Source organism: Abrus precatorius, unplaced genomic scaffold, assembly GCF_003935025.1.
Source record: "Abrus precatorius isolate BTA unplaced genomic scaffold, Abrus_2018 Scaffold2, whole genome shotgun sequence".
In the NCBI taxonomy this organism is placed as follows: Eukaryota; Viridiplantae; Streptophyta; class Magnoliopsida; order Fabales; family Fabaceae; genus Abrus; species Abrus precatorius.
Window position 1 is genome coordinate 1,928,869 of NW_020874362.1, and position 113,877 is coordinate 2,042,745.

General features: G+C 29.0%; 9 protein-coding genes across 19 annotated transcripts; 4 read left to right on the forward strand and 5 right to left on the reverse strand.

Moving 5' to 3' along the window:
- The first annotated feature begins 377 nt into the window (after positions 1-377).
- LOC113857451 (protein RER1A-like) lies at positions 378-2,733 on the forward strand. The gene is made up of 3 exons (XM_027489369.1): positions 378-861; positions 1,936-2,116; positions 2,254-2,733. The coding sequence occupies exons 1-3, from the start codon at positions 521-523 to the stop codon at positions 2,308-2,310; spliced, it is 579 nt and encodes a 192-aa protein (XP_027345170.1). The 5' UTR covers positions 378-520; the 3' UTR covers positions 2,311-2,733.
- A 1,857-nt stretch (positions 2,734-4,590) lies between these two features.
- LOC113857450 (cysteine proteinase COT44-like) lies at positions 4,591-7,000 on the reverse strand. Its single transcript, XM_027489368.1, has 4 exons — positions 6,509-7,000; positions 5,388-5,623; positions 5,133-5,273; positions 4,591-5,039 (listed from the first exon to the last, which is right to left on the reverse strand). Exons 1-4 carry the CDS (start codon positions 6,954-6,956, stop codon positions 4,761-4,763), a joined length of 1,104 nt encoding a protein of 367 aa, XP_027345169.1. The 5' UTR covers positions 6,957-7,000; the 3' UTR covers positions 4,591-4,760.
- A 3,913-nt stretch (positions 7,001-10,913) lies between these two features.
- LOC113858169 (probable beta-1,4-xylosyltransferase IRX14) lies at positions 10,914-14,436 on the reverse strand. The gene is made up of 3 exons (XM_027490668.1): positions 13,688-14,436; positions 12,835-13,380; positions 10,914-11,112 (listed from the first exon to the last, which is right to left on the reverse strand). Exons 1-3 carry the CDS (start codon positions 14,434-14,436, stop codon positions 10,914-10,916), a joined length of 1,494 nt encoding a protein of 497 aa, XP_027346469.1.
- Positions 14,437-35,381: 20,945 nt separating this feature from the next.
- On the forward strand, positions 35,382-38,113 carry LOC113857872 (probable WRKY transcription factor 15). 2 transcript variants are annotated; one of them, XM_027490119.1, is made up of 3 exons: positions 35,382-36,175; positions 36,270-36,398; positions 36,639-38,113. In XM_027490119.1, the coding sequence occupies exons 1-3, from the start codon at positions 35,499-35,501 to the stop codon at positions 36,796-36,798; spliced, it is 966 nt and encodes a 321-aa protein (XP_027345920.1). In that variant the 5' UTR covers positions 35,382-35,498; the 3' UTR covers positions 36,799-38,113. The 2 variants fall into 2 exon arrangements, with proteins under 2 accessions (XP_027345920.1, XP_027345921.1); XM_027490120.1 differs by having other exon boundaries at positions 35,431-36,175; positions 36,273-36,398; positions 36,639-37,290.
- An 11,732-nt stretch (positions 38,114-49,845) lies between these two features.
- Positions 49,846-52,367, forward strand: LOC113858074 (tRNA-dihydrouridine(16/17) synthase [NAD(P)(+)]-like). Its single transcript, XM_027490521.1, has 3 exons — positions 49,846-50,271; positions 50,356-50,462; positions 51,332-52,367. Exons 1-3 carry the CDS (start codon positions 49,918-49,920, stop codon positions 52,092-52,094), a joined length of 1,224 nt encoding a protein of 407 aa, XP_027346322.1. The 5' UTR covers positions 49,846-49,917; the 3' UTR covers positions 52,095-52,367.
- Positions 52,368-52,457: 90 nt separating this feature from the next.
- On the reverse strand, positions 52,458-58,680 carry LOC113858075 (probable 2-oxoglutarate-dependent dioxygenase At3g50210). Of its 4 annotated transcripts, XM_027490525.1 has the most exons (12): positions 56,602-56,716; positions 56,166-56,281; positions 55,055-55,173; positions 54,871-54,934; positions 54,509-54,576; positions 54,234-54,292; positions 53,891-54,056; positions 53,737-53,756; positions 53,610-53,656; positions 53,012-53,092; positions 52,839-52,928; positions 52,458-52,752 (listed from the first exon to the last, which is right to left on the reverse strand). In XM_027490525.1, the coding sequence occupies exons 1-12, from the start codon at positions 56,633-56,635 to the stop codon at positions 52,621-52,623; spliced, it is 996 nt and encodes a 331-aa protein (XP_027346326.1). In that variant the 5' UTR covers positions 56,636-56,716; the 3' UTR covers positions 52,458-52,620. The 4 variants fall into 4 exon arrangements, with proteins under 4 accessions (XP_027346326.1, XP_027346324.1, XP_027346323.1 ...); XM_027490523.1 differs by having other exon boundaries at positions 54,234-54,576; positions 55,061-55,173; XM_027490522.1 differs by having other exon boundaries at positions 54,234-54,576.
- Positions 58,681-70,079: 11,399 nt separating this feature from the next.
- Positions 70,080-71,354, reverse strand: LOC113858675 (protein IRX15-LIKE-like). Its single transcript, XM_027491396.1, has one exon. It carries the CDS (start codon positions 71,271-71,273, stop codon positions 70,329-70,331), a length of 945 nt encoding a protein of 314 aa, XP_027347197.1. The 5' UTR covers positions 71,274-71,354; the 3' UTR covers positions 70,080-70,328.
- Positions 71,355-80,157: 8,803 nt separating this feature from the next.
- On the forward strand, positions 80,158-83,004 carry LOC113858415 (probable inactive receptor kinase At5g67200). Its single transcript, XM_027491073.1, has 2 exons — positions 80,158-81,520; positions 82,122-83,004. Exons 1-2 carry the CDS (start codon positions 80,179-80,181, stop codon positions 82,679-82,681), a joined length of 1,902 nt encoding a protein of 633 aa, XP_027346874.1. The 5' UTR covers positions 80,158-80,178; the 3' UTR covers positions 82,682-83,004.
- Positions 83,005-85,866: 2,862 nt separating this feature from the next.
- Positions 85,867-98,380, reverse strand: LOC113857483 (kinesin-like protein KIN-4A). 7 transcript variants are annotated; one of them, XR_003503252.1, is made up of 26 exons: positions 97,867-98,380; positions 96,662-96,808; positions 96,426-96,575; positions 95,871-96,130; positions 95,086-95,273; positions 94,855-94,979; positions 94,163-94,199; positions 93,384-93,475; positions 93,156-93,263; positions 92,957-93,070; positions 92,671-92,764; positions 91,828-91,940; positions 91,240-91,335; positions 91,030-91,143; positions 90,819-90,935; positions 90,661-90,741; positions 89,728-89,799; positions 89,544-89,637; positions 89,438-89,469; positions 88,976-89,073; positions 88,781-88,873; positions 88,461-88,682; positions 87,963-88,125; positions 87,529-87,681; positions 87,144-87,451; positions 85,867-86,331 (listed from the first exon to the last, which is right to left on the reverse strand). XR_003503252.1 is itself a non-coding variant. In XM_027489430.1 (25 exons), exons 1-25 carry the CDS (start codon positions 97,981-97,983, stop codon positions 87,239-87,241), a joined length of 3,093 nt encoding a protein of 1,030 aa, XP_027345231.1. In that variant the 5' UTR covers positions 97,984-98,250; the 3' UTR covers positions 87,120-87,238. The 7 variants fall into 7 exon arrangements, 2 of the variants coding, with proteins under 2 accessions (XP_027345231.1, XP_027345232.1); XR_003503255.1 differs by having other exon boundaries at positions 86,074-86,331; positions 87,154-87,451; positions 96,426-96,571; positions 97,867-98,364; XR_003503253.1 differs by having other exon boundaries at positions 86,083-86,331; positions 87,154-87,451.
- Positions 98,381-113,877: the final 15,497 nt, after the last annotated feature.

A 113,877-nucleotide genomic window follows, 5' to 3' on the forward strand; every position in this document is an offset into this window, starting at 1 on the left:
AATTTTACTTTAATTATGTGTGATTTTGATTTGCTTATTTCTAGTAACTTTCATTTTCTCTCCAGGGTTCCTACTTTTTAAAATTAAGTTGCTTATTCCAAATGATATAAAAAAAAGTAATTATGTTTTTAAAAATTAGATTAACACTGACTTTGAACAATTAAGATGCTATAAATAAATAAAAAGTATATCTAAACTAAGTTTTTTAGTTTTGTTAAATCCAACCTTAATATTAAGTTTAAGTATCTAAAAATAGTAATTTTTATTATAAAACAAAACATTATTATACTCGTATATCTCTAATATAAAAATTAAATTTCTTAATAAAAAATAACTAATTTTACATATTTAAACTATATTTTGAAGACTTGGTGCACAGGACCGAGACCAAGAAATGGGTTTAATCGGGTTCGCAATAAAAACCGAGCGCAGAGCGCAATAAATAAAACCGAAAAATTGTTTAAACGAGCAGACCGAGAGATTCTGTTTCTGTGTTCGAGGCCGCGAGTGGGTCCCACCGATGGACACGGACGGAGTATCACCGACGGCGGCGATATCGCGGTGGAAGTTCGCGCTGTCGCAGCAGTACCAGCACCTACTAGACAAAGCGACGCCGCACGTGGGACGGCGGTGGTTGGGGTTCGTGGTGGTGGCGCTTATGTACGCGCTGCGTGTGTACTTCGTGCAAGGCTTCTACATCGTATCTTACGGCCTCGGCATTTACATCCTTAACCTTCTTATAGGGTTCCTTTCCCCTCAGGTGGACCCTGAGATTCTCGATTCCGAGGGCCCCACTCTCCCCACCACCACTTCCGATGAGTTTCGCCCCTTCGTTCGCCGCCTCCCAGAGTTCAAGTTCTGGTACCTTCTCTTTTCTTCTCCTTTTTCAATTTTTCAATTCTGATTCGTGTTGCTCCAATTGAGTTTCTAGGTTAGTAATTGCTTCATCGATCCCCAAATGGATCTTCTTCGGCTTTACTTTGACCTGGCGATTCTGATAATCCACGGTTACCAGAGAGCCCAAATTCAAACCCTAATTTCATGGAGTATTATTCTTTTGGAAATTATAGCACAACATAGGTTTCGTGTTTGTTTTTGTCTCTAGCTGAAGAGCTTCACGTGATCCTAACCAAGTCAGCTCAGGTCAATAACACTGAACCGCTCCTCGTGATCTCTCACATCGCATCTTTTGGGGTAATTCAGTGCCAATAATCATCCAAAGAAAGAATTTTGCAAATTAAATGAAAATAAATAGATGTGATTGAATTCCCGTGCCTTTCAAATTCTTTGGAATTCTGTATACAAGTACTACATAATCTGTTAGTTTTAGTTTCAGAGCATAATATGGGAAACATTAATATTGTGTTCTGTTGGACTTGTTATTTGTTAGGCTACGGATGTTGTGTTATTTGCAATGTTATATGTTCTGTAAAAGAATCTGAAAGAGGTTGTAATTATGTATGAAACTATAAGGATAGCTATGTGACATGGGCGATTAGATTTGATCTGTCAGTTCTATACTGACAAAAATCTGGATTTTCATTCCCAGAAATTATCAATTGTTCAAAATGACACACTTCAAATTAGCTTTACATTGTTTCTGTGACAATAATGAGTTCTGAAAAGATGTCTTGATGGAAAGTATGTTTTTGTGACAATTATGTTTTTCGTACGAGGTTTTTATGCTTGTTGTCAACGTTTCTTTCCTTTTGTGCTTACTTTGCTACTTTGAAAATGTTGTATTCAAACCTGTTTGTCATTTTAGAACATTAAAAGTGCTATTTGAATGTTCTTCTCTTTGGGTTTTGTGCTTGTGAGTTGTAGAAGTTCACTGTTGAAATAGGAAAGATGGTATATCTTCATGCTTTCACCGTTAGGATTTTGATATGCAGATGTTGCTCCTACTGAACCTGCTTAAGTTTTATTTGTGGACAGGTACTCGATTACAAAGGCATTTTGCATTGCATTTGTGATGACTTTCTTCGGTGCGTTTGATGTTCCAGTGTTCTGGCCAATACTCCTCTTCTACTGGGTGGTCCTATTCACGCTTACTATGAGGAGACAGTTATCTCACATGATTAAATACAAATATGTACCGTTCTCATTTGGAAAGCAGGTAAATTTAAATTTTCCTTAATGCAAAATTGTTGTCATAGATGTTGCATGGCTTTTTGTACATAAATAGGCGCTTTTAACATGATTACTTCATTGTTGCTATTGATAAAACTTTGGTTTTGTTTATTTTACTTTTAGCGTTACGATGGAAAGAGAGCACCAACAGAAAGCAGCACAAGCCTTTCGGAGGATTGAAATTTTCAAGGCATAATGAACTTTATTTGCTTCATTTAGGTCACAGATCCACGCTGTCTTTTGACAGCTGGTGCAATCTGAGTATGTGATGGCGTCTGAAGAATGTTTCTTTGAGATACAGTCTGGGTAACTGGATGTTCAGTTCCCAGTTGACCAATTGTTTAGACTTTGGACGTGTTGGATGATTTTATGCTCTCTAGTAAATCAGCTTTTTAGGGAAATATTGGGGGTGGTTCTGAGGGCTCTTTCTTTTCCTTAATTCCTTTCCCTCTATTTTGTATTCCTATATAATGGACAATGCCTCTTATTCCTGAATTCTTATTTCATTGTCAAATAAGGAGAATTTTAGATAGTTTGTGTAGAATGAAATTCTCTTCATTATTTGCAATGCGGTTATCGATCTCTCTCTCTCATTTAAACTTTTAACCAATGTCAATTGTAGGAACTCCATTTTCTAGCAATAAACCTACGTAATATGGTGAGATTGTGCTAGGGTTCAAAATTACCAGTTCCTTCAATCTCTCTTAAAACAAAGCACTGTGCACATTGACATTTTCTTTCGGCCAGACACCATGCACATTGGCTCAGAGGAAGAGTGTGCTGGGTTCGAAATTTTCAGTTCTTATTGGTCAATCGTTTATCTTTGTGTAACTAAAAAGCCCAAATATCCCAAAAGCTCATAGGTGTTGTTATTCTGGTGAGAACAGGGGACAGGTTTGATTCCCCGTATGGCACCTTACATTAGGAAAAAAAAGGTCAACTACAGGCATCAACTCTCCTCCATAATTACGAACGGACAACAAATCAAATGGGAAGTTCGAACCCCATGCATAAGGAGAGTACATTTTTCACGGAATGGGGAACCCCTTTACCTAGTTGAGCCAATGATTTCAAGTTCATACGGAGGCTTCGAGCTAAAGCAAACACATCATTTGCTTGGAGCCGATATTTTCAGTTCCCCCCCCCGCCCTAAAAATACTTTTAAAAAGCTGTTTAAAAATAAACACACACTCGTGTCGTCAATGTACCTATGTACAAAGGGTTTGTGCACAGGTGATAAGCTACAAGACGAAATCACCAACAAAAGGTAACTCGTAATCTCAAATCCAACGCAATTCAACTTTAGCATCTTTGCCAAGGCAGTGCATAGTTATCCCACAAGTACCCTTCATTGCTGGAGATTATCAAGTTGTCCGTGACTCCATGTAGATCACACACACATCACTGACACAAAATGTCGTTGCTGCAATCGACATGACACTGAATCTTCCTTTTCTTGTATCTGGTTCCACTCTCTTTAAGCTTGTAACGATATGTATCATTTACTGGCTGCGTCTGTCAGCAACTAACTCTCTGCGCATGGGACCAGCGTTTGATCCAAAATTCCAATCAATACACTTAATTCACCTGTGTGCCACTCAATACACTCTTTGTACAGATTTCTTATTCGTGATTGCTTTTGCCAGACAGCTACAGCAACGTTTGATGACAATATACTCTATTACCATCACACCACATTTTTTAATTCAGTCTTTTTTTGCAGTATTACATCTTCTTTGTTAATGATTAGTCTTCGGTTTTTTGTTGTACTTTCTACGACGTTTATTAGCAAAACCTTTATACATTATACATTTAGAATCTGTTTGGCTAAAAATAATTTTTCTTTTTACACAAATTATGAGGTGTATTCTTTTCTTCGAACATTTATAACTTTGTGTGGAACGGAGTTTAAAGACACGCTTGACATGAAGACAAATATGCTCTCAGTACTATGAGGGAAGAGGACCTCAACGGTAAAATTTTTTTAAAAGGTAGCAACTTATAAGTGCAACATGTAAGGGCTAAAAGCTTACATCTTCCCTATATTTCGGCTGAACTTTTAAATGATTTTGTTAACCTTAAACTGAGTTTAAAAATATAATTTTTTATTAAAAAAATTCATTTCATTGAAGTTATAAAATACAATAAATATATATTTATAATGAAATATTACTATTGATTCTTTAAGTTCAACTCTAATAATTGAGGTTAACATTTTTAATTTTTAAACAGCGAATAAGCAATTAGAAGGCAGAGCCATGATTTTTCCAACTTCAAAGTGCTTTTGGTATCTAGCATGGACCATGAGGTGCTGATTAAAAGAATTAATAGTGAACTGTATTGAAGAACAGAGGTGAAAGGTATTGGCAAAACAGACAAAATCTATATCAGACATAAAACTAGCATATTGATATCATTAAGGATTTCCGATCAAACATTCAAATAGAAAAACAATGAGTGAAGACTTGCGCAAATTGAATTCAGCTTCAGTTTTCACGTGAAGAAATTTATATACAAAAATAGTCCAACAGGCACATCTAATAACCATATCTAAGATAATAGAAACATCAATTTGTTGCAATTTTAGCTCTTGTTCCACTTTCTTGTTCCAATGTAATGATGGAGCTATTTCAAGCACTGCTAACATACACCTCATGGCTTTCATAAACTGAATTAGGAACTGCAGAATTTTGTTCATTTTTGACTGGGTAGGAAGCCTCCATTGCAATTCCACACTTACCCGCGGAGGTATTCATCATGTTTCGCTGTATCTTGAAGTAACCATCTTCACCCCAGTCACTGCCCCATGAATTCCTCACTAACCAATAATCCACACCATTTTCAGAGCCATATCCAATAACAACCACGCCATGATCCAAGTCTTTCCCACATTTACCGGTAAATATACCCTGAAGAAAACAAAAAATATAAGTTATGGGATATGGTGCAATAACTAATCTCAAATCAAAATTAATGTAGAACTCATTACGTGAAAAACTCACCGATTTATAGAGCTGTAAAGCCCTTCCAGAGGCTTCAATAGCCACGCTCACGGGTTGATGAGCTACAGCTTTCTTTAGAGCTTTCTCGTCATAGGGTGGAACATCTTCATACCCATCAATTTTCACAATCCTTGCATTTTTCTGTAGTTATACAAACCCTCAAATCATTAGAAACAAAATCAATTATTAAATTTAAAATACAAGGTAAGCTTAATTTTTTTTAATATTTTCATTTTGAAATATTAGTATACTCACCTTTGTTGTATTACAAATGCCATCAACACCGTAGTATGGATAATCTTTGTCTGTGTCTATTCCACCATTTTCGATGATAAATTGGAAAGCGTAGTCCATGAGACCCCCGTTGCACCCTTTATTGTAAGTTCTGTCACAGTCTAGAAGTTCTTGTTCTGATAATGACAACAGCTTTCCCGTGACTATCTTGTTTATTGCTTCAACTGTCGCCACAGTTGAGAACGCCCAACAACTTCCTGTTACATTAATAGATGGAAATAAATAAATAGAATCTATCCATCCAATTTTAACATAAAAATTCAACTCTATTTTAATCAAATCAAATCTATCACCATAATCTGCCAATTTTTAATTGAAAAATGTTCAAAAAAAGTAAATTCCAATGTCATGACACTGTAAATAATTAAATATATTTTTTTAGTCTTTCAAAAGAATTCTCAAACACTCGTCAAATATTATATCAAGTCAATTAAAATATCAATTTTTTAAATGTATTTCTAACTATTAAAGGTAAAATCTTAAATGTAATAATTTTTACTAAAAATGAAATCTATCATTGAATTTAATATATTTAATATAATAATGTTAAATACTATAATTTTTAATATAAATTTATTATTTATTAATTTTTATGAAATATTTAGAATATAAACATAAAAAAATTCATTCATCCGTGCACAATATACTAAAATATTGTTCTTTTATTGTATTTTAATATATACTTTTTTTTAAATAACACATGCCACTTTTTACTATTTTGTTATATTTTCAATTTAGATTTTTTAAATCTAATTATACATCTCCCTTTTCAGTCTCATTATTTTTTATTTTTTTTTAATTGTTTATATTCTATCTAAATTTTAAAAGCAAATGAATGCAATCAAATGAGTTATTTGTATTTAAAAAATCCAGTAAAATTTTAAAAATTGAAGTATTTTACTTTCAAAATAGTTAAAAAATCCAATCTTATAGCCAAACGTGTCTCGTTGTATTAACAAACAATGTTTATTAGAGAAAAGCTGTTATGTTAAATTTAGAACAAGTCCTTGTCGGAGAAGTAACTTACCCAGTAACCTTAGCAAAAACAAAAACGGAAGAAATATAATAAGAAACAAACTTACCACAATTTCCTTGATCTTTGATAGGAGTGATTGCACCTTTCAACCGCCAATCTACGTGCTTCGGCAACCTATCACCTGCATTGTAAGTATATCGGTGACCGGTGATCTTGGTTTTCATGACCCTTCTCTTAGCATCACTTCTGGTGCCCAAATTCATGACACGATATTCTTCGTTAGTCATATCAGCAAACTTGTTCAAACCAAGTTTATATGTGTGATTTTGAGCATTGTGTTCTTCTATAAATTCCAAGTTATTCTTAAAAACTCGAAACCTTTTATCCTTCTCGCCTAACCCATTATATATTTTTTGGTGTTTCACCAACCACTCTTCGTACAAGGCCATCACCTTCTCTTCGTGAGTGTGGTTGATGATGGACATGTCCATTGCCAATGACATGGTGAAGGAAAAGAAGAGCCAGGTGAATGTTATTATGGGCATGAATGCCATGGTTAGGATTGAACAAGTTCAGTTTGGAAGAAAACAACGTTGGTGAAGAGAGGAATGGGAGTATGTGAGTTTATATAGAGGAAAGAATATTGTTTAATATTCGAAGAAGATTGATAAAAATAAATAACTTTGGGCAAGTGGTGAAATCATTTCCCAGGGAAAAGTAACGTAATTAAAGAGAACTGCCACACCACGTGGCCTCTCAGTGGATGATAAATAATTGGAATATTTAATTATAGAAATCACCTTCGAAGTATTATGTTAGTTCATTCAAAACATAACGCATGGAATAGCATAATAATATATGTTATTATTAATATTATTTTTGTTTCAAAATATCTTATTTTAAAAAATATTATTATGTTTTATAACTTTTACAAAACTAATCAATTATAATTTTTTAATTTAATTTTATCTCTTATCATTTGATGTTACTTTTAAAATTATTGTTGAAATGATACACGTGAACATTATACGAGTTTTATGTGTTGCAAATAACAGACTATGTATATTCTATGGCAGAAGTTAACAGATTTCTTCGAGAAGAAGGATTTGGTTTACTTGGGAGTGAATCCACCTCAAGCTTGAAGAGGAAATAAGAAAGCCTTTAGTATACCTTTTAGATGTCCACTTAGGAATTTACGGCTTTAATAGAAGAAAATAGAAGCCTTTTTAGCTTTGCTGAAATCAAGTTGCATCTGACAAAGGGTGGCATGGAATTGGATCACAACTTGCAAGCACTTGGCTAGTCAGTCATTCATGGGCATGCCTCCCCTTATCTTTATATTAAATAATTGAAATATTTTATTTGGAACAATATCATTTAAATATTTGTAACGGCAAAACCCTTACCTTGAACCTTCAATTTCCAGTACTGGCTTCGTTCACTGAATCCGTTTTACAATAGTCTTTGAAAACAGTGCCGCCTAGCTTCAACCCCAACATCACTGGAATAATTCTGTTATTTATTTCATTGAAACATTTCCAAAGGTAAAATTCTTTTAAATTATTTAAGTTTTATTTTATTAATCTTATATTGCTCTTGTAATAATATACTTTTTTTATTATTATTTAAGTAACTTTCAAGTCCGATTCTGTAACTCTGAAAAATTATATTGAATGAATTTAATAAATTATTTCATATTTTTATATATTACTAGTGCTTATTTTATTTTTAAATTTTTTTGTTAGCTCTCGTAATATCTTATTAAGTAATGGTTGCTTCATTAAGCAATTGTACTATTAAGCTATCCACGTTAATTAGTTTCTAATGCATATTCTTGAAAAGCATTAATTGATAATTTTAAAAAAGTCGTTACACATTCTGTTGAAAATGTCCTTATAAATGTTATAAAAGTTGATATTGATTAAAGAATTTAAAGTATGCTTTTTTTATTTATTTAAAAGCATACAAATATATTTCTTTTTAGAATATTTAATGTATTTGAACATAAGCTTTAACAAATAAAATTATTATTTATTCATTATTTAGAGTAAGAGTGTTTAAATTGACATGTTTAAATTTTAAAACTTAAACTCAGTATATTTTAAGGGTGAATTTAAGTTATATTTTGAATTGTTTCAATTCAACTTAATGTCTTTTATTCTTTTAAATTTTATATTTTTAAATAATAATAATAATAATAATAGTTCAAGACTTAATAAATAAAATTTTATATTACATTATATTTATATTGATATTATTTATTTTAAACTATATATTATAAAATATATTATCATTTTAATTTTATACTTCATGTTAACTAAAAATAATGTTAATCTCATTATATGTAGTCAATGAATTGGATTTACCCAATCTTATTCTAAATATTGTCGAGTTTTGATCATGTTGATTTGAGTATATGAAAATAAAATCCTATCAAAATTTTTGGCCAGATAAAAACAAAGATAAGTCTGTTACATCCTTTCCTACATGCCCTGCCATCATAGACTACTGCTTAGTAATATCTAAATGTTATTTCTAGATAATTGCTTACAAATACATTTATATTAAAATATATTTTTAAATATAAAATTCAAATAAGATAAAAAAAAAACATAAATTATTCCTAAACTTACTGAATAACCAATCAAGATCTTCAGCATTTAATTGACTGCAAGAATTATGATTATTTAAAATGTTTCTTATTTAAGTATAATTTTTTAAAATAAAAAACCTACCATCTCATTATTACAATATCCCAGTTTAATTTTGAATTATAGAAATCAGCTCCCTAAACACAGAAATAGGAACTATTTCATTCTAACCCTTAAAAAATAGTTCAATGAGTCATGGGAACTTGAACTTCAAACTGCATAAAAAGGAAAAATTGTGGTCAGGCCAGCATATAATGACCTTTTTGTATCTGCTGCCATGCTAAACAACCTAGAATCTTCATGTCATGTGCTATGGTGTTAAACGAAAGTTTGATTAATGTAAAGCTTGATATATAGAGATAATGATAATTATATAAAATATACATGAAATTAAAAGAAAGTAGAATGGCCATTTCTAAATCACAGTTTGGGAGATGATATTAACGTGGAAAGAAATCATATTTGATTTAACTAATATAAATATTCATCATTAGAAAAACAAAGAAGATCAGCCTTTTCATTTATAATGTTTGAATTTAGTTTTTTTAATAACTTATGTTGAAAAGAAAATATATAATTTATTTGTAAGGAAAAAGGTTAAAAATGTTTTAGATTTAAAATTCGACAAATTGATTATGATATTTTCTTTGATACATTGAATACTAATATATTTTTTATAATTGTTTCACATATTTACATAATTATTATTCTATAAAGTTTTGCATTATTATTAATTGATTGTAAGACAAGGATAAGTTAAAAACAAATTGAAATTGAAAAGGGATAATGATTGTGATTATATTTAACAAATATAACATGTTAAAAAAAGAATCTTGTTTTTTTTTTTTTTAAAGCTTACGTTAAAAAGAGAAAACATAATTTATTTGTAAAGAAAAAAAATTTACAATGTTTTTTTTATTAAATATTCAATAAATTGACTATGATGTTTTCTTTGATACTTTAAATACTAATAATGTTTCATGATATGTATGTGTATATATATATATATATATATATATATATATTATTCCATAAAGTTTCGCATTAGTATTTAATTGATTGTCAGACGAGGATAAGTTAAAAATAAATTGAAATTGTCAAGGGATAGTAATTGTGATTATATTAAGGAAATAGAATATGTTAAAAAAATAAATTAAATGTTGTTATTTTGAATACAGAATGATCAATCGCATCCTGATTCCCAGTTGTATGAAATGACCTATAAAACGAAATCTTACATTAAAAAGGTGTTTGGATGCCTAGTTGATAAACCAACGCAAGGAACAGAATAATTATTCCACTTGACATTTGTTTTCAATTTCATGGATACTATGTGACTATGTAAGGCTGCTGTGTAGATCATGATTCATGAACATCGGAATTTTTTTGTTCGAAGTAATGAAATCTACCCGTAGGGGCAAAACAAGAGGAGTAAAAAAAGAGATGAAAAGAAAAAAAAGAAAGAAAGAAAGGACAAATGCATGCATATTATATTGCTATTGTGAATTTGTATTACATTGAAGAAAAATTATGCAAGCTTCCTCCAATGAAGCAAATGCTGCAGAAAAAAATTGACATTGTCTTTCTGGCAACGGAATATATATATATATATATCAACCCCCAACAAAAATGAGAAAAAAATCAATGTAAAAAAAAAAAGGGTGAAATCAGACTGGAATGCACATATGCTGTCCACCTTAGAAGTTATCCCAATGTATGGATCCATTAAGAATATGAGCTTCATTTGTTCAATTCAGATTATTGTCAACGAGGACCGGCAGTCTCGTATACACAAGGCAGTATATTTCTAAAATGCACTTATTAACATCTCAGATTTGTACAGAACGTGTTTAGACTTGCTCACCTATTTTCGGTGTCATACTTTCTTTTACTTTGAGTGTGTCTGGATCTAGATGTTTTACCCTTTGTAGAATGTTTGCTCGTTTGTTCTTGTGTGCCAATTAGCACTTTTCCATTGATTGAGAGCACAGGAGGTGCATCTGGCCATGGAGTGCGTTTTGCCGGAACCGTGATGTCTAGAGGACGGTCAATTGTCCATCTGCATGAAATTACATTATATGGTAAGGGATATGCTCATATGCTCAGAAAACGTGTTAATAAATATTATGCTTAATGTTCTGAGAAGATATAAAACCGTGTTATATTTGCTGGATGACAAAAACCATTTACAAGCACAGAAATCTGACTGCTATGAGCCCTGAAAATAAGATGCTTTAAAGATGGAATGATGTTCAGCATTAGCATCTTAACGAAATAAATTTCATGACTTTCAGAGAAAGTTTAAGGTAAGAGAAAAAAATAAAAAGAAGTCACAAAATTTTAGAAATGACTTCAGTTGCGGAGGGAATTAGCTTGTAGAAACAATGTAAGAAAGAAAGAGATTCCACACTCACGCGTTTGAAATATGACTTCAGTTTCTGAGTTAAAGTGGCTGGTAGGGACTTTGGAAGCCAGAAGAAACAATAATCAAAGAAATCAAGTAACAAAAAGCAAGGTCACGAAACTCATTAACAGAGTTATATATATGCTCCTTGAATTCAAGGGTTGCTAGACATTTCTCAGGCAATGCACTGGCAAGCACAAGTTCTGGTAGTAGGATCCAAGATCCTTCTCTCAAAACATCACAAAAATCACTTGCTGTTCACTTTTTATTTGTATTCAATTAGCACAAGAATTTTACAATAGATGATATCAGGCTGCTCTCTGTGACACAACACAAATAATCATGCAGAGATCCTAAGCCCAACGTTCATACCCAAACCAAACATCCATAAGTCATAGACAAGCAATCTGATTGAAGTGCTCCATTTCTGTCTTTAGTTTATGATGAATTGATGGTAAGCTAAAACTCCAATTAAAAAATGGTCATTGCTCAAAAAATGCTCTCTCTCAAATACAAAAGCTTCATGGGCCATTAATGGATAGGAAAAAAAAGGTGAAATAGAAATAACTGTACGGTAATGATGAAAGGTTTGTGAGATGTGTCTACATAACCGATCTACAATTCTGTTAAAGGATAGTTACAATTAATTTACTGTTAAGTCAGTGATATTGATTTAAGATGTAATATAAAGGACTCAAATGAATCCTCATTCTTTGCAATTTAGAGCTAGTAAAGGAAAGAACAAAAATATTTATCTTGAGGTAAAAGGGAAAGAGATTGTGGGGTGGGTGTGAGTTTTTTCCAATCAGCAAGACTGTATCACTAGATGATCAGAAAATGTAATAATATCATATGTCCACCATAATTCAGCCCAAGCAGTAATTCTCTATCCGCAAGGTCCTGTATGGTTCAGTCTAACCTATATTATATTAGTTAGTGCTTCAAAAGAACTACTTAAACAGGAAAACTATGAACCATCCTGGCAATCGAAGAACCCGTGGTAACCAGTAGTCAATGGAAATAATGATACCATGTTAATTATAATTACAGAAACAACATGTATATCCTGGTTTACAATAGTACTAAGAACAACCAAATCTCTCAAATATATTATAAACTGCTAAGCACTCCAATTTTCAAACATTGGCATTTGCGGCACCAGGCTTCTAGCTTTCATCTGTGCCACAGATACATGTTTTCCACGATATTCCATGAGGTTTTCCACAATGATAATAAAAAAAATGCACATGTATGACCAAGGGAATCAGAAAAGCTTTTGTGCTTTTTTTGTACTTGTCAAGAAATATATTCTAAGGGTAACTTTAATAGTAAGACATAAGTGAGCACTATTTTATAAGTCAAGAGAAAGGGACTCACTGAGCAGGAAATTTGCTGTCTGAGCGAGCTTCAACCCGCAGCCACCAAAGCATAACATGGCGTCCACAACTCCCAAGTGGTTCTACCACATAAGTGTCTCTGAGCAGAGACAATGGACTCTCTACTTCACCATCCCCATCCAATGCTTCAAAATCTTTAATCCAGTCAGGCTTGTCGTCAAGATCCTTCCAAAGCAACCTGGAATTCAACACAAACCCAGCCCATTCTAACTTTCTGGGAAGCACGGGAGCCAGGTCATCTATGTAAACTGCATTTCTTCCTTTGTATTGTAACGAATTAAAGGTATGCCACCCAACCAAATTATTGGTAACATTACAAGCAGGACCCTGCACAGGCATGGGTGGGTCCTCCTCCTCAAAGTGTAAGGATGACGATTCATCCCTGTGAGCCGAATGAACAAGAATTCCAACTGAAACTGCACCCATCCATTTCACACTTTGAATTTCATCAAACAGCTCCATGCTATGCATATTGCTATCATCTGCAAACATCACAATTCCATCCAGTTTCTCTTGTCTCACAATTCTGTTCCACATCCGCCACATGTTAAATTAGCAAAACATTTTACTTCACAACAACAAACTAAATCTTCAAACCATGCAAGAATGTTGACCAGGTTGCAAATGATAAGGGGAAAACACACACCAAATATTTTTCACTGTACCTTGCATAATGAACAAGTTACTCTAATGAAGTACTAACGAACACGGTATTGTAATTGCTTGGATTTGGTTTGAAGTATAGTAATTATTTCTTATGCGCCAATTGGCGGGAAAACAGGACTTCCGAAATTGAAAAAACGATAAACACGAAGGAAAACAAAAATGCTGACCTCAAAGCATGAAGCCGCATCCGAGTCTCCAATTTATGCCTAGCGTCCCACGAAATCGGCATCCGGTGAATGAATCCAACGTGGATGGTTCTGAGCCCTGACTTGGCAACAATGGAAGCAGTTTCATTGGTGACTCTTCCGGCCTCCACCACGATCCACACCACATCATATGGCACAAGCATCAGCGAGTGCATAACGCCGGTCAAATGAAGCTTCTGGAACGTTCGATCGTAGGTCGGGGTGACTGCAATCACTGTCCTACGGTTCTTCACTCCGAACAGCGCTCTCTGCTCTTTTTGAACTCTCTCAATTATCCTGTGAGCCTTTATCACCTCCTCCGGTTTCGGATGCGGCCACGGTCGAATCGGGATCCATTGGCGCCCCACGACCACGCGGCTGCCGGTTGAATCACCGGCTACGGCAGTTCTGTTCGCTGGATTCTCGAGGTTCTTGATCGGATTCGCGGCAAGGGAGGAATACACGATGAGTGGACGGGAGATTTCGCCGCCGCGGAACGGAATGGGGTAGAGGTTGGTGGAGGAAGCTGAGAAGAGGAACAAGAAGACGAGGCGAGAGAAGCGGAAACCAAGGAGTAGGCTGATGAGGCAGAACACAGCATGGAGTAGAAGCCAGAAAGTTGAGGTCGGCGAATTGCCGGAGTCTTCGCCGGAGGAGTCCAACGTGGACGGTCCTCTGGAGCTGTTGCTACGGCGGTTAAGGTAGCTCTGCTGCAACGCTGAGAACTTCATTCTCTCCCCCTCCCTCTCTCTCTAAATGAAAGAGAGAGAAAGTGAAAACAGTAGAACTCAGTGACAGAGGTTCTTTGTGTTAAATATTGAGTTGCTTTGAAGCTTGATTGACGCCAGGTTGAAGACTGCAATGAATGGTGACGCTCTTTGTTTAAATGTTTTATTATTCACTTTTTATTTTCCCGGGTTTATGGGTTAATCTTCTTTTGTTCTAAAAGCTTTTTTGTGAAATATTGTACTCTTGCGATTATTCAGTGCGTGTGTACAAATAAAGTCATCGTTCTACACTTCTCCCCGCCTTGTGGCAAGTCTTACTTTTCTCTACCATATCGTCTTTCTATTTCTTATTAATTATTAATTATGCAGTTAATATTTATTAAATATTTTGAATAATTTTTTTATGAATAATGTTAGGAACGGATTAAAAACCATAATAAATATATAATAATTTTTAATAAATACTTTTTTAAAGATTTAACTAGTATGAAGAAGTTTTTTTTTTATTGAAGTTATATTTTATTTCAATACTTTTATAAAAATAATTAATTAATTAATTTATCAATACCAATAAAAATAATTATATATTATAAATTTATAATTCAGTTTAAAAATACTTGTAGCAATAATGATTTATTTATCTTGTGAAATTTGCACGAGCAATCTCATTAATTATATATTTTTAAATAATTAAAAAGAGACACTATTAAAAATAATGAAAAAAATAAATAAAAAAAAGTGCATAGTTTTACTCTTTCTAATTAGTTACAAATGCACTGTTAACAAGACTTAACCTTTGTAAGGTAAATTGGTGATTTATAGATTAGATGAATAATAATTATTTTAACTAGTATAACATTGTATATGATAATAAATTACATGTAGTAAATTTTAATATAATAATAACATTTAATATTATCAATGCATTAAATGATATTGAAGTTTTCAGTATTTAATAAAAGCTTATTTCTATGATATCTGAAAAATAGTCATTTAATTATACGATAGAAGAACTAAGAAATATATTTAATTATTAAATAGTTGTTTAAGGTGGTGACACAAAAACTAATCAAAATATTTAATTATCTTGTTTTTATTAAAAATATTGTGAGATTTTCTATTATATCTATTTGAGAAATTTTTTATACAGTAAATGGATTGAGAGAAGAGATAGAAAATGAGTTTCAAATAATAATTATCTGAAGAGTAAAATTGGAAGAAACAAATTACATTTACCTTGAAATTGTAAAGTGATTATGATTTTGAAAAAAAAAAATTGGTAAAAGAGATTTTTTTTGGGAGTATTTTATTCTTATTAAAAGTATTATTAAATTTTTTTTATCATATGCATTTTGGAATTTTTTTATTCAGAAAATAAATAGAGAGAAAATAGAAAATGGGTTTTTTTACTTAAAAAATATTTTATTAAATTAGACTTTCTTGAAAATTATTTCTCTATTTGGAACTTTTTTACCACGTCTTGTCACACATGTATGCATAAATATCAGCAAAAAGAGCAAGAATTAATTATATTTTAAAAAAACTGGGTACTGTTGAAAAAAAAAAAAAAAGGAATGTCATGTGTCTCTATTTGAATAACTCTCGACTTTGCAGCGGCCATAGGAGTATCATCTCATATGTAGTGATACTTGTGCAGATTGTGATACGTGGTAATTAGGGTATCAGGCATTGCCACCTCGTTTTTTCCTTCCCCCTTCTTCCTCCATTTTCACCTCCAGAAAAGCTTTTACCTCCTCCTTATTTGAGTAAATTTGCTTGATATTTTTTCTTGGTAGGCATCACAAGGTTTTACATTATAATATGGTATAAAAGGAAAACACTTTGACATAGTTTGTAAATTGGTATTAGATAAATGTTCCAATATATGATTCCATGGGATAGCTTCACTATATGCAAAATTGCAAGCTAAGCAAACAAAATCAGAACCGTTAACATTGTGTGTCTTCTGAGATTTTGTGCTTAAAATGAATACTCTCCCAACTTGTTCAGCTATGCCAATTGTCCTTTTGGTAGAATTTTATTAAATGAGACATTTGTCATAATACATTTCAAGATAGCAAAGATCATTTATCAATTAGGCATTGCTCTGGTACCTTGATAAATGGAAGTGTTTAGGTTACCTTCTTGATTTATCGTAGGCACTTAAACTAGAAATTACTGCACTAGCCCATTCAAAGATCTGTACTCCCACACACCAAAGCTTTTATCTTTATGTCTGATACTTTCCATGGTTAGCATTAACCAAATTCCCCTATGCCACAAATTGTTGCAATCTTGCCTTTAAAGACTATCGCATTACGACCTTTAAGTCATTGTGGGCTCTATTCCACATCATCATGCCATCATTGCAAAACTTGTGAGCCTCCCTCGACCTTGATGGACGTGTTGTTAGTATGGTCACTAGTTCATGTGAGTCATGTATTTTGATGTTTCAGTTGGTGGTTAGTGAAGGGCGATGGTGGGGGAAAGTTTGTTATGGTGGAAGTATGTAGTTATGTGGTGTAGCAACTGGTTCGTTGGAGGACGACGTAAATGACAACCACACATTGGTGTTCAAGAGCGACACTGGCAACACAAGGAGTAATATGTTTGACCGTACAATTGTGTGGACACCTGAGGATTAATTCCAACAGCTGACAATGACTATCTTTATGCCATATTTAAGCAAAAATGAATGTTTCAATCTCATAATAAAAAAAGCCTTAAAGTCATGGAATTCTCCTTTAGATCTTGACGACATATTGTCCTTCAAGACAATTTTAAAGGTATGATTGATACTGGTAGAAATGCACTTGAAAATGGTATTATGTGTGAGGTGATGACATACTGGGTTCATTGTCATGGTGGCAAACGGGTGAGGATCTGAGTTGTGGTGTTGGGCAACTCGTGTGAGATGGTGGCTTACTGGCTACTCATATATAATTAACAGCTATATGAAATGATTTTATTTAAATACATGTTATTAATTTATTAGGTTGTAATAGAAAGGTATACAAACTAGTCAAATTTAAAGGTCACCAAGGAAATTCTCTTATCAATTGTTGACCTTGAAATTAAGAAACATACAACACACTTAGCAGAGCAATGACTCTATCCAATGTAGTGTACCATATATGGACACATAAAATGTAATGTCATTTGGGGAAGTTATTGAAATAAGCTGGATATTAATGAAAGAAGAAAAATTGGCCAAATCATAAGTGAAGCGATCAGTAGCTTTTGTATCAAGAAGCCACTGTTAGGATGTTTTACTTGTGGAGGATAAAGTTACATTTGTAGCCGCTGAAGTTTGCACATAACTTGAAGAATGAATGGAGGATGTAGAATCTTTACCAAAATGCTGAAGAAAGGCAAGAATGCCTTAGTACTAACTTGGAGTGAAAGTTACACCTGAATTATAGTGATTATTTTGATTTAATAAGTCAGTATTATTTGTAGTATTCTCGAAGTTAGTTGCAATATTGGTTGCTCGAACACTTCTAGGTTTGTTATTAAGGGAAAACTATGCTTGTAGTAACATATATCAACAATGTGGTTGTTTCTGCCGTAGTAAATGCAGAGACAATTTGAATAGTTTTGTCCTCTTCCTAATCCAAATCTGCATCTTCCTCTACCAAAATCACCTTTCCTAGTAGACTTTGGGTAGAGGGCTGATCTTGAGCAACAATAATAAATACCTTAGAATCATTAGAATTGACATCAACTATTGACCCATAATTCATTTGTCTTTCCTATTGAATAACTACAGAGAAGACTCAATTAATGTTTGGAAGTAGGTTTAACAAGATGATTCGAGATCTGAAAGAGAATACCGCTCATTCAAACCTTGAAAAAATCTGATCACATAATCTTGGTCTCTATAGGTCTTGAGGGATTTGCATGCATCACACGAACATGAAAGCGAACTTTTACAAGTGGAAATAGGTTTAAAATTTTCTAACTCATCCATGGCATTATTTCATTTGTGTGAAGTATTCAATAATTAATAAAGTACCTTGACTCATTTTTGTATATATCCTGTTGAAGTCTAAACTTCTAAAAGTGTCACCTTGAAAGAACTATTCTTTAAGATCCTTCCATGCTTCTGAAGCAAAATCAATCTAGATAATGAATTGTAGTATCAAATTAGATATAGAACGATGGAGCTAAGTCAAAACCATTTTGTGTTGTATCACTCATAGGCTCCATATATATATAATGGTTTAGAAGGTAATTAAAGAGGAAAAAAAAATGCTTCCATTCACAAATTTCATGTTGTATTTAGACAATGCAACCTTCATAGCTTGTGCCCATGCATGGTAGTTTGGTTCAGTCAGTGGAGGTGAGACTACAACTTGTGTTGGATTCTCATTGTCATGGAGAAAATAGAGATTAGTTGAATATTTAAGAAAATTTTGAGTGCGAGCTTTTGGCTACCATAAGAACAATCGCAAATATAACACTTGAATAAAAAATAAAAAAAAAAGACAAAAATTCTACTAATTTGACAACCAAAGCTCCTTTCGAAACTCTAGTATCATTTTGCTAAAGAAATGCGAATATATATCCAAAAAAATAAATAAAAAATTACATGACAATTTATATATAACAATCATAGGTCCCTCGAGAGAATTTTGAAAGCATAATAACCTAATATTCTAAAATTAGAATATGAATATAACTAACTAAAATAGGAAAAAAGAGAAAAACAATTGCACACTGCATAATTGCATATAATGCATATACTAATAAAAATATGATGATGTTGTTTTAATTATTCATAAAAAAAATAAAAATCCTAACACTTTCTTTTGAAATAATTAAGGATATTAGTATGCTGATTTTTTCAAGAAAGCTTAGTTTTCATTTATTTAATTTTGTTTTACCGTGTAAGCATGAAAATTACTCATGCTAATACTATCGTTTATTTGTTTGAACGGTAAAAATTTAGATTTTGGGATTCATGTAATTGAAAAATAGCTTCAAGAATAATTTATTGGTTTAGTTCTTAACGTGTTCGCTGAAAAACTCATGTCTACCTTGTCGGAGGATGGTAAAAAAGAACATGCTAATTGTATGAAGTTTATACCATATCATGTTTAATATAATAATTTTTTAATAATTATTGATATGAGAGCCAAAATCATTTTTTGTTTATTTATATTTAACTAATATATCATACAAGAAAATAAATAAATTTAAGCAATGAAGTATTGATTAATTATTATTTTTTGCTAATATATTGATTAATTTTTAAAGCAAACAAAATTTATAAGATTTATTTATTTTATAAAAAAAAATTAATTATTAGATTGATAAAAATTATTTTTAATAAAAAATATTTAATGTATTTTTTATTAATTATTTTACACTTATTATCATATATATATATATATATATATATATATATATATAGAGAGAGAGAGAGAGAGAGAGAGGTTAAATATTTATTAATATTTTTAAATAATTATAAAACAAATAATAGTTATTTGAAACACACTTAAGATACTTTATACTCGTGCATAAAAAAGATAAGAATCCGAATAATATCAATTAATATGTCAAAATCTTGGGTGGGCATTTCAGCGACGGATACTGCAAAGAAAGGAAGTTTTACGTAAGTTTATGATTGTCACGCGCTTGATGCCTTCTTTTATTCAATTCTTTCGGTACATGATGGATTCTTACTACCCACTTGATTACTGCATTCTACCATTATTAATGCATATGTGATATACTCAGTCAACACTCAACGGCTTCTATTGTGCCATGTCATTTTATGATTTAGAAATTACATAAAAAAAATCGCATACTCAAATTATAATGCACTTTTTCTTTCTTACATTATAGAAACGTAGTAACGAGTTTCACAAATAGAAATGAAATTGTATTGCTACTACAACATGAGGCAAATCAAGAATATATGGATCTCATGTAATCAACCTTACATACAGTTATAAATCTATATCCTTTATTTTATTTTTTAAATTTAACAAAGTTGATAAAATATAAGAAGATAAAAGATGAGTCATTAGATGGTGAAATGCAAGAATGAATGTAAAAATTTTAACGGGAAATTATCCAAGATTGCAAAGCATGGAAAAGAAGACCGGGGACAAGTGCTCTTCATCAATTAAAAGAGGAAATTGACGTTACTCGCTGAACTTGATGTTGGATTGCTAACTGTTCAAACTAGAGGTGTCTCTGGCCGGTGTGGTTTGAATTTGGGAGTAAAATTAATTCGAACCGATTAAAATAAATTAGTTTGATTTGGTTTAAATTTGTGTAAGAAAATTTAAAAATCTAAATTAATATGAATCAAATACAAACGAGTTAGTTCGGTTTGAATTATCATATTGTCCGATTAAATAACCTAAAACAAAAAAAAAGTATAAGAAAAAAATATAATTATTTTTTATTCAAATAATTTTTGACACATAAGTTCAACACAATTATATAACATTCCAACATAAATACACAAATTCAAAACTAGTCTCAATTTAAAAAATAAAAATTAAAACAAGTCTAAGGCACTGAAAGAGAAGTCATAATGTACTTCAGTACATATGAGAGTGTGTTTTTTTTTAAGTCAACGATTTAATCAGGTATGTCATCAAGTCTACTAGTTGGTACAATACAAACCCGTTATACAAACTAAACCATGTCGAGTTTGATTGATTTGAATCGGATCGGACTCACTAAGTGTTAGTTTGAATCGTTCTTTTGATTTGGATTAGTTTAGATCCTCAGATTTGTTGGTTTATCCAATTCAATGGACACCCTAGTTCAAACCACACATATTCTATAATAATTGAAAACAATTTAAAATAAATGATTTTTGTGTTTAAAATGGATTCCAATAATAAAAATTAGATATAAATATCTTATAAATTTTTTTAATATTTAAAAATAAATCTTAATCGCAAAAGGCTTCATATGTATAAAATTTTAAAATTTATTAACTTTTATCAATTTAAATTTATAAAATTGAAAGCAATTTAAAATAAATAACTTTTGTGTTTAAAATGGATTCCAATAATAAAAATTAGATATAAATCTTATAAATGCTTTTAATATTTAAAAATAAATCTTGATCGTAAAAGGTTTCATATGTATAAAATTTTAAAATTTATTAATTTTTATCGGTTTAAATTTATATACATGTAAATTTTTTTAAAACTATTCAAATTTTTTGCGATTTTAATTGAATTTTATTTAAAATTATATGTTTAATAAAAAATTATTTAAATTATAGAAAAAATGTTACTTGCAACTTGCTCAAATTTAAGTTTATTTCACAATTTACTTATTTAAATCAGAGTTAAATTATTCTATTTTATCTTAGTATCGAATTGTGTCTAAATGTGACTTATTGGAAACTTTATAATGATAGATTTGATACATAGTTTAATATAATATTTATTTTAAAAAAAATTTTAGATGAAGCTTATGTCATAAGTTTGATTATAAAAATTATTAAAATAAATTAAAAAATTTAATAAATTTATTAAAAATATTAAAAAAAGCCTATATAAATCAATAATTATTTTTATAAGCTATTGGCAAACTTTTCAAATGCCTCCGAAATTATTAATTTATATAGAATAAATTATGCTTTAATTTATAGAATTATTAACTAATTTTTATATTGTAAAATAGTCAATGGGTCCTTATAAAGTGTATGCAATTTTCGTTGTATGATTGACAGTTAGTATAACTTTGGATTGGATTTGTATTTTGATTAATTTATTTATATTTTCAATTTATATTTTGATTATTATGGATTTATGTGTTTTATTTATGATGGATTAATAAAAATGTCATAGCCACTACGATTTGATCAGATTCATACTTTGGACAAAATTTTTAGATGTTATAAGAAAAGTTATTGGTGCTTATCTTAGTGTACTATTTTTCTGTTTCTTGGTCATTTTAGGAGCCTTCGTTTATTGTCCATAATGGATGGGCCTTAAATTGGTTCATCTAATAAATATATATTTTTTTTAAAAAAAGATTAGCTAAAGAAAAAATGAAGCTTGTGTTTTCTTCTTCTTGACATGTATAATAATAGAAAATGAGGAAAAAAAAGTTTACCATGACAAAAAATAATGTTACATGTGCAAGTCAGTTGATATGAAATAATATTTTTTATAAAATTATTATTTTTATAATTTAATATTTTAAAAATGTTAGAAAAAATTGTTAGAATTTAGTTGTCAATAGAATAAAAAATTAATATTTTGACATTAACTTTTATTGTTAAGTGTTAAATTGATTAACAAAATTTTAGTTAATAATGCCACATATTGAAATTTTATCCTACTTAGCACATGCCATTTAAAATTATTTATAAATAAATAAATAAATATTTGATCTCAAAAGAATTATTATGTTTGAAAATAGTCTCTAATTTTTTTTTATCAGAACTTAACACTTAACAAATTAAGTGAGTAAATACTAAGTCTCTATCTTTAATCAATGTTTAATCAGTTTTAAGTTGTTTTATCAAATTACTTAATATATTATTGTCCTAACAAGTAAACAATTAAAAATTTCTTTTATAAATTATGTCTCTTATATACTTTTATTGACTTTTATGACAAGGATTAATATTCTATTCAGTTTATTAAAGACTAAAATTATAACAAAATCTTTATAAGAAATAATTTTAAATACAAAAAATTCCATAAAATTAAAATTTATTTAAGTTTTTTAAAAATTATTTTTAAATAATGTGTCCTGATTAAGTAAGGGTGTATTATATATTTAATATCTCACAATGTTCACTTAAAATTATGTTAGTTAACTCAATATTTAGTAGATGAAAGTTAATAATAACACTTGAATTTTTATTTATTTAATTTATTAAAGATTAAATTTGAAAAAAATACATTTTAAAGACTAATTTTTAAATAAAACAATTTTTATAAATAGTGAAAACTTATTTAAACTTTATAATTTTTTTAGGTTTCACAATAAAAGAAAAACCATTTTTATAAATAGTAAAAACTTATTTAAACTTTATAATTTTTTTAGGTTTCATAATAAAAGAAAAACCATTTTCATAATACGATGAAGAACTATTTTTATAAACTACATAATAATATAATGAAGAACTGCTTTATTCTGCTTATTACAAAAGAAGAGCAATTTTAACATTTTTCATTTTCTCCATGAGAAAGGAAAAATATTATTTTTTTTCTTAAGATTTATCTTTCTATTTCTTGTACTTTCTTAACAAGAAAAAAAGAAAAAACTAAACTCTATAAAAAAAATACCTTATTTTATTTAAAAATGGAATAATCTCCTTTAAATGCTAACTCTATCAACCATATTTCTATTTATCTATTTCTAAATTAATCCTTTAATTAATTATTAGTCCTTTTATATATTACATACCTCTCACATGAAATATTAAAAATCTTACTTTTTTCTAGACATTAGTTAACAATATGACAATTATTATATATATTCACTACATCATAATTTATAATTATAAATAAAAGTATTATTTTGCGTATCTCATAATTAGTTTAATATAATTTCTTTATAACTGTATAAATTACAATAATATAATTATAAATGGTTTTGACAACACAAACTTATAATTTATTTATAAACTTGTAACTTATTTATTTTTTAGGTAATAAGTTAATAGAATTATTTGATGAATAAAAAGAATAAATAGAGTTTGTAGCTTCTAAAGTTAACTTATGAAAGGTTAAGTAACATTTAGCTTATTAGAAGTTAACTATAATTTAAAATCCAGGAACTGAGTTCCAACGGCACCGTCTTTGGCGCACCCTCCCTCACCCACACCCGTCGCTCCGCCTCCTCCTTCACCGCCCCTCCTTAATTTCCCAAAACCTCTCCATCCAATTGATCTCCGTCGCCAGTAATCTCATCCTCCCGCCACCACTCATAACCCCTTCCCTGCTTTTCAACGTCCCTTAATCTTCAACCCTCTCTCCCAATTATGGTCCTTCAGTTCTTCCCTCTCTACACCGCACTGATAGTGCAAAGAAGCTGTTTGATGAAATGCCTGAGAGAAGTATTCTTTTTTGAAATTTTGTCATGACTCCTTGTGTTGAAAATGTTTGGTTGCATAATGGGATTGAGTATTTTTTTAGGATAAAGGGTGGTTCGGTTTTATGTGCTTGCAGCCATCTGGGCTGGTAGATGAGGGTTTCTAGTATTAGTATTTTCGTGATATAGAATGTGTCCATGGAATCAAACCCATAATGATGCACGGAAGCGAAAGAAGAAGTGCGGTGGAGCATAGGGTTGAACCGAGAGAGAATAAGAAGAGAGTATCTGAAGAATGTGCTGCGAAAGAAAGAGGAGAGTCTACGAGGTAAAGACTTTTTCGAAATAACATAAACTTTTTTAAATTTTTTTTAAAAAATACAAATATTTAAATAATAAAATATTAGTAAAAATAAGAAGTTTTTACTAGTATAATATAAAAAAGAATAAAATTACCTGAATGGACCGATGCTCAAAAAATTTATAGAATTAGACTCAATTAGTGTAGTAGTAATTGGATAGCCAGAATTTGGTCCTTGGGCTACCGAATTTTGGAAATTAAATTTTGATTTTTTTTTCAATTTTTTTAAATATTTTTATATAATTAAATAAATTTTATTATTTAAATTATATTTATATATTTATATTTTATTATGTGAAAATAAATAAAAATAAAAATAATATTTATTTTTACATGTTTATTAATTTTTTTTACATAATTATGATAATAAATAATATTTTTATTTTTGTTATTATATTATCTAATATAATTTTAATTTTTGTAAAATGGTATTAATATTATATTCTGAAATTATATTTTTGTTTATTTAATATTATTTAAAAAAATTACAATAATAATTGAATTAATTTTAAATTTATATTTGATAAAAATTACAATAATAATTTATTTAATTTTATATTTTTATAAAAAAATAAAACTATGAAATAATAATAATAAAGTTATTTATTTAATTTGAGATATTAATCTTTATTAAAATTTATACATAATTATTTATTTAAAAAATATGTTATTAATATTAATAAACATTATTGAATAATATTATGTAGATATATATATATATATATATATATATAATATAAATTACTAATACTAAAATTTATAAGTTGCAATGACATTTATAAAATTAAAAATTACATGAAATTTTTTTTAAAGTAATAACAACAACATAAATCAATGACGGGAAGTAGAAGCTTGAGGAATGTTTGGACATGTCTTCCTTGTGTGACCAGGGGTGTGACAATAAGAATAATTTTTTGGTCGACTTTGTTGTTATCTAATGTCCATCTCTGTCCTTATCCTACTAGACTTGAGTCGACCCTTTGAAGTTCTTTTCAGTTCTACATTTGAACACAGAGTTGGGCCCGTGTAAGTTGGCCAATAGTCTTCATGTCTGAGTTCTCCAAACTGACCTTCGTACACCTTAGAAACTTGTTGTAAGGTATACACGGGAGATATGTAGATGTCAAAGTTATGGTGTGTATATAAGCATGAAGCAAGTACATGCGAGCATGGGATGTGAACTTTTTGAAACTTGCCACAATCACGCCACATTTCATCTAACCGTACTGTAAATCTTCCTACGGGTCAAATTTCTGTTGGATGTTGCGTTTCTTTGACTAAAAATCTAGTGTTTGTTCTGTCAAAGGTGATAACTCTATGAGTGTTTGCCTTTGACTGTGCATCTTGAATTGCTTTAGTTGCAACCTCTGAGTACATATGTCCAGCATTAATCATTACATCTACTTCTCTGCCTCTGTCAATGAAGAACTTATTGCAATGGGTGTATGTTGTCAGGACCATGGAGCAAATTGGCAGGTTTCTTGTGTCCCCAGCGTCGTCCATTGTCCTATGTCAATGTCCATTTTTTCCTTGGGATGTTGTCCAACCATTATATTGCTTCAAGATTATTATCTTTTACTATGTTGTAATAGTAAAAGAATCTTGGTTCAGTCATTCCATATGCTGGAAACAAGATTACAAAAAAAATTAATATAACTAGCTAAGCAATTGTATAAAATATTAATTAGAATATAAAGTATGTAAAAAATTAAAATTACCAATATTGACGACATTTTTCTTCAGTGCAGCGTTTTTGAATCGTCGCATGAAGTTTTGTGCAATATGTCTAATGCAATAGACATAGACAGAATTGTTTTTTGTTCAACCACTTCTATTTCTGGAGTATGCACTTCTTATGGCCTCATGACGATCCAAAATGAGGCACAACCCCTCTTGTGGGGTTACGTACCTCCTTAAGTTTTTCAAAAAATAGAACCATGCATTGCTAGTTTCACCTTCTACCACAGTAAAGGCAATGAGAATTATGTTGTTACAGCTGTCTTGTGCAACTACCACTAATAAAGTCCCTTTGTATTTGCCATACAAAAATGTTTCATCAACTTGAACAATTGGTTTGCAGAAGGCAAAACCATCAATGCATGGCTTGAAGGTCCAAAACAACCTCTTGAAGAACACATTCCCCTTGTCAAGCAAGCCACCCTTGTATGCCGGTTGTGTACTCAATTTCCAGGTGAAGCTCAAAACATACAGTTGCATTGCAAGCAACTGTCTAGGTAACTTATGGTATGACTCCTCCCAATTTTTGAAGATATATTCAATGACATGTTGTTTCCCTAACCATCCCTTTCTATAGTTGATTGTGTAACCCATTATGAACTTTATGTAGGCTAAGATAGTTATGATGGGTGTGGATGGATCAGTTTGTATCATTTCACGAATCCCATGAGAAATCATTCGTGATCCCAAGTTGTTATGATCCTGTGAAATGAGTAGAGAAGTACATGTGTGGCACCCGTCAAGCTTCATTATTTCCTAGTGTTGCTCTTTGGTGCGCAATATTGCGCGACATTTTCAGGAACAGTCATTGTGAACGCATTCCACGACAAGCCTAGTTGTGCTTGACATCTTCACCTTGTAAGTGCAATGATTGACAATGTGAAATTTATTTATGGCGTCTTGCACTTGTTCTTTTGTTAGGAAGCGATGGCCAACAAATAGTGTTCCAGGTGAATACACTACCATTTCACGTTCAAGTACATGGCCAAACTTAGAGTCATGTTCTTGTATTTGAATGGAAAAGTCTAGAAAATGTGGAGATGGGTTGTATAATGGTAATGGTTGTGATGGTGGAATATTTGGAAGTGGGAGGGAGTCTTTTTCATCATCCTGCTGTTGAGATAAGATTTCATCTTCGTCCTCGCTGAAAGGATCAAATACTTCGATTAGGAGACTCACAACAGCATGTTCTTCAATGGGGGTTTCTTCAAGAGGCTGAGAGAGTTGGGTTTGCTCAAATGGTTGAGAGAATATTTCATTGAGGTCTATGAATGGACCAGTTAAAAATTGTGTGTAGGACTGAAGGTCGGAATTCATATCATATGTTAGAAAAGATAAATTTATAGTTTCGTAAGTTTGGTAAGGTGAAGATGAAGGCGAAAGTTGTGGTGGCTGAGTTACGTTTGTAGCAAATGTAACATATAATTCTATACTTGATTGAAGTTGATTTGAATCGTAGATGTTGAAGAGTGCCTCAACATCTTCATCATCGTTCAACTCAACTCATTTGTAGTTACTAACTCTTGGGCCAAGTCTAATTGGGTAGCGAAAATGTATGGTTGTCACCCTTTCATTTTCGTTTTGGTTAAGTTTTGTGTGGATGACTTTTTTGAGCCTTTGTAGAGTCACTTCTCTCTTTAGATGTATCAATTTGGCTGATGATGAGGTGAACGTGACTCCTTCATAAGGACGTTGGTTAATGGCACTATCAGAGTGAATAATGACATAGATTGAAGACATTTTTAGAAGGAGAAGGTTCCCAAGAACAAGGAACAAGCTTAGAAGGTTGAATGAATAAAATGAACACGAATATGGCTATTTATAATGGTAACATTGGATTCTCAGTCATTCAATGCTTCATCACATTTTACGAGTGATAGTGACTTGTCAGGTCACACAGACCAAGAGATAGTGACTTATCAGGTCACGCAGACCAAGAGATAGTGACTTCTCAAGATTCTAAGGCTACTCTCTCGTACCGAAGTTTGTCTATAAATATGTTCATCCAAGGGCATATGTTTTTCATTCAAACTTGCATCCATCTTTGTTCTTCGTTTCTCTTTATCTTTGCTCTCATTACTAAAAATGTTGTTCTAGAAGCAAAACGAACACAGGACTGCCTTTATTGGAAGAACGGTGAGTTTTATACATTACCATTATGTAAATCAATATTCTACATATAATGTTACTAATTTATTAATAACTGCAGGAAACTGAAAACATGATTTCATCTTTCTATCATTCAATGCCAGAACCCAGTCCTCTAATTGTTCATATACTTGAACAACTTAGTTTTGCTGGTGTAGCAAAACTAAGGCATCTTAAGGTGGATCACGCATTGATAACAGCTTTGGTTGAGAGGTGGAGACCTGAAACTTACACATTCCATTTTCCAACAAGGGAGTGCACCATAACCTTAGAGGATGTTGCACTACAACTCGGGCTAAGAGTTGATGGTTTATCAGTCATTGCTCCAACAATGTTTGACTGGGAGGAATGTGTAACACATATCTCAGTATCGTGCTAGTCAAGGGAGAGTCACTAATTGGCTCTATGGTAAAACTGAAGTGGCTGAGAGACAATATGTTGCCATTACCAGAAGAACCATCTGAAGAAGAAGTTTACACTCATTGTAGGGCTTACATACTAGGTTTAATTGGAGGTGTTTTGATGCCTGACAAAATAGGCAACAAAGTAAATCTTATGTATTTAGCTTTATTAACTAATCTTAGAAAAATAAGACAATATAGTTGGGGTTCTGCTTGTTTAGCTATGTTGTATAGGGAAATGTGTAGAATCACGAAAGTTGGTAGCAAAACAATGGGTGGTTGCTCATCATTGTTAATGTCCTGGGCATGGTATCGCATGCCATATATTGCACCAATTTCTAGTAATTTACCAACATACCCTCTTGTGTGCAGATGGAGTGGGGGTAAAGTACTCAACTTTTGAAATAAACCTCACAATGATGTTGTGGGGTACAGATCAATGTTTGATCACATTCAAGCTAATCAGATAATTCTTCATATTTATTTTCTTATCTTTTACACATCATCTTAAGTAACAAAGTTACGTTTATTTGTAGTTTTTATGGGCGCCATATCAAGACTTACAAACATTAATACCCATGAAAGCATATAGAGATGTCCAACTGTAGACTTCTTGTACTGTCATCCTTTGTTTTGCAATTGTTGAATGGCACCAAACAGATAGAGTCAAATTACAGTTTCGTCTCTTCCAAGAAGTCTTTTCTCCACCGAATAATTTGAATGACATCCATAAAATTGACATGAGAGGAAGACAAGATGAAAATTGGGTTACAAGACATGCTTAATGGATCGAGATATGGAACAACAAACTTAAGCTGTCAATAACGGGTCATCCAATGCAAGGTCTATTGTGTCATAAACAAGAATACATGGAATGGTACATTGCCAATTCTATCTGTGCCACAACTACTACAAGATCCAAGGAAGAGCGATCAACAATTAAGGACTACCAACACATTTGAAATTGGTATAACTTCCACACCGTCGTACCACGAGACTGCATCAATTTCTCCGAACATTACGCTAGAAGCAAACATTATTAATACAAGACATTCGTCTGCAACAACATCGGAGGAATTTTTTACAAACTTATTTGGAGTTGATTTTACAACTCCATATTCAGCACAAACTTACATGCAGTCTCTTTACCAACTGAATTTTGCTAATGAACCTGGTAATTCATCAATTGCATTCCAACAACTAGACCTTCATAATGATTCAAATCCTCCACAAGTTCATCCTGAAATTTCAGAGCAACAACCACAACGACGAAACCCACCACGTTACAGACGTTGCTCTCGTTGTGGAACTGACCACCATTATGGAGATAGTTAATTATTAATGTTGTTATGAATTTGTTATCATATTTGTTAATGCACTTTGTCTTCATCATTGTTACCTTAGTAATATGAAACCGTTAATATTAAAATATTTGTCTCAAGTATAAATAACTAACTTATAATTTAATATTTTATTTAATTTTTAAAAATAATTTTTTTATTCTCAAATAAAATTTATTTAAAATTATAATAGTAAATTTTTTGAGTTTAGGGTATTAAAAATTATAATATTAAATAATTTCATTTTAAAAAAAACTAATTTAATTAAAATAAAATTTTAATTCAAAATTTCATTTTATCATATTAATATTTAAAAATATTAAGTCAAAATTACATATTTAAATAAATAAATAAATAGAATAATATTTAATATTTTTATTTAATTTTTAAAAATATAATTTATATTCTTTAAATATAAAAATTTTAAGCATTAATATTATTATCTAAAATAATATACTTATTATTTAAATATTTTAATTAGTTTTTAAAAAATATAATTATTATTAGTTTCTAAAAATATTATTTATTATCATAATTATGTAAATTTTTTTAATAAACATGTAAAATAAATATTATTTTTATTTTTATTTATTTTCACATAATAGAATATAAATATAATTTAAATAATAAAATTTATTTAATTATTTAATAATATTAAAAAAATTGAAAAAAAATTAAAACTTAACTTCTAAAATTTCGTGGCGACCGAATTCTAGCTACTCAATTACTGTTACAGTTATTGGATCTAATTCTGTAAATTTTTTACGGTACAGATCCATTCAATTAATTTTATTTTTTTTATATTATATTATTAAAAACTTCGTAAAAATAATAACAGAGTGATAAGTTGTATTTCTATTATTCAGTTCACTGTAGAAGACAATGATAATAGTGACTAATTTTAAATATTTTTAAAATATTAAAATTAAATTTTAATAACAAAAACATAGTTAAGGCTTTATGAACGTGGGAAGGCAGCAAAGTCTGACACGGACCTGCGCTTGAGCTTCATAATCTGAATTATCATCTTCTTCAACCCTCGAAGGAGGCAAAATGTCAAGCTTTTCGTCTGTTGACTTTGGCAGCCTTGTCTTACATCACAGAGTCCCACATGTCTTTTCCGTATCATTCTCTGTTTTGTTAAATTTAATTCATAAATTAAACACTTAGTTATAATAGATTTTATTTAATAAAAAATATTCTTTTTTCATTAGCATAATCATATCATTGTTTTTAATAAAATAGAAAATTTAAATAAAAATTCATTCCATTACTATAGTAATTCCCTATATAGGTTATTAGAGTAGTGTAAATTTATTGTTCAATAATATTTTTTACGATATATATATAATTTATGTAACTTTTTCCATAATAATACGACCCACAGTGAGTCGCATTTTTCATCTTTTCCAACTCTCACACGTCAGTCACACTTTAGTTAAATAACGGTAGCTCATTTATGCTACTATCCCTTATGTGCAATTATCACCTCATCTCGTACTACAAGACCTACTTATTTTATATTTAAAATCAAATTTTCCCGTTATAACATATATTATAATAATTTAAATTTTATAAAAATTAATTTTGCTCAGTTTTAAAACAAATAGATTTGTATTGATTAGTACAACAGTTTCTTCTAAAAGTAATTAATGTCTTTGCGTCTTAATTTATCTAATAACTTTTTTTACTAGTGACAAGTTTTATGTAATTTTTTTGTTTATTTTATTTATATAAATTTTAACTAGTCTGTCGTGTTAAGTTAAAATTGAAAAGAATTTAGATTCATTATTTTTTTCTTTTATATTAAAAATTCTTAAATATTATTATATTTGAGTGCATTTCTTTTATAAAATTTCAGCATTGCAAATTTTGCATAATTATATTATTTGACTTAATTATATATTTGTATTTGTACAACGCATGTTTTGGTCTTTCATTTTTTTTAAATATTTTTTATATTTTAAAATTAAATAAATTTAGCTTTATTGTTAATTTTTCATACCCAAAACCCTTAAACTATATTTTTATCTAATTACTCGAGGACTTATGATAAATTTGGAAAGAAAAATAATTTTAAAAGCTTAATAGTTAGAAATTTAGTAAAAATTTGGTGCTTTTGACATGTTTTATAAATGTAATATTACGATTTTATTTATTATTATTTTATATTTTTGGGGTGAAATTTAATATTTTAGTTATTTAATTTTGAATAAAATAAGGTTTAAATCAATTTAATTAATTTGATTTATGGTTTATATAGAAAATGATAACTGAAGGTTTTAAAAACAAAAAAATTAATAATAAGGCTGAATTTGCTTAATTTTAAATACAAAATTTTAATTAGATTTAAAAAGCTTAAAAATAATTACATATATTTTAAATTAAAGAAATAAAAATATAATTAGTTTTATATTTTTATAATAAATTTACGGGGCACCTTCTTATTATTTTATGCAACTTTGAAAACTCCTTATTTTGATGTTGTATCTTTGAAAGAATTATTCTACCCCGTTCTATTCCACCCCTTTGATGCTTTTCCACGCATGTAAAGCCACTGCTCCTTCCATTTGACTATACGTTAGTTCATTCTAATGTCCAAGTAAATTTAGTACTGTTATTGTTTGTTTGTTGAAACAAGTTAAGAAACTTCGACTAGAAATGCTCATGGGATTATTCTTCTTTTATGAAAGGAAATTATACTTTACTTCTGCACTTTCTGAACTTATCACTTATATGTTTTTTTATTTTTAACTTTTACTCTTAAACTATGAAATATAATCATATTCAGATACTCAGGATGAAAAACAAATTCAAATAGTTAGAGATTTACGATGGATTTGGGAAGGAAGATAACTTTAAGAGTTCAAAATTTAGTAAGAAATTGATAAATAATTTAGTAGAATGTTAGCATATGATTTGTGGAAAAAATAGTTTCTTTTACTATTTCTGTTAAATTTAATATTTTAGCTGATAAATTTTATGAGAAGAAATGTATAAAATGACTTAATCAATTTAAGCTATGAATATTTAGAGAGAAAAAATTGATTGATAAATTTAATTGTAACAGTTTTTAAAAAATAACATATTAAATATTACAAAATAGATAAATACTAACTAAGATGTTGGTTAAAGAATTTAAGGTAATTTTTTTAAATATATTATTAATGAACCTTAATTGTAAATTTTAATATAGTTTAACATCATTTTTGAATTTTATTAATATTTTTTAACTGGTTTGCAAAATCTAAAAATATATTATAAATTTATACAATAACAATAAAGAAATCAACAAAATAAAACAATTTGCCTATTTTGGCTCAGATTAATAGGTGAAGTTGACCTAATAATAAAACAACAGTTATTAAAAATTATGGACACAATATGTGTTTCTTAGAAAGTTTATATTTAGGAGTTTCAATTAAATATTTTATATGTATTTCGCTTTTCATGTAAATACATAACTTATTTATTTTGTGAAGCATTTTAATTTTTTTATCTCATATATATATATATATATATATATATATATATATATTAACTATTTATTAAGTTGAAGAGGTTATCAGTTTTCTATATATGTGTATACTAAAACGTTTTTATTAATAAGGGATGGATCTTTCGATGTTGGTTTTTAAGGAATAAACGTGTAAATCAAAATTCAATTGATACATTAACAAACTTTAGGTTTAAAAGAAGGAAACGGAGGTGAGGAATTTTAATGAAGAGAAACAAAATTAATAATAAAAAAAAACCTTGTTTGATTCACGAGAGAAATAAATAAATAAATTTATTATTATATGTTTATAATGATAAATATAATTATTAAATTATGATGATTTTGTTTAATTAATTTAATAATTTTAAATTATTCATTTTTTTTAGAGATGTTAAAATTAAATAATATTTTATTTCTAATCAATGTTTTATTTTACTGGTGAACATTAGAAGAATAGAATTCTTCGTTATAGTTCAACTTCAAAAATATAGATTAAACAACTCCCTACTGGTTTAATTTATATATTTAGCGATAATAAATATTTTTGATATATTTAAAAATTAGAAATATTTATTAATAAACTTCCAATTATATATTATAAATTGCAATTCAAATTTATTGTCTAAGCAAATGAATATATTTTCATTAATTATGTTCAATTTACTTGTTGATGGGATATATCATATTTATATTTCTTTTCACGGGGACTTTTGAATAAAAAAATCATAACTTTTATATTTTATTATTACCAATTTATTTTTCTAATCCATATAGATACATACATTTCCCTTTTCTATTTTTAAAATTAAAGTATTCTATATTATATTAGTAAATAGTTTTTATTTTAAAATTTTTAAAAATAATTATAATAAAAATGTTGAAAAAATTTGAAAATCATAAATTTATGGATAAAGTGAGACATATTGGAATAATAATAATAATAATAATAATAATAATAATAATAACAATAAAAGTATTCCTTAAAAAACAGTGATGAAAGGAGGAGTTGCGGAGGAAATGGGAAAGGAAATTGAGATGGGAACGGAAGGGAAAAACGGGAAGGAAAGGGAAGAGGAATGGTAATCCTCTTTATCGGTATCCGTATGGTGTCAATGGAAGTCAACTTGAGCATATGCAAATTGCAAATACTGTCAAAACCATCCTCTTCCCTTTTCAAACATTGCCATTCACCACACGCCTACTCCTACTCCTACTCCTACATCAATGAAAACCTTTCACGTGGACCCCATAACTCACAAAAAGGTCAACGTCTTCCACTCAAATAAAATCCGTTTTCTCTCCGTTCACTCACGCTGTTAGTGTTAGATCTTACTCCCAATCGCATCTATTACATTTGACGGTAACACCCCAGTCGCCCCCAGTGGACCAATCCTAATCCTATTAGAATGACTATACCCCCCATTTTGACCACCCTACCCCCACCCTTTCTCTTTTGTCAACACCTTCTTACCCCCTTTCTCTTATTTCATTCATTCGTTCATTCTATCCTCTCTCTCTTTTTCTTCTTCTTAGATGGTGTAATTGCTGCAACTATGGCCGTGGAGCTCATGATGGGTTACAGGAACGAGAGTTTCACCAGCAAAGCCGAAGAGAATGCGGTTCAAGAAGCTGCATCTGGTTTGGAGAGCGTCGAAAAGCTCATAAGGTTGCTCTCTCAGACGCAGACACGTCAACAATACAACTCTTCTTCTTCATCTTCCAATAACCAAATCGAGAGGGACTGCAAAGCCGTCGCTGACGTGGCAGTTTCCAAGTTCAAGAAGGTCATTTCGCTTCTGGGTCGAACCAGAACCGGTCACGCTCGATTCAGAAGAGCCCCTTTGCCTCCACCGAACCAAACGCAACCTTCTGAACCCACCCCTTTTCATGCCACCCCTTTGCAGCAGATCCCACCCACCATTCACCAAATCCCCAAAAACGGAATCACCCAGAGGGCCGTTAACGTCAATGATTCCTCTTCCAAGACCATTAATTTCTCTTACTCCTCTTCTTTCATCTCGTCCCTCACCGGCGACGCCGACACCAAGCAACCGGCTGCGTCATCACCGGCCGCCGCGGGGACTTTTCAGATCACGAATCTCTCTCAGGTGTCGTCGGCGGGGAAGCCTCCGCTTTCGTCCTCTTCGATGAAGAGGAAGTGCAGCTCTGAGAATTTGGATTCTGGCAAGTGTGCTAGTTCCTCTGGCCGTTGCCATTGTTCCAAGAAGAGGTACTGGGTCTCTTCAATATCGCTCTTTTTTCGTTTCTAATGTAATTTTTAATTTGGATTTTTTGTTCTCATGTTTTGGATTTTCCTTTGACAGTAGGAAAATGAGGTTGAAGAGGATAGTGAGGGTACCAGCTATTAGCTTGAAAATGGCTGATATTCCCCCAGATGATTATTCTTGGAGAAAGTATGGACAAAAACCTATTAAAGGATCCCCACATCCAAGGTAAATCATCTTTTTAAAATTTTATAACCATTTATCATTTTTTTCCTTTTCTGTGAGTTATGTGTATCTGCCAAGTGCCAACTTAAACTTGTTGGTTGCCTCTTCAATTTCAAAATATAGAGTGGACCCGATCTATTTAGTTTCCTTTTATGTTCGATGTGTGCTTTTTTATTTTGAGTACCTAATGAATTGGGGGAGTGAGTGGTACTAAAGTTGAGTTGTTTTTGGGAACAATTACAGGGGTTACTACAAGTGCAGTAGCGTTAGGGGGTGTCCAGCGCGCAAACATGTGGAGCGAGCCTTGGATGATCCATCTATGCTGGTTGTGACCTATGAGGGAGAGCACAATCACACTCTCTCTGCTGCTGATGCTACTAATCTCATTCTAGAATCGTCTTAAAAGTCTTTCGAGTCAATCATCTTTTTTCGTGACAAGGCATTAATTAATCAACGTTACAATATTTCAGGGGGGAGGGGGGGAATTGATGGCTTGTAGAATTGCAGCTTTACTCAAAGTCAGGGCTTTAAAAAATTAGTGGGTGTTCGTTTCCCTGTACAATATTGGATTCCCTTTATCTTTCTCGTTCTCATCAAGGCTGAAACATTGTGTGAATCCATTACCATCATAATTAAAGAAAATTGTCAAAATGGTGGATTTGTTGACGGATTTGAATCTCAAAAGTGAAAAAAAAAGAAAAGCAAGTGGGTTTTATTCTTTTTTTGCTTTCCTCAATTTAGTTACTTTATCTTTGGTGCTTATCTTGGATTCTCATTATTTCTCAACTTTTATGGGATGGGTTTCAATGCTCAACGGGCTTTTCTTTTGAATTTTTAGAGAGTAAAGTGAAGAAAAAGCAATGAAAGGGACCTAGTCAAAGCATTGGACAGAAGAGGACGGACATGTCGTGTATAGGACGGTTGACTAAAAGAGAGAGAGAGAGAGAGGGGTTGGGAGTTGCTAGTTGGGACGGCTAAATGAATGAATGAATGAAAGTGGGTGATGCGGTAGGAAAAGGAAAGGGTGAGGGAGTTTTTAATGCAAAATTTGTTAGACCCTTCGTCTTCTAGGAAAAAGGTTGGCTAAGAATTGGGTTTGGATGCATTGAAGAGAGAGGTTGGATGGTGTAGAATGGCTCTTGTGGGAAAACCGATGGCAAAGTCAAAATGGGTGGGTGTGGAATTGATAAGTTCTAGCACCGAGAAGGGTCCTACCTTGTTCGCAATTTTGTTCTTTTCCTTCCTTTGCCTTTGCCTTAACGTCAACTTTGTTGCGCGGATAGGGTCCCCCCCTTGGCTCATTTTATCATTATCGATTTCATTATTCACACATGTGGCTCCCCCAATCATGCACATAAAATACCATTCTTCTGTCTTCCCATTGCTTCTTCCGATGCAATTCGTGACATTTGCTGATTAAGTTCTATATCGTAGGATCCAAATCTAAGTACAATTTCAGTAAGTATGAACACGCTTTTTTTATATTAGCCGAATAAACTCGACGTAACGGGTCTTGTTAACTATACATAAGACATGTTACTCACGTTATTTCTACGGAAAGAGAAGGTTGCAAAACGACCGTAAAGCTCCAAGTCGTATCAACTTTGTCAACTCTTTAAATTGTTCTCGCTCTCTTTCAATTTCCTACATAATTCAATGCGTTATGTATCAAATTTCTAGGGATTAATCTGATGAATAAATACGTTATGTAACTAATTGGACATAATTCTGTGTGAAATTCCCCAAAAGTTTCATTTTCTGGGTTAGGTACATAATTTTGATGGAAAAGCGATTGTTTTGCACCTAAAACAAAATAAGTGGACGAAAGAGAGAAACAAGAAAGAAAATAAAAATTACAATAGAAGAAAGAAATAGTAAAAGATGTGATGTATGGCATGGATGATAAACAAAATGAGTAAAATTCGATAGAGTTGATTTCAAAAAAATTAGGAGAGAAATTACATTAGAACATGCATTTTTTCAATTTCTAAAATGCAATAATTGATTATCTAACTGTAAAACAAACAAATATCTGCTTGCATACTTCGGTAGCTTTGTTTTTGAATTTTATTTTTTTATAAAAAAGAATTGCTTTTATCCTAAACTGTAAACTCACGTATTGAAAACCATGTTCATTCATTGAGCGGTTATCGAAACGAGCACTTAAACAGTTAAATGGGATTAATATTTGTATAAATTAATGCAAATCACATAATTGCATTTGAAGGTGTATTTTTCATTAAAATGTGCAAGAGCTTAGTTTGTTTTTGATATAATCTGGGACTAATTTTGAAAAGAAAAAGGATAAATCTTGCTAATTTATAAGACATTAGTTAAAGAATTAATAAATTTTTATAAAATGTTAATTTAACAAATCTAATCGTTGAATTTTTATATTATATTTATAATATTGTATATTAAAACTTTACACTATTTAAACATATGTACTTAGGTTATCTAAAATTTAACATTTTTTTTATATTTTAAAAATATATTATTCATTTAAAATAAAATAATGTCATAAAATACTTATTATTTTTATATTTTTATAAAATTTTATAGAATTGATCTATTTGATATAAATATTCAAATCAATAATTAGATTTGTCAATATCAAATTTTATAAAAAAAATCATTAAATACTGTAACGTTTGGTGTTAATCTATCTTCATTAATATATAGTTTGATCTAAAGAATATTAATATAATTTTAGAAGATTTTTAGCCTATTAATTCTAATAAGAGAGAATAAAGAAAAGTTTTTATAAAAATTTTCACATAAATTTGTTTTTACAATTTTGTTAAATGTTTTATTATTATATGATCGGAAGTGAGAAAATAATATAAAATTTCAATACAGGTGTTTTATCATATCAAAATTCACATTTTTATTTAATATAAAAAAATTCACATTTTAATTTAAACAATTTTGATAAGAAAAAGAAGACAATTAAACAGTTATCATTGATTATAAACAATAATTTTAGCTTAATTATTTATAATTAGTTTGTATAAAATAGTAAATTGTTGTAATCTAAACTCTTGAATAATTAAGCAATATTATATGTTTCAACTAACCTTTGGTCGCATGCTTACTTGTATTGAGAGCCAAAGCGATGAGAACAAAGACTCTGGTATAAAAAATGATAAAACAAAGGGCTATCGTAAATATCCATTATGTAATACTAAACTATTATGGTAGTTATTGCTTACTACGGTTGTTTCTCTTTCGACAGCGTGTTTTTAGTTTACAAAATTCGTAACAATTTCCTGCCAAAGTGCTTAGATTTCAACTAACCTTTTATTGTTTATGACTTATGACACATTCATAACTAGTGGTCAGCCTTCTTAACTTCATAAGGCGAAATATATTAATTTAAAAAAAAACTTAACCACAATCTATAATTAATAATAAAATTTTATTTTAAAATATTATTATAATATTAATATTAATTTTTAGTAAAAATTTGCTATTTGAGTGCTTAAAATCAACCATAAAAATTAAGATAAACAAAACTGATTAGTTTAAACTTACATATAAAGATGACAATGTGTAGGGTCTTCGTAGAATATTATAGGATCGATTAAATAAATGTTTAACTTATTTATTTGATGTAATTTTTGTGGATACTTAATAGGCATAGGATCGATTGTCATCTCTGCTGGGTGACTCTTATTTCGGTTGACCAAAATAAAAAACACGTGACTCTTGTTTTTAGTTAATGGACAAGAAGACCGAAAGATTTGGGTCATGTGACTAAAGAGACTTGTAAAACAAAGTTGTTGTACCTTTTAAATAATGTAATTAAGTTGTTAAGAAAGTAGTGGGGGTAGGAACTGCAAGTAAATTATAATTTAAGAAAGCTGTACGTAGACATTGTAATTGGATTCGGTAGCTCCCTTAGGCTTTTGCTTTTATCCTATGAGATCTCTGCCAAGAGGATTCAATTAGGACCCCATGCAAACAATTTCTTGCAACATCTCCTTTAAACTAATGTTTAAAATGCAGCCCAAGAAAAGAACGACAAAATCCTGGTCTTCGGCTATGTCCACCTGCTTTGCTAGTTATTTCACTTATGGCTGGTAATCCATAATTAATTTTAAATGTTTTAATAAAGTGGAGATATGTTAAACTGATTTTTTGTTTGTAATAATTTTTTAATTGAATTAGTGTTTACGGTAAAAATTGTAAGTTGTAAATAAATAAACCAAGATCAATCTGGGAAATAAATTTTAGGTTATCTTAGATTCTTTTAAGTGTATTTGTTAATTTACTGATTCAAGTTATCACTGCAAAGCATGGATTTAAGAAGGAATAGTAGAACAATGATGGAACAAAAAATAATATTACACTAAACATAAAAGAGTTTACAGAACCATACTAAACAAGAGCGAAAATGCATAAATAGAAATGGGAAACAAACTAAAAATAAAATGGAAAAACGTAAATGTGTAAAGTAAATAATGTACGATTCCTAACAACAATGAACACTAATGACTGTGAATCTCTTGATAGCTGGTGTTTGACTCGGTGCAAAATTTCAGCATGCAGAAAGTTTAGGTATAGTGTCTAGGTACAAAAAAGTCGTCCTTTGGAAAATGAAGCTTTGTAGTATTTATAGGTAGATGGACCACCACCGTGCTCCTCTTTTTGTGGATACTTCTCAATAACTACCTTCTATATGTGCTTGTCTTCAATTGCTGCTGCCTATTATCCACGATTGCTTCTGATCATGCTGACTGTGGTAGCTTCTTTCATAACTGCTATAGCCCACAATCTTTCTTTGTTTCTTGAACCTTCAACTGATGGTAAACGCTGATAATGCTAATGACCGCTTTTAGTCTTGTAATTCTTTTGATATCACTCTTTTAGCCCTATCATGTCTCTTGTGAACTTATAATATTTTTCTTGTGATTTTCTATTTTTTGAGCAATTTGGGGAGAAATCTGATAGCTCATTCAATCTTTCTTGTGGACTTAGAATAATTTTTCTCTTAATTTCTATTTTTTGACCAATTTTGGAAGAAATTTGAGAGCTTATTCAATCTCTTGAACTTGAAATAATTTTCTCATCAATTCTTGTTTTTTGAGTAATTATGAGGGAAATCTGAGATTTCCTCAGTTTTGTGGACTTCGAATATTTTCCTTGTCAGTTCCTATTTTTTAACCAATTTTGGGTGTTAGGAACTTAAAAATACTCAAAAACTCCTTGAAAGACTTTTAGTCTTGTGGACTCAGAATATTTTCTTTGTTAGTCCTATTTTTCGACCAATTTTGGTTATTTTCAGTCTGTAGACTAGAAAATCTTCAGAATTTTCTCAAAAAAGTTTTCAATCTTGTGGACTTAGAATAATTTTTTTGTCACTACTATTTTTTGACAAAAAATGAGCCTTTTCATGTTATATCAAAACTGCTCGAAATAGGGCGTTCTTGAAGAGGCTATGTGATTCTCCAAATCTCCTTGAAAGGTCATCCACTTCGACCAAAAATGAGTTTTCTTATAACCCTTTAAAATTACTCAAAATATGGTCCCCTTCTTGATGAAGGATGAGACTCTTTCATGATCCCTCAAAAACTACTCAGAAATGCAATTTTTTCAGCATAGAAAGACTCTTTTCTAGATCCTCCAAAACTCCTCAAAAAGTAGATCCTCTAATAGGATTTAGGACTCAGATAATTTTACAAGTCTATGGTTTGTCAAAGTGTAAGAGCCTAGGATCCTTTGATTTTTTAGTCAAAGATTATGTCCACGCTATTGAACTTCGAGGTGTATTTCTCCTTGAAATAATATAGTTTATTTCCTACCACGAAAGTCTAGTAGGTGATTTTATAACTTAAAAAAATTTTCTTTCTCCCAAACAATTAGTATTTTAAATTTTTTTTAAAATTATTATTTTTATTTATCCAAATCTAGATTGTGCATGTTGAGAGACCCTCTTGTGTCTCAACTTGGTAAACTAACATCGGAAGTTACTCACTCGGTAAAAAATGCAATGATATAATTCAGACTATTTAAAATTATATTTATGATGAGTACATTTATAATATAAATTTTTTTAATGTATTGTTGATAAAATATTTTCATGACCACGTTTTATGATTAATATTTTTTTTAACTTTAATTTTTATAATTAAAATTAAATAATTAAAATAATTTTTTTAAAATATAATTATTATATTGAAGCAATGTTTAAAACAAAGTGCTAGTTTATTGTTTAATTTAACTATGGTTAAATTTTGCTCAAATCAGTGGTAATTAAATATATACATTTTTATTTATATGATACATTAATTAAAAATTAATAATAAAATAACATTTTAAATTAAAATTAATTAATTTTATTATATATTAATAACTAAAATCATAGTTTATCTTAATAAATATATTTATTAACTTTAATTATTATAATTAAAAAATATTTTTTAAAATAATGGTTAAAATTGGACTTGTCATTAAATCAAGTTTATGATTTATTGATTCAACCGTGGTTAGACCATTGATAATTATATATATAATATTTAGCTAAAATTAATATAATAAAATAATTAATTTTATTATATTTAAAAAATAATATTATATATATTTAAAATGTGCTTTTTTTAAACAAAAAAGATATTAGTTTAATAGTAAAAAAATTTATTTATAATATAGTTTTTTAATATTTTAAAAAATTATAACATAATATTTTTGTTATTTATTTTTGTAGATTTTAATTTAAATTTTCATCAGCAAATATGTTTATTAAAAATAATAATAAATATTTTGTAAATTTTTTTTAAAGTATAATGTAATTAATAAAAATTACTAAAATACTTCTAAAATATACTAATTTAATGTAATGGTGCAATATCACAAATTAGTTTTACCTTAAATATTAAATTTATAAATATATTTAAAATTAAATTTAAAAGTAATTTAACATAAAACTAAATTTAAAACTATTTAATATAAAGTATTAAATTTAAAATAAGTTTAAAATCAAATTTAAAATTTAACACCATTTTTTAAGAATAAAATAGATTAATTTAAAATTTAAGTCATATAATTGGATTTAAAATAAATTTAAATTAGTTTTGTGCCAATCTAATTCATGTATAACTCTAATTTCAATTTAACATGTAATATCATGTTATAAATGATTTGTGGTGAAATACTTGTAACACATTCTTTTAATATATATTTTATTATTTCTTTTTGCAACTGACTTAAATAATTAAATTAAGTTTTGAAATATACAAATCAAGTATTTTGTGACTTTTTCAAAGAGTGCTTAAGAAAAGTATTGTTAGTATTTTATATAATGTGTTTTTGGTCAAAGTATTTTCATACTTTGAATTATCGTAACATGTTTGTAAATAGAGCAAGTTACACACGTTGTAAGGATTTATACGAAACAAAAATACTAATTAAATTAAACCTGTTCAATATATTATTAATTAAAACTTTATTTTATTATACAAAATAATTATTATGGTAATCGATTTCAATAACATATTTAACTTAAGATTACTTTTTAAGCATAAAGTTAATTTCTTGATCTATCCTTTTTTATTCCAATATTAAAATTGACTCTTTCTGAACTTAAATTTTGATAGATTCTCTCTAATGCTAAAAAGATTTATATTGATTAAGTATTTGTGATATTCTTAATATTCTTCATTTGATTATGACATTCCATCGTTACTTCTCATATTATATTTTCAATGAAGAACTTTGATAATCTTCGAGGCATAACTTATCGCTTCTTGTTAAAAGATATTTGATGCCATAGTAAAATTGCAACGAATACTTTTAATGATTGTGATATCTTTCACCAATATATATAGTCAAATGTTTATTTTTCTTATTGATCGCCCAACTATTGTAAGGAAAGAAATATGTTTGATTAAATTTATTTCCCTCAATATGCATATAGGATGTGCAAGTTTTCAATATCATTGGTATTCTTCAATTTCGAGCTTCATTCTCAATTTTGTGTATTTTCTAATTATATAACTTATGCTAACTTGCCGTTAAATATTTTAATTGTTTTATACTTAAAATCATGTATATGAATACTCAATTTGACATTATGATGTGTACAAAATTAGCAAGTTTTGTTGGAGTTAACAGTGAACTATTGGGTCCCATATTAACCAAATTGAAGAAGAAAGATATAGAAAAATATTATAAATAGAGTTTTATTTAGTATTTACTTAACACAATAACATGTAGTTCATTGAGTGTATCGGTGGATAGGGTAGTTGTATATTCAATAATGTATATGAAAACTCAAGAAGTACTAAATCACATTAAAATTATGTGTTACTTTCTTCTCTTTTTGTTTCTTTCTTTTTCATATGGGTGTGCTTCTAAAGATACAAAATGCAGAAGACTCATCTCTTCTATTTTTACCCAACAAGTGTAACAATTATTTCAAGTAATAAAGAATGGTAATAACATTATTCTTTCAAGGGTTGTTTATCAATTGTCAACTAGTTTAAAGTATAACTTCTAAATAATGTAAGATGAAATGAATTTTATCAATAATAAAAAATTTACAATACATAATGTATATAAAAAAAATTCATGAGATGTATTACACAAGATTTGAGAAACAATATTCAACAACTTGTAAAGAGGTCAATACAAAATAAGTGTGAAAGTGATTTTATAACTTAATTGTCAACTCAAGTCGATGTAAAGTATGAAAGAAGCATAATCATTGAGAAAGAAAATTAAGATAAAATATGAAACTATGAATTAATGTCTTTATCTCTCTCTTTACTATATAAATAAGTTTCATTATTTAATGTGTTACAATGCAAATAATACTTTAGGAATGAGAAAATTTAAGGTACAACATCCCTAGTAATTTTCATAATTACTAGTTTGTAAAGGTTTAAATTAAAGTAGTATTAAAAGTTTAGAGATTACAACATAAGAATTTTGAAATAGTTTAAAGATTATCATTCATTTTCCTTTTTTATGTGAAACATGTTATATTATTTTTATTTATTTATTATTATTATCATCATTATTTATTTATCTAAAATTTATCATCTATATATAAGTTAAACAATTTATTTGTCATGTACAGTGTTCTTTTATTTTTCAAAGTTAAAGTTAGTTTTAACTAGTTACCTTATTGTTTGCCTTACATTAATTTTCTTCCATTATACTCCAAACGTGGACTCCTTAAAAATACCAATGTGTAGATTATACATGCACTCTTAAATAACATTAGGAAAAATATTAGTTGTGAGACAATTTATACCGAATAATCTATTTGTGGTGACAAAATACTTTTTAAGTCTAGTGCTTTGTTCACTTAAACAAAAATTGATAAATTTTAGACACTATTATTATTTTTGTGTGTTCTCTATTAAATTTTTTCAATAATCTTGAAAATACTTTATTATGGATACAACAATGCTTACTACCACAAAAAGGTAATTTTGTTTATACAAGTGATATAAGTGTAGTAGTTACTTTTTAGACCAATCATTTGATGAAAAAAAAAAAAAAAACTCTTGGGGTTATAGACTTCAAGACCATAAAACATATATGTAGAAATCAAAATACACAAAAGAAAGATTAATACTATTTTGATATATATTCTTCTATGATTAGGACATCATCTATTAAATTATTGATACTTTTGCATTTATACATAACTTAATAGTACATCAAATGAATGTAAAGACTAAGTTCATAAATGAAGATTTAGATGAAGAAATCTACGTGAATCAACTTGAAGGATTTGTGATTCTTAATAGTGAGAATAAAGTTTGTAGATTAGTTAAATCTCTACATGGTATTAACTAAGCACCTAAGTAATAACATGAAAATTTTAATAAAATAATGTTGATAAATGACTATCAAGTAAACAATTCGGATGAGTGTATTTATAGTAGTACATTTGATGATAATTTAAATAGTTTTATTATTTATTTATATGTTGATGATATGCTTATAGTAGGAACAATATAAACATGATTTACAATGCTAAATAATTCTAATAATCATAATTTGACATTAAGGACTTAGGTGAAACTAACTTAATTTTAAGAATTAAATTAAACCAAATTAAAGAATGGGTACAGAATGTCTTAAGAACATTTTATTGAAAAAAATATTAAGAAAATGTTTTATAATTCTTAACTAGCGAGTACTTTTATGGTGCTAGTTACTTGAAAACAATAATAAAAATGATGTATCTCAAGTTGAATGTGCTCAAATAATTAGGAGTATGTATATTTGATAAATTGTTCAAGGCTTAATATTGCATGTTGAAAAATAAGTAAAGTAAATGTATTTATAATTCTAATAAAGATAATTGGATTGTTTTATATAAAGTTTTAAAATATTTTTATGGAATTATAAACCTTGGTTTAAAATTGAATACACACACATATAGGGCGGGATCTTCTAACGGCCAGTGAAGTAATAAATTATAACTCGTTAGATGCAAGTTAAATGAAAGGTTCAGATTTAGTGTAAGAGTTTTAGACTTACACTGATGTAAGAAGGTCTTTTTCTATATATATATATATATATATATATACACTTTTAATATCAATATTTTTTGCACACCAAAACCAAAATTGATAAATTTATTGTGTTTATTTTATTTTTCATATAATTATACCTTTTTATATTATTATTATTGTGTGTGTTCTTTATTACATTTTTCTGATATTGTGAAACATATGTGCATGTTAAGTGCGATTGCAATTTCCTTGTAGGTTTGTTGTTTCTGAGCATATGTATTTTTTTAATACATGAGAAGAATGTGAATTTAAAATAAGAGAAAAGGTTTAACAAAGTGGACATTATGGATTTTTGTTGCCATTTGACACAATTTGTTCTTCCGTAATTAAAAGATGTTGAATTCACTAGTTATTTGGTGACAAAATTGTTTTAAGATGCAATGTTTAACTATATTGCTTTTCATGTTTGTGTGAGTTATGCATCAAGAATGAAACATGAATTGAGTTTAGAAAGGATCTTTGAAACATAAATAAAATTACTTTTGATCTCTAGAGAGAGCAAATGTAGATATGAATGTGGTGTCACCAACTAGGTTGAGCACAATTCAACTTATATTAAAACTCTAATTATTATTTTCAAATGTAAAGACATCATTTGACTCTCATAAAACACTGACATTAAGAGAATTACTTCTTCTTTTTTTTTGTAAATTTGACTTTGGATGACTAATAAGCACCACTTATGGTGTATTTGGCTACTCCTTTATTTTGAACAAACGTGGATATGATATATGTAAACATATGTTGAAGCATCGATATATATGTTAAAAAAATCTTTAGAAGCACTTCTTTTCCATCAAATGTGAGTTAGATTCCATGCTACCCCTTTTGGTGTTTTCTTTAATTTGTATTTTTATCCCTTATTTCAAGTTGCTATTCTCTTGTGTCTCTAATAATTTCCTACACATTCTTAATAGCTTATTGATTATAGTGTATGTTTTGGTTGAAATGTCTGGTATATTTAATGTTGTTCCCCTCATTCCATAGGTGTAGCATTATGTATTGATTTGGTTATTAGTCATTCAAAGTTGAATACAATACAATAATATTGGAAGTCTCGAATAGTACACCTCTTTGCAATAGCAATAATCAACTTTGCTAATTATATTATAATTTTTTTATGTTTGAATTAGAATAGAAAAAAAAAACTTTTTATAACCCTCTTCTTTCTCTCTCTCTATCCCCCTCTCTCTCTCTTTTATGTTTGAATTAGAATTGAAAAAAAAAACTTTTTATAACCCTCTTCTTTCTCTCTCTTTGTCCCTCTCTCTCTTTTTTATGTTTGAATTAGAATTGAAAAAAAAAACTTTTTATAACCCTCTTCTCTCTCTCTCTCTCTCTCTCTCTCTATATATATATATATATATATATATATATATATATATATATCACTTTGACTTAAAATTAATTCTTCACAATTATATTATTCTAAAATGTGTTTTTAAATACACTTAGAGATTGATTGGGTCGAGGTGAATATTAAAGATATTATCTTATTTTAACCTTTAATTTCTCTTAAGAACTAGTGAACTACTCTATATATATATATAGGGGAAGGATCTTCTTAAACCTAATGGTTATTATTTATAACTCGTTAAATTTAAATTAAATAAAAAGTTTAAATTAGATGTAAGAGTTTTTGTGTGTGTGTGTGTATATATATATATACACACACAAAAAAGTTTTAACTTTGATAATATATCACTAGTTTTCTACAATAATTGATTGCTAGTTAGTAATTCTAATTCTTCAACTTTTATAATTAAACTTTGTTGTAGTGTCACAAACTCATTGATATTCAAGTAAGTTTTAAAAACTTTTAAGTGACAAGATTAGTTTAACAACTTGGTGTCTGATATTAGCATACATGTGAATCTATATTTATTTTAATGCTACTAGTTGTAGCTTATATATTAAATGATCATTTGGAAACTTTTTCATGTCTAATCGTACACGAGCATTGTTTACTTTCAAGTAATTTGAGTATGGATGTAACATAAATAGCATAGATTAAACTTAACATAAAAGATGAATTAGTTTGGTCACTTACAATAGAGAAAAACAAATAAATTACTAAAAAAAAATTATACATTCTATGTCAAAATGTTTAAAGGAATTGGGTAAAACACAAATTAAAGAAACAAAAAAGTTAATAGCTATATGATAGACAGATATTGCTTTAAGCAAGTATGTACAGTAAAAGTTAGTACGGATGAATTAATACACATAACGTCTAAGAGAGATTGAATACATATTTCCTAAAAATAACATGTTTTTGAGATTTGAACTAAGAAAAATGTTAGTAATATATTAAAAAATTATTAAAAATTAAAAAAATTATATGAGTTTTACTCTTTTTCACTCATAAATTAATACTTTTCTATCATACCTTTATAGTTTTGAATCAATTATAATAATAAAAAAAAATGTGTTAAAAGTAAAGTATTAAAAAATGTGTTGATAGCATTTTATCAATAACTTTCAAGTTAAAAAAATAAAATTCTTATGATTTAATTAAGACTCAATATCGTATTAAAAAAAATCAAAAGTTTTAATTTTTGGAAAAAAAAAAGTCTTTATCATCAACGTTAGTTCTTAATTCTTGTGAAATTTTATACTAATAATCTGTATCATAAACAAAATATCTACGACCATAAGGGACTTGAGCACCACAATCCCCTTAGGAGCACTAGAAAGCAAAAGGGCTACTAGGGAGAGCCTTCTAGTATCTATAATATATGCAAAGTGCTTCAAGGATATCCATACACTGACCAAAAAGGACTGGTTTGCAAATATTTCATTATAAAGTGGAGTAACTTGCAAAAAAGGTAAAAGAATGTATCACCTGCAATTACGGGAAATATATGGTGGAACAATAGAATAGTATAATATTCCAATTCCACCCCGGTTAGCCCAAAAACGCCGCTTGCTCCTTAGCTTGGTAATTCGATGGCGGCGATGGGTTGCTTCGCCAAACCCACCGTTCGCTCATGAAACCCAAACCCTTTTTCTTTGTCTGTCTCAAAAGATATTTTGGCGCGCAATCTCACCACCATCCCCATCCCCATCCCCTCATGGCCCAAACCCCAACCTCTCTCGATTCAAAGCAACACGACGACCCCGCCAACCTAAGCGGAGAATCTCGGGTGGAACGGGCGTGGGCTCATTGGGCCAAGTTGGGTCGGCCCAGATTCATTGTGGCCCCCATGGTGGACAATTCGGAGCTACCCTTTCGAATGCTGTGCCGCAAGTATGGTGCTGAGGCTGCATACACCCCGATGCTGCATTCCCGCATTTTCACAGAGACCGAAAAGTACAGGAAGGAAGAATTCACCACTTGCAAGGTATAATAATCCTTTCTTTCTATTTTTGCAACTGCATCGTTCCTATTACTTTGTTATTATCACTGACTTTGGGAGCAATCGCAGGAGGATCGACCACTCTTTGTCCAATTTTGTGCCAATGATCCAGATGTGTTGTTGGAAGCTGCACGCAAGGTGGAGCCTTATTGCGATTACGTTGATATTAATCTTGGGTAATGTATATGAATATTATTTGCCTTGTCTTTGCTTTTAATCTGTTTCATATCAGTCAGTACCTTTTGTGCTTCTCATTTGTGGTATAGTGTATGTGGAAAGGAATGGAAGACTGTTGGTAAATTCATGACTTTTAAGGATTAGTTGCCTCTGTGAAGAGTAAATTTTACTACTTCCTTCTTGTGAGATGCTTAAATCACACTACCCGTCGTTCTAATTTTTACATCATTGGCAGCTATTTGAGCCTGTACTAACTGTGGGACTTTAAAAGGTGATATATAGATTTTGGTGATTGTATGATTGAAATTTCATTTCATATTTTTAAGTCCTAAAGTTAATAATACGGTGTTTAAAATTAGTCTTAGCTGACATTGAAAGTTATAAAGAAAGGAAAATTTCCATGGGATGCTCACTCATAGTTGTTCACCACTGTCAAGAGGTTTGTTTATATTAAAATGGATTGAAGTTTAGTACATTCATCTCTCTGGTGATGAGAACACTTTTTTACAATTAGAGAAGAGGTCAGTGTAATTTAATCATCTTTTAGGGAAGGAGAGTGTAATGTCCTCTAGTTTAAGATGGTAGCTACTATACAAGAAATTCTTGTGTTCTAGGAGTGAAGACGGTTTTGTTAAGTACAATTTAATGTGTATTACCGTTATAACATTAAAAATTTTGTTTAAGTGAGAGATAGCGATCATCACATGGCTAGCATGATACACTTACGTATTAAAAATACAAGAACTTTTTTCGAATTCCAAGTATATTCGACAAATTCTTGTCATTATACTTCGTTAAGCCCTTTGGATTTACTTAATTAATACTTGTAATTAAAATTTTGGTGGATTTATTGTATTTGACACTGTAGGTGTCCTCAGCGCATTGCTAAACGGGGAAACTATGGTGCCTTTTTGATGGATAACCTTCCTCTTGTGAAATCTCTGGTGGAAAAATTGGCTGTCAACCTGCAGGTTCCTGTTTCATGCAAGATTAGGCTCTTTCCAAATTTGGAGGACACTTTGAAGTATGCTAGGATGCTTGAGGAGGCTGGTTGTATGCTTTTAGCTGTACATGGCAGGACAAGGGATGAGAAGGATGGGAAGAAATTTCGAGCAGACTGGAAAGCTATTAGAGCCGTGAAGAATGCTGTCAGAATCCCAGTCCTTGCAAATGGGAACATAAGGCATATGGATGATGTTAGAGACTGCTTGGAACAGACGGGGGTTGAAGGGGTGCTTTCTGCTGAGACCCTGCTTGAAAATCCAGCTCTCTTTGCTGGATTTCAAACTACTGAATGGGTGTCTGAATGTGAAGGAACTAATGCGGATGGGAAACTGGACCAGGCAGATCTGCTAATAGAGTATTTGAAGCTTTGTGAAAAGTATCCTGTGCCATGGAGAATGATTCGTTCTCATGTTCATAAATTGTTGGGAGACTGGTTCAGCCTCCAGCCTCACATCAGGGATGAACTTAACAAACAATCTAAACTGACTTTTGAGTTTCTTTATAACATGGTGGATCAACTTAGGGCTACAGGTACAAGAATTCCACTGTATAAAGGTACCCAGGTGGAACTTACAGCAGACAGTTACACAGATAAACAAAGCTGCACACCAACATTTGGAGTTTAAAGTTAAACCAGAACCTGAATGAAATATATTCTGCAGTGGATGGTGCGGTCAGGCCAAGCTGGCATAACTGCACATGATTTAGATACAATTTTGTAATGATTAGAAGTGAGAACAGTTCTAATTTTGAATCTCCTTTTGAGTTGTAATTGTCTTCATTCTTATGGCAATTGCCATTTGGCAGTGTTGTACAAGTAACACTATTAAAACGCTGATGCATGCTCTGAGCTGACAAATTAATGTGATTGTCTTGAATATTTGACAGGGTGGATTGCTTTATGATTCCGACTGCTGCAACACTCTGATAACATTACTGTCTGTTAAACTTGTTTGTAACATGTTTATTCGGTTTTGTCTAATGTTGTATGATATATGACAACTGGAACTTCGTGGATGCCCCATTTCTAGTTGAAACTGAAACTGTTCTCAGGACATAAATTGAGAATGAAAACGTTGATAGATAACAGACGTGAGGATCTTGCTATACTAGATGTTTGACTTATTACACACCAGAACAAATAAAACAAGGTTATTCGAAAACAAAATTTGTGAGGACCTTTCTAGTTAGATGCTCTCCATATAAAGGTCTTCCAAACTTCTTATTGCCATTTGCCTTTGTTTTATGTGTATCCAACGGCTCTACTGCAGTGTCGAAGTTCGTCTGTTCGTGGAGTAGTGGCATATGGGATAAGAAACGAAACAAAAGAGAGAAAAAGGATGATACATTAAGTAGAAAACGGGGCCAACCTCGTAAAAATATACTACGCTGACTCTATATTTTGGGGAGTTGTTTATCACCCGGTGAAAAGTTGACTCGTATAAACCATTGGAGTATATCTGCAGTTCTCTTCCACACTTGATCAGATTATCTACCAAACCTCATGTAGTATTGCTGAAATGAAGAGATAAGTGTAAGATACCTTTAGCATGTCACCAATGTTGCACACAAATGACCCAGGAACTGGAGGTGCTGATATCCATTCGCCAGACAGGTTTTTCACCTTAAAAAGTTTCACAGCATAAACATAGTGACCAAAAAAAAAAAAAAAGAAGAAAAACACCAGTATAAAATGGGGAGAAAAATGCACACCAAAAAGAAAAAGGAAGAAAAATTTCCAGAAAACATGATGAAACTAAAAGCGATGTATTTGGCCCATAACAAAAAGTTTCTAGATTTTAGTATTGTACTTAGTTCGTGTTGAAATTGTCTCAACTAACCATAATAGAAGAACGGACCAGCTGCTAAAGTAAATTGCCACAAGACAATTCGTTGCATCTCTTTCTTTTGAAGGGTGGTTTCAGGGCCATTAAATATTATCAAAAGATAAAATGGAAAACAGTTTCATTTTATTCTAGAAAAACCTTCAATCACACCGAGAAAATGGGGATGAAAAAACAAGTCATCTCAGAAAGGTTAAATCGGTTGCAGCGAGTATAGAAGTAAAATCAATAACTGCATGCAATAAATGAAGAGCATGAAATTCCTAATATACAGAGAAGATATAAATCAGTGCATACCTGAAGTGCGTTTATATCGTCATCCTGGTTAAGCAAGGTCAAAAGACCTGTTAAGCAGTATCTAGAATCACTGACAACGGCTAAACAGATATTCTAGAAATGTCATAATGTAAAGGTTAAGACATACCATAATCAGTGTGAGCTCCACTGGATTTATTTTGATTCCAAGAAATGGAAAAGAAAAGGTAACATAAAGGAGAAGATGTCAGTAATGTAAGGCCTAATATTAATAAAGAAAAAAAATGGTAACGTTCGGAAACTTTAGACTGGGATCTCATTACCATCCAATATCATTTTTCAGAACATCGGTTGCATTTACAGTGGATACACCAGGATAACCAATGAGCCGCATTACCCAAAATGGATCCCCAGCTCTTCTACCTTCAAATTCATCTGGCGATCCACCTAATGCTAAAGCAATTCCACGCATAATTTTCCTTGCAAGCTCTGCTCTAACCAAGGAACTACATTAGTAAACTAAAATTCAACTGAAGGAATTCACATGCAAACCACAACCTACCTTATTCCACTAGGTGAGGTTAGCTAGGTGGATTATAAGATGCCATCTAACTGAAAGAAATCACATGATGGTAAAAAAAAATAGGGGAGGTGTAGAAGGCATACCTGTGCAGAGACTAATATACTCCTCCATAATAATTTTACATGTTGGAGGATTTTGTGGCCTGCATGGTGAACCCCAAAATGAAAGTCTCAAAAACCAGACATCAGTTCCAAAAGACTTGAGCATTATCTTGGGAAAGAAAGACATTTTCTGAATGTTAATACTCTCAACTCTCAAGTGCAATGAATCAAATGCTAGGATATCAGAGTCATAGATCAGATAGTATATTAATACAGGTATAGGCATTAATAAAAAGAAAAACCCCATTTCCGTATACCACTGGTTGCTTCCTTCCATTACTTTGCCAAGATCTCCGTACATGCCTCTAGTCACTTCCCTATAGCACTGTTAAATGAAATTAAAGAAATCATTTATTGCTTGATAGAAGCACAACTAGAGTGAATTTTTAGACCAGCTATGCTAGGCTCCAATCAAAGAAAGACAATATATTAGGTGGGACTAGTGACTGTGAAATGTGCAAGCAGGTGGCCTCTTTTGGGAAATAATATTACACTCAGATTTTAAAATACACCAAGATGAGCCTAATGTCAATATGTTTAACATATCTATCGAAAAAGGACAACTCACAAGTAGAAACAAAGACACCTAGTTTTATGTCAATTAACAAGAGTGACTTACATCAATAGCTTCATGCATGTCAGGTACATCTTTAGTTATGTTTTCTCCAATCCTTTGATAACCTCTGCATCAGTTAGTTGGGGTAGTATCAGCAGAAATTGGATGGATAAACCAGACGTGGCAAGAAGTGAAGTGATGCTTATATACAAAGTACAGATACAGGGATCGGTGTAACCAAGCAAACCTGTACCCAGTAGCCGGAGTCATTTTGATCTTTGCCTTTTCTTCGTATGGAAGTTCAAAGAATCTGCGTGTTACATCTTTAACCACTTTGAGGAGAGTATCAGGAATACCATGTCCTTTCTGTTAATCAAGAAACGTAGGAATTCAACATTAAACATAAAATAGCCCAAGTGTCATGCATGGTTTTAAATTTCACAATCACGAGGATGAAAATGGTGATGAAAAATTCACAGATTAATTTCTATAAAATTTTACTAGTAACATAAACTTATTCATGAAATTTTCATCTGCATAATAAACAGGCCCCCCTTAGGTTTTTTATTCATTAATGGTTTATTTAATGGTAACTCTTATTTGAAAGTTTTTAAATGTGAGAGAATTTTTATAAACCCTATAAAACTATCATAAAATCATGTTTTTAAGTTCTCTTAAATTGGGAGAGGGAAAGTTTGTAAACCTTTATTCTCCTTCCTTGTCTTTCAAATTTTTCTTTTCCCTCTCCCTCTAAACTCTCAAACAATAATTTTGTTTAAGTTTGCTTAAATTCAAGCTATCAAATTAACTTAGCATGTGAAATCAAAGGTATATTCATTTACTATGAGTCATTACTTTCTCCTTCTTTCTCTCCATCCATTTTACTTCATTGTTTCTCAGTTTCCTTATTTAAATCACTACAAATTAACAGTGTATGAGACACTGCATATAATTAATTTTATCTCTCACTTACTTTTTATCTTTTTTACATACGTACATCTAAAAAGTACACACAAAAACACAAAGGGTAACCTTTCCCATCATTGTTTTTTCTTCTCTATTGGTCATTTCAATCTTCAAGTAATATTACCAATATGCCATTCCCAAGCTACAGAACCATTATTCTATATTTAATCGGAATCTGTATCTATATGAAATTCAAAACGTCAAATGTGTTAGTAAAAGTTGTAGTGGACCCACTGCAATGTATGCGGTTCTGCATAACAAAGATTCACCCCCATTTGTCTCCCAATTCTAAAACATACTTACTTTTTGGTTTCAACCCTCATTTGCAGCAAGACTACCTAAAGCAACGAAATAAAAGAAAAAAAAAGGTGAATAGATGCAAAATCAATTACCACGTAGAAGAACCCTGCCTCTGTACAAGCCTTATCCAATTGTCTAACAACCTCAAGTACACCCGGGTTCTCAGCCATTTTTGGATCATCAGCCTTGGCTAAAAGGGAACTAATATCTGCATTTAAAAATGAAAGAGTTATCAGATTCAGAAACTAGCACACAAAACAGTCCTTCTCTTAGGTCTATGTTACTGTATATATATATTTTACTCCACAATTCTCCATTATACGCACTGAATACTTAATCGTAAAAACAGTCCTAACTAGATCCAGTTGTAACATGTTATAATAATTTGGATAAAGCAAGTGCAAGTGTATATTATATCAAAATCATGGAATCTCGTGTTTGTGCGTACTCTAGGAAAATACACAGGAAGAAATGAAGCGAAACCGTAGATATGTTTAATGGAATTGAGAGTTGGGCAGTGAAGTATACCAATCATGGGGATGGAACTAAAGTCCGTGGCCATCGGTGGTTGTGATGATCTCAAAGTACTGTGTAGCGTGCAGAGGTGACGGGGTGTGCTCTTGCTGAGGCTAATATAAGGAAATCTAACGGCTTATCATGTCATTCGGGGGATACTTCCTATCTTTTCCGTAAGAAAAATGTACCTTACTTATTCATTGTTTGTGACCGTTGATTGAGAAGATTTTTAATTGGATGGTTAATAATGCATGGTGGGAAGCTGGCAATACATGTTACATATGCTGAATGACAATTCGGTGACTTGCTCAAGCTTAGTGAAAAAAGAAAAAAGCACGTAGCTTGTCCAAGTAAGTTTGGTGTTTTTTTTTTTTTGAAAAAAATCCTTGACATTCCGAGAGTTTGTTTCTTTAGATTCTAATTTATATATTGACTCCAATATTAGTTGTTATTGTTTGACTTTGTTCTTGCAGGGGGGACATTTCTTTCTTCATTTGAAATAAAGGAAACCCAATAGTGTTGAACAATTATGTGGAAGGTGAGCTGTTAATCATTGTTATTTTTGCATTCATTTTGAATATATATACATATATATTGTGTGTGTGTGTGTGTGTGGATGAGAGGGTTACGTTGTTTGTTGTGTTAATATATAATATAGTTCATGGTGAATGAGAAATAATAATTTTTTACCACATAAATTTTTTGGCATAGTGCATACAGAGGTTGTAGAGTGATATATTTTTATTTTTAAGAATGTAACCTGTTGTGATCATATATTTAAATTTTTAAGTTTGATTGATATTTTTGAATGTGACATGCATCTTTCTAGTTTGCATTTTTTGGTTTGCAATGATGCATTTGTGTTACGGTAATTAAATATGTGATAATAATTGTGTATATCCTGATTTGTGTGTATAGGTTGTAAATTGCATGTGGCATGATATTTTATGGTATATTAATATGGTTGTGCAATTTATCATTTGTCATATTACATTATAATGCAAGGAGATGTTTTCTAATATGTATGTGTTTAAAAATTTGTCTGTAAAAGGTGTAAATGACATATGGTTCAATGGTTAGTCTAAATAATTGTTGAAGATTGGATGTGAGGTCTGGTGAGGTACGTCTAAACCAAAGTCAAGGTGATTTTATTTACCTTTGATTCAAAAGTGATTAGTTCTTTTACTAATATTATTTTTAAAATACTTGTTTATTAGTAGATATTAAGATTTTGAGGTTTGACTAGTTTGCATTGTAATATTTGGTTGTAGTATCTTCTAGAGATTTCATTAATTTTCTTAGAGATCATTCGTTCATTCTATCTCTGATGTTATTTCACTGCATAATTCAATTGGTAGTGAAATTAGAGTAAATATAATGAGAGTCGAAACAAAATTTTTCCTTAGCCACAAATGAGAAAGATTGGTTCAATTTATGATTTTAACGATGGGGGCTAGTTGAATTTTTTTTTATGAAGAACATTTGTTCCACACTAGAGTGTATGATACCTTCCTTAATGAAATAATAGCAAAGAAGTGCAAGATATTATAAAACTCTATCTCAATGTATAGTGAAAGTGTGATGTGAACTTGCAAGAGAATTTAGTAATGAAATTTTTCTTGATGGTAATGAAGAGGATAACAAGTTTGATTTCTCATTTAAGAAAAGACTTTATGTATTTTAGGGCAATAACTTTTTGGTAAGTTAATATTGTTATATTTTATATGTATTATGTGTTATGTTATTTTATTTAATGGATAAAATATCCACAAATTTTGTATTAATGTGAAAGATTTTGCTTCCTAAATCTTGTGCTAAAGGATTAGCTCATAAGTCCAAAAAATACTCACTTCAACATAATGATAGGGTTTTCTTTAAAGTTGATGTGTATTGAACTAGAAAATAAAGATAATCCATATACCTAAAATTTGAATGACATCATTTAGTATTATGAATGACATCAATGCTAAAAATATCTTCAGATTTGGCATGAAAGCTAATAAGAACAGAATTATCCTTGTTTAAGTTATATGTTAGTTATAGAATTTTGTATATTTTTACAACCATAAACAATTTTTGTTTTGGTGTTTTGCCCGTTTTAATTTACTAATATTTATGTTGGAAGTATAAATTAGATAAATATTTATTTTGATAAAGTTTTAAATATCAAAAATTAATTTTTAACACTTAATAATAATAATAATAATAATAATAATAATAATAATATGCCGTAAAAGAAGGAATGGAAGTCACATAACCTCTTAATTAAAACTCAATTCACAGTTGATTATGTTTTAACCAAAGCAATTATTTATATAGTAACCTAATCATGTATATTATGATCATGTATATTTCAGAAATGTGTTTACAAAGCTTATTAATTTATAATGTGAGGAATAATTTTAAAAGGTTTACAAAGGGTAATACAATACAAATGCAGTATTTTCAATATAAATAGAACGTTAAATATGTAAAAAAAGGCTTACGTTTATTGAGAATGAAGATATATACAACATAACATAATATTTCAGCACATAATTATTAATATTCAAACAATCAATTTTATGATAATTATTTCATTAATAATAAGTTTAAATAAATTTTAAAAACTTTAGATATATATATATATATATATATATATATATATAATTTTTATGATTATATTAAATGTAAGGGAAGTATGAAATCCATTTTAATCGATTACAATGAATTGCATATTAAAAGAAAATCTATGATCAAAATAATTAATAAATTAAACCTATGTATTGTGCATATCATTAGTTCCATTCCAAAAACAATAGGAATATATATTTAATATATATATATATATATATATATATATATAAAATAATTATAATTATATTAATTATTTAGTACATATAGAAATATAAAAGGAAAATAGTTTTTAGAGGTAAAAAATGATATCCCAAAAATATTTTTGTTAACCATATTTGGTAATATAACTTCGGTGTGTATGTTACACGGTATAAGTAAAGAAATTATTTAATGATTATAATTCAAATGGTAATAAGTGTATATATTTATTTTTAATTTGATTTTTTTAAGAACTCTTTTTATTAAATTTTGATATTTTTTGTACTTTAAAAGATAGATAATTTGCAAAAACAAACACAGTTGATTGTGAAATTCATTTAACCTATGTAAAATGTGTTGATTTTGTTTTAAGTTAATTTAGAAAAATTATATGAAATAGACAAATTTGAAAAAGTTATTGAAAATTGGACAAATATATTTAACTGGAAACAATAAACCAAAATATTGACTTTAATTTGAAACAATTAATAAAATATGTTGTTTTACTGAAGTTTGAAATTGACCTAAATTTATTAAAAGAAAGAGTTATATTTTTTAACATTAAGAGTTAAAAAAAAATAGATATAAACATTTTACATAAACTTATTAGTCATAACAACAATAAAAAAAAAATAGATATAAACATTTTACATAAACTTATTAGTCATAACAACAATCAATGATAAAGTTAATTCATATTCATAAACTTGACATTCCAAAATAAATCCCATTGACCTTGCAGTGTAAAGATATATAGAAGGAGTATGAATTAATATAACAACACACTGGTGTTACATAACTTAAAACACTGATTTATTTATTTTGAAGTATAAAAGAATAACAAATTGTAATGAAAAACTCCAAACTATATTGTGACGGTCAAGTTCTAAGGTTGTAACAAAAGTTTCTATGTTTACGAGAAAAATTTGCAGGTTGTAAACAAATAAATTCAAGAGCAATTTAGGAATTAGATTTTAGGTCTTTTTAGATTTTTTTTAAGTCTATAGTTTAAATGTAATGTCTAAATTGACGTTGTAAAGCAAAATATTATGCGAGAATGGGAAATAACAATTATGTAGAACCAAAATGAATATAGAAGTTTTACAAAGACATGTTAAACAAGAACTAAATAATAGGAACAGAAACAAGAAGAATGAACTAAAACAAATTGCAGAAATGTAAACCTATGACTCTTCACAGTGAACAACAATGACCGTGAGTCTCTTGGTAACTAGTGTCTAGTTCAGTGCAAAATTTCAGCATATAGAGAGTTTAGGTATCACGCCTGGGTGCAAAAAGTCGTCCCTTGAAAAATAAAGTTTTGTGGTATTTATAGGTAGATGGACCACCACCATTCTCCTCTTTTCGCAGGCATTTCTCAGTAATTGCCTTCTATACGTGCTTATCTTTAACCGTTGCTGCCCATTACTGCCCATTATCCATGACTGCTTCTGATCGTGCTGACGGTTGTGGCTTCTTTCATAACTACTACCGCTCACAATCTTTCTTCGTGTCTTGAACTTTCAACTGATGGTAACTGCTAATAACCATTTTGAGCCTTATAATTCTTTTGATATCACTCTTTTAGCCCTATCATGTGTCTTGTGGATTTAGAATATTTTTCCTATGATTTTTTATTTTTTAACCAATTTTGAGAGAAATCTGATAGCTCATTCAATCTTGTGGACTTAGAATAATTTCTTCCTCGGTTTTTATTTTTTGACCAATTTTGAGAGAAATCTTAGAGATCTTCTAGACCTGTAAACTTAGAATAATTTCTTTCTCAGTTTCTACTTTTCAACAAATTCTGGGAGAAATATGAGAGTCCATTCAATCTTGTGCACTTAGAATAATTTCTTCATCAATTTCAATTTTTTGAGTAATTATGAGGGAAGTCTAGGATCTCACTCATTTTTGTGAACTTCAAATATTTTACTTGTCAATTCTTGTTTTTCGACCAATTCTAGGTGTTAGGACTTGAAAATCTTCAAAAATTTCTCGAAAGACCTTCAGTCTTGTGGATTTAAAATATTTTCCTTGTCAGTCCTATTTTTTTACTAGTTTTGATTATTTTCAATTCAAGAACTAGAAAATCTTCAGAAACTCTTCAAAAAAACCTTCAGTCTTATGAACTAGAATAATTTTCTTGTCAGTCTTATTTTTTGACCAAAAATGGGTCTCTTCATATTCTGTCAAAACTGCTTGAAATATGACCTTCTTGAAGAGGCTCTTCTTCAAATCTCCTTGAAAGGCTACCCACTTTGACAAAGAATGAGTTTTCTTATAACTCTTCAAAACTACTCGAAATATGGTCACTTTCTTGATGAAGGATGAGGCTCTTTTCATGATCCCTCAAAAACTATTCAGAAATGCAATTTTTTCAGCATGAAAAGACTCTTCTCTAGACTGTCCTAAACTCCTTGAAAAATAGATCCTCCAACAAGATTTTAGGACTTAGATAATTTTACAAATTCATAGTTTGTCAAAGTGTGAAAGCCTATGATTTCTTGATTTTTTTTAGTCAAAAGTTATGTCCATACTATTGAACTTCGAAATGTATTTCTTTTTGAAAGAACATATTTTATTTCCTACTATAAAAGTAGAAGATTTTATAACTTAAAAAAAAAAAAATTCTCCTAAGCACCCTCATAACACCTTATAATATAACTATTTATTTACTCTTATGTTTTAAACTACAATGACACACATACAATTTATTTACTTAATGCATGATGTTCATGGTAATGCACCTTGGTCGAATTGTAAAATGATTGTAATGTTTTTTTGCGTTATGTCATAATATTGTTGTAATACTTGGTAATATGGATCATTATTTACATATACAATACAATAAACGATTGTTAAATTAACAAGTATTATGTTACACATTTTTTAACATATGTAACGAGTTAAATATGTAAAACGTATGTTGTAATGGTGTTTACCAGAAGTTAACTCATAAAGTAAAGTTAATTAAAAGAAAAAATTAAGTCTTAAAAATTTGTTGTTCACATCGTTGAATAACATAAATAATAGATAAAATAATAAAATTATTTTTATATTGAAAGTTTTATTTATCATTGTGACTCATGAAAACCGAAGGAAAATACTACTTTTAGTGGATAATTATGTTATTTATAGTTATTGAAAGAACATATATTTTCATTTTGAAATAAAAATATTTAATGGCAATATACTGTATAAATACAATGACCATTTCCGTTCTTATTGTCGTCTAGCCATAATTTTTTATTGTTATATTGCAAATAATTTACTATGTCAACATCATTATCACATAAAATAATCTGACAATTTTATAATTTTTAATTGTGTACATAAAATTTTCGATTAGTCATAATATATTTATTACATAAAATTTGTTTCTTGGAAATTACATTATAAAAATATGTATTGAATAATATTGAATAAATTATAATGAATATCGATATGTGATTATATTCGTTAAGGAAGTCTTTGGGTTTATATTAACATATAAAATTATAAATAATGTAAAGAAAATGACGTCAATTTCAACATGTAAATTTATTTTTAGTGCATACTTATGAAGTTCTTTTTAAATCACAGATTTAGATTTGTTGTAGAAAAAGATGATTTTTAATAAAATTAAATAAATATTATGTGATATATATGAGATAGAATTTTCTCACACTAGTATAAGTCTAAAAAATTTTACATTTAATTTGAGTTTTTTATTTAACTAACAGGTTATAATATATTACTTTGCTGATTATTAGATATAAGTTAAATAAAAAGTTTAAATCGAGTGTAAGATACACTAGTGTGAGAATATTTTTTCTCATATATATATTATAAATTAAAAAAATCTATATATCTAAACAAATCCAGAGCAATGACATGGATAACCAATTCATATATCTATTTAACTTACATATAACATGTTATAATATATTATTTTACTAACTCTTATATATAAGTTCTAAGTTAAATGAAAGGCTTAGATAGAGTGTAAGAGTTTTTAAACTTACCTAGTGTGAAAAGATTATCTCTTATATATATGTGTGTGTATTATAAATTTAAAAACACTTTAACATGGTGAAATTACATAATATGGGTAACCAATTCATATATCTATTTGTTTCAACATGGTGAAATTACACTTTAACATAAAACTTTTGATCTTCAATTAACAATGTTAAATATGTGAAAGCTATCCAAATTAGTGTTCATAACTTGAATCTCTACCTTAAAATTTATTTAATGAGACACCAAGAAAAGTTATTAGCCTTAATTAAACAAAAACCATTGTAGAAAGCCCTCAATTTAACATTAATAGAAAATGTTACTCAAGTTGTTACTAAAAGCAAACATGACTTTGACTTGAAATACCTTACTTATCCCTTCAAATAGATACTTTATATGAACAAGTTAATTCATCTATATTTACAAGATAAACATATTAAATATTTTTATATAAATTAAAGTTTCTATCTTCGTCGTGTTTACTATTAGGACGAGATAAGTTTTATACTTTTATAAAATAATTTTTTATTAAATATATGTATATATATAATCTTATCATTTACCATTACATTATACTGTCACTATCACTCTCATCATTGTCACTATCATTATTATTATCATTATCATTTTCATTGATCATAACTTTTATCATTACACTATCACTATTACTCTCATCATTGTCACTATCATTATTATTATTATTATCACTTTTATTAATCACAACTTTCATCATTACAGCTAAATTATTCTAACTATTATCATTATTCTTATTACTTTTATAATCATTTTCTTCCTAAAAAAATGAACTCAAATACATAACAAGTGATATGTATATTTTGAATTTAAAAACTAATATTCAATTTTGAAAACTAAAAACTAAAATATCATTGAAACCAAATCCATAAAAAAAAATTAATTTTTTAATTAAAATTACTTAAAAAAGACATTGTTATAATTTTGTCTCTTATTTATCAATTGTATTTTTTCTTATCAAATAGTAAATGTGTGAAAAGTTAAAAATATATAATTTAAATAGAGATACTTTACTTATGATAATAAAATTAAATATTATTAAAAAATTTCTTAATTCCTATGTATAACCTTAAACAATAAAATAAAATAAAGAAGTAACCAATAATAAGAATGGGTGATGACCCTAAACAATACTACGACATTACTCTTGTGTGTGATAAACCTGTTATCAAACACAGTGAAATATAAGTTTTCAGGCATAGAGTACTCTTAAGTCTTAACTATAAAATTACAATATTACGACATTAATAGTTCACATTCAATCACTTCTCCACAATCTCAAAAAGAAAAAAGAAAATTTTAAATATTTATAAAACAAAAATGAAGCATTAAATACAATCCATGTCAGAAAAAACATTTAACTTTTGTTTGGTTCCAACTTAACACTGTTGATTTAAGGGAATAAAATGAAGAATATCTAATATATTGAACAATGCATGCCTTTCAAGCGATGAATCCTTACTCTCTTCCACGTTAACAATGGCACCGTTGTCGCAAATCTTACTCAAAAGAGTTATTTGAACTGCACATAATTTGATTTGGCTCAGTTTGACTAGTATTTAAAAATCGACGAAATATTAGTTTAACTTAAATTTGTTTTATGAGTTTTTATTTATTATTAAATTATTAAATTTTTCAAATTTTTATTTATTATTATATAATTTTTAATTATTTTTAAATTGAGTAAACAGTTACTAAAAAGTTAAATTGAGTTTGTTGGATAAATAAGAAATAGAGAATAGAATTGATGATTAAAAGGATAAATTATAAAAAAAAAATTAAAAGTATTGATAGAAAAAAAATGAAGATATCCAATTGAGAAAATTGAAAATTTAAACAAAATATAAGTTTGCACTATGTATTTGTATAATGTTATGATAAAATTAGATAAAAAATAGTTTTTATATAAAAATTAATAAAAATTTATTATAAATGAAATTCAGTTTGATTTTAAAAATAAGAATAAAACTAAATCAACCACAATAAATTCAGTTTTCAATATTTATTAATTTGCATCAATTTATCGATTTGAAAATAATTCGTTTTGGTCATAAATGTGTATAATTAATTATAAGTAATAAATTACCATATCAAAATTATAAAGTGTATAAAAAAAATATATAAACATTCACATGTTAATAAAATAAAAAAAATTATATTTTTCTAATAACAATAAAATTAATCAAATTCTCTAATTAAATATAATTTCAATGTTTAAATAATTAAATTATTTTCTTAAAATTACTAACATAAATAACTAAGTAGCTAAATCTACACATTATTGAACCAGGAAAATGGTATAACACATACATAATGAAATAATTAATAATTGAGCCGAAGATAAGATATTATATAAGTATACCGTTACTTAATTGCATAGAAAAAAGTTATCAAAATATTGAATTTTTATTTTTTTATTTTGATTTTATTGGTTAAATATTGCATATGTACGGTGCTTTCAAAATATATATTACAAACATGATTACAACAAAATGCATGAATTGGTTTTTTTATTATTTTTTTCATTTATTTTAAAATTTTATGAAAATATAATTAATAATTTTTAAATATTATTTTTTATTTATTTAATATAATTATGATTGATAAACTGAGAACTAAATTAAATATTTTAGATTGAATAATATTTTTATAAATATAATATTTTTGTCGCAATTAAAATCAGACGGAATGACAAAAAGGAAGAATGATAAAAAGAATATTATAATCAGTTAAAAAAAATACTGATGACAATAAGTCGTCACCAAAGTTTATTAAAAAAAATTAATAAAAATATCTTAGAAACTAGATTTGTGCAGTTGTTTACGTGTAAAGAAAATATCAGCACTTAGGAGATCCATTTTGATTATTAAAACAGTTAACTTATAATTAATTGTGTAAAAATTATTTTAACATTAAAAATATTTATTTCACTCTAAAAGAAATTAATTAATATTTTTTACTATTTTTAAATTTGTTATTATTATTATTTTTTAGATTTATTTATAATTTTTACAATTTTTGAGAGATTTTAATTTTATTTTTTTAAAATAAAGAAACACAATAAAAAAAAGTATTTGAATTAAAGGATGAGTTATTTATAAAAATATTATTCTTTTTTTTTCATTTTTGCATTAAAGACATATATTGTAAAAAAAAAAAACTTATCTTTGATACTGTATTTTTTTTATGAAATAAAATAAATTTTTTATTTTTTATTTTTTATAAAAAAAATGTGCTTAAAATTATTCTTAGTTTAAAACAATTTTAAAAAATTTTAAATTTAAAAAAAATTTTAAAAAATATTTTTGGACTTGACGGTCATATTCTCACTCTTACATACTCCGTGTGCAACTGAAGAATTAATTAATAATCAAGTTTTATGTCCAAAACTTAAAATTCTCATAAAAAACTAAATTGTTTGGAAAAACATTTAATTTTTAACTATCTAACAAAAAGTTATAGAGTATATAGAATAAGAATAGATCTTTGAATATTATAGATTTAAACAATAATTTTTTTTAGTAAATTTTAATAATAAATTATTATATTGTATAATATATTGTATAAATTATTCATCTAGTCACACACTTTATAAATATATTGTATAATAAATCGCAAGATAAAAAAAATTTAATTATAATAATTCTTTTAATTTTTTATTTGAATTACTGAAAATTAATATCATACATGATATTTTATATATATATATATATATATATATATATATATATATATATCTTAAAAATGCATTTAAAATATTAAAGTGACGCAGATAAATCTCCCATTATGCTTCTCCTTCCTGACGAAGATATTGATTCGGCTTTGAGACGCATTCTCTTCTACTTGCACGGAAACAATATTTGCTGTATCTTATCCAAGCAACCAGTGATTGGGGAAGAGGCCCAATACATATATGAAGTTGACTTCTAAGCAACCCAAGAGCTTGCATTGGTTCAACTTCATTTAACTAAGAGCCAAGTTCACTTCAAAAACAACGCACCATACTTATTGAAGCACCTTCCATCCAACTACAAGCGACCTTAAACTTTAGGGTTAGGTCTATCGTCGTCGCTATCACACAACTAATTAATGCACCTAATGCTATTTTTATAAGAGGAGACACCAACCTTCCAATTAATTTGCCTCATCCTCTAAATATCTTATTCTCTTTCTTAAACCATTTCAAAACCAAATTACCTGTTTCAATGAATCAGAGGCTACCTTTGAAAACACCAGTTGGCTGTTGACTACCCTTGATAAGATAAATTGTTTACACATTCTAAGAGCATTTATAAATATTTTTAAAATTGAACTACTAAAATTGATTAAAAATATATATCCACATATTATATTCTACTGTTCATTAGTTTAATTACACTTGAATAGGATTAAATTAGTAATAATAAAATCATCGTAGATTAACTGGGAAGAAGTATTTTGACTTAATCTTTAATTATAAATTTGAATCTCAATTAAATATTCAGAAGACAAATTTTATCACTCATAATAAAAAAAATCTATAATATAAAAAATATTAATAATAATAATATTATGCATGAATTTTTCTATTTAATACGAGAAATATCTTAATATGTTATATAGTCTTTTTAAATTTTTAATTAATTTTTTTACTTTAAAAACAGTACAAATTTAATTCCTTCATTGTTTTTTTTTACCTAAAATGGTTAAATTTTCAAATTTTGACTCAAAGTATTAATTATCTGAAAAAAATTGAATTATTTAAAAACTATCTTAAAACACATCAAATATAATTAAGTCCAATAAAAACATTTTATATGAAAATATTAATTTAAACCAAAATTTTGCCCTAATTTTAATTGATTCCTGATCAGTTTGATCCATTTTCTGCTCCATCAATTTTATAAATATTTTAAACTTGTGACCTGATTTGTTATTGGTCCGACCAATTGAACTGGTTGGTCCCATCCAATTCTAACAACAATAATATGTACCAAGGCAATGAAAATATTAACCATGACATGTGGTATGAAATTGAATTTGTATTATCAAAGATGAATTCAACAACAACAAAAAAAAGCCAAATAAAGTCAAATTTTTATTTATTTTTTCTAATAAAAGAAGCTAAAAGCCCAAATAAATAAACTCAAATTTTAAAAGGTGTAAAAGTGATTAAAAACATAGATATACAATATGACCAAGATAGAATTAATATTTTAACAAATAAGTATGACTCGTAAACTAAAATGTTACTGTTTATCTAATTATTTTGGAACTTTAATTTGTATTGGTATAAAATGTTTAAATAAAAATATAAATATAGCTAAAATTTTTCAAAACATGTACAGTATCTAGAATAAAAATACACCTTTAATATATTAAAAAAAATTGAATGCACATTTAATATTAGCATAACACATGACTACTATATAAAAACATCTTTAGTTTTTTTTTTAAGCTTTTACGCAGTGATGTCAGGATGAGTCATCTGATTAGATCAGCCGCTTTGAACTCTTCTATTTTTCATAAAATAAAAATATAAGCTTCATTTAAATCAAAATTATATGATACTTCTAAAAGTTACAGGTTCAGATACATTTAATAAAAAAATAATATGCGTTAATTTATATTTTACTTCATGTATGACATGTATTTTTTTTTTAAAAATGTTATTTTTAACACTTTAAAATCAATTTTATAGAATTAATAATTTGAAATCCAGGTACTTTTTAACACTAGTTGATAGTGCTTTGTTCTAGAATCAATCAAAGTAACAAGTTTTGAAAACTGTTCCACTTGTAGAATAATTTTTATTAGTGCATGGGGTGAGTTACATGTGAAAACTCTTGATTATTTTGTTATCTCACACAAAGTAAAATAATTTAATATATCATTTAGTGTAGTAATATGTATATACAATGTAACAATTAATTTTGATGAGATTCAATGCAGACTTGTTGAACGTGGTTATGTCAGAAGAAATATAACATTTTGATAGATGAGTAAAATTAAAAATTAATGAAATTAAAAGTTGATGACAATAGATGACTTTTTTATGAAATTCCTTCAAATAAACAAAAGATTCATGTTCATTTAAAATTTTCAATTATAAATTATAAGTTTCACAATTGATTTTAGCAACACAATAATTTTTTTTATTGAGTTTAACTTTTTTATCAATTTTTTCTAGGAAAGAAAGTTATAAGAAAAATTAAAAATGAAAAAAAAATTAAATATAATTATCAAATTTAACTTTAAATTTTAAAATAATCTATAATTGATTAATGTAAAATTTTAATTACAATAATTAAAAAAGATTATTACAACTAATCTTTAAAAAGATAACATTAATTATACGAAGGCATTTTAATACCCATGTTTAATTTTTATTAAATCGTGAAATAAATATATTTAAAATTTCTCAAATTTTTTAAACGGCAGTAATCACCTAGTTTAAATTCAACCTTTAATTATATCAGTGATTACAAAAACTATGAAGTTTTTAAAATAAAAAAATCTTTATGTATAAAGACAAAAAGAGGAGGGAAGGGTGGGACCAACCCTGGCCCTCTCTACGTCGGTACCGACAGAAGCAACTAAACAAATCATTTTCGCTTTCTTTCTCTTGGCATAATCTCTCTCTCCTAAGAGTCGTTTCGCTGATGTAGATGGTATGCAATATCCTGAACTGAATTTGTTGTAAACTTGAATTCATTGAAGAAATTACAATTGACAGTGCCACAAAATGGAAAGGTAAAAACAAAAAGAATTATTTTTTACAAGCTGCAGCCAAGGAGTAAACAAAATGTAGCAATGGAAAGGATGAATGATAAATACCCAGAAGGATGATGACCCAATTGTGACTAACATGATTCTGAGCACCTTACAGTAGTCTTGATAAGAAACATTAACTAAGTTGATGAAGAAGCCTTTGACCCTGAAGATGATTGATTCTTACAATACTGGGCACTACTTTCTTCCATCCTTTCCAACAGATAATGTCCCAAACTCTCACTTGCCTCCAACAAATTCTCACCGCACAAAAACTCGCTCCCACAAACCTTTTGCACTTCCCCAGAAAAGTCATGCAAAAACACATGAGTCTTAGGGTTTCCACCCTTTTTGCTTCTTGCAAGAACGCCGGCGGTGAAAATCGCCGACATTCTGCCTGGAGCATCCGGCCAATCGCCACGTGGCCCGTCCACTAGTATGACATCCCAGTCAACCTCGTACACGTGGTTGGGTAGGTCGTTGAGTCCTAGTTTGCAGTCTGAGAAGAGAAGATTTTGCACTGGCTTGCATTCATTTGCTACCTGTTCTTTAGCTGAGGCTATGAGCTCTTTCATCTCACTCCTTTTGGTTGTGTATTGCACGTCATAGACATCGATTTCTGGGTGCTTTTCTTCAAAGTATGCAGCGTAGTAGCGGTTTTCTTCGATGAAAACTGTTCTACCATTGTGGTTGAGGGCTTTCCACAGAAGGGTCTCGGGTGTGAGGCCAAAGATGAGGAAATTGCACGGGGATGAGCATTTTCTGAGCACGTCAGAGATGGGTTTGAGGTCAGAGTGGGGCATGCGGTAGGTGTCATTGGATTTTGAGGCATAGTGGAGGAGAGTGTTGATCACTGTGGCTGGCAAAGGAGCACTTCCTAGGCCAGAAACGGGGGGGGAAGAGGCAATCACGGAAGAAGTTGCAGTGGTAATGAAGGTTGATTCTCTTGTGTATATGAGGGTAACAAGGAAAGCAAGAGTGAGAATTGATATGAAGGCTAGAAGCCATAAGCGATTTGAGCTTCCTTGTTTTTGGATATAAGGGTGGAGGAGGATGAGTTTCGTGTTGGTGTTTGTGTTTTTCATGGTGTAGAGAGAGAGAACAAAACAAAACAAAAAAGAAAACTTGGGTTTAGAATCTCTGTCCTTTGTGGCTGGTGTAGGAGAGATTCTATCCTCTGAGAGAGAATTGGGAAAGAAGGCTTGGTTTTAAAGAAGTATTGGAATAGCATAAGAGAGAGTTGAAGCAATGTTCTGGGAGAAAAATATTGAGAGTGACCTTACATTAACCCTCCTACAAGCCTCTAGACTAGAACTGAAAATAACGTTAATGAGAGGGATTATGTGTAATTTGTTATAGCTGAATATGATCATTGTTGATGTGGTTGGTATATTGCATTAATGAATTAATTCCTAATGTAGATTGTTTATTTTATGAAGGATTGTTCGTGCTGAACCAAAAAGGGGTAGTGGCAGAAAAGTGCTGCTTTGGGGTGGTTGGACCTGAGATGAGAGCGAAGGTAGAGACAATAGCCGTAGCGACCCAGTAACTAATTACAAGCCAGAAGTCGCTTTTCCTTGTTGATTTAAAGATTTTGTTCCTACGTAACCACCCTTTAGAATATTGGTAATTTCTGAGACAAATAGCTACTCCTGAATGAGACAAAGTAACTGCAACGATTCGCGCCCGTGAAACACATGCCATCACTGACTCTTTTTTGTAGTTAGTAGTGGTGGATATACTAACACCTTGAGACGATTTCAAAGTATCCTTCTATTCTCGGCTTTTAATTTGGTTTTAGAAGCATAATTTTCAGCTTGGTACCTCATAAGTCAAAATATTAAGTTTCAATCTATGGAACATCATAGAGAACCAGCAACGTGTACTTCCTCTCGAGAATTATTCTCTCTTCATAGAACTAATTATTCTCGAGATTTTATTTTATATTTTTACATATACTGTATTATATTGACTATAAAGTCCTTTCAACTATTCTCTCTTCTACAATTTGAATTGTATTTTAAAAAATCAAATCGCTTACCACTGTAATTTGAGAATGAATGACAACAAATATAAACATATAATTAGTTAAAAGGACTATCGGTAACAGAAATTTTATATTTACATAACGTATATTTAAAGAACACGTTATAAAAATTTATTAAAAATATAAAATTTATACATTAATAACACTAAATACTATAATTTTTATAAAAAAAAATATTATTTAATAATTTTTTATTATGTTCTTTGACACATACATTAAAATGAATTTATGTTTGGTCATCCTGTATTTAAACCTTTGGGAAAATCAAGGCCCGAGATAGACAAGGGCCTCATTCAAGACGTTTTGAAGATTATACATAAAAAAAACTATTCCAATGATCCAGGAACTAAATGAGCAAATCTCCACAGAACTCTCCAAAAACAACAGTAAAAGGCTCAGTTCTTCTTTCTTTCTTTAACCCCCTCACCGTATCCCAAAAAAGAGTGCTTGTTGCTGTATAAAAAGAATAATATTAACTTCAAATTTTAAAGTTGAGCTTAAATAATTAATAAAAATAATATTTATTATATTTTTATGTTTCTAATATAATAAATATTTTAATTTTTAAATTAAAAATATTACTTTTGAATACTTAAAATTAATCTTAAAATCAAAAATCAGTAAAACTGACATAAAAATGGTACATGACGTGGGAAGATGCTATCTCAGTATTTTGTTGTGAAAGCCTCGAAAGGTAGAGTTGTCCCTTTTCGTCAAAATTTAAGAAAGTGATAAACTGCCGAGTTAAAAAACATAAAAGATTACAAAGTGATGAGCTGACACTTGCCAAGACTGGATCAACTCTGCACCTTTAATCAAAACGCTTAAATCTATTTTTGAAAAAGAAATTTCTTTGTATATATATGTCTATGGCATTTGTCAAAATGCCTTTGGCCAACCTGATCATTATGACATATCCTTTGTTTGCATAGAAATAACAGTGACATGATATTGGTGGAGTGTGCTCACTGATTTGGGTCAAGTACTTATCTGAAGTGGCCATTCAAATTGTGGTAAAGAGGAGAAAAAGAGGAACAAGCAGGGACCTCCACGTGATAAAAAGGTTGGCTCATATTTTAAGCATGTCCAATTATGGATTGCAGTAATAGGCTTTCTGAAAAATATGAAAAGAAGATTCTTTCTGGAATCGACAATTGCATACATCTCAAAGCCCATGTAATCAATTATCAGTCAATAAACTCAAATTGAAGCCAAAATTTGGCCATTTGGGACTCTAATTCCAGCAAAGCATGTGAATTTTCTACGTTATGACATGGAATTATCATTTAAGATTTGGAACATTTTTATGAATGTTGTGTATCAAATACATCCTAATATTATCAGTGCCTTCGCTGTCAATGTAGGCCTATGCCAGATAAACGCAAGGGACAAAGAGGTTCGAACTCAGAACAGGAAGACAACGTAAAGATTTAGAAGAGGAGGATACCTGCCATCACAGTAAATTCAATTTTAACGATACCTAGTAAATTTGGTAGGAGCCTTCGATTATATTTAGAGACGACGGGATTTTTTTTCTCTCTATATCATAAGGATTATTTAGAGCCTTCGATTGTTTAATTATTATTCATACAAGATTGTTAAAAATATGAGAATGTTAACAAATACATTGTTTATAAGAAAGGTATTAGAAATACTATTTCACCATAACTTTTTAATTAACATTTTAGGACACTCGTTAATAAGAACCTTAACGCATGTTTAAGAAAAAACACTTGCCTCCCATTTGTTTAGCACAAGGATTCAAGAAGTTAAGAGAATACTATTATGGTTACTGTTGGAGATAAAGTAAAAGTAGATAAAATTTCACAAATAATTTTGAGTACAATTAAAAAATTATAAATCAGTACTTTTTTTCATTTCTCAATTCTCCAATATTAAAAGAAAAGATAAAAACAAATACAAGAAATTTTATTTAATCCCATTATTTTTGTTCTTATTTCCAGTAAATTTATGAATCAAATAAGATTAATTAAAAAAAAAAAATCTTTGCCCCCTTTCCTTTATTTCCCTCAAACCAAAGACACTCAAAAGTATTAGACTCTCTAACCTTTCATCAGTCAACCTCATTCGGCACAGACCCACTAGGACCAAGAAGTGCACACTTCAATGGTCAAACATTTCTTACTACTTTTACACATGTTGTGATCCTATTGATTTGGAAACAAAATTGAGAAATTCAATAATGTTGAAAGAATTATATTATTGGTAAAATTATTTTTTTTATAACACGTTTTTATCTCTTTTTCTTTTCTTCATATCAGTCATTTTATCTCGTACACTGTAAAAAAAATTATTTATTAAAAATTATTTAGTATTAAAATAATAGTATATTTTTGAATTATTAGTATAATATTTCATATTATTAATATAAACTCAAAATGTGTATACTAATAATTATTTTTTTTAATACACACTAATAGATGCTAATTCGATGTTAAAGCCTTAATAAATGACACTTTTTTATTGATATTTTTCCTTCTTGTATTTCTGTTTACCCCGTTATTGTAAAAAATAGAGTAAATGCATAAATTGATTCTTGAAAGGAACACTTTATTTATTGTTCATCTTTGAATGTTTTCGTTTGTCTAATTTAGTTCTTGATGTGTGAACTTATTAGCTTTTTGGTTCTTTAAATAACTAGTTGGTCTTAAAAGTTTTGAATTGTATAATTTGGTCTCTAAATGTCTTCATTTGCTTACATTTTTTAAGGGATTTACCAAAATGTAAATAACTTAACATATTTGGATATTAAATTGTATAAAGCAAAATTTTAGACACATGAAAAATATATAAAACATCACTTTTAGAGGTCAAGTACTCTAATTTTGAATAAATAACGTGAAAGCCTACTAATTGTGTGAAGCTTCAATACATAAGTGCAAGTTAAGTTGTTAATGTTTGACTTTATATACAGAATCAAATTAAATTTATTTTTTGAGTTATTTGTATGATCCGTCCTAGTTATCAAAGATAATTAGAAGCAAAATAAAAGTTAATATATTTGGTGCTGTTGTACATTGACAACAAATATTCCTATTCTATATTAATATTACAGCCGGACTAATATGTTGACCATTTCAACGTTTTAATAGAATATAAGATTGATAATTTTATTTTATTTTATTAAATATCTACATTTTATTAAAAATAAAATTAAAATACAAAGAGTAATTTAACACATTACATTTTTAAAAAAAAATTAATAAAGAGATTATTAATCTAATTTATATGGTCAAGTTTTCTAAAATCCTATTATGAATCACTTCAAAAAACGATACTTAGTATAATAAAGTATTTCATAAACATTTAGCACAATATTACTGAAAAAAGTATTATTCTGCTAAATTTAAATTACTTATACAAAACATACTATTACAACTAAATGTGTATTAACATCAAATCATTGAAATATTATGTATCACATTCATTCACATAGAAAGATTGTAATACAAAAAAGTGTAATATGTCTTCATCCTTTACATTAAATAATTTAAAAATTTATATGATTATATATGTCAAATTTTATATAATTTAAATATTTATAAATTTGTAAGTATATTATTTAAATTTTAATGTTTATTTATATTTAAAAAATATAATACATGTTAAAATAAAATAATACAATAAAGAATGTGCTTAATATTCTAGAAAAAAAAGACTCTACTTAATAAAAAATTTTAAATCAACCGTTAAATTTATTAATGTTGTATTCTATAAAAAATAATTAAGTGATATTAATATAAAAATATAATATTTGGTATCTTAACTTTTTCTAAGCTTAATAAACAGAAAAAATATAGGTAACATATTGATTGAAATGACCATTTTTTTTTTGTGTAAAGAAGAGGAATAAACTTTAATCATTAATGGTTAGAATTAAAATATAAAAGTTATGTAAATTTTTTAAAAAGTCATATGACAATTTTAAGTGATGGTGTGATTTTTATTTTAACCATTGTGTATGGTTATATGATTTGGATTATATCTCTTACTCTGTTAAGAAAAAACAAGAGATATAATTACAGACAGTACACAGATGGTTAAACTTTAAAAATTCACATAATTTACATATTTTAATCTTAACATTTATTATAAGATTTAATATATATATATATATATATATATATATATATATATATATATATAAAGTAAAAATCCATGATCGAATTTCAGACTTAACTTACACTCAAAGGGTCAAATGGAAGAACCCTAGATCAGATAATTGTATGTGTAAATTACTCTTGAAGTTCAGCAGCCATATGCACATTATTATTACATGAAGGAGAAATCCAATTTTAATCTGCAGAATATATATTAATTTTTTTTTCAATAAAATATAGTACTTCTAATCACACTGCATTCAGGTTGTCATATTAATTCCTCTGTGCACAACGCTTCGTAAACAACTCCATTTTATTTATGTATTTTATTAATATTAGTATAAACAGTTAATAATAATAAAATTTTATTAAAAAATTATTTATTATATTTTTATAATTTTAATATAATAATTATATATTTTTATAAAAATTTGACTGAAGTTAACAAAACATTTTATCTATTTATTTATTGATATATTTGATTTAGAAAATGACATTCACATGTTATATGGTTAGTTTTATATTTAGAGTGAGGACAGGGCATTCAAAATAGAAACAATGGTTGTGCACACAATACGCATGCGCCTCATGGACAAGGACGTCAACCGCCCGGGAGTACGGAGTGGATATAATATTACCTGTATTTATATTTATTAAAATTAGTAAATGTTTGGAGTAATTTTTATGTGTAAATTGAGAGAATATTTACATTTATTATTATTATTATTATTATTATTATTAATTTTATATTAATAAAAATTAAAATTAATAATTTATTAAAAAATATAAATATTATTCAATGAAATTAAAAAAATTATAACTTCTTAATTAAAAAAATATACTTTATTCTCTCAAATTTAGAAATAACATACTAAGTATCAATATTCATACGTTAAAAAAGTATTTATGAATATATATTTAAAATAAAAATATATTATCATATCATATTAATATAATATAAATTAACATTATAATGTCATTACCATTAAATATAGTAAAAATATTATTATAGAATGATATAAAATATAATTCATCTTATCACAAAAATATAATATTTTAAATATTATATATATATATATATATATATATATATACTACTTTATTAATTAAGCACTAGTTTTATCATTTATTATTTTAAAAAATAAAAATATATAAATTGAGTATATATTTAAATTTTGTTTAATTAAGTGTTTAATTATTATAAAAATTACTTTAAATTTAGTTTTTATAAAATATTTTATTGAAATATAATTTTTTATTAATATATCCGATCAAAATTGACACTTGTAATATTTTAATGAATTACGTTATTTAAAAGAATTAAAAATAATAGTTTATAAAAATTATATCTTAAATTTTTTTATAAAAAATAAATATAATTTATGTAACTTCAACGTACACTTAGTTAAGTCTTTAAATTTTAAAATAAAATTATAATATACTTTATATTATTTTAATTTAAAAATTTAATAAATTTGATAATTAATTTCAACTAAAAATTTAATTTAAAATTTTTTATTTTTGTATAATTTTTTAAAAATATATTTACAACATAAAACTAAACGTGTAGGATGTTTTCAATTAATTTTAGTTTTCCTCCGGATTAAAAATAAGTACGAAATAAAAATATATGCATAAGACACATGGTACTGTTTAAATTATATAGACATTTTAAAATAAAAAATATAAATTTATATATGTATTATATTGTATGTATTTATTTTTTTTATTATTTTAAGAATCATTTTATATAATATTTAGAATGTCTTTTAAATGCTTTCTTGTTTTAGCATTGAAAAATGAAAAGATGATAAGAGGTTTATTTATTTATTTCGAAAAATTGATTAAGCAAAAATAAAAAATAAATCAAGGTGTGCAAATCGATCTGCAGCCTAATTCGCATTAATTTTAATTTTAAAATTCTATTTTACTAAATTAACATAGAAACAGACATTTCCTAAATTGAATTTTTAACGTGTGTATGCGGAATTGACGTTGGAAAATGTGTTTATTTATCTCCAAACTGGCTTCCTAACATCATCCTCTTACAAAATTATGGTTTTCTCAGTCTTATATCTATTTTGATACCACTTTTAATAACTATGAATAAATTATACAAACATTAATTAAAAAAAATAGTACCTGTTTTTTAATGAGCATTGCATATACATGCTAGAAACTCATGAATTACTTATGAACACATAAAAAAAATATATTTTTAACAATGTAATGAAATTCAAAACTCAAATTAGGCTGCTATAAATGAGTTAAGTAATACTATTTTTAACTCAATCTAATGAGTTTTGAAATCCAATTAGGTTGATATATTTTGACAGTTATAAAAATAAATTAAAAGTTCCAAGAGCAGTGTTTTTTGAAAAATAAAAAATAAACTTGGACATAGATAAATTATTTGATGGTTTAAATATATTTTTTATATTTTAATAATATATTTTTAAATAATTTAAGTTCTTATAATTTTGTAAATTTTGTTTTAGTTTCTATTACATTATTTAATACAATACTACCGCATGTCAATCTATTTATTGGATCATGTCAGCGATATAAATGTGAAAGCAATAAGATATTTAAACTTTATTTTATTATTTATTTTCACAAAATAAACGTGAATTCTTTTTTTATTATTATCACCTGTTAGTGAAGTTAACGCCTTTTAAGTACAATTAGTTTAATGTTTTTCCAACGGCAGATGTTTTTTAATTTATATTAAATTATATTGATATTTATTTAAAAATTTTCAATAAAAAAATATTTATCTTAATGTTTTCATCAATATTAATTAAATTTTTTCAATCAAAATTAGATAATATAAGTTTACAAAATCACTATAAATTTTTTTGTATTTTTTAAAACTACATATTTGAAATGTTCATGTTGTGATATTTTATAATGAATAATATCATATTTGATGATTCAAATAAAGTTTTAAAATTAATGGATTTATATTTTCTTTTCAATAGTATTTATAAAGCGTTGAACAGACTGTTTAGTACATTTCATTTAAACTTGTGAAAAAGAATTATGACGTAAATGTCAATAATAGTCAATCGAAGTCAGATGAATAGCACTCAATTGCTGAATTGCGGATTGCGGATTGCGGAAAGCACATTTCCATTTCATCATTATTATCGTACACGTAAACATAAATCATGGTGACATTCATGTCGATAAACATTATAGAAGAGCATATTACCCGTTTTAGTGGTTTTAAATAATTATTTTTAAAAAATATTTTAAAATTTATTAAAAAAATAATTTTTAAGTTTTTTATTTTTTAACAGTGGTAAGATTTTTTAATAAATTTTTATTGAAAATAGACTATTAATTAAAATTTGAAAATTGAATATAATAAAGAATATATTATTATAATTATTGTTACTTGAAATTACTTAATATGGACTAAGAAGTGACGTTAATAATATTTTTAACAACCATCATAAACTGAAAGTACGATGATTGAAGAAAATGGAGATGGGATAGGGAATGGGCGTTGTAGAGTTGTGGTTTGATGGATAGGAACAAGGAAGGAATGAAGAGCACAGGATTAACATTAATTAATAAAATGAAAAAGGAGAGAAAAGAAAAAGAGTTGTTAATGATATTCCATTTCCACCATTCCCCACTTTCACGTGAGAAGGCCAGCTGCTCCCCACTACTGCTGCTGCTACTACTACTACTGTTACCACCGCTTTCCCTCTTTCACTTCCAGCTTCCATTTTGCACCACCAGATACTCAAACAGTGGACTGAATCAAAGAGAGGACCGTATATTCCCCTCCCAACCCCAACCCAAACGCAAAAAATGCATAATTCCAAAACATTCACAACACTCTTTCCTCTCTTCCTTTACTTCGCACTCGCCTCCTCCGCGAACATGCTACCCCCAGACGCCGTCGCCCTCTTGTCGTTCAAGCGCCAAGCAGACCAAGACGACAAGCTACTCTACGCGCTGAACGAGCGCTACGACTACTGCGAGTGGAGGGGAGTGAAGTGCGCACAAGGCAGGGTGGTACGCTTCGTCGTTCAAGGTTTGGGCCTCCGCGGCGCATTCCCTCCGAACACCCTCACTGGACTGGAGCAGCTCCGAGTATTGAGCCTCCGCAACAATTCGCTCTTCGGGCCCATCCCAGATCTCTCTCCACTCACTAACCTGAAGTCACTCTTCCTCGACCACAACAACTTCTCCGGTTCCTTCCCTCCTTCAATCCTTTCCCTCCATCGCCTCCTCACTCTTTCACTTTCCCATAATACCCTCACCGGTTCGCTTCCGGTTCAACTAACCCTCCTCGACCGCCTCATTTCTCTCCGGCTTAACTCTAACAATTTCACCGGAACCGTTCCCGCTCTCAACCAAACCGCTCTCAGACTATTTGATGTTTCTTTTAACAACCTCACCGGTCCGGTTCCAGTGACCCCAACCCTCGTTCTTTTCAACGCGACGTCGTTTTCGGGGAACCCTGGTCTCTGCGGGGAAATCATACACAAACAATGCGACCCTCGTTCTCACTTCTTCGGTACCGGCGCGTCCTCTTCGGCGCCGTTGAGTCAGAGCGAGGAATCTCAGGGCATCGTCGTGGTTCCTTCCCCGACCAGAACTAAACGTGGCCATAAAAAAACCGGCTTGGTTTTCGGCTTCGTTTTTGTTGGGGTTGCGATTCTCGCTGCTTTTGCACTCGCCGTGATGGCGTTGGCTAGGAAAAGACAAACCGGTTCGAGAAAACCGGAACCGCTGGAAATGGAAAGTGTTCCTGCGGCGGAGGAAATTGAAATGGGGGAGAGGGAGGTGAAGGTGAAGAAGATGGAAGAAGCACATAGGAGTGGGAAGTTGGTGTTCTGCTGCGGGGAGGTGCAGCATTACACGCTGGAACAGCTTATGAGAGCTTCGGCGGAGTTGTTGGGGAGGGGGAGCGTGGGAACCACGTACAAGGCGGTGATGGATTCGCAGTTGATAGTGACGGTGAAGAGGTTGGATGCTGGGAAAACGGCGGTGACTAATGGGGAAGTGTTTGAGCGTCACATGGAGGTTGTGGGGAGGCTTCGCCACCCCAATTTGGTACCTTTAAGGGCTTATTTTCAGGCCAAGGGAGAGAGGCTTGTTATCTATGATTATCAACCTAACGGCAGCCTCTTCAACCTCGTCCATGGTATCCACCATTTTGCTTTTGCGTTTCAGAAATAACTGTTTATTCTTATTGCTGTTAGTCCAAACGATGCCTTGACTTGTTGCCGTTTCTGTGCTTTCTGCTTTCTAATGCTTTTGGGTTTGTGGGGCTTGGAGTTTTGATTTGATGGATTGGGTGTTGTTTTGCAATTGGTTGTTGTTAGTTTGTGATGCGTTGAACTGGAAGGGTATGATGTGTCAGATTGGTCAGTGACACGGTGTGTAGTGCCGTTGCCACTGTTTATTGATTGCTTGTTTGTTCTTAGCAGAGTTACCTTGTTGTTTTGCTTGTGGGGTTGCGAGGTATCCAATGTCGATAATCACGGGGTTGGGTTATTTTTTGCACTCTGTTTCGACTATTTTGGGTAATGTTTGGTTGAATGTGTTGCATGCTATGTTGACTACCGTGCTTCTTCCCTTTGATTTCACCCATTGTTTATTCATACTGTTTTATTTTAGAAGTTTCATCTTTTATTGTTATTCTTCGTCAGAAATCCTGAAAATGCAAAAGGGGACCAATCAATTTCAACTTTGCCTGTTTGATGATTATTTCTTAACTGAGATAGCTGCTGCTGCATGTGCAGGTTCAAGATCAGCAAGGGCCAAGCCCCTGCATTGGACATCATGCTTAAAAATAGCAGAAGATGTGGCTCATGGACTTGCTTACATACACCAAGCTTCATCTTTAATTCACGGGAACTTGAAATCCTCTAATGTCCTTCTTGGAGCCGATTTTGAAGCTTGTGTCACAGATTATTGTTTGGCCTTTCTTGCAGACTCTTCACTCGCTGAAGATCCTGATTCTGCCACCTATAAAGCACCAGAGGCTCGCAAAAGTAGCCGCAGGGCCACTTCGAAGTCTGATGTGTATGCTTTTGGTGTGCTTCTTTTGGAGCTTTTGACGGGTAAACATCCTTCTCAACATCCTTTTCTTGCACCAACAGATCTGCAAGATTGGGTCAGAGCAATGAGGGATGATGATGGCAGTGAAGATAACCGGCTAGAAATGCTCACAGAGGTTGCCAGTATTTGCAGTGCAACCTCACCGGAGCAGAGGCCAGCAATGTGGCAAGTCCTTAAGATGATACAGGGAATAAAGGACAGGGTTACCATGGAAGACAATACACATGTGGGACTCTCATAGTTTGTGTCTTAATCTCAGTGACTGGATTGATTGTATACACAACAGAAGAACGCAATCACAGCAAGTACTATCAAGTGCTCTCGTTGAAAATCGAAGAGAATTGCTCGTGGGGAGGAATTTAGAAGAGTGATTTTGCAGGCCAAGTTGAAAGGTTAAGCAATCATTTCTGCGAGAATCTCATGCAGAAGCAGCAGAACCATCGGATATTACAGTTTTATTATCGGCTGTGGCTGGTTAGTGCGGTTTTTTTTTCTACAGACAATGAAATAGAATTTATATGAATGTATTTTAACTTTTCAATTTTGCCTCCGTTTGTGTCTCCGACATGTGCAGTAAAGACTATAAAGGGTGAATTTTTTAAGACTTGGTTGACTGAAATGTACACAAATATGGTCATCGCAATTTCTTTTCTTTTTTTTTTCTTTTTTTCATTTTGCACAATTATTTTCTTCTAATCACATCACACTTTTTGTTTTTCAAAACTGAAAATTGGAATTGAATTTCAAACAGAATAGGTGCTATTAAAAGCATTTCAAGTAATACCGGTGCTTATAGAAGTCAGCCCATTTAACAAGGCCCAGTCCTCCAAACTAGGAAGTTAACAATCTGGCCGTTAACGTGGCCTTGTTCAAAGAAAAAGCTTTTTGGAACCAAAAACTTGAATACTTATGTTTGATTTCATTTTTAAAAATAATTTTCTATTTTTAAAAATGAATGGAAATGTAGCATTTGACGGGTCAAAGTATTTCTCCCTTTCATCCACATTTGTGCTCATTTTTTTTTATCATCAAATAGCACTATTCTTTTCAAATTACTTCATCCATCTTATTTATAAGATTTTTTTAATTAAATGAATATTTGAGAAGGATTTTATGGAGAAGAAGAGAGAAAAGAACATTTTTTTAAATAAATAAAATCATACCAATTTATAATAATAATAATAATAATAATAATAAATCAATTAATTAATAATATATTATGTTTATTTTAGTTTATTAGTTTATATTTTTATATTGAAAAATTGTAAACCAAAATATGTTTGTTTAAAATAAGAATTTTGCTCTCTTCCTTTCTTTCAAAATGCTTCTCAAATAATTCTTAAATCATATATGTTAAGTTGAAATTAATTATGTTGATTTTCAAAACTAATTATAATATTTTAAGTTTACGTCTATTTAAAATTAAATTTTATTATAATTTAATTATTAAGAAATTAAAAGATTAAAAATTTATGAAGTATAAATTTATTAAAAAATAATAAATAATTTTTTTTGTTATAATTTATTAAAGGCCGCAAATTTTTAAAAAAAAAGTCATACAAAAAAACTGGAAGGAATAATAATTTAAATAGAAAAACTGAATTTGACCATAAAAATAAGTCTGAAAATTAACTCTGTCAGGTTCAGGTGTTCAACTGCTACATTGTCGAACGGCTTCCTTCGGTCATAAACAACCATGTAAAGTTCAACTCTTATCTGTGTCAGATAGCCCCACCTAGCTGTTGGGTTGAGTAAAGGAATTTGAATAACTTTCAAATTCAAAACAAGTTTACATTAATGACCAAAAGGAAAAACGGATTCGGATATTCAGCTTATTTACAAGCCAGTTTAAATTCATTTAAATAAAAAAAATTATTTAAGTAAATTTAGTAAAAAGTTATTTTAACTTAAGTTAAAAAAATTTGCTTAAGCCAAAATTACAAAAAGTTTTAAAAATTTATCTTTTTTCTCTTTAAATTATAGAAAAGTTAAAAAATATTTATGCAAAATAATATAGTCACACTTTATAATTATACAATAAAAACTCAAGTGTTTCAAAACATGTAATAATATAACTATTTCTCAACTAATTTTTTAAAGTTATTATTTTTATAATTTTTATCATCATTCTTAACAATTTAACTTTATTCTAAATAGTTTTACTTCGTTAATGTTTAGTACAAATAGCACACTAAACAATACATTTAAAAATATTTGTGCAAGATTATATAGTCACATTATAAAAATTTAATTATTTCAAAACATGTAATAATGCAACTATTTTTTAATTAATTTCTCAAAATTATCAGGCTTATAATCTTTATCATCATTTTCAACAATTTAACTTGATTTCAAATAGTTTTACCTCACTAATGTTTAGCATAAGTAGCACATTAAACAATACATTTAGAATATTTAGTAGAATAAAATATATAAGAGTCTTTGGTAATTAGATAATTATTAGTAAGAAACAAAAGTTGCTCAAATTTTCTATAGTTTAGAAAAAAAAGATATTTAATTTTTTTTTATAATTTTGACTTAAGCGATTTTTTTTGTTTAAACAAAAATTACATTTTACTAAATTTGCTTCAGCAAATTTTTTTGGTTCAAGACAAAATCATTTTTTGTTTAAGTAAATTTAAACTGAAAAAATCAATATCCAAGAAAAAACAACACAAAAAAACGTACATTTTTTTTCCCTCTACAAGGAAGGCTAAAGGGTATTCTTATGTGATTAACTACCACATTATATGATGTAGTATAAGTGACAATTTTTACAAATTGTTTGAGGTTTTTATGGGTTGCGCATAGATATATAATAAGATATTAAAAATAATATATATATATATATATATATATATATATTAAAAATTCAAGTTATTTAATTAACTAATAAATTACTTAATTTAAAACATAGAATAAGGTGCATGTAATATTTTTACATTATACACTCGTGAGGAAGAAAATCTTACGTATCATGACATGTGTATATTGTCTTTATCTCTTTTTATTAATTTCTGTATGACGGCACTTATTTGTTGTCCTATTATGAGATACACAACTTATGATTTTGTCATATAAAATTTGAACATTAAAAATACAGTTTTACTTCAATTCTAAAAACTGAGTTTAAATATATAATAATAATGTTATTAAAATAAAATATTTATTATATTTTATATTTTGAATAAAATTTTACTATTTTTTAGTGTTTAAACTCATCTTTAAGAATATTACTAAAAAAACTCATTTTTCATAACTGAAATTAACATCGTTGAAACCATTTATTATTTATATGAATAATACTAGCAACATATTTTACTGTTTATTAAAAATTATATAAAAAAACATACAAGTCTCATTTTTTTCACTCTTCAATTATTTTTTTAAAATTTTTAATAAGTTTTAATTAATAATAAAATGTGTGTCAAAAAGTATATTGATAATATTGCTCTTGATTATATACATTGTGTCGTTCATGTGACGAATTAAGATTTCCAGCTTGTCCTCTTTCCCCACGTCCCAGTCTCTGTTGCTTTTGTTGATTACAAAACAGGGAGAGACCAAGCACGTAACAAAGTTGACGCTGAACTGATCACAATCCACAAAAAAAAAAAAAAAAAAAAAATTTAAAACAAAATTACAGAATTAACATGAAACAACTTCACAAACTACATATTCTAATCTATGCAGTAGTTTGAAGTTCCCTATCAATATATGTATTATAAAACTAATTCCTTCCTCTGATACTGTCCGTGTCAGCTACACCTACCAATTACCATGTGTTGTTACAGGCTACACAGAATCATGACAACCTTCTCCAATAACCGAACTGTACCTCCACAAAAAGATCCGACAAATCCCAGAAAACTCTTCCAATTTACATCATGCCTGGGTGCAAACTGCAAATTGTGAGAATAATTCAACTATAGGAAGCTGATAATTAACAAAATTTTCAGAAATCATGGACGTTACTCATACATGGTATGCCACTGATTCTGTTCAATGTCCACAAATTCTCAACCCAATGAGTTGGAAACATCTTGAAGTGATGTGGTAAAAGGAATATAGTTAAAACACTTGCGGAGAAATAGCATAAGCTAGTTAAGTATATTTTGTAAAATAAATAATACACAAACGACAAGAAAATTAAGGACTTACGATTTCTGAAAGAATAGCGCATAATTCAATTTATGAGAACTTTTCAACTGAGATAAATATTTGATTCCCAACTTAAAAATATCTACACAAGTTTATAGGTAAGTATTTAAGAGAAAAAGCTAACTCTGTACTCTCTAACACATTCTTTTTACAAAAATACGATAAAGAAAAACATTAATTTAAAATGAAAAAAAATAAAATTCACGTTAGTTAAGTAATTTTCAATAAATTCTAATAAATAATTAAGTGTTAAAAAAAGGGTATTCCTAGCATCCTCTTTTAAGAGAAATTAAACATAGAGCTTACGTGACAGAGTTTACAGGTGTTGATATTTACTTATATGAAAATTTTGATTCGTATCTTGCTGATTTATTTTATTTTCTTCTCTCATGGTATCAATCAGCTGGTTTATCGGTATAAAGAATTCATGCAATACCTACGTAGTACTTTAGATAGTACGGAAAAGATTTCAACGCACATCTAGCAAAACTGAGCAGTCTTGGATGCTAAAAATAATTGTGGAACAACAGAATAAAGATTACCTGCAATTACCTTTCCACTAGTCAAGTCGTATTGAAACACACCACGGTGAATATTCAGAATCATAAATGTCCCTTACTACGAGCTCAATATCACATCACATCGCATTAATCAAAGCTTGGGCTCTGGGCCTTGATCTCATAATTGTCTCATCACTGTGTTTAATCCATTCTGAGAGTTTCCAGGGCTTCTGCCACTTCCATTTAAACTGTAGAAGCCATTGATGATGACTTCTCTTCCACTTCCAAAGTTTTCCGGCTTGCCCAATAGCTGCTAGCCTCTTTGTTGACAAGTCTCCAATGGGTATCATCTGAATTTAAAACCATTACAGCTTAATTGAAAAATAAAAATTATCATCATCAGAGAAATGAAATGAATGAGGGATACCTTTCGTGCTTCATCTAAAAACGTAGCCGACTCCTTGATTGACCAGTTAACAACTCCAGGAGTAAATTTGAGTTGCTTCGGTGCAGGAAGTGACATTGGAGACAAAGGACCACTCATTTCGTCCGCAAGGTGTTTCAAGGACCGTGAGTTTTCCTGTTAGTTTCAGTAAGAAACTTGATTATAATCCTAGTTAAGAATCTAAAGAATTGATATACATGATTTTGGCTCCAATAAAATAAGGTATGAAGGTTTAGACGGTCATTTCTCAAAATCATCGGCGCCACTAGAAGTACTCTTTTGCACGAGTTTTTTAATCGTGCACTAAACTATTTCAAACGCTTGTTACCGACAATCTATAGCTGTCTAATGTAGTAGTTGAAACATTTTACTGCACAAGCTCATGCTAATTGATAATAGAATGAGTAAAATCTCACCAATGCCGATGTATCCAATGTGATGGCAACAGCTTGTTCCCTTATTTTTTGCTCCTTCACAAGTTCTTTTCTCTGTGCTTCACTTTGTTGCAGTAGTGCTACAAGCTCATTTAGTTGCTCTTTCAAGTCCTCGAGTTCCATGTTCTTTTCCCACAATTGGCACCTATTAAAGATTATGCCAGCAACCACTACTTAGAATAGGAAACAAGAAGACTCTTAAGATTTTCCCAAAAAGCTGACATTTAATATGGCCAACGAAAAAAAAATACCCAGCCAAAAAAAAGTGCTAATGTGCAGTTGATAAAGTAAATAATCATATCAAGTCTCAACAGACTCTGACACACTGCTCAGATTTTCCCTCTAGTCACTTGCCAAAGACTTTGGTCTACTTAGTAAAAGTGCATCTTTATAAATTGATAACTTTCTCACATTCAAGTCAACTGATATAAATAGATGCTATAAAAGATTAATCAGAATCTCAGAAGATTCTGAAAGCACCTTGCTTCTGCAGTAGCATTGAACAAATACTGAAGCACATGCTTTGCATCTCCCATTGAGCGGAGCTGGTTCCATCGTCCACGGTTATTTAACATTCGTTCTCTTTCTTCTGCCTCAGTAAGTTGTGAAGCCATGGCCTTCAAAGCAACTGAAGACATGCTCAGCATGTTTTCAAGAGAAGCTATTCTCTCAACTTTTGCATCGGGTGACATGGATAACAGCCTATCAAATGGGAAAACAAGAGGAAAAAGTAAGTTACAGAAATAGGGAATTACTCCAAAATAGCAACAGAGAGAACAAGACGCATGAAAAATTTCTACCTCAAATATCTGCTCTTTCCTGCAAGAATACTCTGCCCATCAGAAAATTGATCCTGTTTTAGAAAAGCCAACTCTTCTTCCAATGCAGCTTGTCTAGAAAAAATTCCAATCAATTGTAAAAGAAGAGATAGTTTGGGAATGTGATATTCTGTACTAAAAGGGGAAAACGGATAAAAAGAAACTGTGTTCACATACACTTGATTTTGTTTGTCATGTTCAGCGCGAACTTCGTGAACATGTAACATCACCTCCAGCTCCTGATCAAGCCACCTTTGGAGGGATTTTTCATTGACCTGGACATAAACATCAGGTTAAAATTGTTCTAAAACAAATTCATTGGAAATATTAAATCACAGAAAAGTCAATTTGAAGGGATGGTATGGAGGTCTAAAAGCATACTAATTTTAACATGTCAGGAAATAAATTCAACAGCAGACTTTAACTAAATACAATTCAAATCAACTTGCCAGCCTGATTTAATAGCATGTAGAAAGATTATCAATTTTTCAAAAGATGCATAAGGATAACACTGTTTCACTTTATGGTTGGTTCAAAGGTAGCTAACAAGAAGCATACAAAGCTGCACTGCTTTATCACAACATTTTTTATTGACTTGTAAGCTGACAAATTGCATAATATATAAGCATAGATTATTACCAGCCCAGGCTGTAGATGTCCATTTGAATAAACTGAAAGAGACAGCAAAATAGTTAGGAAACTAGAGTACGCAGTAAAAAGAAAATAATTCCAAGTCAAATTGTACCAGAGTTGTCGCGGGGAGAAGACTTGCGGGCTTCCAACAATTCTTTTAGCCTTTTTGTAGCCATTGTTGCTTCCTCTGTCTTCCTCTGAAGAACCTGCACATAATAATTAACACTTATCTACTTCCTTCTCATTCTATAATAATCACACATTAATTTCCAATTAATTTTAGATCTTTAACTTACCATTTTTTGACGCTGGTTTAGAGCCTCAAGTTTATGTCTTTCATACTCATTCCTTCTTCCCTCCTTTTTCAACTGCTTAAAATGAAAAACAAGATTAAAGTTACAGTAATACGACACAACCACACGCATTACTCAAAGTTTTAAGTACAACCATAGCATATGATTAATTGTTAGAGGACACCATTGCAAATCTACAAAATTTTCTACAGATCAATATCCAAATAAAAGAATAAAACTTCAAATTATAGAGTCAATCAAGTAGAAAGCTCAACTTAAAAGACGAGTTTCCCTTATGATGCATTTTGACAACTGATATATAAAACATAACAAAATACTAAAATTACAGAACAAAATAAAGGTTAACCACAATAAACATGCTTGACAAGAAGCAAAAGCCTAGAGGAACAGTATTTTATTTAAATTTTAATGTTTAATTATTTTGTCATTTTATTTGAAATAGAAGCGTAGTTGTCAAAGACTAACTCTCCCAAAAGCTTAAGATGTTCGGTGAAGGCTTAAAAAGTACAAATTGTTTCTATGTCTAACATGTTCCTCAAACAACAGCCCTTTGGACTTGAAGCAGGGGTAATGCAAAATCCACTTTACCTTGTGAAGAAATTTCATTTTTATTTAAACGAATGGGAACAAGGAACAAACACCTGATCACTTGGTCATAGAGGCTCTAATATCATGTCATGAACAACTATCACAAAAGTTAAAACTATTAGAAGAAAACTCAAATGGTTTATATCTAACAGCAGTTATTTAATGCAATACGCAATCACGGATTTTATAATTTGATGGGATAAGCAGCACACTAAGATTCAGCAACAGGGACCTCAAGTTGATCACAGCAAGGCATATTGAAATTCCCCTGCATTCTTTAGTTCAAACAAAATTATGATGTCATCTTTATAAAGGTAAGCAGACCACCTGGAGTAGCTCCTTCTCACGAGAAGCCTTCCATTGTCGAAATTGTTCTGCCTCTTGCTTCATTTTATGCTGCAACTGAACCTGCAACGTATATGAATACAAATGTCAGACATGAAAAAAATCTTAATAATTAATTAGCTCAACAAATGGGAACTGGCCTTCTGAGCCTTGATATATTGTATCTCAGCCTGCAGTTTTTTGGCAGCTTCTTCACTCTTCTCCTTTTGCTTTAATAGCTGCATCTGGTTTTCTTGTTTCTTCTTGAGATCTAAAATCTGATGTTTCAATATTTTTTTAGAAAAACAAATTATTGTCCAAGAAAGATAACCTTATGACTTGAGAATGGAATTAATGAAAATTAAAAATCACCTGTGCTTCCAATGCTTTCAACTTTTGGCCACGAACATCTTGAGTTTTATGTCCTAGCCCATCTGAGTTAGCTGCAAGATTCTCTACCTCATGCAATAAACGGTCCCTCTCTTGCTGTCATTATCAGTCCAAAATCCATCACTAGGATAAAAAGAGACTTCTTGTGTAGCACTTGACAGCTATTAAAAATTTAAATAAGTCCAGTTCAACCTGCACTTTTCTTTTCTCTTCCTCTAGTTCCATAATTCTTTTCCCGAAGTGTTGTTTGAGTGTTTCAGTATCAACTCCAATAAGCTTCATCTCAGACTGCGAGAGAAAAGGGGACAGATTCAGATACTCAATTGAAAGCTCATCTCTCTGCCTCGGTCATAATAGAGAATGATATGGCTTTATGTTCACCCATATATGAAACACCATAAAGTTAACACTGCATTTACAGATTTATTCTCTTTGGGGTCCTGCAGTCTTAGCTTATGGACCAATTAAATAAACTAACACATTCCAATATCATTCATTTTTGTTTTACCCTTCCTAGATTGCTTCTTGAAAGATACTAACTTGGCTAATACCTAGAATTCTTTTGCCATCCCTTCTCAACAGCTAGATAGAGGCACTAAGTTTGCTTCTGAGAGATAAACTACTATTACACATACAAGTTCACATCTCATCAAATTTAATGTTTTTTACTAAAAAAAAAAGGGGTTCTAAAATGTGCATAAATAGATTAAAAAAACCTTCGCAGGAGACATTTATGATCACTCATATGTACGATTTCAAAACAAATTATAAAAATGAAACCTCTTTTTGCTCCAAGCGCTTATTCAACTCATTCATCTCTTTATCCATGGTATTTTGTAATATTACATGCTCCAACTCTTTTGCCGCTTCATCAGTTTCCCTTGAATCCTCACCTGCAAAAAGAGAGAAAAAAGGAGATAGCATCCCAATGTTGATGACTCAACCAAAAGTGTAACAGCTTCTCTCAACAAATCAAAACCAACATAGTCGGGAGCTACTCAACATCTCAAACACAGTGGGGAACAACTAAGTACCAAACCCCACTTAATCCCATATCATTCATCTCTAGACTCTAGTGCTGAAGTATGGCGAATGTACACCCTCCATAAATGTAGTAACTTGGACAAAAGCTCATACATTTTTCCAGAAAAATGGAGGCAGGAGGATGAGTTATCTATTTCCTCTCCCCCTCTACCATGTTACAAATTCAAATATATTGAAATTCTTAAATTATAAAATCAACTGGGTTCTTATGACTCAAAATACAGCTAAATAATGTCTACTGTTAGGGTTCAGAGATAAAATCAAGGTAAGGATTGAAGAAAAATGGTGGTTTTATTCATCACTAGAAAGAATTAGGATTACCAAAGAATCCCCCAAGCTCTTGCACAGAGAATAAAATCCTCCCCAAAACAACCAACAGAATCAATAGTACCTCAATCAAGAAACTAACTATTTACAGAATTTGCTAGCAACATTAACAAACTAACATTAGCTAAGTCTTAATGTTTATCTTCGGCAGCTGACTCTTTTCTACCCTTCTTCCTATAATAAACATTCCACACTTTTAAGTCTCTTATTGACATCAATCATATGTTTCTCTGCCACGGTTCTAACATCTACCTGATATACTTCCAGCCATAGGATGGTCAGATGAATCTGAGCTCTGGAAGCACCTCTCAAGCCCATCAGTTTTCATGAGATAAATGTGTCCATCCTGAGAAAACGAAAAAAAGCATTAAGTACCATTTTGTGGTAATTTTCAAGGAAGCAAAATTAGCATACACCATAACCATATATAACCACTAATATGCTTTATATCCATCCAATTATTTCAATGATATTTAATCAATAAAAGTTATAGTAAAAGACAAGCATTTTAGTTTTAAAGATTTTCCTATTCACATACTGGTTCATCAATTTCACATCTCTCTACAAAAGCACATCTACTGCGATATTCATGAAGTTCTCTACAGAGGTCCTCATTAGTTGCCTCAAGCCAAGCAATCCTTTCCTTAAGAACCTGTACAAGAAGAGCAGCAGACAATATATGAAACTCAATTTATCTCATGCTAATTCAAAATGCAACTTTCAGTTATGATAACTACCCGCACTTCATCGGCGGGAGCTCCTCCCCGAGAGCAGAGTTCAGCCTGCAAGTACTTTAACTGCTGGCGCAATTGCTGCATCTCATTGGATATTAAATCTCGATTAACCTGTAAAATTAACAATATAGATTATAACAAATGAAACTTGACCAGAATGAATTTCCTCATCTTCCTAAGGTGAAGAACAGGACAAGAACGATAAAGTAAAAATTGATCATGGAAACTTACAACAGGCTTATTTTGAATATTGCGAGCACGATTTGCATACTTGAGAGTATTGAGTGATTCCTCAGCATTGATGTCAGCAGGACTAATGCAAGCTGGGAAAAGGGGAAACATTTGTGTTTAAAAAGTGAGTAAAAAATTTAGTTTGATTAGGGAAACAATATTATAAGTTTATCTGTATATGACAATAATTCATTGTCTATTTTTAATATAAGCTATACAGTATCTAATAAATATGTCTAAAAGAAGAAATATCTTTAACTCATCATGTAGAATCCAAAACCAACAAATGCTTTTATCTGAATATGTGGTCCAATTTCATTTTGTCTTTAATAGGCCTACTTGATGTTTTGCCAAACTGTTGATCAATCAACATGTCTGTAAATAAATAAGATGCACTCCTACAGTATCTTTTTCCACTTGGCCAAATTAATCTTTCCCTTACTGTATTCATATTGTGATAAAAAGATAGTATAAATTGCATGTAAAAAAGGGGCATAAATAAGTTTTCCTAAAATATAATTAAAAAGACGAAAATACTGCCCATCTAATTTTGTGGTATATAATAGGAATATGCACAACAAAACATTGAAAAACAAATAGTCTTCAGGGACCAAGAAGAAAATAAATGTTACTACAAGAACTTGAAATTAGTTAACAGGCTTATACATTAATAATGAGGAGTAATTCATATTTTAAGGGGATTGAATACGAGAGAAAACAGGAACATGCTTAAGCGCTTGAAATATTGGGAGCCATGAATCAACTTTCAGCAGTATTACCTATCATGACAGTTTTGCTATTTCCACCAAGTGAATCCTGCAACAAGGACCAGTGACTATGGATCAAAAGATTCTTAAGAGACTGATATCAAGAACCAAGAATTCTTAGTTACAGTCTTCAATTGAAAGGGTAAACTCACAAGTAATGTCAAGCTTGCTGACTTCCATATAGAAGATACAGATAACCAGTAGCTATTATGTTGATAACACCAAAATTTAATTATTTAATACTGTATACTTTCATTTGATTTTTTTATTCAATAGTTAGTTCCTTGAAAGCTTAAAAACCACAAACAAGTTGGAGTCCATAATATTTATGAGGTTACAGAAGATAGAATCTTTAAAGCTTTTGATTAAACTATGAAATATACAAAGAATATGTTAAAATAGATTGTCCATTGCAAGTGTTATCAAGACATTGCATAATACTACCAAAAAAGAAAGCTATCGTAAAGCTGATTCTACAATGGCAAAAAATGAGACAATTAACAAGTTAGACAAAGACCAAAAGTTATACCAACAGAAAAAAAATGAATCAATGATAGATATATAGGGGCCATGTCACATGAGAGGAGTGATTTATTGTGAAAGGAGCAAAGTTTGACATTTTAAAACCATACATGAAAGGTGTGTGTACATGTGCGTGTGTGTATACACAACTAGTATGTCAAAGAACAAAATGTTACTCTAACCTGTAAGAGTCGAGTGAGTTTGCTATCCCGATAAGGAACGTGCATGCCCTCCTTTCGCTTTTTCTCATCCCCCAGTGCACTTATGACATTTCCAAGAGCAAGAAGACCTTTATTGATATGTATGCCTATTAAATAGTCATCAAATCCTTATTTTCAATATTGAAACACTGGTTGACACTATTTTTGAAACAAAAGTATAAAAGGTACTCAGGTTAATCATGTATCACCAACCTTCTTTCAAACGAAGACCATCAGAACCTGTTCTTTTAGCTCGTTCAGATCCAGCTAGATCTACCAAGTGAAGCTTTGCTGAAAGGTATTCTTCACCCATATCCTCATCTGAGGTGTCATTGGCAAGAGAAACAGAATGGAGTTTGCGCATCTGCTCTAATGTAATGGTGAAAATGGCATGTGACCGACTAATACAAGCAAAAGACGAACAACACATTATTAGATTATAAAGATTTAATTTAGGGGAAACCATAAAAATAAGACTTTTCCATCATCATATTTGTTGTGTGAGTTCAGAATCCAATGGAAATTATGATGAAATGTTAAAACTTACCCACCCCTACTACAGAAAAGACAAAGAAACCGTAGAAAAACTATATTCAAGAAAAAACAGTACTTAGAAAGCATTCCAAACCAAATTATTGATAATTAATAAATACGAATTAAAAAAGAAAATGATACTGTCTTTTATTAGTCTCGGTTGTTTTGCTTTCCCATTTAGATAATTTCATATACAAAACATCATCTGATTTTACAAAATAAAGGATGATTTTTCATTCAGTACTCATCTTCCTAATACAATGAACATGATTTGGAATTTGATATTACAAAAGTTTACAATAAAAGGATGTTAAATTTCGCAACACACATTAAAATATCACCAGAGCAGAATCCATAGTGTGAAGAAACTGCTTCAATTTTCTGAACTATCAAACACAAAATGACAGCATTGAGCATCATTTATTTATTTGGGGGACAAGGAAGACTGAGTGCTCATTATTTACCTGGACTGGTTGTTCATATTTGTGCTTCCTGTTGCCCTACTCAAAGAACCCTGCTCCAAGTAAGCAGCCATCTCCTGTAATGTACTTACAGCAACTTCAGTTGTTCCTGCCAGTGTTATCACTCCATTTGATGTTTCACGAATTTGAATTGGTGGCTTTCCAGGAACAGTTACTTTTCCAGTATGGCCATTAGAGTTAGAGGTTTCTGATTTGCTAATAGATACCACATCCAACAAGTCCCTCACCTCTTCCTTCAAAATCTTCAAAATCAAATGCACAATTAAGTCTTAAAAAGAAAAAGAATTCACGGAAAGATTTCTTTTTCCTATAAAAAGCAATGTTACAGGCACAGCCAGCCAATTATAAGCTTGTAGCATTGTTTCAAAATAAACTGCTGTGTGGAAAATCCATTTCACATGGCACTTCCCTAATTTGACAAGTTCCACGAACCTACCATATAAGGGATCAAATTTAAAACATAAACCCAAAGTTTGAATGCTTGACAAGAGGGTGCATACGCAGACCACGGTGACCAGCATAGCATAATGGATATACCTCAATGAAGGAGACATGCAACTGAAATTCTGTTTGATGCTTTAGTGTTTCAATCTTGTTGAACAAGGTATTCATAACTTGTGGAATTAACCCAATCCGACAATTGTCACTATAGCCAGTTCCCATGGTATACGTTTTCCCAGATCCTGTCTGTGGCAAATATGTATGTCAAATACGAAAGATGTACATAATAATCTTTCTCAAATTAGACTACATGACATGCAAGTGGACCTAACCTGACCATAAGCAAGTACTGTGGCGTTGTATCCTTGGAATAAGCCATCAACCAATGGAGCAATGCATTCCTCAAACATGGTAGCTGAAGGAGATCCACCATTTCCATAAACGTGATCAAATGTAAAGGAATGTGACCCAATTTGAACCTGATCATTGAAATACCGTAATCAGATTTTCAGGAGCTGAGACCACAACTAATGCGCAGATTATCAAGGTCACTCTTACCTTTTCCATGTGTAACAACAAAATAATATCGGAAAATAGGAGCCCATACTTGCAATTTTCAAAGTAAGAGAACGTTCACCAACGAATGCATTAATTTAAAGTCTCCCGATTCACTTAACATTGTAATTCCATGCAAAAGAGTATACTTCTATGGAATTTAAGTCCAGTAGTCCACAATCCTAACAGAACAAATTTTCTTCTTTTTTCTTAAAACTGTGTGTGACCTTATATCATACTATTCATTTTATCTCACTGATCTCAGCTTAATAAAATAGAAGAATATACAAATGTAAGTTAGGTGCGATGACTTAAAATTCCAAAACAATATGATCTAAATTTCCAGAACTGAAATGACAAGCAACGACAAATTTCAAATCCCACGGATCAATTTCAATGCGAGTAAGATAAAGAAAAAGGACGAAAAATGCAAAACGAGAAAGCAATCAAAAATAGGATGAGGGTATGTGAAAATTAGTTTTGCATAAAAAAGGAAAATGTCTCACTTATACAGACACGAGTCATGACTAATAATAATAATAATAATATTTTTTTAATAAAAACCACCAATACTTTCAAACATCAATTTCATAATTTTTATCTAATCAACTAACCCCAAATTGTAACTGAAACCTCTGAAGCTGAACTTCATATTTTTTTCGTTTCTATTTTTAATTTTCCTACATAGGCTATTGAAGTAAATTTTAAGCGCACATTGTAAGTAAACAAGAAAGGAATCGTAAATGGAACCGTAAATATTTTTTATATATAAAAAAAAGTAAGAAAGAATCTTCTAAATTATATAATTAAGCAAACCCCGGTGCCGAAAAATGATGAACACGTCATTAATTAATGAACTCTAAGCTAAACGACAAAGATGATGATGATGATAATAATAATAATATATAGCTGGGAATAAAAATAGATAAAAAAAAGGGAACGATGAAGAGGAAGAGGAAGAAGAAGGAGGAGAAGTGAGAACCTGGGGCTTTCCAGGAGTAAGGGAAACGCATTCAATGCAACCTTGTTGTCGTTCATCGGCAATGAGAGGACGAATGTGAAGAGCGACTTTGACAGAGCAATTCTCTGATGTTTCCATCGGAATCCGAAAGGCCAAAAGCAAAGAAAAAGGATAGTGCGGAAACAAGTGTATGAGTGATCAGTTAGGAATAGAACGAAAGAAAACGATGCAGCAGCAAACAGCAAAAGAGGAGAGAGAGAGAGAGAGAATGAAGGAAGGTGGGTTTAACAGCAAGAGAGAGAGAGAGAGAGAGAGTGGAGGTTGTTGGGAGAAAACGAAGAAGGAAGAAAGAAACAAAAAAGCGAGGTTTGAAGAGTAGCGGAGCAGAAACCGCTAAGCAACAACAACAACACTATCAGCGCTATTGCTTTTCTTCTCCTTCACTGCTTCTCTCTCACTTCTATGGACTACGGAGATTCATTCTCTCTCTCTCTCCCTCGGTATCTTTTTTTTTTTAATTATTTGTTCTAACTCTTCTTTTATTTTATTTTATGGGTTCTTTTCTTTCTCTTCTGCTCCTCGTGTCAAGTCCCGGCGTCCAACTGTCTTCTCTCTTCCCTTCCCTCTCTGCCACTCTCTTTTCCCTCCATTTATTTTTATTTATTTTCTTTTATGTTAATTAACACCACCTCCAAAGGTAAAAGGACAAAACGCCTGTGTTTTTTTCACAGGACTAATTTATTATTTCATAAAAACACCACAACTCCCAATTTATTATATAATTTATAAAAAACCTCGTCATGAATACTATAATATACTGATTTATTATTTCAGAAGAATAAAACTTGCCATATATTAATGCATATATATCAACGTTTATTCATAAACGCTTAAATAATATAATATTATTCAATTTTTTATATTTTTTATCACAGCGCATCACTTATCATTTTTCAAAAAATCAGTCTATGTGATTGTGAATAGCCCAAAAAAAAAAAATATCAGTCTAAGTGTACGCACCCCAAACATTTGCAGTATATTATATATGTAACGGTAACTCTGTTTATGCTGTGTGACTCGTGAGTAAATGAAGTGGTTGCATTGCTTTGCCGTTTTACTTACTTTTATTATTTATTATTACATTAAGAGCGACAGTGTTCATTGGATGAAACTTCTACTCTCTGGATTTTTTTTATACAGAGATTTTTGCAATTTTTAAGGACGTTGTTTTTATATGAAAAAATGTGAAAATTTTTGTGGTAAATTGGTTTACCTCTTAAATGTAAGTTTGTTTTATTGAAGTACTGAATTTAAATATAAAATAGATTTTTTTTTTGTTTTTATATAGAATAGCTATTATACATTATTATTTAATTAACATTCATATATATTTTTTACTATTATTATTAATTTTAGTATTAAAATAACAACTTTTAAAACATCAATTTTAATTAAAAGGTTTATTTAATTTTATCTAGTAAAAAATAAATTTATAATAAATATATAACATAATATTAATACCATCTCAAAAAATAATAAATAAATAAAATTTATTATATTTTATTTACTATTTCTATTTATATATTTTTGTAGTTTATAAAAATTAATAATGTGTCACACTTCTATTACAATTTTGTTAATTATTAGACAATATTTTGGGTTAAGGGACTTAATTTTAATAATTAAAAAATTAATAAACTAATATGAGCAATTAAATTAAAGAAATTAAAATCATACATTAAATTAAAGTGTAAAAATAAAAATAAAAATAAGCATAATGGTGTGTTTAGATAAGAATTGAAATAGAGTGAAAAGAAATAAAATAAAAATATATACAATAATTTTTTAATTTTTTAATGGATTAAAATAATATATATATTTCACTTATTTAAATGAAAAAATTAATTATATTATATTTTTATATCATATAAATATATTTTTAAAAATATATAAAACAAAACTCACAACTTTCACTTATCCCTCCCTCCACTTACTCCCTTCTCCCTCTCTTCTTTCAATTTCTGTTCATTTTAGGAGAATTTTTCTTATGAATCTTACAAATAAATTAAAATAAAAACTACCCCTCATGGCTCCCCTGTCCATCCCAACACTAAACCTTTCTCCTCTTGTTTCTTTCTTCTTCTCATTCTTTCCCTCCATCCAAACAACTCTTCATTGAAAAATATGTTGTTCAATATCAAAATCTTGTTCATAATTAATCATTTTTTACCAAAAAAAAATTGTCAATCATGAAATTTAATGAGAAGGAAATTTTTAGAATTGATAATAGCAGAGTTTAAAGGAGTGTTTAAATAAAACCTTAATAGTTAATAATTTTGACTTTAATCTTTAGTTAATGTTATTTTTTTATTTTACTTGTGTATTTTCTTATAACATCAAATTAACCGTTAAAATTCCCTAAGGGCCGCTCTAGGCCACGTAGCTAAAAGTTGTTCTTGAGAGCCTCAAAAAATAGATCCCGAAATTTAGCAATATTTACTCATAATTTATATTTATATAATTAGTATTTTATCCACAACAAATTAGGCGGCTGTTTTCAACTATTTGTCTAATAAGTTTTATTCGCTCATTTTTATAATAACTAATCAACTATGCTTTTTTTTTTATCCCAATTTTTATATTATAATAAACTGTCCATTAAACAGTTGATAGTTTTTTTTTTCTCATATTTTTACACAGCAACATTTAACTTATTTTCTTTATGCAACAAATAACTTCTTGCGAACTTTTACCAATCACACATTCAGATCTTTCAACAACAAACAAATTCAAAAACGCAATATGAACATTTTTTTTTCTTATTGATGGTTTTTATTTATCTTTCAATTTAAAAATGTTAAGTGAAATATTAAGCGTAAAATATGTTTATTCTGGTTAGGCAGAAAAGAGTAACTTCCCCCAGCTTCTACCATCTGCTTACCACTTACATGAGGTTACTTTTAAATTTAGCTCATTTATTTAAAACAATTAAGACTTAAATTTCTAAAATTAATTCATTTACTTATTTACCATATGTTTCTCTCATCAAAATTTTCTTTAAATAATTTGTTGTTGATTATTTTAGTATTTAAAAGATATTTTCACGCTTCATGAAATAAATTACGCTTTTATATTCATACAAACAACTTGCTATTAAAGGTGAATTTTTTAATAACAAAATAACATATCTTAAAAAAAGGATTATGCGCCCACTTAATATTATATGAATTAAAATTTTAAATTTTAATAAATTAATTTATATGTAATTATATTAACAATGACTTCAACAATTGAATAATAATAATAATAATAATAATAATAAGCAATTACGATAAAAATGAAAATAAAGGGTGTTGGTAAAGTAAAAAATAAATATAGATAATTTGAGGGGTGAATCAATATGGTCATAGGTGCAATAATAACATAGAGAGTGAAAATGAAAATGAGGACAGAAATCATAACAATAATAACACTCATATGTAATTAAGTAATAATATTACATTAATAATAATGGTGATAATAGAAGCAAGTCATTTTTTTTTTATAAAAATAAATTATTAAAAATATTATTTTATTAAATTTAATGTTTAATGTCATATAATCTTATGCATACACGTATAAACAAGTCTTCAAATATTTCGAAATTAATTTGTCTAATTCAAAATACCAATGCTACGGTTGTCTTAATTAACTAATAACTTTCGCTCACGACAAAGTACATCACGCGATATTGTAGATCTTAAAATATTGAGTCTCTAGTGTCGACAGATATTTTTTACAGCATTTAATTTTCAATAGGTAAAAAACACCTTTTAACTAGTTGATTTTTCTATTTGTTTTAAAATTAAAATATTAATTCTTATACTTTCTAAAAATACTTTTCAATACAAACATATTTTAGTGATCTTAAACACTTCAAAATCAATCATAGGACTAACGTAAAATGGACATTGAAACATGTTTTTCAATTTTTTAAAATTGAAATTATATCCTTTTTATTTTATTTATGTTAAAATAGGTGTAACGGTTATTTAAAATCAATATGTTACACTATTGTATAAAATGTTTCATTTAATATACGAGAAATGATACTATTTTAAATATATTATCAACAACTAAAACTGGAAAATTAACTTAAATATGAGATTTTAAAATATTATATATTAAAAATATAAAATTTTAGAAAAATTACAAAAATATGATATTCAAATTTGTCATTTGCAATTTTTGAATTTTTATTTTTTTCAATTTTTTTAAATCTCATGTTTTCATAATATTTTTTGAGGATATCATATTTCAGTATATATTAATTTTAAACATCATATAAAAAAAATCACTAAGACCACACACAAGTGATTTTCTCAAATAAATATGAATTTGTAAAATATGCTTCCAAAAATTATGAGTATATATAAAATTTAAATTGCTAAAAAAAACATTAATTACATTATTATGGGATTAAATATTATTTCTAACAATTGGATCACATATGTATTTATGAGTGTAGAAGTTATACAACTAATTTTACACATGATTTTACTGTCAGGGAAGAGTGAACTATCTGTATTCTGTTTCACAAAAAAAAATTAATATAGTTTGACACATCCTATTTACTTTTATAAATTCTCAATATAATTTTATTTTTTTAAAATAAATAAAATTATAATTATTTTACTTACAGTAGTTAAAATTTTAAACTCTAATTTAACACAACTTTTTAAATTTCCAATACATTCAAAGACTTACATGTTACTACCGTAAAAAAATCAAATATTTTCTTTTTTTTTTTTATCTCTTTTTATTTTAATTTTTAATGTAAAACTTGAATGAATAATTCATTCTAATCAATATTTACTGCATAAGAATATCATTATAAGAAGCAAAATGTTATACATTAAATCATCCATGTTATATCTTTCTAATTATTTATGACAAAAATACTAAATACTAAATAAAGTTTCACATGTTAAAATTTAAAAACCTTTAATATTTTGTCAAGAGTTAAAAATAAGTTTTTTACGTAATTAGTGTAACGTAAATTTAAGAGTATGTGTTTAGTTATTTATGTAATTAGTGTAATTCGTATTCTTTATTTGTATTTTTTATATATATAGATAAGTAAACCCAATATGATTTAGGGTTATGACTTGCATATTTAAAAAAAAATAAAAAATACTAGTTGTACATGTCATGGAAAATTAAAAATATAAGTCTTACATGATATATACGATTTTTATATTTTAATTTAAAATAAATATATGTATATATTTAAGTTAATAAAAAAATCTTTAAAAAGCACTAAGTTGAGTATATATTTTTTATTTTATTTTATTTTAACTTCATTCATATTTGAAGAACTGAATCACACTAATAATATATCTAATATTAAGAACAATGTTAAAATTTAATAATGTATTAAAAAATTTTGTGATATCATTAATAAAGAAAAATAACATCATTATTATTTTTATTAGTATTTTGAACTACAAATTAATTATATATATAATAAAAAATAATAACATCAAATATTCAAATTAGTTTCTTCAAATGTGTAAAATTTACTAACTTCAGTAGTAAATGACTATATAATAGCAATCATTGTAAATGTATATATTTATTTTTATTATATTTTTTAAAAAAATTACATTATTAACTAATTAGAATACATTATTGATGTAACATTTATATTAATTAATATAAAAAATAAAGATTCTTATTGACATGAGAATGAATTATCATATGATAGTGTAAAAGTTTTAACTTTTTAATTTATTTTAATAAAATAAAAGTTATATATGTCATGTACGATTTATATTTTTAGAAAAATTAAAAAACCTTAAGTATAGGTGGCATATACGAGTTTTAAAACTGTGACAGGACAAGTAAAGTTTTTTTTTTTTCCCGTCAATTAAGTTTTAAAATCACTTTCGAAAATATTGAACTTAGAACAATACGGAAAACTGGCGGAATTGACCTATAAATAAGGACAAAAATGAACAAACTCATTGAAAGCTAATTAATAGGACTGCTGATGCACCAAAAACAAGTGAGAAATAAATTTTAAAAATTATACTATACTTTTTGTCTTAAAGAATAAAGTTAAATTTTAATACACTAACAATTAAAAAATTCTAATTAAATTTTAAATAAAAATTATTTTTAAAAATAATTTGCTATTGCCATCTTTTGATTATTCGATAGAATTAAAGTATCGTCACGCACTAAGACAGCTCTTCTTCTCCTTGGTCACCAGGGAATAATCGGGAATAATCTTCCTCTTATTTTATTCTATCATAATGTAAATGTTAGAGAGTATCTATCTACAGTTAAGTTAAGAAAGTTATCGTAAATTAAGTAATTTTAATTTTGTATTTTTGTTTTGCTCATTAATATAAAATGAGGGTTATGTATCCAAAAATGTGCATGGTGCCGTAGCTGATTTTTTATTTATTCGAATGAGAAATAGGTGACAGCAATGGATGGAAGAGGAAAGAAAGGGCATCATTTGTTTCTGGTCCAGGACCAGCTGTGGAGTCCCAGGAAGCAGAGTCAATATGGCAGCTTTGTGTGCAGAAAGATAAATTACTATGAAAAGTTTGGGACTGAAAGGGATAGGCACCACAATGAGACGTAGCATAAGGGCAAGAAGAAGCTTTTGGGCCCTCACTCACATGTTCATAAAAATAGCCACTTTCCAAAGTTTATAACCACCCTCTTTCTGCCTCCGGTCCCCCTTCCCAGTTTCAAACACCAATTTCAGATCATATGCTAATCTTGTACAATATTTTTTATGTCTGCATTTATTTGTCTTGCATAATTTTAATCTATCAAATATATTCAGGTTGATAAATAATAATAATAATAGTTTCATTAATCATTTTTTTGGTTGATTTTCAGTATGTAAAAATATTCATTTTGTATTTATGATATGATAAATATTCTTTTAGTAAAATTATATTATTTTTAGATGTTCAAAATCATCCTTAAAAGTTTATAATAATATTTTCAATTATAATAATAATAATAATAGTACTAAATATTTCAATATTGATTGCATCTTCAATTCCGGAGAACCTTACCGATCATGTAGAAAATAATTTTTGTTTAATCGTGCAGACTTTTTAATTTTGAAGTCTGCAAAGTCCATTTAAATTTAAGCCAAATATAAATATCTTGTGGAAATTTTTTATTTTTTTTTTAAGTTCTTCTCTTACATGTGTGCTATATGCCTTTTCCTCTTTTTCGTCATTATGTTTTCTGGTTCAATAATATATTGCAAGCATTTGGATTATTACAATTACCCTTTTATTTGGAAGTTGCTCTTGGATTCCATCCCACTTCATTATTTTCTTTGTAACTTATTTGTCGCATGTAAGATGCACCAAAACAAAAGAAAGAAATGGAAATGAAAAGAAAGGAAAAAAAACTGTAACATATTGTAATTTTGGGAGGAGTTAACTTTTATGAGTTGGTACATGTAATGTGGGGGAGGGATCCAAAGCTAAGCAAAGTGGTTTACTTAACTGATTAATTAAATAAATTTCGAAGATATTGTATTTATGGCCTTTATTTTTGTTTGGAAGAAATATATGAGATATGAAACAAGTATTGGGATTCCTCGGAGAACATAACAGCAACTGGGTTGGTGTGTCCTTCTAGATCAGAGCATCCACTTCTGATTCTGTACCCATAAAACATTATTGTGAAAAGGGCAACATATATATTTGCTTGTTATTGATATTTAGCTTTGCTTAGATTTTAATCCTGTAAAATATAAGTCAAGCATAGCAATCACCTTTCTTGGTTAAGAAGAGTCGGAGAAAATAGTTCGAGGAAACCAATAATGTATTATACAGACTTTAGAGGAAATTTGTTTATGTAGTGAGTTATATTCATCTTTAATTTAAAGTGTATCATGACCATAATTTATTAGACTTTAATAAAAAATGTATTTGAGTTTGATTAGTTTATCTTTGGATAGTTTGGAATTGATTTTTGAAATCAAGATAAAGGGTAGTAATAAATTATGCATGATTTACCAGACCCATTTTTTAAATTAATTTTGACAAACGAGTCATAGTTTATATTTATTTTAATTCTAATTTTCAACACACCAATAATATTAATATTTATTAAATATATTTATAATTTTTTAATGCATATATTATTTAGTATATATACTTTCCCTTTTTTATGTAAGCGTACCCATTCCATTGACTGCCTAAGAAACTTTTTTCTATTCATTTACTTTAAAAACACACAGAACACACCTTTTTTTTTTTTTTTCTGACTAAGATGTTAACTTCAATTTCTCTTTCTTCACCTAACTTTTTCTCATTGGATTCCCCAGAATTTCACCGTTAGATAGAGAAGGAGTCATAGAACCTCAACGAGACCTCACTTATAGCGAGAGAGGATAGATTACATTTGTTTAGTTTCTTAGGATGTGATGTAAGCATAATCTTACGTTAAAATTTTAAATGTCTTCCTAGAAGTGCAATCTACGCAGAGAAACTCCAGAAAACCATTAACTCCCAAAAAGGGAATATATGAGATTAGACTTGGCATAAAAAACCACCTTCATATATAGAATTAAGAAATCATTTTTTGGTTACAAAAACCACCAACAGGGTTTGTCTCTTGAGTGAGCTCGAGGGTCTTATTCAATGGTTTAAACCGAACATTTCCTGGTCCAAACTCAAAAGTAGAGACTGATTACCCATTCCTAGACACCTATGGTCAAATTGCATGCTACGACTGTCTTCATACGAGGAAAATGGTCATTGCACCCTTTTTTTGTTGTTGATGCTCCTGTGATTGTTTTGGTGTCACAACGTTACGCATTGTGCCTGATTTGATGGAATGGAATAAATCCATAAAGCTGAGAAATGGCACGTTACAACTAAAGTGCAAAAAAAGTAGTATATAATATTTAATATCTTGAGGAAGAGTTATTATTACGGACCCTTTTTTCTTACCTTTTGAGGGAGAGATTACGTAATTAATTTTCCTAGTTGGTATCATTTGATCGGAGAAAATCTTCTGAATAATCTTAGTTTAGGTCTTTGAAATCGTGTATCCAAACAAAATGAACGGGACATTGTTAATCAATATCTTAACTAATTATCATTTTCATAAAGTACCATTAAAAAATCTATAAGAATTGGATAACTGTTCTAGTTTCTTAGTAATTATTAAAGCAATAATAGAATGAATCGAAGGGTCATCTATGAAAAACACTTGTTTTCTAAATTGATGAACACTGAACAAGAAATAATGATCAGAGCCTGCTCAGCATTTGAAAAGCTTTTTTTATTTTTTTCTCCTTTGTTATCATGTTGCACTAAATATCGATAGAAAATTATTTTAAAATATATCGATAAAGAAACATCTTCTTCAGGTCTTCCCACCTTCGTTTTATTGTTTCTTTGTGCTTTATCCCAAGTGGGCCTCTTCTCACGTGCTCACCCCTTTTTATACGTATCACCAACTCCCTTTACCCATTAGTGAAATAAAGTAATCTTAAGTATTGAAGCCAAAAAATTAGTGGCATCCACATTCACCAATTAATATTGACGAAAATCAAAGTCACCAATTAATATCAGATCCTTAAGAGAAAATTGTTAAAAGAGCAGGGGAAAAAAAGTAGAGAAAATGCCTAAATTTTATATTTAATTTGGAATTCTAATTTAATGCGTGACATTTAAATAAATTTTAATCCTTAAAATTATAAGTATTGTACGAAATTATTTATTTATTATTATTGTATTATATAAAAAATAAAATACATATTGTTCTATAAAATTAAAAACTACAATGATCAATGCTTAAAATATTAAGAATTAAAATAAAAGTTTACTCTATGACATTTATTTGAGTAAATTACAACAAAGTTTTTACATTTATTCAATTTTATTATTTTAATTATAATTAAGTTCACAAAATTTTCACAGTTCCCCGTTTCCCACTATAATTTTGTCACTTTGTTAATGAAAAAGATGTGAAAAGAAGAACAATAGGGAGAAAAAAATCTCCATTTAAAAAAAGTAGGTGGTGTTGATAAATATTAACATGACTTTTATGGTGTCATTATGGCTGTGGTCCTGATTTAGTTCTAGTTCCGGTCAATTACCCACATATGCTTTTTTTATCCAAAACAAATTTTGTCAAGGCTGCATTGGATTTAAGCCTCATATGTGCCTCTAACCTTTATCATGCCTTTCTTCTTTTCTGTGCAAAGCTTAAAAGCACTTGTCAGCATCTGCGTGAATGCTACCATGCAAGTTGGCATGTACAGGACTGAGATTACTTTGGTAAATGATCCAATCTAGCATTCCTCTTACACATTTTAGCTTCAGAAAATGACTTATTTAATAACTTATCTTCGTCTCGCAACAAATGATCAAAATTAAGTTTACATGATATGAAAGCAAATAACATATATCTTCGGCAATAACATTTCAATATTATTTATGGTAAAAATTGTCAATTATAAACAAGTAAATACAAAAATAATTTGGAGACTGAATTTTATATTTTCTTAGATTTTTTAAAATGAGTTGTTTAAACACAATGCTCAAATTGATGTCGTAAAAAGAGTATTAAATGAGAATACTAAATAATAAACGCGTAGAATTGAATTAATGTAAAAGTAGAAGTTTATAGAAAACATACTAAATAAAGCGTAAATTGCATGAAGAAAAGACGTAAAATAAACTAGAAATGAAATGCAGAAAAATAAATGTGTAAGAAAAACAACGTACGACTCATAACAATAACAAACAACTACTACATTAACTCATAAAAATTACCGTGAGGCTTTTGATAGTTAGTATATGGAGTGGTGCAAAGTTTTAGCGTGCAAAAATTTTGTGTGCAAGTATACGGATGCAGAAGTCGTTATTGGTGATGTAATTTTAGTTATTTTCAGTTTAGAGATTAGAAAATACTCAGAAATTCTTTAAAAAAACTTTCAGTTTTGTAAACTTAGAATAACTTTTTTGTCAGTCTTATTTTTTTTTTACTAAAAATGGGCTTCTTTATATTCTGTCAAAACTGCTTGAAATATAATATTCTTGAAAAAAGATGAAGTTTTTTTTATAATTCTTCAAAAATATAATTTTTTAGTATAGAAAGACACTTTTCTAAACTCTTCAAAACTTCCCAAAAAGTAAATCAGAATTTTAGAGCTTAAAAAAATTTTCTTTTTCTAAAATAAATATACAATTTTAATCATATGCACATTTTAATTATACATATTTTGCTGCTATGGTCCATGTAAAACAAATTATGAAATTAAATATATGCTTCTCTCATGTAGCATATATTTTGAATCGCGTTTAATGTAGGGTCAACGTCAAAGCTACAGTTAGTAGCATATAGATGGACCGCGTTTTTTTTTTTTAATCTTTTGATGTGGTTCAAACACAAGTTTTAATAAGCTTGTGTAATTAATTACATAAATCTTTGCCCTAAAATTGTAACTCTGAATTAACGTGAAACTGGTTTGCTCAGCATACTACAACTTAATGATAGTAATATTAAGGTTATACCAATATTGCTTTTAGAACAATAATTAAGAAATTAGTAAATAAAATTTTTCCTTACAAATTACGATAATAATATATTAATAACATTAGGTTATATGAAAAAACTATTTAAAATGTTAGATTTTTAAGAATATAAATATTCGTTTTAAAAAATACTTTAATTTTTAATCATTATTGTAAGAACAATAGTTGATAAAATCGTTTTTAAAATGTTTGGTTTGATTTGGTTGCCTAAATCAGTAATTGTCTACCTTCTTAATACCATAACTCCCTTCCAAAGTTTTTTTTTTTTATAGATATTGGAACACTAATTTGTTTTTGATCCAGACGAGTATTAGTAATAATGCAAAGAGCTAAGATGTCATTTGTTGCGGCTACCAAGTGGGACCCTCATAGTTAGAAACAATGGGATGTGTATCATTAATTTAACGTTGAAACACTACCATCCAAACTGTGACAATTATCTAAATAAACTACCCTTTGATTGGAGAGATTAACATCAAATTAATATGCATTGTATATAATACTAATCATTCAAAATCCACCTTCAAGTTAACAGTCCCTTTAATTGTGTTATTGTCGTAATTAAGTCAAAGTTAACAGTGAACTTATCATTCATTTAATAATCCATCTTTGGTCAAGCGTACGTATCAATGTGCAAGTAGTTAATTGTGATTAATTATGAAAGATAAGATCACTGCATCTTTGACTTATAATGTCATTAATATAGAACCATAGAATATAGATTACAAAAGTGGAAAAGATTATGTTAAGCTAATCTACTGCAGATCTATGAGAACTTTATATAACCAGGTTGGTGGGTCGGTATCTATGGCAATGATGCCTTTGATTGGATTTGTCGACATATGTGGGAGGGAATAGGATCGCGTGCACTTAAAAAATAATTAAATAGAATATTTTTTTATAATATTTTTTATTTATCCACTTATTACTTTATATTTTTTTAAAGTATATATATTAATATCTTAAAAGTATAAAAAAGCTTAATATTTTCTTTATTTAATAACTAAAAATATTTTATTCAAAATATTATTAAAATATTTTGAGTTATTTATCAAATGCTTATCAATTAATTGCACACATAATTATATATATGCTACAGAGAATATTGATCCCGAAAGATGAGATCACCGAATATTTCTTTGACTATATATATGTACGTTCATTACTATAACCTATCATTAGTAATTATTTCATGTTTCACATGAATATTTATAAATATGAATGAATATGAAAATATAAATTAAAAAAGATTTAAGAAAAAACAGTTTATTTGATAACAGATTAACTTTACCAATTGATAATAAAAAAATATAAATGAAACTAAAAAAAAAAAAACACAAGCGTTTGAAACTTTAATATTTTGTACCAAATAGAATTTTAGGTTTTTTTTTAATATTTAACACCTCTTGAATATTATCGATAGAGATGCTCTAACATTGATTCACAACAAAATAATATTTTGATATTAACTTTTACAACATTTTCTTACTCAAAATTCTAAATAATGAAGCAAAGATTTAGTGTTATTTACTGACAAATATAAATATGATAAATAGTAAGTCGTAAGCACGACATTGTATGACAAATTTTAAATAATGAAACAAAATTTCTTCACAAATATAAATATGACAATATAAGTTTATGCTTGGTCATTGTATTTATTTGGATATGGAATTAGCACTTTCAACCACTAACTACGACTCCCAATCATCAGAGAGAAAAAGAAACTTTCAATGAATTAACAACAAAGAAAACAATGGTAACATCTATCCTTGGTCGATTCGTGAAGCTCTGTTATTTTTTAAATGAGATAATCCAAGTTAACACCCATTTATCAATGCTTATAAAAAAGAAACACTCGTTTATCAATCAAATTGATAAAAGAAATTTATATTCTCTATATGTGTAAGGTTGCTGTAATCCAACAACTTAATTAATTGGAAATAAAACAGTGGGAGTTAGCAAAAACAATTTATATAACATTCAGCTTCTTAATTAGTATACTCCGATCCCACCTATGATGGCTATATCCACTAATAGACCCCTTTTATTCGACATTCCATGTGAGTTCCCGCTCCCAAACTTCTTGATTTTGCTAATAAAAGTTTAACTACAAAGCCATGGCTTTAAAAGAATGAATAGAGAATCATGCACTCACTTAAGCTTTTGAAGGAAAAGATGACATGCCAACTTATTTTTATTTTCTCTTTGCTCCTCTCTTTTCTCCATCATCTTTTCCTTCAATATTTTTATATGATTTTAAATTAATTGATACGTACTTTAGCGATTAATTTCATTTTTTAAAATATAAATAAACATTAATTATAAATTATGTCTATAAATAATCTTTTATGAAATTTCATATACAAGATTATCAAAATAATATTTATGATTCGTCAATTAAATTATCTTAAGATTGTAAGTATCAGCATTTACTAACATAGGAACAAAATATTGAAATCAAAATTATATAATATTATAGTTTTTCTCCTTTATTATGTTGAGATATGGCTGGATTTGACATAGTGAATTAAGCTCCAGGGAATACAGATGGGCTTGGAAAATAGTGATTCAAACCCACATATGACATCGTGTGGCTAAAACAGAATGTCTATGCATAGTCATATAGCATGTTTGGATTAATATATTCAAAAAAATATTTTTTTTATAATTTTTTAGAGAACATTTTAAAAAATTATTAGTACTCAGTTAACAAAGATGGGTCAACCGTGAAGGTAGTTGTGGTCTTATTAATAAAAAAGACAAACAATATTATGTTTCTATTTCTTTCATTTCTTTTTACCAATTATCGATATATATATTTGTTTTATTTTTCCCCACACTAACCGACAAAGGGGGGGGGGGGTGGGAATCTTCCATCATGCAAACGTAAACTTAAGGTTAAAAATAAAAGAAGCAAACATAGTATATATATGTGTATGTGGGTATGTACAACAATTTTGTCAATATCAGGTTTAATGATTAATTTTAAGTAATATTACAAAATAATACATTTTTATCAAAAATAAATATTTATTACACTTTATATTCTTAATAAAGCAAATATATTTTTTAGTAAAACTTTATTACTTTTAAATATTTAAAATCAACTCTGAAAATTAATGATAATATTTTCCTATACATAAAAATAGCGGCTACAACAGTAGCTAAATGGGTAAAAGCGATTCAAGATCTGCTTACCCAAGAGAAAACTCAAGTTCCACCCAGTTACAATGGCCCAACTGATATGCTGATGGGAAAGAAAAATGAAAGCACAATGTAGTCGATCATCCCCTATACCATGCCATAGGGTGCAAGCCCAGTGTAATAACTACAGATCCATACTATATACAGCCACTTTTAAAGCTAAAAAATCTACCTTTCTGAACAAAAAGAAGAAAAAGAAAATTGATCTTGACAAAAATTCAGTTATGCAATTTTAATCTATAATTAATTTTAAACCGATTTAAAAAATTAAAAATATATTAAATTGGTTTTTTGGTTCATTATACTTTTTTAATCTGGATTAGTGTTTTAGATTCACTCTTCAAAATCATTTTTTTTCAATTCAAATTCATATTTTGTATAGAAATACTACTTTATATTTTTATTCAATTAAATATTTTTTCATGACAATGTTTTATAATTAATATTTTTTATTAACCTTAATTCTTATAATTAAATTAAAATTTAAAATAATATTTTAAAAAATATAATTATTATATTAAATTTTTTTAACTTTATTATTATTATTATATTTAAATTTATTTTTTAAATATTATAACATTATTATTATTATTATTTATTTTTATAGATTTTAATTTAAACTTTTATCATCAACTATGTTTATTAAAAAAAGAATAAATATTTTATAAAGGTTTTTGATAAAGTATAATATAATTAATAAATATTACTAAAATCTTTTTAAAATGCACTGTTTTAATATAATGGCGCAATACAACAAATTAGTTTTACCTTAAAAACTAAATTTACAAATATATTGAAAATTAATTTTATTTTAAAAATTAGATTTAAATTTCAATTTAAAATTAATTTAACGTGAACTTATATTTAAAATTAATTTAAAATGAAATATTAAATTTAAAATTAGTTTTTAACCAAAATCATATTTAAAAAATAAATTAGATTAGTTTAAAATCTAATCCATATAATTAAATTTAAAATAGATTTAGATTAGTTGGAAAAATAAAACATTCCTTTTTGGATATTGGGGAGAAAAGAGAGAAATAATTTTTTTTTTTAGCCCTAAAGAAAAGGTTCATTTTAAGGATAAATGATGAGAAAAAGAGGAAGGGGAAGGGTTACATGCTAGGGAAGGTTTTTGTTTGTTTGTTTGTTTAATTTTAAAAAAAGGAAAATAAAACAAAAAAAATAAAAAAATAAAAATTATTTTTAGATTAATTTTATATTTTTTAAATATTTTCAATACAATTTAATT

Coding starts and splice junctions, on each gene's coding strand:
- LOC113857451 (XM_027489369.1), top strand. CDS start 521: ATGGACACGGACGGAGTATCACCGACGGCGGCGATATCGCGGTGGAAG. Junction 862..1,935: donor CTCCCAGAGTTCAAGTTCTG/GTACCTTCTCTT, acceptor ATTTGTGGACAG/GTACTCGATTACAAAGGCAT. Junction 2,117..2,253: donor CGTTCTCATTTGGAAAGCAG/GTAAATTTAAAT, acceptor TTTTACTTTTAG/CGTTACGATGGAAAGAGAGC.
- LOC113857450 (XM_027489368.1), bottom strand. CDS start 6,956: ATGGCATTCATGCCCATAATAACATTCACCTGGCTCTTCTTTTCCTTC. Junction 5,624..6,508: donor CAAAGATCAAGGAAATTGTG/GTAAGTTTGTTT, acceptor TTAATGTAACAG/GAAGTTGTTGGGCGTTCTCA. Junction 5,274..5,387: donor GCATTTGTAATACAACAAAG/GTGAGTATACTA, acceptor GTATAACTACAG/AAAAATGCAAGGATTGTGAA.
- LOC113858169 (XM_027490668.1), bottom strand. CDS start 14,436: ATGAAGTTCTCAGCGTTGCAGCAGAGCTACCTTAACCGCCGTAGCAAC. Junction 13,381..13,687: donor ATGCGGCTTCATGCTTTGAG/GTCAGCATTTTT, acceptor GATGTGGAACAG/AATTGTGAGACAAGAGAAAC. Junction 11,113..12,834: donor GACAGCAAATTTCCTGCTCA/GTGAGTCCCTTT, acceptor AATTTCATGCAG/ATGGACAATTGACCGTCCTC.
- LOC113857872 (XM_027490119.1), top strand. CDS start 35,499: ATGGCCGTGGAGCTCATGATGGGTTACAGGAACGAGAGTTTCACCAGC. Junction 36,176..36,269: donor TGCCATTGTTCCAAGAAGAG/GTACTGGGTCTC, acceptor TTCCTTTGACAG/TAGGAAAATGAGGTTGAAGA. Junction 36,399..36,638: donor AAAGGATCCCCACATCCAAG/GTAAATCATCTT, acceptor GAACAATTACAG/GGGTTACTACAAGTGCAGTA.
- LOC113858074 (XM_027490521.1), top strand. CDS start 49,918: ATGAAACCCAAACCCTTTTTCTTTGTCTGTCTCAAAAGATATTTTGGC. Junction 50,272..50,355: donor AAGAATTCACCACTTGCAAG/GTATAATAATCC, acceptor GAGCAATCGCAG/GAGGATCGACCACTCTTTGT. Junction 50,463..51,331: donor TACGTTGATATTAATCTTGG/GTAATGTATATG, acceptor TTGACACTGTAG/GTGTCCTCAGCGCATTGCTA.
- LOC113858075 (XM_027490522.1), bottom strand. CDS start 56,635: ATGGCCACGGACTTTAGTTCCATCCCCATGATTG. Junction 56,282..56,601: donor TAGTTCCATCCCCATGATTG/GTATACTTCACT, acceptor TTTTAAATGCAG/ATATTAGTTCCCTTTTAGCC. Junction 52,753..52,838: donor GCGTAGTATATTTTTACGAG/GTTGGCCCCGTT, acceptor CTCCACGAACAG/ACGAACTTCGACACTGCAGT.
- LOC113858675 (XM_027491396.1), bottom strand. CDS start 71,273: ATGAAAAACACAAACACCAACACGAAACTCATCCTCCTCCACCCTTAT.
- LOC113858415 (XM_027491073.1), top strand. CDS start 80,179: ATGCATAATTCCAAAACATTCACAACACTCTTTCCTCTCTTCCTTTAC. Junction 81,521..82,121: donor CCTCTTCAACCTCGTCCATG/GTATCCACCATT, acceptor CTGCATGTGCAG/GTTCAAGATCAGCAAGGGCC.
- LOC113857483 (XM_027489430.1), bottom strand. CDS start 97,983: ATGGAAACATCAGAGAATTGCTCTGTCAAAGTCGCTCTTCACATTCGT. Junction 96,576..96,661: donor CAGTACTTGCTTATGGTCAG/GTTAGGTCCACT, acceptor TATTTGCCACAG/ACAGGATCTGGGAAAACGTA. Junction 89,470..89,543: donor TTCTCCCCGCGACAACTCTG/GTACAATTTGAC, acceptor TGTCTCTTTCAG/TTTATTCAAATGGACATCTA.